Source organism: Myzus persicae, unplaced genomic scaffold, assembly GCF_001856785.1.
Source record: "Myzus persicae strain clone G006 unplaced genomic scaffold, MPER_G0061.0, whole genome shotgun sequence".
Taxonomy (NCBI): domain Eukaryota; kingdom Metazoa; phylum Arthropoda; class Insecta; order Hemiptera; family Aphididae; genus Myzus; species Myzus persicae.
The window spans coordinates 419,077-563,255 of NW_019104433.1; the positions used below are offsets into that span (position 1 = coordinate 419,077).

At 28.3% G+C, this 144,179-nt stretch overlaps 9 protein-coding genes across 25 annotated transcripts in view; 6 read left to right on the top strand and 3 right to left on the bottom strand.

The window, feature by feature from the left end:
- The window catches only part of LOC111042124, a 10,104-nt gene extending 9,307 nt beyond the window's left edge, over positions 1–797 (top strand). For all 7 annotated transcript variants that reach the window (XM_022326637.1, XM_022326631.1, XM_022326635.1 and 4 more), the window contains one exon: positions 659–797. In XM_022326637.1, coding sequence (XP_022182329.1) covers positions 659–718 — 60 coding nt within the window. In that variant the 3' untranslated portion in view covers positions 719–797. The remainder of the gene's footprint in view (positions 1–658) is intronic.
- An 8,519-nt stretch (positions 798–9,316) lies between these two features.
- Positions 9,317–65,344, top strand: LOC111042148. 2 transcript variants are annotated; one of them, XM_022326671.1, is made up of 4 exons: positions 9,317–9,726; positions 54,503–54,682; positions 59,920–60,072; positions 63,394–64,619. In XM_022326671.1, exons 2-4 carry the CDS (start codon positions 54,505–54,507, stop codon positions 64,617–64,619), a joined length of 1,557 nt encoding a protein of 518 aa, XP_022182363.1. In that variant the 5' UTR covers positions 9,317–9,726; positions 54,503–54,504. The 2 variants fall into 2 exon arrangements, with proteins under 2 accessions (XP_022182363.1, XP_022182364.1); XM_022326672.1 differs by lacking the exon at positions 9,317–9,726 and having other exon boundaries at positions 54,505–54,682; positions 63,394–65,344.
- On the bottom strand, positions 16,237–26,104 carry LOC111042149 (leucine-rich repeat serine/threonine-protein kinase 2-like). Of its 3 annotated transcripts, none has more exons than XM_022326675.1 (12): positions 25,479–26,104; positions 25,183–25,324; positions 24,962–25,022; positions 24,648–24,786; positions 24,207–24,296; positions 22,620–22,724; positions 21,860–22,010; positions 21,694–21,754; positions 21,384–21,522; positions 21,160–21,249; positions 20,902–21,048; positions 16,237–16,626 (listed from the first exon to the last, which is right to left on the bottom strand). In XM_022326675.1, the coding sequence occupies exons 1-12, from the start codon at positions 25,533–25,535 to the stop codon at positions 16,618–16,620; spliced, it is 1,191 nt and encodes a 396-aa protein (XP_022182367.1). In that variant the 5' UTR covers positions 25,536–26,104; the 3' UTR covers positions 16,237–16,617. The 3 variants fall into 3 exon arrangements, with proteins under 3 accessions (XP_022182367.1, XP_022182366.1, XP_022182365.1); XM_022326674.1 differs by lacking the exon at positions 16,237–16,626 and having other exon boundaries at positions 20,209–21,048; positions 25,479–25,751; positions 25,816–26,104; XM_022326673.1 differs by lacking the exon at positions 16,237–16,626 and having other exon boundaries at positions 20,209–21,048.
- LOC111042147 (putative ATP-dependent RNA helicase TDRD12) lies at positions 27,386–37,336 on the top strand. 2 transcript variants are annotated; one of them, XM_022326670.1, is made up of 2 exons: positions 27,386–27,466; positions 34,787–37,336. In XM_022326670.1, exon 2 carries the CDS (start codon positions 34,808–34,810, stop codon positions 37,148–37,150), a length of 2,343 nt encoding a protein of 780 aa, XP_022182362.1. In that variant the 5' UTR covers positions 27,386–27,466; positions 34,787–34,807; the 3' UTR covers positions 37,151–37,336. The 2 variants fall into 2 exon arrangements, with proteins under 2 accessions (XP_022182362.1, XP_022182360.1); XM_022326668.1 differs by lacking the exon at positions 27,386–27,466 and adding an exon at positions 28,463–28,780.
- Positions 65,345–74,660: 9,316 nt separating the features above from the next.
- LOC111042142 (ring-infected erythrocyte surface antigen-like) lies at positions 74,661–91,125 on the top strand. Its single transcript, XM_022326662.1, has 3 exons — positions 74,661–76,064; positions 87,772–87,913; positions 90,300–91,125. Exons 1-3 carry the CDS (start codon positions 75,884–75,886, stop codon positions 90,658–90,660), a joined length of 684 nt encoding a protein of 227 aa, XP_022182354.1. The 5' UTR covers positions 74,661–75,883; the 3' UTR covers positions 90,661–91,125.
- Positions 91,126–101,526: 10,401 nt separating this feature from the next.
- On the bottom strand, positions 101,527–105,156 carry LOC111042131 (acyl-protein thioesterase 1-like). The gene is made up of 6 exons (XM_022326650.1): positions 104,833–105,156; positions 104,329–104,360; positions 103,914–103,979; positions 103,546–103,843; positions 103,323–103,487; positions 101,527–101,790 (listed from the first exon to the last, which is right to left on the bottom strand). Exons 1-6 carry the CDS (start codon positions 105,031–105,033, stop codon positions 101,740–101,742), a joined length of 813 nt encoding a protein of 270 aa, XP_022182342.1. The 5' UTR covers positions 105,034–105,156; the 3' UTR covers positions 101,527–101,739.
- Positions 105,157–105,342: 186 nt separating this feature from the next.
- Positions 105,343–108,028, top strand: LOC111042132. Its single transcript, XM_022326652.1, has 3 exons — positions 105,343–105,404; positions 105,543–107,598; positions 107,665–108,028. The coding sequence occupies exons 2-3, from the start codon at positions 107,444–107,446 to the stop codon at positions 108,008–108,010; spliced, it is 501 nt and encodes a 166-aa protein (XP_022182344.1). The 5' UTR covers positions 105,343–105,404; positions 105,543–107,443; the 3' UTR covers positions 108,011–108,028.
- A 6,182-nt stretch (positions 108,029–114,210) lies between these two features.
- LOC111042127 (putative leucine-rich repeat-containing protein DDB_G0290503) lies at positions 114,211–124,246 on the bottom strand. Of its 6 annotated transcripts, none has more exons than XM_022326643.1 (17): positions 123,830–124,245; positions 123,503–123,724; positions 122,851–123,101; positions 122,218–122,420; positions 120,881–121,008; positions 120,635–120,711; positions 120,414–120,560; positions 120,078–120,336; positions 119,220–119,417; positions 118,958–119,113; positions 118,171–118,290; positions 118,088–118,108; positions 117,816–118,004; positions 117,331–117,456; positions 116,159–116,344; positions 115,975–116,093; positions 114,211–114,334 (listed from the first exon to the last, which is right to left on the bottom strand). In XM_022326643.1, the coding sequence occupies exons 2-16, from the start codon at positions 123,593–123,595 to the stop codon at positions 115,986–115,988; spliced, it is 2,262 nt and encodes a 753-aa protein (XP_022182335.1). In that variant the 5' UTR covers positions 123,596–123,724; positions 123,830–124,245; the 3' UTR covers positions 114,211–114,334; positions 115,975–115,985. The 6 variants fall into 6 exon arrangements, with proteins under 6 accessions (XP_022182335.1, XP_022182333.1, XP_022182334.1 ...); XM_022326641.1 differs by having other exon boundaries at positions 114,299–114,334; positions 115,979–116,093; XM_022326642.1 differs by having other exon boundaries at positions 114,299–114,334; positions 115,979–116,093; positions 123,503–123,749.
- A 5,804-nt stretch (positions 124,247–130,050) lies between these two features.
- On the top strand, positions 130,051–138,280 carry LOC111042128 (enolase). 2 transcript variants are annotated; one of them, XM_022326647.1, is made up of 10 exons: positions 130,059–130,172; positions 133,174–133,260; positions 133,661–133,769; positions 133,852–134,031; positions 135,278–135,432; positions 135,497–135,621; positions 136,102–136,339; positions 136,426–136,618; positions 137,449–137,682; positions 137,807–138,280. In XM_022326647.1, the coding sequence occupies exons 2-10, from the start codon at positions 133,193–133,195 to the stop codon at positions 137,936–137,938; spliced, it is 1,434 nt and encodes a 477-aa protein (XP_022182339.1). In that variant the 5' UTR covers positions 130,059–130,172; positions 133,174–133,192; the 3' UTR covers positions 137,939–138,280. The 2 variants fall into 2 exon arrangements, with proteins under 2 accessions (XP_022182340.1, XP_022182339.1); XM_022326648.1 differs by lacking the exon at positions 133,174–133,260 and having other exon boundaries at positions 130,051–130,172.
- Positions 138,281–144,179: the final 5,899 nt, after the last annotated feature.

A 144,179-nucleotide genomic window follows, 5' to 3' on the forward strand; every position in this document is an offset into this window, starting at 1 on the left:
TGTTTTATATGTCTATGGGGTAAAGTGGTATGGACAACTTATTGGCTCATAATTAATGTTAATATTAAATAACAGAACTAAAGATAACAGCAATCGTATATTATGCATATGGATGCGTCGCTTGTGCGGTGTGCTTTGGTGCTTCATGGGATACAGCATATTATTAACATGTGTAACTTCTACAATGTTCCGTCTATGAGTATAAGGTCTATGGGTTATTCTCATACTTTAGTATACTATAACCTCTAAACCTGAGAGGGGTACAGTCTATCACCAAGAATGGCAACTGGCATAATATTAGGGGAGTAAAAAGTTTTCCAAAATCTTAAAAAATTAAACATTTTAAGAATCAAATATGTATATAATAGTTAAAGAACTAATAGTTAAACATTAAACAGTACATCAGTAAAAAAAAAATATTTTGTTTTAATATTAATAAATATGAGATATCTTACCCTAATACAGTGCAAATGAATAGCAGTTTAAAAATCAAGAAATTCAAAAGTCTACAGTAATAAGATAAATTTAGTGTGTTAAATTAACTTGTAGAGCCTCTAAAATAGCAATAATTTAATTTTAAAATTAACAAAATCTATTATAAATTAATCAATGATGATATGATTTATATATGTTTAAAATGTAATTATTTATATTGCAGGGGGATCCCAGTTCAACCAAGAAACCAGTACAACAACATCCTGGAGGTTGTAGTTGTTAATCTGAGATACACAGAATAGTTTTAATAATTTTAAAATATCTTGTACAGTTATAAAAATATAAAATCTTTACAAATATGAGTTGATGCAGTGATTTGCTTTATACCTATCAAGTGCAGTGGCGCCAAACATGTACTTCAGATGGTTCAACTGAACTGCCTTGAAATTTGGACGGATGGGTTTGTTGTGGGTAATATAATTGGGTATACTTCCGAGTCATTCAGCTATAATTTTATTAAACACACAAATGTTATTAAATTATTTATAATATATAATAGCTTGAGCTTGTTTCACGGCCTTCTGAAGGGAGTGGAGAGGGGGGTTAATCAAACTATTTAAACTACCAGTTTTAATTTCATTCAAGTAAGGAACTGAACACTGTTCAATTATTTGAGGCCTGGTTTATAATTTACTCTAAAAAGTAGTCGTTATGAGTTAGTTTTAGTAATTTTTTTATTTATAAAAATATTCAAAAATTCATTCAAAAATTTCAATTTTGGTATTGATTTTATGTTTAATAAGGTACTTGGAATACTCTTTACCAAATTTCCTTATTACTATATAATTTTTTAGTCTTAAGCACTATAGCTTCATGGTTCTGTCCGACCTGTAATATCTAAAGTGTTGCATCTAAGAACTAAATTAACTGGTCCATTATATATCAACATATCACATACTTAAACGTGTTACCTACAACTGCACATTATTTTTAATATCAGTTTCATCTCATTGGCAGACAGGTGAGTTAACGAGAATGTAGAGTTTTTGAAAAAACTGGTGGATGGTCATGTTGATGCTTTCTCACTTCTTTCGTTAGTTTGTTTCAAAGTTCTTTCTCGTATTTCTAGATACCATGTTCTTGCTCACACTACCAAATATGGCATGAATAATCCTTTAGACCACATGATGTGGTTGGCCAACGAGAACAAAATGTATCAAAACTTATGAAATTATAATTAGGTGTTACTATATATTTATACGTAGGTACTATCTTATTATACTTGTATTATTACTGGAGTTATTATGTTATATAAACTTATTTGTGATATTCTTACCATCTAAAATTATAAAAAGGTGGCAAGTGGATACCACTCTGCTGCACAGACTCGCTGTAGGTGTCAAGTGGGTCATGTAGTAAGTGTGTTAATTTGAGTTCAATGATTTCATTTCTGTATTTCAACCAGGTATTATATATACCTATCATAATATGCTGACTAAGAACATGTAATAGTTTGTAAATAATATAAATGCATAAATATAAGAATATGTTTCAAAAAAGTGTACTAAAAACGATTCTGAGCGAAGGCGGTCGATCAGTCTATAATACTACTTAGTACTTAGTGATTAAGTATATTTGATAATATTATTGTGATTAAACTAATTTATTTTACTGATAAAAAAGCATTATAAGCATTAGTAATGCAGTAAATTAAATTCATTTTTGTCAAAAAAAATTACATTTGAAAAGTCATCGTGTGTATAAAATATAATAATATACTTTTCTAAGTTTCAAGTACCCACGAATAATATTTTTAATTTACGACAAAATAACATAAATCATTATTCTTATTACTTATTGTATTTTTTTTTTATCCAGATTGTAAATATTCTTAAAAAAAAAAAACATTATTCTTCGTTATTTAATATGTAATTTCGTCAAGATTTGAACATTAAAAAACTTAAATAAAAAACCATGATTATATATTTTTAGATTTTTTAATTACAGAAAAACCTACTTGCGTGAAACTATTTTTTAAATTTTCAATCCTTAGCTATAAAAATTTAAAATTTTAGAAATTTTAAACTTTAAAATTATTTGTAAATTTTGAATGATATGAATTTTGTCAAAATTTGAACTTTGAATGCTTAAAAAAAAATCGTGCTTATGTATTTTTTATATTTTTCAACTGCTATTGTGTCACAATATATCAAACATTTTGTAAAAAAAAAACAAAAAATTTAAATTTAAAATGTCCGCGAACAGCATAAAACGAGTCAAAATATTTCGAAAATTTTATCAAGTACCTACATGAATTAATTAAATAAGCATGTGGTGTTATTTCAAGTGTCTACAGTAATCTGTTTTTAAATTAAAACAAAATAAGAAAATCGCAACGTGAGAAATCAAGTTAATACCCATGTTGTAAAAATTTCACCTTCAAAAGCTCGTACAAATTTAAATTGACTTTCCTGTAGATTTTTTTTTTTGTTAGAGGTAGACAAACTTAAAAGAAATCTTATACTAAATTTTAAAATCTTATATGAAAAGAAAATGTTTATGAATTTCTAGGTAAAGTAAGTAGTAACTAACTATAGATTCACTTTCCTGCCAGAAAAGTTGGTATGGAAGAAAATCGAAGCTCTTTTACTGCCCCAAACAGTGATGACAGACACTAAAATAAAAAACACATCATTGAAAAAACAATTCATTCATCACTCCGCTCAGAATCTAAAAGTTAATCAGCCAAAGGTGAGTATAATACTCCCAATATTAAGTATTAATTAGTAAGTTCTCATTCATGTTATGATTACAATTATAAGTAAAGACCGGATTTAGCATATTATGCATATTCATATTTTTATAAGCTATTACATGAAGTAAATAGATTTTCATCAATCATAGTTAAACAAATAATGTTACAAATTTTTATTTTGCATATTTTTGCATATTTTGGGTACAAGTGCATATTTTCCATAAAAATGCATGTTTTTGCATATTACGTATATATTTAAATATTTTTATTTAATTTTATAACTGTATGTACCATTATTATACACAAATTTGTTCAAAACACAAAAATTGAAAATATTTTTAAAAATATAATAGGCAGATTGTATACTGATTTTCCCGTCGTATAGTTTTATCTTATCTAACATTATCAAGTTATCGACTATCGTTTATTTATACTACAGAACACAGACTGACAGACTAACGACTGTAGTTCGAAGTGTACATTCGGCAATAGTCAACGACGTCAACGTAGTTCTAAATAAACACATATTAATTTTATATAACATTGTTTGTGTTTTTAAATTACAATGCCAATAATGTCAGAATATAGAATAATGCCAATAATATCATGCCAAAATGGCCAGAGGGAGGTAATGACGAAAAAGTTTTGTTGATGTTATCCGATGCAGCCCCATATATGGTTAAGGCTGCCAAAAATTTAAAACCATTTTATTCCAATCTTATTCATGTGACTTGTGCTGCTCACGGGATTCATCGGATTGCAGAAAATATTATGGATATTTTTCATGAAATAAACGATTTAATTAACAACGGAAAAAAGATTTTTTTGAAAGCTCCTTATAGAATTCAATTATATCATGAAATGCTACCTAATAAACCATTACCGCCCCAACCTATAATAACACGATGGGGTGCTTGGTTAGAATCAGCAATATTTTATGCAGATAATTTCGAAAATTTTAAAAATGTTATACAAAGCCTACCAGAAGACGATGTAAAAAGCATTAAAAACTGTAAGCAAATTCTAACTAAATCAAATATAATTAACGATTTAACTTATATTAAAACAAATTTTTCGGTTATTGTTGAAAGTATTAAAAAGCTTGAGACTTCAGGTTTGCTACTCATAAATGCTTTAGAAATATTTGAACAAGTTACAAATGCTATCAATAATCTTTCAGAAAATGAAAATAGCGTATTAATTAAAAAAAAATGTTCCGACATTATTAAAAAAAACAAAGGCCTGCTAATTTTAAAAGAAATTTCTAAAATACACCAAGGTGAGAATGTTGACTTAAGTTCTTCTATCAAACACTTTTCCCCGGAAATGTTGTCAAGTTTTAAATATGCACCCATAACAAGTGTTGATGTGGAACGAAGTTTTTCTGCATACAAACATATTGTCACAAATCGCCGTCATAATTTAACTGAGATCAATATGGAACATATTATTGTTACTTATTGTTTTTCCAATAACAAATAAATTATATATTTTTTATCACAATCATAAATTCATAAAATATATTGTATATAATATTGTAGTTTATTATTTTTTTTTCATCATAAATGTTTTGATTTTATAAATTTTCCATAAATAAAAAGCTGTAATAGGTAATAAAAATTTATTTTGCATGTTTTGTGATATTTAAGTGCATATTTTCGTCATAAATGTTTTGATTTTATAATTTTACCATAAATAAAAAGCTGTAATAATCAAAAATTATTTTGCATGTTTTATGATTTTTAAGTGCATATTCAGAACTTTTTAAGTGCATATTTGCATGCATATTTTAACATTTTAAATGCATATAAATCCGGTCTTTAATTATAAGACGTCTAACTATTATTGGATATTTTACATTTTATTATACTGAACTAAAAAACTACACCAGTTTGCTGACAATAATTTAGCTCTAATTCATCAACCGCAAAAAAAAAGGTTGATGTTAATTGTAATTCTTATTTGGTAATGAATTATTTGTAATAATATTGTATAAAATAGTTTCAAATATCAATTCTATTTTAAAAAAAAAACATATATATAGAAAAAATGAAAAGGTAAAAAAATTGAGCATTCCATCTATACTAACACTAGTACCAGCTTACACTACAACGACTATCAGTGAACTGTAAGTACCATTGCAGCCTTGGTGCAATGGTTCGGTTTGGTGGAAAACGCTATTAGTTGAAAAAATATAAAGTAATTAATTAATTAAGGTTAAAATAATAATTACAATAATAATACTTATTTTGATGGTTGTATGTTAAAATTAAAATAATGAATTATGTTGGTCAATAATTTTGTAGGCATTTATCCCAAACATTTTTTAGGAGCTCCTCACTAGATGACTGATTTTAGTGTATTAAAATATAGTTGAAAGTAAAAAATATTTAGCTCTTTTAATTTAAATTTGTACCAATTATTTCAATTCAAAATATTAATGCATTTACTTAATTTTAGAGGACCATAGTAGTTAATAAACTAGAGAGCCAAAATTGATGATTTGACTATTGAAATTTTCAGAAAAAAAAGTTTTACCACTTACCAGAATCCATTAAAAAATACAATTGAAAATTACCATTTGAAAAAATAAAGTTGATTTTGCTGTTGGTACAACTGCATGCTCAAACATTTTGAAATTGTCATAAAAAAATTCTCGTTAAAAATAAAGAAACACGGCTTTTTTGTTTTTTTCTAAATCTCATATCATTGATCCATGATCGTTAAAAAAATCTTATGTGGCTATGTACAATGACGTAAGATACATCCGCTATATTTATAATTTATATTCTAGGCAGCGATTGATAACCTAACCTAACCTTGGAGGGAGAGGGTACCTCAGACCGTTGTCAGGGCCAACCAGGCAACAAGAAGCGAGGTTGTTTCCAGTCGTTACAATAGCCTGTATGATAAATATTTTTTGATTTACCACAAACTAACTAAAATTGTTTGGTAGATACCTATTTTCTTTTGGAATTATCAAATGTCGTGAAAAAATTTAATATTACTGGTTCTCAATAGTTACTTGATTGTCTTAATTTAATATTTATATAATACAGCGAAGCTTCCAATTAACAAACTTCTGTTTATCGTAATTTTCTGTTAAACGAATTATTGACCTTCATTGTTGTTAATCATGCGTAAATTCTATTTAACGAATTCCTCATAGTCTATATTACGAATTGGTATTGTTCCCCATGCGACTTCGTTATATATTACTTATATATGGAAGTTTCACTGTATTTAAAATACTAAAACAGGCTGCGCCATTTTTTGATGAAGAGCGGAATAGTGGAATTTCCATAATAATAATATATGAATGTTGAAATAATGAAATATAAATATTTAGGTAACTATAAATTTGAATTCAATAATGCCATATTTTAGTACAATAGTATATGCCGGATCTTACAGCGAGGCAGTCTTGCATTCGCTTGAAGAATTATTGTAAACGCCACTCATTGCCACAGTCGAAATCGTTTTGTTTCAGAAAAAGTCGTATTTAAATTAAAAAAATTGAAACTAATGCCATATTTCAAAATCTTTCAGCTTGTATGTTTTTAAGTTAATTCAAATGCCATAAAAAACATAAAACATTTATGTGTATAAAGTATAATAGATTCGTTTTAAACTTTCAATCGAATTTCATCAAAACTATATTTAGGTACCTATATTTTGAGATACATGTGGTCTCGTTCTAGACTTGCGAAATGTGTCTGTGTTATTTGTGTTTCATGTGTGTATGAAAGATTAGGTATATATTTTATACAAGTACACAACATATAAAATGTCAAAAGTCCATGTGTATATTTTATACACTTGAGACTTGAGTATATTTTGTATATATATTGTATGCCCGGCAGCTGCTATGCGTGTGTGGAAAATGCCTTGTTTTTGTTGAAGCGGTTAAGGCGGCTTAAGTAGAAATAATAAAATCAATAAAACGAGGCCTTCGGGATGCGAAGTAAAGGTCCGGGCGAAATATGTGTTTACCTCCTGTTCAGTATATATACGCGTAATTATACACAAGCGCACCCACACACCCACATACACCCACACATCTAAATTATATTTACAAGCGTATGTCTCGTAAACGCTGAGAACAAATTGCGCGTCGTTGACGTCTCGATGGGGCGTATATATGTACCTACTGCAACGCGTGCAATAGCGAGTAATAATACTTTCGAGTAGTCAGCCGCGGTACAGGCGGTACAGCCGCATATATTACCACGTTGTTACCGTGGTAGATGCATGTCTATACCGCATATACTATATGTATGGTATAATAATAAATAATAATACGAAAACGACGACAATGATGATGTGTACCGTTACCGCGGTCTCTTGCATACGCACGTTATATTAAATTGTACACATTTTGTTGTACATTATATACCTTTGTATTCATTTACTTGTGTCGTTCAGTCGTGGATATATATATACAGTATACTGCACTACGCTACTTCGCAGGTACCTACATTATTATATTATGTATTGATAAATGATAAACGATGTTTCTCCGCGAACAATAATAATAATATTCATGCCGGCAGTCGTCGAATTATATACATGTATAATCGAATAAGTAATCTACATGGTATGTAGGTATATTAGGCACCATTTTACGTGTATCCATATAGATATGACCTGCCTGACTGCCAATAGTGTGCCTATACGGCCATATATCTCTACAGAGGGTGATTGAGTGATTTCCGAGTGTGCTCGACCTCATTTTTTTTCAATAATGTAGTTATTCAAATCCTGATTTTTGGAATTTTTAAATACACCGATTGGGTATACCGTATTTTTGAATTCTTAAGATGTTTTGTACAACTATTAAAGGGTGTCCTATAGAGATACAAATTTCTGTTTTTCAAATGAGTAGAAAGGTAGGTACTCCCATTTTCCACTGTAAATTATTCAGTGGAAAATTTTTCTAAAAATGTATCAAAATTCAAACGAATAGTTTTTAAGTGTTTTGTGTACTAGCTAACTAGATCTATTATAATGGGTTTGGAACTTTGAGAGATATGGGGCTAAAGGTGATTTGAAAATCTTTGTATATCAATCAAAATTTAAAAGTGGTCCGAGTATAATAAATACTAGATCCAATTATATTACATCTAGTTTATATTTTTGTAAAACCATCTTAAGGACTATTAACCTTAGAATTTAGACCCTTGTATAAACATACTATGCCAAGTATAAACGTATATAAACCTCTGAGCAGAGTGTACACAATGCATAATGTATAGAGTGATTCACGGCTATTATTTTTTTCTTTAATAACGAAATTATACTGCAAAATCTGATTTTTGCAACTTTTAAAAAAAAGCCATATTTTACCTTTCTCCAATGGTACTACTCATTCGGCTCCCGTTTTTCAGTAGAATAATAAATGTACATTTTATTATATTTATGTAAGCTGTTTGCCGATTTATCATCGTATTACATAACTACATAAGTATAATATACCTACACACGATTCGATATAATATGTTATTTGATGTGCACTCGCCACTCGCACATACGCGAAACGCATTCTCACACTCGTGTGTAAAATATATGTATGCCGTTTATATTCAGTGGCGTATTTTCGGGGAATTGGTAATGGGACATTGCCCCTCTCCCTTCTTTAAGAATTTTGCTAGATGTTTTTTTTTACGTATTCGCGAGCGAATGTATATTATAAAGTAACAATAAATAAAGCAGCATTAGATAGAATAAAAAATGAATATTATACATTTATACTGTTTAAAAATAAAATTTAAAAAGTTGCAGGAGGGATGGGAGAGGGAGGAGCATTACATTTTTTTTAATCGTCCCTCCCCCCTCTCCCTTTTGGTCGAACTTCGGATAGGTTTTGCTATCGTCGTGCCGTAGTATATGTGTACACAACACCGTCGTCGTTGTTATTGTCCGCATATATACGTCACGGACGCGGCTGCAAAGCGCATGGACCACTCTATGTATAATAATATATATATATATATAATACGGTCGTGCCAGGCTGCTGCGTTCCCATGGCGACGGGACGATCGGCGGCGGCGGCGACGAGTACAACGACGACGGCGGCAGCGATGACGACGATGTGATCATTATATATTATTAGTCAACATGCCAACAGGCAAGTGACCGGACACTCGTATTCCCACCGCGATACAGACGAACCGCTCATATTATAATACGCTCGCTCGTATAACATATTAATATTATATTATTATTTTTATTATTATTATTATTACAGTATTCCTGCAGCAGTGTGTCATAAATCATCAAAATCGGTATTCGTTTCTGCCGTACTCGTTGTTTGGTTTCCGGAAAATTTTTTGAGAAATAATTTTGTAGTTATCTCTGTGTGTCCAGCGATTCGAAGACGGAACGCAGTCGCCCGTTCGATCTGCCACGACCGCGTCAGACGCTTCCAGTGTGCTATATCGTGTTGTGATATTGTTGTATTTAGGTCTCCGGTCTCTAAAACGATGTCCTCCTTGGCAGTATCCTCAGATTAGCAACCGGCCGTCCACAATTTACAGGTGAGTTTCTTTGTACGTTACTAATGCAATTAATAATACAGCTAAAAATATAACTTATACTTATACATAATAATATAGTTAATAGTTGTACTGTTATGGAAATAAGCTGCGAACAATTATACAACGTATAACATGTCTAATATCTCACATATTGGTATCGAAATTAAAATATTATGGTCTAGGTCTAGTGTTATTTCAACAGGTCATATAATCATATTTTACTATTTTAGTACATTGACATATTTTATTATGTAGGGGCACGCTCGACCAATAATTATTTTCAATTATTACATTATATAAGAATAGATTTATTTATAGATTCGTTTACACAATTAATCGATCGTTAGTTATTGTATCGCAGTGTATTAATATCATTTTCCGTGATTTTATTACGATAGCTGTTGATGATAAGCGAAAAAGAGTTTTCTAATATCTTATTTATTCTTCTCTGCAGTATTTTGAAGAACTGAAACTTTACTAAACTAACCCCTAGTCTCATACTAAATACAATTTAATAAATAATAAAATATAATGATAAGCCCGACAGATAATTATTATAGCTTCATTCAAGCTGTACGCGTGTAATATTTTCGAAAAGAGTAATAATTTATAGCCCGAAGGGTAAACATTTATTATGAGTCGTGACGCATTCAATTCATATATGTAGTGAAATTGCATACACAATGCGCCGTCTTAGGATTCCCCGTTAATGGTATTTATCAGATTTACATTTACAATACTTTTAATATATTTGATATTTCCATGCATATTGTATATATAATATAAATAATACCATTTAATAAATACATCTTTGTTACTTTTTATGCTAGTATATGTCAAGGGTATCATCAACAAAACAACATAAAACCATTATTACACTAAATAACAACAGTTCAATAATAATAATGAAACAAATTACAAATATGATTTATTCAAAAATACAACAATAAAACTACTTGATATTGCTCAGTTCATTTTAAATTAATACTCTTTCAAATATATACGGGAACATTATTATATTTTGTATTTCCTTAAAGTACTCAATGAAAATATTATCGGTATAATAATGTAAAGTATGTTCATATTTTTTAATCTTCAAAATATAGTTTTCATTTAAACACAGTTAATATTTATATACCTGCCTGTATCATCATATGATACATTTATTTTCATTCTTTAAAAAATCATGCTCATTGAACGTAAACCTATAATAGTATTATATACCTACTTATATAAAAATAAATTATATTTGTTATGAGTTTATGACTTATAAGTTATAATCAGTTGTGACCTATAAGTATAAAGATTAATACCACAAAACATTTATTATTTTTTGTATACAAATTATTTGGTGTTTGAACATTAAACAACCTGTTTAAATTAGCTTTAAATAAATTATCTGGGGATAGGTATATGAATATAATTTATATAATGCATTAAGATATGCGAGTACGTTTGTTGTTATTCTTTATTTAAATATCCATACTTTTGACATCCAGTGAAATAACTAATTTCATTCGTCAACATTCATATACAGATACACATAAGAGCATTTGATTTAATATAAATATGACCACGGTACTCTTTTTTTGAATTTGAATTTCAAGATTACATGACTAAAAACATTTTAACTAACTTAATTAAATTTCCTCAGAGTAGGTATATAATTCAAATTTAATTACGATTTTTCAAAGTTAATAATTAAACACCTGGCGTCCTGCGATATTACATTTCCTATAAATTACTAATATAGTTGTTTCAGAAAGTAAAAATTGATTAACTCAATGATTAATTTAAATACACAATGAAATTGGGAAGTAGGTATACATTATACCTGCTTATTTATAACTTGTTTAATCATATAACTAATGACCATATACAATAGAAAGTAGAAACCATCGTGATGATTATGGTATAAAGTATTATACATTGTCTAAAAAAGTAATATTGTACTTAAATTATTTATTTACCTTAAAAAATAACATTCTTATATTCTATAACAACAATAGTACACCTTAACACCTTTTAAAGGGATATGGCATAAATATTTTAATTCAAAATTTAAAAGCGAACATTTGTAAGTGATAAAAATGAGACGATGATGATCAGTGCCGTGGATAATATAATAACTTATTCATAATAACTTCGAATATTATTTGAGTTGTCATTAAAACCACTTTTAACATAATCACTTCGAAAATATACTCTAGTCCCAATGTTTCTGGTAGAGCGCACACGACTAGATAGCCCACCTTAATGTCATTTCGGTAGCATTATATACCGATAGACAATTATAATCTAAAATATAAAAGTGCATCAATTTCATAAGCGTCCTAAAAATTTCGTACTAACCGTGCTCTCCTACAAAACAGGCCGAATACCTTCATAATTTGTATTAATATATTATTACACTATATTTATTTTTAAAAATTTCATGAAACACGCTGTTAAGATTTAGGTTGTAAATAAACCGAGCTTCTATGCTTCAAAGCCATATGCTTATAATTCAATTTTGATACTGACAAATATAATTTATAAAAATTATAGATTTGAAATATTAGGATAGACATACATGCCTAATGACTACTATTAATCATTAATAAAATTTGATTATATATTTATATGTATACAAGAAAAAATTGGCATGTTAATATAAACGGTATAAACTTAAATGTCAAGTCAAGAATGGTTTTAAAAAAATGTATAAATATATCGCTTGCACTTGACATACTTAATATAATATATAGATTTTAATAAATAATATAAACTATGTGAGCATGGATGGCGTATCCTCTATCCTTTTTTTAAATTTTAGCACTGTTATAATATTATAATATTATAATACTCTGATGCCGAGTTGAATAAAAAATTAATTAGTTTAAAGGTAAACTAAAATTAAATGGACCAATTATGGTCCACTAAATCTTGTTTAAGATACCATATTAGCTCACTATTGATCATTTTAATGTTTAGTGATAGTTTGTGTAACCTGGCATAAATATTTTAGAATAAATGTTTAATTGTGTTTTGTTTAATTGTTTTCAATAGAATATCTTTTAATTAATATTTTTAAGTTAACTCTTAAGAATTCTACACGATTTGTAAACTAAAGATATATATGATACTACTATGTCAAATATATATATTTATTAATTGTTATTGTTTAATTTATTATAACAGGTAACTGGCGTAAAATGCAGGGATGGGGTGTATAACCCTGAAATTCTTGAATAAAACTACTTATATTATTATGCACATAGGTATAACATAAATAATAATAGAATTATATAAATATCTGACTATTTGATATTTTGAATTGTATACCTGATGTCTTCAGCCTTGTGTAGATGATATACATATATATATATATATATATATATATATCAATATATTTAATTTTTGGATTTATATTAATCGAAGTGGTTACAAAAAAAAAAGAATGAAAATATTGCTCACTTAATACTAAAAACCTTTAAGTTCAAAAATTAAGTTGGTACTATAATTTATTATTGAAATTAATTGATAAATAACAAGACAATCTTTTTATTGACATTTAAGTCGTGGTTGTATACATATTTTAAAGTTTATAATTTAGACCCGAATCTTGAATTATGTTTATTATATTTTATTATGTTTCATGGATAATCAAAGTGCAGAACTTATTGTAAATATCACATATTATATTACATCATCATATTTTAAAACTATCGAATAAGTAGTGGCCACTATAATCATTGTTCTAATTCAATTTCAACGGTGATCGTTTATTCGTTTCTGGGTACACTACGGAATACGGATGATGCCTGTTATAAAAACTAAATGTGCGTGCTGTGAAGCTTTACCCATAATGATTTCCTTCGCATACCATATACTTACATACCTATTATATAATATTTATATATTGTTTCAAACTGTATTGGATCCCTTTAACTTTCCTTTGCCCTTCGCCAAAAAACCATAAGTAATAATACCTCAAACACAGACCTATTTCCATTTTAAAAGATGCGATAATAACGAGCAATTAGTCAAATGTTTTGTAAACGACTGGTTCTCGGCCAACAACTTTGTGGCTATCATTACACCTACATTAAAACTGCCGGTTGCACGTTCTTGAAACAATTGTAATCGTATCAAAGTCTTCTTAGAGGAATATACACTTAGTGTTAATAAATGTGTATATGTATGTACTATTTCACTTCAATGATTTCGTTGACCTTCGCCTAACAAAAAGTTTCCGTCAAAAGCTGTTATAATATCATCATTCATCACCTCCGACGCTTTTATGCTGATATTTTGCGGTACTGTATGGCGGAAAACTTCAGCTTTCAACATAATTTTTTGTTTTTTATTTTAATTAATTTTAAATGGTTATATAATATATGGTTTATAATTTTTATTATGCTGAAATAACTGATATTACTTCTGTTTTTTTAGAAGCATTACCATATTCATATAATCATATAGTGTATAGTATATAGCATATAACATTAAAATTGATAAGACTATTTGATACAGCTTTTGAGATTATTTGAAATTTCATATAATATACTATAATAGGTAGTGTTATTCACTTGAGAATACGGCCGATGTCTGTATCGATCCAAAGTAATATACATATACATCAGATAAACAATGGTTTTCGACTAAACTATAAAGGTTTAATTTTGAGTTTCCTATTAATAGGATTTTCCTACTATCCTTAAGTGCTTAACAGCAGTTTGCTATTTATTTAATTAATCGAAGAAAGTTATTTATTTATGCATTGCAAGCCCTATTTCAGTAAAATGGTTAGTGTACAAGTAATTTATTTTGTTTATTATATATTTAATTAATAATATGTAATTCATACATGGGAATTCAAGAAACTTAATTTATATTTAACAAATTTTACATAAATATACTGATAAGAGAATGTAAATATATAATGTGATTCAAAATTTATTTTATTTTTTATTTTTTTATTTGATATTTACAATCTGTGTTTGACATCACAATAAGTAAATTAGATAATTTATGTACATGTTATATGTTAATATGAAGAGGGAGACCAACCAGTGATGAAACACAACGTGAATTTATTTTAGATTAACAAATCTCTGCAGTATTTTCTTTTGAGCCTATGGATGGGATTTATGCGTTGAGTAGATGAGATTTGTGATACTAACGGTTTAGTATGGGAAGGTAGTTTGGAGTAGAAGGATCTGTAATGTTTGGTGGCTAATTGGTCAACTGACTCGATTTTTAGATCAGAGTGTAGTGAAGAGTTGGAAGCAAACCAAGGAGCTTACGTTATCATACGGAGGGTAATGGACTGGAATGATTGTATCGTGCGAATTTGGGACGGCTTAGCACAGCCCCAAATTTGGATTGCATATGCCCATATTGGACGCAAGAGAGATTTATACATTATAAGTTTGGTGTGCACTGGTAGTTTTGACTTTAAAATCGGACGAAATAGGTGATGGCGGCTGTTGAGGGTTTTTCTTTTTTGTTTAAGGTGTGGGCCCCAGGTTAATCTTTTATTAATGGTAATTCCGAGATATTTGACATTTGGAGATGATGGAATTTGAGTACCTTGAAAGTGAACAGGTAGGGGTTATGTTCTTTTTAAAGTAAATGGTACATAAACAGATTTTTCTGGATTTATTTTTATTCACCACTTGGTTGCCCAGTTGTCGATAGAATCTAAGTGTGTTTGTAAACAATTGGATGCTTCGTCACGGTCATTATTAGCACAAAGTATTGCGGTGTCGTCTGCGTAAGTAGCCAAGGTGATGTTTGTTGTAGCTGGTAATTCAATATTAAAATTTAAAATATAATTGTATATAAGTTTAGGCAGGAAGGTTAAATTGAACTAATATGAGTGGCCCATTTGTACTCAGTAGTTAGTATAATATAAGTTGTATAATTTTTCATTTATGTTACACCAAATTGTTATTATGATATATGTCAGTACACTAATAGTATAATATAATATATTAATAATCACTACATAAAAAATAATATCATTATATCCGTAGAAGATTTGTATTTATTCAACAGAAATTAACTAAGTGTAATAAATTAATATATATCTCTGTACCTATAAATACCTATAGGCTTTTATTCCGTTTGATACTTGGTACTTGAATACTTACTACTTATGTAGTTATGTATCACTGAAGTATAATTGTATTATACACATAATACATATGGCACTTGAAACTAGTAATGTAAGATTTATTTAAGATTATTTACTTATGGTTAAATTAAATGTATATTTTATATATTTAATTTGAATCAATCAGTGATCAACCCCGCAGTGCCGTAACTGGATAAACATCTAGGGAGGCTCAAATTATTTATTCACCATAATCAAAAATCTTACTTACATAATCTTTTTTAAATACCTCATAGCGTACGACATATAGGCACATAATGCATTTAAGTTTATAAATAAATTAACTTACTACAGAACTTTATTAAAACAATTTTCAATTTTAATATTATGGGTAGATATTTTGATTTCTTTAAAAAGATTTTTATCGATTTGAGATTTCAATCGTGACCTAAATTTCTTTAAAAATGTAGACAAATTTAAAACTTAAACATATTTTTATTAATTTGTCACTTAATGTTTCAACCTGACCTCCTATATTTAGATCTTTAAAATTCGTAACACTATATAAACCGCATAAACTTTTCGTGGATCGTGGTCAAAACGGAAAACGCAGGATTTTCCCGGTGGTGAACCCAGAGTAGCAAAGCTGGATTATATAGGTTCGATGCCGGGTATGCTGTCCTGGAATAAATTTATTGCCAATCTAGGAGAAACGCTGCAATTTCGATAAAGCGTCTTAAGAATTGACATAATTTAAATCATCGTGGATACATTAATCTTTACCCGAATAATCACATTACCTATAAAAGAACAAAAATACATAATCAATTACAGTTTAAGGTATTTTCATTATTAAAAAAGCGAGTAAGTGGAAGTCACTCTGCTGTATATTAGGTGTGTAGAAGGTCGCTGTATTGGATGGTATTAAATTTGAATTCTATGATATCATATAATTGTATACCAAAAACGATTCCGAACGGAGACTGTAAATCAGTCTAGGATATTTTATATTGTTATTACTTCATACTACTGATAAGTTGAATTAATATTATTCCTAAATTATCAGTGATGCTGGAAAAATATTAAATATACTTATGTAAAATTGGGCTGTTTTGGAAGGTAAGGAGTCATGTGTTCGAATGCCGTATGTCCGAACTTCAAGTGTCCGAATCCGAAAGATTATCTGTTCGAAAGACTGTGTGTAAGAAAGGTCGTATGTTCGTAATAATTATCGATAAACTTTACTGATTTAAGTATTACAGGTATTCTCGATGTTTTTTTTTGTCTGTCGTCTATCAGTACGGCTTTATACATCATTACAAAAGTGTCGAACACAATTTCGTTTGAATGTTGTTTTTAAATAATATTTTATTCAATTTGTGTAAGTGATTTTTCTTTTTTAAATGGCAAGTTTAAAGACGTTTAAAAGTATACACGACAAGAAAATGTTACTTGTAAATAATTATGAATTCATGCTTGATAAGATACTACTGCGAATACGTGATAAAAATAATATATATTATTGGAAATGCACATAACGATGTGGACCAACATTTTGGACAATATTTGATCACGGTGAACATAAACAAGACGATTGTTTTATTATTAATGATCATTACCACGCACCAGATGCCGTTAAAATTCAACGCAAAATTTAAAAAAATGTGCTCAAGCTTCATAAGACTCATCAAATCAAATATATCTGGACGAAATTGCGAATTGCGATGTCATAATTTCATCTCAAGTAACTAAAAACGCACCTAAGCAAATCGTAAAAAGGCAGAGAAAGGGAAAGAACTAGAACCAATTTCACTAAATTTTATACCTCCTTCGGAACTTTAAAATACAATTTCAGGACAACCTTTCCTTTTGAAAAATGTAATCAAAGGAAATAATAAATTTATGATTTTCAAAACAGTTTAGGATTGTATATACTTGTGAGAATCATATTTTTGGCTTGCTGATGGAACATTCAAGGCTTGTCCTGGAATTTTTAAACAGATATTTACAATACGTGGGTCAATTTCACGAGGTATCAATAACATTTGTGTACCATTGCTATACCCTATACGGCTGATGACCAACCAAACTGAAGATGATTATAAAACAGTGCTAAATGTGTTTACTAATTTTGCGATTGAAAATAATATGAATTTCGAAAATAATAATGAACTTGAAATAATAACGGACTTTGAAAAAGCTTCAGTCGACGCGATCAATGTCGTCTTTTCATTTGTAACGCATTCTGATTGTTTTTTTCATTTTTGTCAAAATATCTGGCACCATATTCAAAAAGAGGGCTATCTACAAAGTACATGGAAGACCCAATTTAATTTGATTTATCGGCATTTGCCGGCTTTTTATTTTCCCCCAGTAAACAGAGTACGTATTAAAAAAAAAATACACAACACTTTTTTTTTAGGTAATCGAAGGTTGGGAAATTGTGAAATTATTATTTAGTGACAACTAAAGAGAACAATCACTTTTAGAATATTTTGGAAATACCTACATTAATGGTAAACCAGCTATGAGACTACGCGGACGTATTAAACCTCTTCAAGAGTTGATGAAAATCTGCCAAGAACAGCAAATATTACTGAATCATAGCACGGTCGACTTAATAGGTAGAAACACTGTATCAATAGCCATAACATAATTTGTTGCAAAGTGAACGTTATAACGGGGTTATAATATGTAAAAAATGTTTATAGATTAGTATCCAAACAACCAGGAGTTTACAAATTGATGAGAGAGTTCTAAAAAATTCAGAATGAAACTGAAAACTCTATAGATCGAATTGTTCAAGGCGGAACAAGTAAAAAAAAAAACATGCAAAGAAGAACGGGAACAACGAATTCAAAATTTAGTTCTAAGACTAAAAAATTCAGAAATAAATAATAAATAAATATATTTATTGAGTTTTTACGAGGACTATCATACAATTTAAGTTTTTAGTTTTTTTTTTTAATTTAACATTTACATTTATTAATGACTTATTTATTTTACGACTTTTTATATTTTTAAATTTAACTTTTTACACAGACCATCGAATCAACGAATAATAAATATTATGGTAAAATTCATGTTGTTTTCGTTTATCGATAATTTTGAACACACGACCTTTTCATACAAAACGTCTTTCGAACAAACAATCTTTCGTACACTTGAAGTTCAGACATACGGCATTCAAACACATGAAACACTACCGTTTTGGAACCGAATTACAACAAAATGATAAACGTTATTCGTTGTGTGAATATGTAATATTGTCCAAATTTGAACTTAAAATGTCTATAAAAAATAACTGTATTTAAATATTTTTTAGATTTTTTATTAGTTACGGAAAAAACTTCTTAAGTAGAACTATGTTTAAAATGTTCAATCTTAAGCTATAAAAGTCGAACATTATATGAATTTTTAACTACAAAATCATTTTCAATTTGATAAATATTGTCAACATTTCAACTTTAAATGCTTATAAAAAAAATCATGCCAATGTATTTTTAATGTTTTGCAATTGCTATTGTAACAATATATCAAGAGTTGTGTATTAAATTTTCAAATCTTAGATATAAAAATAAAAATTAGTATGAATTTCTAACTTAAAATAATTTACTTTTTTTTTTTTTTTATTAAATAAAAGTGTATTTACAATCTATACATACAGTGTATAATAAGTAAGTGTGGTGACTTAAAGAATATAACAATTCAAAGAGAAGGAAGGCTCCCAGCAGTGCCACCTGACAAGAAATAAAATAATTTACTTAAAGTAATTTTCTTGATTTTTACGAATTTTGTCAAAATTCTAAATTCAAACACTCATAAAAAATTATTGTGGATTTAAGCTCGACTTTTTATTTAATTTCCACTAGAAAGAACTTACGAGAAACCTTGTATTACATTTACAAGTTTTTTGACCGAGCGAAAATTTTTTTATCGACTTTAGTTTACAAAACCTAAATTATAATCGAAAATTTCATATGCCTATTATAGTTCAATACAAGTCAAAATATTTTGAAAATTGTATGGTGTAAAGAAAAAGCTAACAAAAATATTCAGTGAAAATGTCATGTATCTGGTCATTTTTTTAGAGTTACACTAAAAAGTAAAAACCAAAATTGATTTTTTTGAAAACTTGTTTTGCGTACAAATTCCCTTTTTTCTTAATTTTTTGTTTGTTTTTCCTGTTGCTTTTGAAAACTATTTGGAATTTTAAATTTTAAAATCTTTTAAGCACCAACTAGAGTCACTTTCCGACCAGAAAAGTTGCTGTTGAAGAAAATCGAAGTAATTTTACTGCAAAAACCCATGATGACAGACACAAAAAAAAAAATAATAAACAGATATAATTTGATATGACACACTATTACAATTTAATTTAAATGTACTAAAATATGATTATATAACCTGTTAAAATAACACTAAACCATAATATTTTATTTTCGATAACAATATGTGAGACATTAGACCGTTATACGTTGTATAAAGGTAGCTTATTTCCATAACAGTATAACTATTAACTATATTGTTTATAAGTGATATATTATATTATTATGTATTGATGGAGTATGAATTATGCGGGTACAAATAACAAAGATAAAGATACTTTAACAAAATAAATTTACATATCGTATTCGATTAAATAAATAATATATCAGTTATCTTGTTTAGTTTATAAAATAGCCGATATGTTTCTTCATCGCCATTTCCGCCTTAAGTATATAAACTAATAAGCTGTAGGCTAGGTATAGACGTAGTATTTAGTAATAGTACATACTTGATACTACATAGTAATTAGTAGGTACAATATTAAATAAACAATACTATACAATTCAATAGAATATTTTAAATAATAATAATTATTTTTTTTAATTTCTGTATAATGTATGATACTAAATTATCAACTGTTGATATATATCGATTAAAGGAATTGTATACAACATTAGTTTAGAACTGGATACAAATAGTTTGTAAAATATGGAAAATGAATTCTATATTTACATGATACATGTAATATGCATGGACAATAATATTTAATTTATAAAATACATTATGTACATGTATTTAGAATTTACCACTATTATCAAGTCTTCATCTGCTGTTTGTTGATCTCCAACCTCTAGTTCGTGTATTTTTGAAATCATTGTATACAATAATTTGTCTATATTCACATTGGTTTTGGAAGACGTTTCAAAAAATAGAGTTCCAAACAGTTCTGCTATCTAAAAACATTGAAAGTTGTCAAAATATATTAAAATAGTGGTGGAAATTATCTTCATTAATCGATGAATAAATTATTTGATGGATATTAGTGTTGTATTTAATATAATTACTTTCTGCCCTTCTTTGATTGAGATTGCTCTGTTTGATTTATCGTCACATTTATTACCAATTAAAATTTTTACTGCATTTAAATCGGAAAACTGAAAAAATATATCATTTATTTATTTATGTAAAATACTGATTTAAAATTTGTATTATCTCCACAATTAATGACAACAATGAATAACAAATTAAATCAAAGAACAATCAACTTAACTATTACACAATAACTTACATTTTCAATATCTTTTATCCAATCATCTAGTTTAAATGAAGAATTTAAATCTGTAATATCATATACAATAAATACACCCTGAGCTCCTCTATAGTATGAATGAGCTAAAGAGCGATACCTTTCTGTCCCAGCAGTGTCCCTAAAACAACGAGAAACACAATAGTACTGATTCATTTTTTAATTAAAATAACTCCACGAAAGAGCATTTATGACACTAAAATTTCAAGTTCTAAGCTAGCAGTATAATTTAAACAATATATAATCTAGGTGCCCAGTTATAGAATATAAATTCTAAATTGATAATACTTACCAAATATTTAGTTCGATGGTTTCGTTCTCAAATCTAACAAATATTTTATGGAAGTCGATACCTAAAGTGTATAAGTGTAATGCATAACATTATTCCTTATTGGTTAAATATCTAACAAATATTTATTATCAGACATATTATTTTAATTTTAATACTATACTCATACATATAGTGGTTTTTAAAGTATCTTTGTAAACATCTTTGACAAGACGATGAATTATACTACTTTTCCCAACATTTGAGTGACCAACAATTATCAGTTTATACTTCTTATATATTGTATTCTGATCAGGTTGCACTCTTATCAATTTGTAGTGCTTTAATAAAACATAAACATTTTATTTTACTTTAAGGTACTTAATCATGCATACACTTCAAAACAAGTTAAGAATTTTAGATTGCAGTTAATACCAGGATAACCAGAATTTCTGAAATTTATTAATGGTATTTCTTTGCATTGGTGAATATACTGGTGGAGGTTCTTGGGGGACATAATGCCATTAATTCAATTGCTTATACTTAGCACTAATATTACTAAGATAATATGACTTTAGAAATTATATATTATGTATTATAATATAAGGGTAATATAAAAAAATTAGGTAATTTGTGCCTATTTTTGTATTATTAGTGTGCTTCAACTGTATGTTAGGGACCGAGGTAATTCCATTTCCTTTGTAGGACTCCACAATGGTATCGTATTTGGTATGTGTATGAGTTTATGAAATTTATGTGTTCTACTAAGTTTAAAAATGTCTATTTATGATTGACCTGCATGGCATAAGCTAATAACCTGGACCCTGGTATACCATTTCTGTTACTTTATGAAATTGTACTCCAGAGTTTCAGCATTAATCAATGCACTAAAAAATATATTATACTACTGAACATATTTTTGTAACATAACATTAACTTTTAAAATTTACCTCTTTTTTAATACAGTCAGAAATCATTGTATACAGCAATTTGTCTATGTTTATATTGCTTTTAGAAGACACTTCAAAAAATGGAATTCCATACACTTCTGCTATCTATAAAGTCAAAACATTTATTATCATCAACAGTGTTGGGAGTTTATAGCTCTTAAAATCGCATAAATATGTGCCATAATATTACCTTAAATATCACAAAATATGAAGAAAAAAACGAAAGTTTAATAATTTATAATTTATAAATCACTTACAAATTATTGTTGATTTAAGTTTTGAAACATTTATAGTCACTCTGAGTACAGGTACGTAAACGAGACGATTGTCTAAAATTAATAGAGTATACAGCGATTCAACACTCGTTAAATCATCCCTTGGAAGTAGAGATGATAACTATTGTAAAATGGACAAAAAACCCCAACTAAGCCAATAAATAACAAAAGTTACATATTTGAACCAAATAATACAAAATATGAACGACTCATAGCTCGCGTAGTATCAGCGCTTCCACGTAGTTGGTATTTACTTAATTCATATACAGTGGACGCCGCTTATAATACTCACATTGGGACCAGCACAAAGTGAGTCTTATAACAGAATGAATCTTATAGGCGAAGTGGGAAAAAAAAATTAATTACATATTTATGAATTTTATTTTATTACATATTTTTCTTTAATTTTAATACTCTAATACATATTACATATGACATACTTATTATTGAATAAATTAAAAAAATTCTGATAAAAAAATTAAAAACATGTAAAAAATGATTATATGCATTAATAAAAAATTATAAAAAATGCATGTTTAATGTACCTATTTATTATTTATGAAAAAAAATTGTGATTTTGTTTTTTTTTTTGTTATAAACTAATATTCCGGAAATATATTGGAAAATGTGAAAGACGATATAATTTGTTGTACATACACACATAATAAAGCAAAAAACATTAATTTATTTCTAAATTTTGACCAAAAATGTTTATTTTTTACCATTTTTTTTTTTTTACAAAATTTGCGTCTTATAACCGAAATTTTTATAACGTATTTGGATACGTCCGGACCGTTTCAGACAATTTTAAGTCTAATAAGCGACTGAACCTTATATCCGTGGCGTCCACTGTATTTACTTTAACAATTCGATTGAAAATAATTTAATAACACATTTACTAAAATATGGTTTTATAAAAAAAATAGGTGTTGCTCAAATAATTTTAGGTCACCTACCCCTCATTATACTGTTATACCGACCTATAAAATGTCCTATTTTTCTTCTATCAATACACACCCACCCACAAATATTTAAGGTGTTGCCTGAGCAACACTTGGACCTTATGTTACACACCACAGCTATCATGAAACACATTTTAGCTTATTCGCTATAACTTATGGATCTTATAAGAAATATGCAAATGTTATAAAATCCCCCAACCCTGTTCATCAACAATAATTAGAGTGGAAAAATATTTTTTTAACCAAATTGAAGGATGAAATTGTCTTTTAACAACTAATGAATTAATTATTTGAAAATAGGTAGTTATTTATATGATAGATATTTAATGTGTAATATTCAATATAATTACTTCTTGTCCTTCTTTGATTGATATCTCTCTGTTTATTTTATCATCACATTTGTTACCAATCAAAATTTTCACAATATCTACATCAGAAAACTGAAAAAAAATAATTATGATTTTTATTTTATTCATATAAAGTACTGATTTAAATATGTGTACTATCTTGTCAATCACAGTAGGAGAGGTGAAAAATGAGCCTCGACCATCCTGCACTCTTTAGGTTGATTTTCTTGTTTTAATGGGTTCTAGTGGTCCTACGTTTGGAAGAAATGTTAACTGTTAGAGCTCATATTCAATACAATAAGTGGTAATTATAGCACTATTTTAAATAGAAAACAGCTGGAAAACAGCCACTTGATACTTGGCAGTCACAGCTCACTTTTTGCCTCTTACTATAATGACAAAAATTAATAATAAATTAAACTTCATTATTATACAATTACTGACTTTTTCAATATCTTTTATCCACCCATCTAGTTTATACAAAGACTTTAAATCTGTTATATCATAGACTATAAACACACCATGAGCTCCTCCATAATATGATTGAGCTAAAGAGCGATGCTTTTCTGTCCCACTCGTGTCCCTAAAACAATAAGAAACATGACAGTACTGGCTCAATTTTAAATTATAAACACGGTGAGAGTTTTAATACTGAATGTAAAAGTATTAAATTAACAGTGTACTTAATAGGTATATGATATATTATGCCTGGGTGCCATATTTTAGGATATATTATACACTAAATTAATAATCTTTACCAAATATTTAAGAGGATGGTTTCGTTTTCAAATCTGACAAATATTTCTTGAAAGTCCATACCTAAGTGTAATAACATATTACATTACATGTCTAACAGTAATAGTTATTAATTATTAGTTAAATACCTTAACCAATATTTAAATTATATGTTAGTAAACAATTTTTATATATCTTACATATACATATAGCTATAATACTATACTTGTATAGACAGGTATACCTGCGGTTGGTGCAGTATCTTGGTATACACTACTGCAGAAATGATTTATTATAGTACTTTTTCCAACATTTGAGTGACCCACTATGATCAGTTTAAACTTCTTATTGGTCGTTTCAGGTTGTACTCTTGTCAACTTGTAGTGCTTTTAATAAAACATAAGAATTTTATTTTACTTTAAGTTGATCATTTATTAATTTCAGAACAAATTTAGCTTGTAATTAATACATTTATATATTCATGCCAGCTGAACCTGAATTTATCATTATCATATGTGTAAATAATAAAAATATTGGTACCTCTCTGTCATTGCACTCTGACTGTATGTCTGGGGTATCAGGGAATTCCTTTTCCATTATAGCAGATGCACAGTTATTGTATTTGGTTTTACTTCAGAATCCAACTTGGGTTTAATTATGAAATGTATATGTTCTAACTAGATTGACAAAATTACATTTTTGATTGACTTGCATATAGCTGATAACTGGATATTGTCTTTCTATTCCTATTTTCTATAAATTACTGTACTTCACAGTTCACAGTTTTAGCATTAATTTAATTCATCAATGTGCCTATTTAAATATAAATTGATTAAATTAGGTCCTCAATACTAATATAAGGCATTAAGGCGTTTACTTATCTGTCTTATCTCTTTTTTAATGTCTATAATGAGTTGTAGGCTGGACGGTACTGGGTGTCATTGTGCAATTATTTTCATGCTTGAAATCATACTATCAATTATCATACAACAATATTGAAGTAGGTACCTATATTAATTATTAAGATATATTTAATCGCTGTTCCATGTATTATCTCTCCACAAATACTACAAGAAATACAGTTTTTTTTTAATACTATATTGTTCTATGGAATAATATACGTCACAATCACGCTCTGCTAACATACTAAAAATGTATAATAATATTTTATACTAAATAGTAAATTGTGATTTGTGACAATGTCACTCTATAGTCTATAATAATATATAGTCTATATAGCGGCGGCTCGTGAGGTTCATTGAAGGCGGGGCACAAATATTTCCCTCATTTTCTACTATCACAACTTTGAACTTACCACCAATTCCTGTTGATTTTTTAAATAAAATTGTATACAAAAACATTTTAATATACGTCTTGCTCAACAAATAATTATAAAAAGAAAATTATGGTTTAAAAAAAAATAATACATTTAATTATATTGTGCCCGCCGCCCAAATAATGACCACATGATATATTATGTACGTATTGTACGGAACTATTTGATAACATTTTTTTTCCGATAATATTTTTCAATAATATATCGACTTTATTATGATGGAATAACCACATCCGACAAAAACCAAGTGGTTGCCTATAACATAGAGCATTATAACATGACAAAATAAATTTATTTTGTCATGCATTATAGAAGCGACACTCTCGGTCGGCTAACGTTGATGAGTCTAGAAAATTGTACGGCCTTGAAATGATTCGTGACTTTTTGTTTTACCGCCAAGCTTACTACATTGTACATATTTTGTTTTTTTTTAAATGTTGTACTACAGTAGTCGCCGCTTATTGGACTCACGGTTTATTGACTCATTCGCCTATTAGACTCAAAACGGCTGGTCCCAGTTCGCACATATACACGTATACACAGCAAAATTCGACTCATACACCGGTTAATGGGGTCATTTGAAAATTAGATAAATAAAAAAAATATGTAAATACATACATTGAACAAATGTGTTATAAATAAGTCGGTACCGGTATTTTGCTTTTATAAGATAAGTTATACAAATAAATATAAATAAAATAGATAAAATAAATTACTTTTTCAAGATAAACCAAGCAGTCGTCAATGTCAATTAGTATGACAGGTAGTGAATGAATAGACGTCGTCGTGTTCAGTGTGTTGTCTGCGTTTAAAAAATACTATGTAAAAATTCTTATTTTTCGTGTTACAATGAACAAACGACGTGATTTGAGTGTGGAAGAAAAATTAGATGTCCTTAAAAAATATGACGAGCATCCGAAAATGAGCCAGCGAAAAGCAGCATGTAAGTTAAACGTGTCTCAAAGTTTACTAGATACGAGGCTGAAAAGTCAACAGGAAACCGAAAATGCATCATTAGAAAATGTGAATTCAAACCGTAAAAGAAAAAGGGTCGGTAAAGAAGAAGACGTTGAAGAAACTTTGAAACAATGGTTCACAAAAGTCAGAGAAAAAGATGGCCGAGTTATAGGACCACTGTTGCGCCCAAAAGCCGAAGATCTCGCGATCTCAATACATATTTTTAAGTAAATAGGTACGTTTTAAATTTTTTTGAGTCATTCGCCTTATTGACTCATTCGGTTAATCGACTCAAATTGTCGGGTTCCAAAGTGAGTCCAATAAGCGGGGACTACTGTATATGAAATATGATGATAAAAAATATGACGGATCACGGGTAGTTTATTTTTTAAGATATTTATTCAATAATATTGGAAGTAGTTTTTTTTTAGATATTAATTTATTAGTGTATGTATACTTCTTATCTAATAAAGGTATTAAACAATGAATTACCTACCTCCTATAAGACAAGCTTGTGTTAAAGCATAGAACATTAATGTTCGATGGTTGAAAGTAGAGAATTACAATTTACATAATTAGAAAATATACAGACTACTGACTAGATAATGAAATAGTATAACAGCAAATTTTAATATAATATAACTAGTTAATAACAGTACATTTTACATTAATTTGTTTACAGATCATGTTCTTATACAAAATGAATAACCTCATTATCAAATAACAAAATATATGCATAACAATATTTATAAATTACATACAATTTGCAATTTTCTATTTTTTGTGCTAGGTATTTGCAAGTTTTTCTTAATTTATTTATGGTTTTTTTTCCCTGAATATGGCTTTCTATAAATATGTTTATATATGCATGGTAGTATCATAAAATAATATAGGTTCCTAGTTATTTTAATATTATTATTATATAGTTATATATCATACATGGATATTTATTCTAAGGTAGTATATTGTGATATAATATTTAGTGACCTTTTTTTAAATATTGGCGGGTTGGTCTCGAGCATGGAGAATGAAGATTTCTTCATTGTCAGCCTGCTGGTCTCGAGCGGTCCGTTTCGACGATAAAAGCGTTCCTAACATCATGCCTTACCACAATTTAAGATTTATATATCCACTTTGCTTACAACATCAACCAGACCGCCGCGAAATAAAAAAAATGAAATTGGAGGGGCGAGTGTCGCTTCTATAATGTTCTATGTATATTTCTATGGAGAATTCTTATAATGCACGACGCACGTGCTATTATAATTTTGTAATATATATACATATTATGTATATTATATTAATCACAATGTTGTCAATTCTCAGATTATATTGTTCCGTGATATTGTATAATTCGGTATGAAAACGTATGATTTTAAATTAAAATATAAAATTCAAGTATTTTACATTTTAGATATTTCCTTCTTTTTGTAATAATTTTCGGTTAATCGTCAGTAAATACTATAGTTAGCAGTAGTACTCTTGTAATCTTGTCGCTTAGTTACTACTTTTTAAATTAAAATGATTTCTTTGTTGTGATTTGTGACATGTGAGTATAATTGTGAAAATACTAGGTACTGGCCATTATATTATATAGTATGCATTATTTGCGTTGAGTTTAAATTCAGGTTCATATAAAATTAATAAAAGTAAATAATATTTTATCATATAAATAATATAGGTATCAGGGTTGACGAAGCATAACGCTAATGTTTTTGGTTAAAATATTTGTGATTTCTTCAGCTTATTATTTAGCATAAGTGGTGTTTATTACTACCCAAGTTTGTAGTCATATTTATTTTGCCTTAGATTTTTTACTACTATGATAAGTTTAACACATAATTATGCGATATAGATGTGCCTGTAATGATTTCTATATATTTGACTGATGGTTATAAGTTTTAGTTATCATATCATATATTTTATTTACATACTTTTCTACATTCTACAGCTATTTCAATGAATCATTACAATTGCAGATTTAGATATTCTGTTGTCCTCGCCATTGTGGTATTTTTATAAAGCTTTCTAAGATCTGTGGGTACTTAAAAAATCTATTTTTTATAATTGTACCAGAAATATCCATCCCAACTAATGTTAGAAAAATATAATGACTGGTCTAAATTGATTAGTGAATTGTAACAACGTACATTTTACTGACGTTAGTTAGCACTCATTGCAGTCATTAAATACTATTTTTAATATGTTATACACTTATACAGGATAATATTAATTGTAATGTCATTTGTTATTATACAATTTTAATGAATATTTTTAAAAATAAAATCAACGGGTTCATAGCTTAGTCTAAACAGTTTTAAATAATAACATACGTAATGACCAAGAGTTTCAAGTCCCAACAAATAACATTTTTTACAATACTACTAAATAAATAAAAATTTTTTGGTTAAAATTACATTTTGTCAAAATTTGTACTTCACATACCTATCTCTTAATACAAAAATTGTGCATAATAGGTATACATCTTTTTTTAATCGTGACCTGAATGACCTATTGTATTAAATGTTCAAATTTTTTGCCCAAGCATGAACATTTTTATCAATACTTAAAAAAAATTTCAAATGTCTACAAAATACAAATAGCTTAAAATGTTTGAAAATATCATTGATTATTATAGTAGAAGTGGAGCGCTTCTTGGAATAACTTTTTGTGAATGACAACAAAATAACAAAAATCATTATTTTTGGATGTGAATATCCAATTCCTGTGTCGGTCGACCTACTGTGCACACATTTGCTCGTGCTGTTAATTATTTCAAATATGAGTAAATACTCATTTAAATTTAATGATTTTGAGTGATAGGTACTCCTATATATTCTAGAAGCTTAGCCTAAAACTTCTGTGAGTATTACTGCCTTCAGGACATTTTGCCTTCAACCGTTCTCAGAAAACAATGAAATGAATAAAAAAATTCAACAAAAACCAGTTACACGAACAATATTTTTAATGAACCAGTAATACACCACTCCTCTCCAATCAGAACTCGACGCACTTTAAACAAAAAGCAGTCAAAGTATTTTTATAGTACCGCTAATTAAAATTATAAATCAAAACACCATACCTACAGGCTACAACTACCTAATTAGGAAAGCCCTATTAATGTATAAAAAATATCTTCGATTTCAACTGGACCCAGGTCGTTTCGCTTGAATCACACATTTAACAACTAAATTTGGTCAGATTATCACTATTATCTTAACTTAATCACAGAATTATTACGATATAGTAGGTAATCAAAACCATTTCTTGTAGGCTGTAGCACTGTCTTGTAGTTGTCATTTGAATAGCATGTTGTATATTTGATAGGGCGTATCATTCACATGTTCCTGCGCGTACGGAAATGTATGTACTTGATTACGAATTTTACGGATTACACACACTAACATTCATTCAATTCTCACACAGTAACACAGCTCAAATATAATTGCTATATGAAATGCCTAAATCTTACTCCTTAAAACGCGTCAAGTTCCAGCCCTCTTAAATGCAAAATACTAAATTGCTAAGAGTTTTGCGAAAAAAAATTAATTAAATAGAACCAACTGATGAATAATTCACTTGCTAAAATCTTACCGGGCTACTGAAGCTCAACAGTACCTCACCAAATGTTTATAGAGCAGTTATTATCAAGTAAATTCTTAAAATAATCAAAAGTTGAATTTTTGCCAACCTAATAAAATAAAATAAACTGTATCGAATTGTTTTCAAAAAATTACATCCTCCATCACGCAACTCGACTGTGATATTGAAGAGGGACTAAAATAAAGAAGAAAAATATTTCTTAGCTAGAATTATTAATCATTATAAACGCCTGTTATAGAACATCCAAGACATCCCTATCTCTATTTTTTGTCGATTTGAAACCTGTACTACACAACAAAAATGTATTCGAACTTAAATATTTATGCCACACTGAAATTGAAATACAAGCACCGAAGTGTCCACGAATCAAAAAACAGACCTGTTTAATCTTTAAACTGCCAATACTGGCCAAATCAGAACATAATATTACACTGATTAACAACCACCAAAATGACTGCAACACCTGCGTTAAAAGTCGTGATTTCCCCCCGTCAAAGTGTGCATTATGCAATTAAAATCACCCCACCAGGTGCCATAAACGGTGGATTTAAATTTTCAAAAATCTACTCAGCAACTCCAAAAACAACAACCACTCGTTGCCCCTAACATTAAAAAAATTTTAAAATTTGAATATTTTAAATGGTTCAAAAACAGCTTAAATATTTTGAAATTATTTTGACATGTCTGGAAAATTAAAATATAAATATTTGTAGACAATTTTCGTCTATACGGTTATTAACTTAAAAAGGAAAAAAATTGATTTTTTCTAAACAAACATGTTCTGTCCTAATTTTCGTTTATTTTTTAATTAATGTTAATGTTATTGAAATGTAATACAAGATTTCTCATACGTCTGTTCTCAACCTTTATCAAAAAAAAGAAATGTCTACCAAAAAATCAAATTAAAATTTGAGCTTTTGAAGTTTAAATTTTTACAACATTGGATATTCACTTGATTTCTCATGGAGTGATTTTTTTATTTTGCTGTAATTCAAAAACGAATAACTGTAGATTCATGAGATTTTCACTGAATGTTTATATTAGCGTTTTCTATACATTTCTTTTAAATATTTCGACTCGTTTTAAGCTGTTTATGGACATTTTTATTTTTCAATTATTTTAATTTTATTTTTTTATAAATGTCGATAAAATGTTTTTTGTTGGGTCAAAAATCTTGAAATATAAACTTTTATAGTTAAGGATTGAAAATTTAAGACAAGGTTCCACGTAAGTAGGCAAGTATTTGAGGGTAAGAGGCGGGGGAAATCGCCCCCACCACCAAAGATCATATTATAGTTTATATTATAAGATTATAAATATCATTTAATCTACTATTTAAATAAATTTGTATGGTTTTAAGTTCAAAAATTGTACAGTACCGTTTATGCGTATTCCTTACACCTAGGGTAGAGGACTTGTAGCGTTCGCATATTTGTTTTACACAGTAATAAAAATAGCAGAGTAAGAAACAAATATGTCTTATGCTAAGACAAAGCTAGTTTTATAATTTTAATCTGCATATAAATGCTTATATTAAGGTTTTTTTGCTTTTAGGGCATATTTCTTTCATTTTACACTTGTTGATACATATTTTAATTAATGAGTTAAAAAGTTGGTATATAGTTTAGTCATGGTACAACCCAAAAATCTAAAAAAATATTTGAACACAGTTTTTTTGTATAGTTAATTTTTAATTTTTTTAATTTTAGAACTTTCAGCATACAACTATAATAGTTCGATAATTACAATATACAATATAGTTAGGAATAAAATGAGCATAATAAGGATACAATATGCATGAAACAGATAATTGACAATAGTAGTTTGTAGATAGTGATATAACATAATCCAATTAAAATTAAAATTACATAATAATGCCGAACCACAGAATAGATTAAATCAAATCTATTCTGTGGTTGAACAGTTAATATTAACATGTTAGATAAACATAAAAATAAAATATGCAATAGTTATTGGTAATTAAATATATAAAAGGTAGAAGAATATAATATGAAGAACCATGTCCATGTTTTTCGATTTAGCGGTATATTTAGTATTAGTTTAAGTTTAAATTTGAGCGAAATTACATATATTTAATAACCAAGAATGATGATTTAGGTTATATTGTTATAATTTAAAAATATTATTCGGGGATACTTGAACCTTCTAAAGCATATTATTATGTACAAACTTGATAACATGCAAATAATATAAATTAAACCTACTAGCTACCGTATTAATAATAATGATATAAATGTACTATAAAATATCCTAGCCTGAGTGCCGACAAACCGTCTCCGCTCAGAATCGTTTCTCGTATTCAATGATAATATATCATAGAATTAAATTTAACATCATCCATTACATTGCAGTGACCCACTTGTAACCTATGCTATACAGCAGAGCGTCACCCGCTTACCCACCATTTATGTTTTAATCCTTCCTAAAACGGGAGCACACGAGTGGCGTCCCGTAAAGAAGGTATACACGAATTGCGTCTCTAAAATCCATGACGCAATTAGTGTATTTTAATTATTGCTTCTTAAACAACTAACATTGAAATAAATAACAAATAAATAAATTACAATTATAAATATATCACAAGCCAATAAAAAATGTGTATCAAATGTAATAAAAATGTAAATAAACGTTGAATCACTTATATCTAATCAAAATCAATATAGTCCATAATATAATAAAATAAATAGTAATATTGATATCAATCCAAGGAAAACTCCCCTGAAAACGAAGTAAAAATTCTACTACCTCACGCATATGGTGGGACGCAACTAAGGTGCCCCGCCTAAAACTACCCTAAAACAATTTTTAATGCTGTGGCAATAATATGAAAATCTGAGAAAATGTATAATCTTAAAAGAAATGTAGGTAGGTACTTAATAACATGTAAGTGAAATTATGTAACCGTATCCGATATGCACATATTTTAAATTGGATAGATGACGTCACGCTTAAAACTCTACTTATATTTAAACATTGAAGTAATTATTGTCCGAAAACAATTTTCAGACCCCCATTTTTTATTTTTATTAATAGTTAATCTAATTTTGTTTTTAACACTCAAAAGTTAAAAGTTTTATGGAAACTTACAATTAGCTTATTTAGGTAGTTAAGTTTTTTTAAATACATAAATAGCCAATAATATAGTTTATATGGTTAAAACGTAAATGTTTATGCAATATATTCATCGCCAATAATAATTATATTATATTTAATTTTGGTAGGTATTTAACTATTTATAAATTAACATAACTTGGATTTGATCAAAAGTAATTCATTATATTTATTAAGTTTATATCATTAAAATTCAGTTAATTTAAGAAAATTAAATTTTAAAAAGTTAAGTCAAAAAGTTAAAATTAACTTAACTTTAACTTTTTAACTCGTGTATGTCTAGGCTTGGTTGTATGTGCATTTTATTCAAAGCTAATTTTTTTTTGTTTTACTTATCTTAGAGTTATATTTATTAATTATTGGTTTAGTTACAAGTAGGTATATATATAATGCTATTTCTTGAACTCAACTCTATGACCTTAGGTGTTCACACTTTTTGTGCAGGGTGTGCGGCTACACATCCGAAACTGCAGACAATATTACATACTTGATGTTTTTGATTCATTTAAAAATATTATTGTAATTTTTAACTGCTGGTAAAATGTGTGACACCTAAGTATAAAACATATATTTTTTGTCTATGTATTTTAAACTGGAAAAAACTTGACCTTTATTTAAATGATAAAGTTAATCAATTGTTTAATATCCTGCATCTGTATGACTGAGTATAGTAAGACGATGGAGATTCCCTAACTAAAATTATTCTAAAAAGCCCACAAAAAATCTGCAGATGGCTATGTTTCTAAATGTACCTATCTATATCATTTTAGTTTAATTGATAAAATATATTTGTAATTGTTTTAATATTTTTGTCTTTTAGGAACTGATATATACATCAAATATGTTTGATTTTATAAAAATACCATTCAGAGATAGTAAAGTATCAATTACACGTCCATTTCTTTGTGATAAAGTCAAACAATTTGGTATCTGTGAAGGATCATGTCCAGAACGTCATGATTTATGTAAAACACTTGATAAAGAATGTCTCAATATTCCCACAAAATGTTTGATTAGTGTGCGACTGACAAAAATCATCAGTGCTTCACATTTTTATGGCAGAATTCTTAAGTATAGTACTAAAAAGAATCCTACAAAAGATCAAGATTGGATTAGCGTTGATGACTTGTTTGAAAGAATAAAATATGAATTAAAAAACATCAACTCAACACCAAATACTATCATTTTATGTAAAACCTTTACCATTGGGGAAATGGTTATGGTCCAAACTGAACAAGGAGAATTTTATCGAGCAGTGATCTTGAATATATATTATGGTTGGCTTACAGTTAAAGTAAAAGTTATTTTAATTGACATGGGACATACAGAAGAAGTTAGTTCAAATAAAATATTTGTATTGCCAAGCCATTTAAAAGAACACAGGCCTGTAGCTGTTGAAATCATCATATCTTCCATGGAACCAGTGGTAGAGGCAGGTTCTGTACTCAGTTGGCCAGTTAATACAACAAATCTTGTACGTAGTTTATTAGAACCAAGTATTTTGACAGATTTAGAATTTATTTGCAAAGTTGAACTTATATTAGGAATAAATATATGGGTTGATTGGATCTTAGCAAAAAAATGTATTAAATGTTCTCACTTTGCATGTAAACTGTATAAAAGTCCTTTGATATTACCAAATGAATTAATTAAACGCAATTTTGCAAGACAGAATTCTTTGCTCATTGACAAATTAACAAACTTAGATAAAGATGCCCGTGTATGGAAAAAAAATGTATTTATTGAAAAACCTTTAATCATTAAAAAACCAAATATATCATTATTTTCATGTGATAAACCAAAAAATGAAATTGACGAAGTGATAAAAGTACAATGGGCTCACTTGTCTGAGCAAATAATCTCAAATGTAACTGTTTGTTATGTAGATGGTCCAAAATGTTTTTTTGTTATTAATATGGAATTTTATGGAAGAGTTATTGCTCTTCAAAGAGACATTGATGATGCCATCAGTAAAACAACTATTGAAAAATTAACTTACGCTACTGTAGGAAATGTATGTTTAGCCTTAGCACCTGAACAAAATAAATATAACCGTGTTATTATTCTACAAATCAATCATAAAAAAGCTAAAGTTCTTTTTGTAGATTATGGTGAATTTTACGAAGTTGAAATTGATAATTTATTGACTATACCTTCAAGCTTAATAACAAAGTTACCATTTCAAGTAATTGAGTGTAGTTTAAGTGGTTTTAATATTATTTTACAGACAGATATTGTAGATCAGTTCAATAATCGTTTGTTGGAACTTACAGATACTGCGATACACTTAAAAGTTCTTTCTTCTACCACAAATGCAAAGTTTACTGGAACCCATTATGAAGTTGTATTGTTTAAAAATGATGTAAATATAAATGTCTCTATGGCTGATGAATTTAGTATGTATGTTGATAATACTCAAATACAAATTATTTTAAGCTCAAATTATAAATACAAGGAACATGAAACTGAAAATACCATCATCGATGATGATGATGATGATGAACTCGATGAAGAAGAATTAAAATGTCAGATGGATTTATTGGAGAGTTTATTCAAATATTCAAATCAAACAAATGAAACTCAAACTGTGCCAAATTCAATAAATGAAAAAAAAAATGAGTCAGATTTAAAATCAGTAAATAAAGATAATGTAATTGCAAACATAGAACAGAAGAAATGTAAAAAGATTGAAAAAAAATATTGCCTGGATTGCAATGTGACTCCAGTGGTGCCTCAATGTTTTTGGCATCAAGATGATACATGGATTTATCTTAAATTGAATATTTTATCTGTAAACGATTATAATACCTCATATACAATGAATACTATAACAATAAATGTTGAAACAAATTCTGTATCCTATTCCTTTACAGCAGTTTTATTTGGGCTTATAATAGATAAACTATGTACTTGTCGTGTAGGTTTTGATGGAATTTTCATAAAAGCACAAAAACTAATCAAAGTTAAATACCATTGGCCTAGACTTTTAAAATGTACAAAAAAGCATAAATATATTATTTATGATACAGAATTTTGCATTGCTGAAGGTAAAAACTTGAATTTGTGGTGTAAAATTTTGAATAGTTACAAAATAAAGGCTCATGGTGAACAGTTAAGTGTAGAGTATCCTGATTCTGATTATGAAGATAGTGTTTATGATGAAAATGGCATTTTTGAAGATTGATTAAAAATAATGTTTGGTATCATAATTATTTTATATTTAAATGTTAAATTTATATCATTGTTTAATACAGAAAACATTGTTCTAAGCATCTTAACATTTACAAACTTTAAGTTTGTTACCTTTTTTTTTAATACACAATTTCAGTTTATTTATATGTAACAAAGTAATATGATAGTCACTATTGAAAATTATTACTTATAAATAAATAGTATTTATTATAGTTTATAATTAAATTTGAGTACAAATATGTTTTAAAAAATACTTTAAATTGAAAATTGTTTAGTTATAAATAAATGAAAATTTTTATAGTTTATAAATAAATGTGAATACAAATATGTTTTGAATTTTTATAATTGTGTGTATATTTTTAAATATTGTTAAAAAAGTGTGTGTGTTTTAATATACACCAAGTGTATTGACACCAATAGTAGGTACCTATATGATATTTTCTATAAAAATATTTAAACGACTCTAAATGCTACTTTAATATTAATAAAATAAAATATAAAAATTGTAAATCTCAATGTCTAAAATGTAAGTGTAAAGCGTTATACAATAGTTTGAATTGTTTTAAATATTGATAAAAAATGATTGTAAGTCAAGTTTTTTTCATACAAATACATACTTAATACTTAAATTAATCTTATATCTGTTAATTAATTAATACAAAATAATCAGTATTGTCCATTCTGCTCTAATTATTGCAGTTAATATATATTTTAATTCATAATTGTTGGATGTATTTACTTATTAAGATGACGTAGGTAATACAATATTATGTTACTGTTTGACTGTTAATTGTAATACATAACATGTTTCAGTAGTTATTATAAATGACCAGTGGTTATAAGCCATGTGTTGTCTAAAACAATAAAACAAAAGTTAAATTTAGGTATTGTTCTTTTATACTTACAATGTAGTTAACCATCATTACTAAATTACTAAAAAAGCAAACAAGTTTGATGTAACAGAATCACTTTGTATTAGCTATTATTACCTATTGAATATTAGATTTTAGTAAAACCGTAACTCGTAGGTTGGTTTTAAGAAAAAGTAAATTGTAAATCTGAGTATTTTCACACCATTCATTTCGTTGTTTATTGCGACTTTCAGTTGGATTGATATTTGATAAATAATTGCAAATTTTTAATAATATATATGTGTGTTCTTGTCACCAAGGCACCAAGTAGGTACTATATGGTATTTTCTATAAAAATACTTAAACCACTAAATTTTACTTTAATTTTCTTGAAATGAAACTAATAAATTAGGTTACACTGGTTAGTTTAAACTTAAATGTGCAATCAAAAATAAATAGTTAGGTTGTTAATTAGTTGTTATAGATTTTTTTTTTGAAAGATAAATATTTTTTAGTATGTGCCTTGGTTTTAATAAATATTTCAAAAATTTAAACTCTAAGCCACAGTTCTCAGATCTTAAAATTTGTATTATTGAGTTTGGTGCTAAAATGTTTTGTTGTAATTTTAAGTGTACCTATATAGTTTATTTTAATATTAGTATACAATAAATATAACATTTTGTCGAAATATGAAAACATATTATGCAGTTAGCATTATGTTTGCAAAAAAAAAAAAATTATCTGGTTAAAACTTTTACATTTGAAAAAATGATTGAAATTTCCAAAATATATATTTTTTTAATCGCCCTCTACTAATTTGTGATTACACATGCCACATAGATAATGTGAATAATAAATTTAAAAAAATGATAAAATTCGTAACTCTTAAAACATCATCGATAGTTCTTTATTTCAAAAATATAACTTTCATAATAAAATAATCGATGGTTATGAAAATAAATAACCTATTTAAGTGTAATATATTGGATGTATAGCATAGAACATAATAGAAGAAGCCCCAACTTACTATTAAAATACCATACTGTTCACAGAAAACGTATTTTAGTTAACCTCACAGATATGCAATATAATATCTAAACTAGATCGCTAACTACTATACATTGACAAGCAGGACGGGTGGTGTCACTTTTTTAACATTTAGGTTGTGGGCTATGCCTATGGTATTTTATCAAATCCGTCTAATGATGAATTAGGGTTGTCAGACGATAACACTTTACAGAGCTCACAAACAAAGCGACATTTTTTTGGCGTCGGCTGTTATCACTAGTTAGCAATCTAGTTTATTATCTATATCTGAGGGTTGACCTGGATCACGGGCATCGGGCATAGGACTGTTTTTTGTGACATTCATGATAGGTAATGATAATGATGATTGTAAAAATTAAACCACTTTACTTGAGTATGAATAAATTAATTTTAATTTATGCTAACTTGCTAATTACTACCTACTAAATAACGTATAGCTTATAATATTAAAAATGATTATAAGTAATATTTTATGATATGTTTATTGGAATGACATATTAAAAAAAAAAGATTCCAACTTCAAGCCGAGTCGCATGGTTCTATGCTATATAGGGGAGTCGGCCATTTAGCAATTGTATATATCTACGAGTGATTCATGCAACATATGAACTTGAAATACTTCGTATACTTAAACTCTTCGCGTACGTGGTGCATACAGATCGTATAAAATATTTATAAGACCATGATTAAACAATAATTTATAAAATATGTGTAATAGTCTAAGTTGACTTAAATTATTCAAAATATCGAATAAATTAATAAAATAATGAAAAGAATGTCGGAAAAAGATGTAAGACATCAAATATAAAAAATGTTTGCAAATTAAGCCTCAAAATTGAATTCATTAGTATTTAGTAGGTAGGTACTTATTAGGTACCTACCTAATTTAAACTAGGTGTTTAGGAAGCAATGATTTATAATTAACTAGAAAATAATGTATTTTCCTACAAATTCATTTCCTTAGTGATAAGTGTAGCCGCTGGAAAAGTTGTGATAAAGCGACGTATCATAATATTACTTATATTAATTTATAATTATATATAAATAGTCATTCACATATTGATTCATGATCACATATTATGATGACTCATGTTAAGAGGGAACTTCCATTTAAGATATAGGTGCTGGTGATTATGGAAGCTGTTACCCGAACCGTATACCTATAATGTATTTAAACTTAATTTTCACTAATTCATTATAATTAAACGAATATTTTTCAAATTAATTAAATATCAAATATATTACAAAAATCACAATTTCCATTTTTCGGTAGATTCATAAAAAAAATATTAACCTCGTGTAAATCAGCTATCGGGTATAGGTACATCAACTTTTTGGATTTGAGAATTGCATTTCTCCAAGACCATGTACACGGAGGTACCTATACATTGTTCTGTCTTCTGTGACATTTCAAAAACCATTATTTTATAGTTTATACGTCTCCAAGTTAATCGCTTTCGTTTTCGAATTTTCGATGTATAATTATTGATGGTACCTATATGAATATTTACTCCATAAAAGTGTATACCATTCTTTGTTAGATTTAATAACTTCCATATTTTTGCCAAAAAAAAATTTTTAATTTCGTATGGTAATGTATAACGCGGAGACTGAGATGTAACTGACACTTAACGTTCTACACAAAACATCAAAACATGAAGTAGTAAATAGTAGGTATGATAGGTAGTTAACATCGATAATTTTATCATCACAATCATCCAAATTCGTACGAAGTTCGTAATTTTTTTAAACTTTTATTGTATTCAATACTCCATTTGTAGGTAATACGTGTATGGTGTATACGAAATAACGCATATACCTAGTGTCTTAGTTGTTAAATCTCTGAATTGGTTGGTTATAATAATTTATGATTAAAACGAAAATGATTATTTAATTTAAAAAATCATATAATTGGTAGGTCGCTACCATAGATATATACATTGATTAAATATCAATGATATATATAAACAACTAGATAGCCAACTATCTCCAAGCACTGTACAGAATTTTGAAGTTTGTCCGCCATTTATCTAAACGGCAATGTTTACATTGTTATGTGATAAGTGATAACACGATATAGATAACTGACAAAACCCATTGTGGTGATTATTACTCTGAGGGTGACACGACCGGTATCACCACTCGCTATCACGAGTCAGCCCGGCCCGGCGGTCGTAGTTGTTTTTATATTCTCTTTGTATTTTTTTGTATATATGTTCCGTGATTTATTGTAAACTTCGCGAATTATTTTCCCCACCGACTTTTTCGACGGTCAAGCTACCCTCGAGCTTTAGTCCCGCGATTTTGTCCGTCACTCTTTTTTTCGACGCCCGACTCGTCAAAACCTTTTTTTGTCCCGTCTTGTTTAAAAGTTATACGTTTCATCTGCACGCCTACGATTATATCCGTGTTCCGCACCACGAACGTGCTCGAACCTCTTTTGAATTGTTTCTTTTTTTTAACGTTTTTTTTTGTTTCGTAAAATAATAAAATAAACTCGATACGGACCACGTATTCGCTTTACGCTGAATTTTACTGTGTTTTTTTAATTACTCTCCTCTGTTTTTCCTACGCACGAGTAGATTGTTGGTCGATTACCGGGTCGTAACACTTCGCGCCCCGACGTAATCACCACACCATCATAGACATTTTTTAAGTCTATAGTCTATGACAAAACCATTGGGGCTTACTGTTTTTTTTTTGTTATTAATTACTGTTATCACATTAAAATATAAACATTGCCGTTTAGGCATATGGCGATTTTGCCTCCAAAGATAAACCAAAGTCGGCTATCTATTTGTTTATATAATATGTCTATGGTCGCTACATATTATTATATTATTATAATTAGTTATTAGTTATTACCTACAATGTTACAGTGATGTAAATAGAAAATGTGGAAGAAAAAAATTGTATTATTTGTTTTTATTTACATTAATATTGTTGTAATCAAGTAGCAATACTGCGAATGCAAAACTACCTATCAAATAATAAATACTAACATTACTTCTATACTTATTACTTATTAGTTATGTTTACAAACAAAACATTTAAATTAATACATTTTTAGATATGGTATATTTTATTGTTATGAAATATACTTCAAAATTCAATAAATATTTCTAATTTTTACCAGGCTTAACTGCTTAAGTAAAAAGAGCTCTATTAAAAAATAAAATTTAATTTTTAAACTCTGAAATTTCCAGAAACCTTGAATATAAAAGTTCTAAAATTTGACATCACTATTTATTGAAAAAAGCTGTATAATTAATATTATTAATAAAAACTAAATACCTATAAGGCTATAACAAATAAATTTCATAATTAGGCTTTTTAATTTCGAGGTGCGCACAGTTTTAATTCCTGGCATTAACTAATTAATTGTTAATAATGTGTCGAATAATTAAGTTATTTGATAAATTATGATCCGTAAATTAGGACGAGATGACTTATCTTGACGTAAGTATGAAAAGAAGTGCGTAATGCGTATAAATTATATAACAATAGACAGTGGCGGATAGGCTTATATTTTTTTACCGGGATATAATTTGAATAAGAGCTCCCAAAAAATAAGAGCGAGAAACATAAAACTAGGGATATAATAAGTAATATAGGTACTCTTAGTACAGAATTGTTTATTTTTTATAGTTAATACATTAATAATTTTTTAAAGACTCACTGTTTAATACAACTTTATCAATTACACTATCTGTGCTAATAGAAGTTTTTCTACGCTCATGAGTATAAAACATTCTAAATGATCTTGAATAATTGAGTTTCTCAAGTAATTTTTAATATATTTTAATTTGGAAAAACTCCGTTCACAACCCACTTGTGTGACTGAAAATGATAAAAGTAGTTTATAACATAAATAAAGAATCGGATAAGCATTAGTGTATAATTTATAGTTAATTAAAACACCGAAACAACAAACGACACAACACTTTACAGGTTTGCTAGTTTTATCTGCTAGTCGAGTGCATGTTTCTTCTGAAAATTTAGTAATTAAATAATAAAAAAAAATTGGTTTATATTCTTCATGAACCCTTATTTTGTTGAAATAAATAAAATCGTATTCATAATTGTATAACGTAAAATAAGAAACAACATTTTACTGTGTAAACAAAATTTTTATTTTTCATTGAACAATATTCACAATAGTACCTATGTTTAAATAACATAGGTATAAAAATGCTTTTAACTCATTAAAATTGTTTAGTTAGTTGTATGCCGAAAAAATGCAACACAAAGCATAAATTTGCAAAAAAAATGAAACAGTAAGCAATATATAAATTAAACAAAAGAAGGGCATCAGATAAGACGAGGCGACGTGGGGGGTACGTGATGGCAAATGGGTGGTGCAAATGGTGTCTGGAAGTATGTGGCTACTGGTCACCAATACAGAGCTCTCACGACCGTCCTGCGGGGCGGACGAGAGCCGCGGGCGCGTTGGCTCGAGACGCGAAGACGACCATAGCAGCGGACGAATCCCGGCCACGACGGCCGCAAGATCGACGACGGTTGACGACGAGTGGCTAGTGCGCGATGTTGTGCGCGTGACGGTTCTGCAGGTGCTGAAGACATTGACTGTTGTGCCGCCGACAAACGGTGACCTAAGCTCGGAGCGAGCGTCGAAGACTATAATCTCGGTGCTTGCAGCGGAATCGGCGGCGATCGGAGGCTCTGCCGTGGAGTCGCGCACCGCCGAACCCTGGAACTTCTTGTTCCCTCGAGTCCGGCGCTGCTGACGTCCTTGTTCCTAGCTACCCTTTAATTATAGTCTTCTATCGCCGGACCACTGTGAGCTCTCCGGTCCCCGTCGCCGCCACTAGTCGTCTTCGTGCAGCACTGCAGTCGTCACTGGTACCGCGGGTTGGCGTCGTTGCCCGCGCCTGTACCGCTAGCCGCCGCCGTCGTGTCATCGTTGCTCGCGACCGAAGCAGCCGGACGTCCGCCGCGCCGCCAGAGGGTCTCGAGTGTCGGCGTCCTCAGCTCGCGACGTCCGCTATCCCGTCTCGCTCCGTCTGGTGGCCGGAGAACGTGTATTGGCGACATACTGCCCATCACCCTAAAAGTGCACTTTCACGTACCTTTACTCGACCCCACGTCGCCTCGCCTTGTCTGCTGCCCTCGGCAGCCGGGGATTTTGTTAGTTGTTATAGCACATAAGAATTTTTTGTGATAAAAAAGTAATCACGGTTTTTAGTAATATGAAAAGCAACTTCTTACTGATATTTTAATTAAAATATAAATTGACCAACATAAATTAAAAAAAATGTAGGTATTGTTAAATTAATACGTTGAATACGTCATACGCGTTACCTGTATAATAAGGTAACTGTAGCTCAATTTTACATAAGTATATTTAATATTTTTCCAGCATGACTGATAATTTAAGAATAATATTAATTCAACTTCTCGGCTACCGTACCTACTAAAACAGTGGGTTCCGCTTAATGTGATCACTTTGGTTCAGGTCATTTTGATTCTATTAGGTAACCGGTTGATTCTATAAAACATTTACAACATTTTTTTCATGATTCAATCTTTTTATACAATTACATATTTATTTATAATTACATATTTAATGTAACATACATAATAAATGACACAAGTACACGACGCACAAAGATAATTGAATGACATAATAACGTACAACGATATACTGTCATACTAATAAGTTTAAAAATAAAATGGGTTTTATAAATTAATCAGTTTGAAATACCATAATAACGTTAAGATTGTTCATAAAAGTGATTCAATTATCCGATACTTAGTGATTCTAATCAAAGGTCAATTTAACATTAGTAACATACAATTTGGTTTGGGATTTTCATTTTTGATTCTAATAAACGGTTGATTCTATAAACCAGTGATCACATTAAGCGGAACTCACTGTATTAAGTAATTACAATATATATAAAAATCGTACTCACATACCGTCTTGGCTCAGAATCGTTTTTTATATGCAATGATATATTGATATTATATCATTGAATTCAAATTTAATACCATCCATTACAGCGACCTTCTAGACACCTAGCTAATGTACAGCAGAGCGACACCCACTTACCCTTTTTTTATGTTTTTAAAATACAATTCATTATTACAATATGTTAGTAAAGATAAAATAAATACGAATTTCTTGGGTGAAAATTTGATTTCTTAACAGTAGAATTTGTGGTTATTTCTCCCCGCTTAACCATTTTACGGTTAACACTAAACTTGTTATAAAAAATATGAAATTATTTATGCTGCAGCCAACACAAGTATCCAAACAATCATCATAATGATAAGATACACCTTCTACCCTAATGATACACCGAAGACCAAAGTGAACAACTCATAATGTGTAATAGTAATAACAACGCAGTCGGCGGTCATCTTCATTCTAAACATTTATCGATATTATTATAAGATTACGATCAAATTTTACTGCTCGATTTGCTCGTGGCTTGCCATATAGTGTATACTATATAACAATATACAACTCACTCGAACGATGTAAACTTGAACACGTTCTTCTATCTAGTGTTGTTGTAGCGTCCTTTTAATTTATTATTTTTCATGTTTCGCACTTGGAATGAAAGTTAATACAACTTGTATAATGCACGGTTAAAAATATATCCTGTTTCGATTTACTTTAAAATAGGATTGAAGCAATGTGTAAATGTATTATGATAGTGTTGTTGTTGTCGAACATTTTCGTTGATCAATTGATCTGGGTGAACTGAAAAATAATGAAAGATAATAAGGAAGTGAGAAAAATAGTCTTTTAAATAAAATAAATGCGGGAATGCGGCTGGTGAGCGTTTTAACGTCCAGCTTAAACACTAATATGTCAATAGAAATAACAGTGCAATATAGTAATCGCCTTAATTTGAAGAACGGTTCGGCGTGTTGGATCGATCGGTGAACGAATGACGATACTGCGACGGTCGGTATCGGGTATTCGGCTGGTCGGCCCGACGTCAGCACAACTTATCGTTACACAGTCATCGACCATCGTTATCATTATTATCGGTAATAATAAATTAATAACCAATATAATATGTGTAGGTATTATACCTAAAATAGTAATATTATCACAGCAATAAACTTCAAAATAATATGTAACAGTAACCATTAACAACCAGTAGTATACTTAATAATGCTCCCACTTACCAATATAATTTATTCTAGTCGATTGATTGCGGGGGTATTAAATGCGAGGAACTCGGTGCGAAGGCACTCGAAATAATAATAATAATACATGCACGTATTTCGTAGGAATTGATTTTGAAATAAATCAATAAGAGACTGGGAATAGTTCGATACAGATAGCAGTATACCTACCCATACCTATATTCATTGCACGCATCACTTTGTTCCGATTCGATTACATTACGCATTGGGTTATATTTACAATTGATCTCGTCGTGATTGTATACATACATACCTATTACATATATGACGTATTACTATATATATATATATATATTAAATGCGATTTTTCATCCCTCTCCGTCTCCGCATATAGTCTGTTGTACTATACGCGAACGAATATTCGAGATGCGCGTGCAAAGTAATTGCATTTCTCCACTTTGTCCATTTTTTCAGATTTTTTTCATTTTGTCTGCTAGAACGAATTTTTAGAACGTTGAATTACATCTATTTCACATCGTACCTATGTCAAAAGTATTTTACGATAAATGATAGTAACCACTAACCATATAGGTAGTGCAGGTATTTCAAAACACTTGCTGAGAGATACATTTTTCATCCATCATTACAACTTTAGACTACACAAACACGTCATGAAAAAATGCACATTTCGCAACATCATATGATATTATAATGGAGCACTTAATCATATTATTTTTAATGTTGTAATTACTCTTATTGAATTTTTTTGACTGTTTAAATAAAGCAGTATATTGGTATAAATTATAATTACTCGTTTTATCGAACATTTTACTTAATGCAACCTTATAGAACAGGTACTGAAAAGTCTCAAGTCTTAATACTCCGGAGAATAAAATAAATCGCAAGAATAAGAAAGCAGGTAGGTAGGTACTAGTTAGTTAAATATAATATGAACTATTATAGTTAGGTACCTATACTGTAGAAAATATAAATAAATACATTTTCTTTTTGAATACGGGATCATAATATATTATCTAATTAATAACTCACAACCTATCATTGTAAAAATGTTTAATTAAAAACTACCAATTCAATATTTTAAGATCACTGAAAATACATTTTGATCTAATATTTATATTGTATGAAATATATTTTACAATAAATATTTATGATAAATGTACATTTATTATTTATGTTGGTATCCATACGTACTTGTATTTTTTTTTATGAACTTTTACTGACAATTGGTCTACACTAAGTGTTATGAATGTTACATTTTTAACGTGTATACACAATTTACTTATATGTTTTAATAATAAGGATATAATGATAATACTGATAATGATATTGGTCTAAAATAAAAAAATGATTGAATTATGTACAATATAAAGGTGAATTACTTAAACTAAATGTAGAAGCTATATTTTAGTGGAACGTTCAAGTTCGAGGATAAGTAAAGTAAGTATGTGTTTTAATTTATAGTAGGTAGTCTGGTTAAATTATAATGACGATTGTAAAAAATATTTTGTCTATGTTAATGCGGTCATACGAGGTGAAATGTGGGAATTTTAAAGTTCTCCTGGACTTCAACCACAACTTCACAGTCCACTTGGATCGTTGCTTTGTACAAAACTACAAACCATGGGGTATTTTAAATTATTCAAAAAACTTTGAATTGAACAATTTAAACCTATAAACCTATATTATGTACGACATACATATATGTCATTTTGTCCTTTTATAGTGTACCTAATATTATCAACTATCAGTAACTAACAATTACCCAATGCCAATTTTTTTATTTTAAAAAAGATTAAATGAATTCACTTGCGTTGCGCAATTAAAATTTGAGTAGGTTTGTATAAAAAATGTGTAGAATAATAAATGTATAGAGGTGTGTGGTATCTATACATATTACATAAATATTATCATAATATAATTAGCGCCATCTTAAATACCTATATTATAATTATATGTTTGCTTGCGATGGAAATGACAATACGTCTTGTTGATGAACGACTTCGCTCTTCTCTCGAATACCAGGGAAACTTGAATTTTAGAACACAAGGTAAAATTAATTATACTCCTGATCCCAGCAGCAATTTAATGTAGGGGTGAATGTATTAATTTCACGCTATTTTCTGGAACTAAAATCAGTACTAATGTACATTTTAAATCACTTTGAGCAGACTAGCTTATTCTGAGAGACTTATTTTCAATGAAGTTCGCTTAAATTATAAATATAATTATTAACTCAACTCATTAAAGCCGAACAATACAACAACTCTAGAGTAGGTATTAGTTTATTGAAGGTAGTTATTGTTTTGATTGAACACTACTTGAACTGACATATTAGCTATATTAAATGTACTGTATAAATGATGAAACAAAAATAATAGAATTTACATGTGTGTGCTATTTAACCAACCACCCAGCAAAACTTAAGTATTTATTTCGGTAAAAAATTTAATATTTCCTGAGTATTCATATTAATGTCAATGCGCCTACACTAGGTACGTACCTGTTTATCGAAATCCTACTTAAGACAGTTGGTTACTACTTTACTAGTAAGTTATTGAGGCATAGAAAGAAAGATATAGGTGAGTTTTACATTGGCAACAATTATTCTGTAGTGCGTAGAGTGACTTTTACCTCAACTGCTGTGGGGCACGTTAATACAATAATATCTACACCTATATAATATGATATGATAAAATTAATAATCCAGAAACATCAAATGGATAGCTATAACTTTTAAACTTAATCCATCCAACACTTTCTGATTGAAATTCTGTAATCATTAATTTTCTGCAGAGTATTATTATAAATTATTAACTAGTTACTTTTATGGAAAAAAAGGGGGATTCATAACAAAATATTTACTATAAAATATTTAAGTAATCGTACTACTTATTCAATTAGTAATACTTAAGTTTTAATTTTAGCTAGTCAAATATTTATTTTTATTTATTTTATAAAATATAAAATATATTATTATACTACATTATATAAATAATTGTATGTATTAAAATAGTAAAATGTAATCTAGTCCATACTATCATATTACATATATTTATTATTATATTCTTAATTACCGAGTATCAATTACTATTCTATAAATTATTACAGGTATAAGTCAGAGACCCGATAATGACATAATAGTCATAATACAATTTACAATTAGTATTAAATTTATTATAGTATTATTGATTTAGGTATTCTGGGACAAGTTTATTCGAGTACAACAATAAATATATGCAAAGTCATTTAGTCATAAATTATCAAAGCTTTCACGTATTAAATAATAACTATTTTAATAGGTTACACTTATTGGTTGTATAAATGAAATATTTCATGTTTTTTATTTAACTTAAATATTTAAAAAATGTAATTACTCACAAGAATACTTTACGTAAAATATGATTATTAGAATATACACAATACACTATATAGTCCTATACAGTCTACAATATATATTATACTACCTAGTACCCACTATGGTATATTGTATATGTAGTAAATACGTACTTACTTATTGTAACTCATTTTTTTATAGCACACAATATTATGTTAAATTATTTTAAGTTCTGTAATATATATCTACCTATATATGATGTTATATATTACATACTTGGATGGTTAAACTTTAACTATAGAATTTACATTTCATACTAAAAACGTGCATTTAAAAATTATTTCAACCCTTTTAAAATTAAATGTATTAAATATATAGTATTATAGTAGGTTAAGATTTAAGAAAATACCTTTAAAAATGTATACGGTAAGAAAAGTTAGTTTGAATAAAATAAGGTTTTTTTTCTATTTAACTATTGAATAGTATTGAATAGTATAATAGGGCGCCATTACAATACAGTTCAGGTTGTCTTATATGTTTAAACAATTGTGCGGATTTAATTTTGTTAATAGTATAATGACGAAATAAAAAATACTTTAAATAAATATTAGAACCATAATTAATCACGAGTTTTTAAAATATTAACAGTCATTAATTTTTTTTTTGTGTACCTACATATTTTAAGTAATTTTAAAAGAGAAATCGATAAAATAAAGTTATAAAATGTAATAAAAAAAAAAAAAAAATGACCTAACAAACCAGCAGAGTATAACAATTTTAATTTCAATAATTTAATCCATGATTTTAACTTCTTGGGTAATAATTTATTATTATGATTTTATTTATATTAATTATATATTAATTTATTATTATGGTTATAATTACCGTCGTATGCCTAATTAGTTATAAAAAACATTTAAATAATATATTGTATACGTTATTTAAATAAAATACTACAGCTTGACGTTTAAAAATGTAACAAAATTAATAAATAAGGAAGGTGTATTCAATGTTTATTTAATCACAAAGTTAAATAATGGATTGGATATAGAAATTAAGCTAGATAAAATGTATATATATACCATATACCATATACCCACCTAATCGAAGAAATACGAGAGGTGAACACGAATTAAGTTGGATAGTTGTACAAATGGGAGAAAATTTTCAAGAATAACCAGTGTGGACAGCCTGATTTTATTTTTTGTATTTTATGTGTTCTTACAGAGTGATTAGCCAAGCATGTTCGGGGTAACTTAAAATTAGGATCTATTAGGACCTAACCTAGAGTTAAATGATTATGAATTAGTATCTATCTATTGAAATTGTTAATTATTTCACTAAGTGGGAAAAAACAGTTTCTGTTTCATGAACTGGATAACTTTTCACAAAATGGACAATATCATTAAGTGGATCAAATATATATAACTGTATTCTCAAAAAAATTATTGGTTATATAAAAATTTAGTATTTTTAAGTTTTTCTTTTTTATCATAACTCAATATTGTTTCGGTTAGGTGAGGTAGGTATTTACATTTAAATGTCAGAGTGAAATATAAGAGGATAAAATAACTTTTTTATAACGAGTCTCATATTATCAAAGAACCATGTTTTTATGTAGATAATTGATTTCTTATTACTCAGAAAATTTCTGTATCAAAATATTCGAGCATATTGTTGAGTTCACAAAGGAAATATAAATAGGTATAATACTGTTTGATTTATGATTATACTTTAAATAGATTTTCATATTTTTCAAGACAATTGACTACAACAATTCATTATACCTATATAAAAATTAGTTGTAATTATTTACTATATAATAAAGTACATAATATTTTATATTACATTTTGTATAGTTTGTCAATGTTTAAAACTGCCTATTCAGGCATAAGCGAATATATAATAATAATAATTGTTTGTATATTGTAGAACAGCTTAGTACTTTGAGCAAAGGCATCTGTGCCATTAGGGAATAGGAAAAAAATTTGATACCCAATCGTATTCGATTTTTGAAAATTATTATTTGTACGTATTTATTTTTTTAATTACCTATTAGTCAATTATAATTTAAAACTATTACGAAAAACTAATTACATCACGTCAACGTACACACAATTCAATCTAAAACCACGAGTCAAATCATTTTTTTTTTAAATTTTTGGCATCACATGAATGGCGTGGAGATTTATTACAGTGAAAAAAAGTACCTAAAATAAAAAAATACAATATATAAATTAAATTGAAAGTGTGATCGCTGGGTGGCTTCTTTCTTCAAATTTAATAACTCACGTTCTATATTTTTCTTAATCCACATATACTTATTATGTGTATGATATCGATTGTGTATTTTATCCTAAAAATAAAAATGAAAAAACACAATTTTTAGCACAAAATATGGTTGTAAAATGATTTACTATTCTTATTCATTTCTTTATATTGAGATTTTTTAACTAATTTTAACATTTTTTAAGTGTACCTTTATTAGGTATATAAATATTTTTGCAAAACCATAATTTAATATCTTGTTGGTATAAAATATGTATATAATGTTTACAAATGTAATTTAAAATGTTTTTTTATAAATTAAAAAAGGTTTTCTTAAAGAATATCTATATATAAATTTATACATAATGTGGTAAAATTTGTTTGTATTATGTTGTGTGTTGGAGGAGGGGTAATATCTGTAGCCACCAAACCGACTCTAAAAATAATTTCATAAAATAAGATACACCATCCCTATACGTAATATGGTTCATAGTAAATCACGGAATATGACCTCTAAATTTCGGCTCGCACATGAATTTGGTATCGGTTAACGAAAATCTAATATTTTTTTGTGTGTATATAGTTTTGCCATTATTTATAGATTTAAAATATGATTATTATGATTTTATATTATTTTTTATCATGAAAATTTGATATAAATATAATAGTTGTGGGGTACGTATTTGGAAAAATCTAGATATTTTACGGTAAATTATATGCCACATGTTCTGTGGTAGGCACTCCAAAAAATGTGTTCGTACTATGTCTACGTATTGTTGTATTTTAATAATATGACAAAAAAACATCATTCACTGCAAAGATTTCGAAAGTTAACTAATATGCAATTATTTACTATTAACTTTCATGGGCTCATTACACTGTGTTTTTTAAATATAAGTACACGATTAAATGTAGTATTGCATGAAACAGGAAATAGGTACATTTCACATTTGGCTGTCTGTTTGTTCAGGAAAGGCTTCAGAACGGATGAACCGATTTTGATGGGATTTTCACAAGTATTGTATTATACAACGTGAAACGAAAAATGGTAGATAGATATATTTTTAATTTTAACTTTGGTGGTCTGTTTGTTTGAAGAATTTGGATTAAAAAAATACTCGACCGATCTTGATGAAAATGTCAGGTATTATAGAGATATCATAGAAAAGTTTATAGCATAGATCACTTGAACAGTTGAACCACGTTCAAAAATATATCAATCCGACAAGGGCGGATTGCCTGTCTCGGTCGAAATAGTTCATTAAGTGAATTACACCGACGCCGATTTACACGTGAAGTAGTACACTAAAAACAGAGATACGTCGATATACCTAAGCACTGTATTTGATATTTTTTCTCTCATGAAGTAAGGTTTTATAGATAGTATATACCTACTATTTTATATATTCTTTATCCGATTAAATAAACTAAGATTTTTCTAAAATAATATACAGTGTGTCTACCTGGCTACCTCCATATTTTTTTAAAATCTAAACTAACTTCATACATTTAGTTTAATACAAATAGTTTACTCTAAAATCATGCGCCACACTATATTTACATTAAATCTTTTGTTGAAAAAATATTGGACACTCGTCAACATGTTGAATTTTATTTTATTGCCTATTATAATAAGTTAGGCTGTATGTTAGATATTATGTATAGTTGAAATGAAATGAAATTTTCTAACATTTAGTTCACTGCCGAACAGGGTATAATGTATTATATAAATCAGGTAAAATGTTGGTTCATTTTTCAAGGAAAACCCTGGATTTTTATCCTATGGTATTTTTCATGGTTATATATATATATATAAGTATAATATATAATATATTTATGTATACAACTGCGTATAAATACATAAATCGTAAATGTTCATAGTCGGTTTGAGGTACCTTTAACCATTATAGGCTATAGATCTATAGCTATATTTGGGTTATCTGTTAATGCTTTATATATCGTAATAGTATATAATGACAGGTAACGTGTACTTATGTTATTCAAAGTTCTCAAGCATATACATAATATGCTAATATGTTATAATATACGGTAATGTTTTTTTTTCATGTCCTACATATATTTCAAAGAAATTATAAAACTTGAATTTTTCTCGGCCGTACCCGTGCATTGTTATTGTGTGGGATTCGCATATCATTTTTAATATAAAGAATTTAATATAACAATACATTATACTTTGTACCTAAATTTGTATCATCGATCGCCGTCCAGGGTTTTAATAAAAAAATAACTTTATGTATTAAGGAACTATTGATTGCCACTGAGCAGTTCAGAAAATTATTAAGGTTGATATTTAATATGAACAAATATTAATATCAAAGATCAAAAGTTTTTATTTTATGCCATAAATGGTAGTAACCAGAGAAAAAGTTTGAGAAAACGCGTATTGTACTGATATATTAAAACGCATTGGTTTATTTTAACCGTGTTTTGTATTATATTATTTTTCGATTTCATGGTAAGTAAATGAAATTCGTGAGAATCGTGTTATAATAAGTAGGTACTTAGTGATAGCGCAACGGACAACGAATATTATTTAGATTCAAGCGATAAATGTATGCATTTTGTGTATTATTATAACCGACTAAAATGCATAATATTTTCTATACAAATTAAATTTATTTCGTATTTAACATGAACATCTTATTTAATATAAATATTTTATTTGTTGTGTATACAGTGATGCGGCAATGTAGCTCTTCATATCGGATGTCTGGTTTAGATCGGCGAACAAACGTAGACGTTCAAATTTTAAGTGCTGCCAGTAAAGCGATTGCGGAAAAATGCTTTTGGAACGCATGCAAAGCGTTATCTTTTGGATTGTTTCTGATGGCTGTCGGAGCCATAATGGCCATTATTGGTACGTACATATTTTACCATTTTGCAACTCAAACGAAATACTTATTAAAAAATGAAATTTTTATCCACTTACTGTAAACAAAAAAAATGCGTATTAAAATAAGTAATATTGTGAATTATTGTATTGAAGTATTTTAAATACAATATAATAATATAATTTATAAAATAATCTTAAAAATAGTATATTTTAATTTAAAAAAATTTATTTTTATTTTATTTTATTAATAATACGGGCTGGTAGCTCAATTATTACATTATAAATTACAATAAGAACATTTGCATAATGTGTATTGTATAGTTTTAAATAAATAGTTTATAATAAATAAGAAAACGTACAAGATATATTTTATGGATATAGTTTATATTATGAGTAAAATTATATTGGCAATCTGCATCATTCTACGAGGCAGTATATCTTATGAATTGAAAGGGTTGTAGAACGGATAGTTACTGCTTGATGAAGAAGAAGGGATTTTGAAATTAAGGTAACTAAGGGGATTTGGAGAGTCTATTTTACCTATTTTTACCCGAGGCGAGTAACTTACTTAGAAAACCTAAATTTGCTTGGACTTGTCTATCAGCTAGTGAGAAAAATTTCAAATAAATAAGGACAATAGTATAATCATGCGACGGATGATCAATTTTTAATGTATACCTAGCAAAATACAAAAATATCTATACGGTGTACTTGTGAGCTAAAAGATAACTATGACTAATTGTATGTGGATCCCAGATACATACTCCAAAATACCTTCTGTCGTGACCATTTAAATTAAATATCCCTCATTAATTACCCTAAATATAACGTCAAGTAAGTAAGTGCCACTAATGGGCGGCTTCTTATCCAAGCAATCCCTGTTTTTTTTTTTAACACTTATCTTATACGCTTATTGTGCAAAATTATATAGATTGTGTATGTGCATTTGTCAAATAAAAAAAACTATTAATAGTTTAAATAAAATAAATATTTATACAAATATTAACATAATATTATAGACCAGCGGTTCCCAAACTTTTACGACCACGGCACCCTTAAAAAATTGTTTGTGTTTCGCGGAACCCTATAATGTCTAATCCAACTCAACTACAATTTTTGTAAATTAAAAAAGGAAAATCAATTCCTTAAACTCTCAAGTCCAAATAATATTTTAATGATACTGTTAATGACTTTTCATTATTAAACTCAGTTAAAAAAAAAATTTTCAATCAAACATTTTTTAAACAACAAACATTAAATAAACATAATTTTCTCAATAATCTCATACATCTAACGGAACCCTTGACATTGTTCCACGGAACCCTAAGGTTCCGCGGAACACACTTTGGGAAACGCTGTTATAGACGACCTACTTCAAATTTTCATTAATTATATTCATTTTAATACGCAAAAACGAAATAAATGCATAAGGCTTTATTCGGATGAATTAAAATATTGAATACAAATATAGAATGTGTATACAACAAGCAAGGGAAAATGTTTTTCTTAGACACTAATACCTATCACTTTCACTGAAATATCTGAGTAATAAAAATATCACCAGACTGCAGGGGTTGATCCGTATAATCCTCAGGTTAAATCTCTCCTCATTTTCCACCCTATTTATTATATCAAAGTATCAGTTTTTTTTTATTATTATATTTTGATGTCGGGAAAAATATTTTATATACCTGTTTGAAGATGTATAAATATAATATATGATTAATAGTTAATGCTTATAGTATGGGTAGCTATAAATTTCATTCGCGAATATAAGAATTAATCAGTAAAACATTTAATGTTCTGTTAAAGTTAAATTTATTAATGGCTGAAATCATATTTTATCGCAACAGTGACCTGCAGTTGGGTTTTATTTTTATTTATGTTTAATAATAGATTTTTAAAAATACTCTCAGGGTGCAATAAACAGTTTAAAGTACCATGGAAAAAATGTAATAAATATTCATAAAATATTTTCACTTTAGGCATGATGATTAATTATATTTTATATTTTTACCGATAATGATAAGTGTTATATTTTTTTGTGTATAATCAAATACGTCTAAAAAAAATTGACATAAGATATTATTATTTCTGTTATCACTCAAAGTAATTATATACATTTACTATCGACGTCCTATTTATAAGTTTAATATATAACAATAAATAATAATGTATCAAATAAATAAATTTTTTTTCTAATATTTAAGGAATATATACAATTTGTAATAACAGTTACCATAGCCTTAGATTAAAATATAGTTGTATAATAATGTACATATTCTTTAGGTATATGTATATCATACGTAATTAAAATGTTAAAAATACATATACGTATATAGATTTTAAGAGCTGTATCCCTAACTGTCAACAAACAATTATATAGTTTGACAATTAAACTAATATTTGTGAGGTTTAATCGTTCGGTACTTAATTATGATTTGTATATAAATAGGTTATTAATCAAAACTTGTTAAGCACCACTCCCCAGTACTAAAATCAATTGATGTCGTTTTTTAAAATGTATTTTTTGTTAGTTAATTCTACTCAGCAGTAAACTGTAATAAAAAAAATACACTTCATACTAAGTAGAGCGTACCTATCTATAGACCAAGTAACACATAGACAATCACAAGATATTAATAGTTAACTATATTAAACGAATGTTTAAATGAGACTCCCGATAGTTATTCTTTGAGCAACCATAACACAATAAATGTATAGTACTAATAATCTTAACCTGATAGTAAAAGTATATTTCCTAAAATTATTATTCATATTCATAGAATATATATATATATCAATAATACAATGTTATGTTGAAGTTAAGAGTATGTATTAACTTTGCAGTAATGTACTAATAAAAGTTTTTAAATTTTTAATAGAATTATAATTTAACTTTTAAATAGTACAACGCACAAAATGAAAATAGGTACTCTAGTAAAACAACATAATTATTGTGTAATGATACATGCAGAACATAGGTTAGGTACCAGTTACTTTCCCCACACTAAAATTTGTCGAACTTATAGCCCAATCGATTGACAGATTTGTAATTTTTATTTATAATATTGACATAAAAATTAACGTCGTAAAATGAACATACCTTTTATTCACACACTTATATAAACTGGGTTAAGTTTTGCAAGCTATATTGTGCAACTGATGAATTATTCGTACTGGTAACTATAAATTATGCCTTTATAGGATAAAAGCAAAAACTAAGTAGAAGCTTTGAAAGATTGTTTTTTAATTTTATAATAATTTATAAGTACATAAAAAAAAAACCAATATTCTTATCCAGTTTAATTTTCGTATGTAAATATAATAAAATAATTTAAAAACTCAACAATAACAATATTTGTATAGCATTTTTGGGTTGTCTATTATTTTTCGGTTTTTAAATTCAAGTCTTCAGTAATGAACGTTTGGAATGATAAATAAATAATTTTAAATCAATTTTAGCTTTCTAAAATATGCGTATTTGAATTTTGTATGGACTATGATCAAAGGTTAGATGTGTCGGTGAAATTACAATCTATATAAAAAGGTGGTTAGGTTCAAGTTTTTGAATGTGGTATGAATAAGACTTATTATTTTTTATACTTATACCATATAAATTTAATTAAACGTATTGTTTAAAAATTATACATTATTATAAATTTATTATATTTAACAAAAGTTGAATTTAATCCGATTATACGAGATGTTTCCTTCAGGCTAAATATAGTTGTAGAACTATAGAGAGTTACGTGAAACGAATAAACATTTTCATGCATAAACTTTAGTGATCCTAAACCCAACAGTACAAAACCAAATCAAGTAGGTAACTAAAATTTAAGACTTTCTCAATTAGCGAATACAATTTAAAGTTCAATTAAAAGAGAATAATATAATAAACCTTTATAAAAGTTACAAATCAAATGCTATACTTTAAAAGGATTCATACAATTTGAAAACTAGGACACTCCACCGAATGATTTATAAATTTCATTATTAAATAACTTTAATATGATTCTGAATGTAGGTAAACGTAGAAGCCCCATTTGTTTACTAAGCTACCTTTCTATTTATATTAAAATTATTAAAACGATTTTGGCCTTATTTCATACAATATTAAAAGTTCACTTATGAGTTATGATCCTTATAGACTATAGCACCCTAGTACCCTAGTACCCTACTATATATTATATAATAGTATTATAGCTATACAATTACATTTTGAGACGTTGAATACAATTCTTTGTTATATAAATTCTTAAAGTGTATACTATGGGTTGTTTCGGTTCTGCTTATACCTAAGCTACGAAAATAGTAGGTAGGTACCTACCTACATTATTAATACTACCATGATTTTGCAACCGTTATGTTATTTATGATTTATCATTTGTGTATAAAATATGCCGTATATTAGAACTGCGGCATATAAGTTGGTATTTTTATTACTTTTTTCTTCTTTTTGATATTTGGATTAATAAACTGTGTGTTTTGTTAGTAGTATACTTGTATCCAAGCCACGCTCATTCTAACACAAGTATAAATTATACAAAACAAAAATTTTTTTTTTCTCATTGTAAGGTATATCAATACATTATGAGTTTATTTGATTATATTTTTAAAAAACAAGTATGAGTTGACCGCCGTGAGATCTTTAAACGTTATGTAAAAACAAAATTTTGATGGTTACATTGTAGAATCTGATCCACCTTGAAAACCACGAAAAAGGAGACTCTATTACTGTATAACCCTATAATATAAGATCATAAGATCCCCAAAAAAGATATCAATGACAAGTTTTAAAATATTGTTGAGACCCCGAACGGAATATCAAAGCAGATTTAAATAAAAAACCCTGTGGCGATCAACCAAATTATGATAATAATCCCACGAACCTACTTATACAGTACCTATATAATAATTATAAGATATATGTATTATGTATTATATTTTTTTACACATCCAAAAAAACAAAACTATATTATCATAAGCTGAAAATACCAAATGAAAATTTTGCAAATTATCATTTATAATTTATTACCTGAAATATTATATTTTAAATCATTTTGCTATCAGTGTAAAAAGTTTCATAAAATGTAAAATGACCCATTTTTTAAATTTACATATACTTTAAAATATTATTCATGAAGTTTTGAACTAACAACTCTTTTAGCAAGTTGATTGGGATTTTTGTTTGGTATACATCAATTTTAAATGTATTTTATTGACACAGTTAACCAATCTTTGTGCACTTTTTCGTACAGGATATTACGCGGAACAGCTTTCATCAGATGACATTGTCACGAAAACCGACAGTGGTAATTCGAGTACATCCATACGTACGACAAAAACAACAAAAAAATCATCCCATATATATAAATTGTCATATGCCGGACCAATTGTGATGGGCGTTGGAGGTAAATATTGAGTTAATGTTATTTTGTATATAAACATATAGTACATTACAGAATATAATAAACTAATCAAGTAATCAATACCGACTAAAAATATTTAATTCATTTATCAATGAAATTCTTAAATGTACATATAATTACCATATCTTTGAAACTAAGTACGATGTAGAACCATAATTTTATACTCTCATAAAATTGTCAAAATATAAATTTAAGAACTAATCATGAACGGTCTAACTTAAACTATACTTTATGGGTTACTGTAGGTTGCCATATTTGCCCTATTTGTACAACTACCACACGTTTTACCGCTATAGAACAATATGTTTTTTCGCCCATTGAAATACTTTTACCGTTAAAAAAAAATGAAAACTTAAAAAAATATAATTAGGTACTTGATAATAAATGTAAAGAAAGTTTTAACGTTTTATCTTTTTGTTCTTTTTTTATCCCTAAAATCGTTGTGTATATTTAAATTCTGGCAATCTCAAAGTATCATCTGTATTCTATTAAACATTATATCTGAAACTTTTGTGGTATACTTTTTTACTACTCCCAAAATATATAAAACAGTAAAAACAAAATTATTCTTACTTTCTTTAAAATGTATATTAAAAAATTAAAATCTATTTAATAACTAAATGTATAAGCATAATAATATAAACGTTTAAAATGTGTAGGTATATAATAAAATTTCAGTCATATGACTGTTTGAATTTATATAATAATATTAATATGATCATCTTTTGGTTATTTTGTTTTACCTACCTTCTTTGGTTACAATATTAATAATAAAATTACGAACGATATCTATACAGGGTGTTTCACCAATCATGAACCCCTATTTTTGCTTAAATTATGATTTTATTCAAATTCTGATATTTGAAATTTTTGGATATACTTAAAGACAAAATGTTTAAATTGTTGAGATTTTTTGTGCTGCATAAGCTCCTTAAGTAATACAAAAATCTCAGGATACCTCGTTCTATGGGGCTGTGGCGATGAAAAATGTGGCTTTTTTTCTTATTTACTAAAAATTCTTATTATTTAGTATAATTTTTTGAAAAATAGGTACCAATTTAGACATATTAGTTAAAAATTCGGAAGAGCAGTTGTTAATAATTATTACAATTTTTGTACTAATGTAGTCCTTACGAATGGTTTTACATACATATAAACATTATAACATTATAATTTATAACTAGATGTAATATTGGATCTAGTATTCTAGTGTTAATTATACTTGACCAATATTACGAATTACTATAAATATTGATAGATTAAAATCATTAAGTCTCTAATAAAATTATATCTTTGTTTGTTAATGTTAAAACTTGAAATTATAATTTGGTTATTGGTGTGCATTACATTATGAAGGGGTGACATTTCCCAAAATCATTTATTAACATTTTTGTAAATAATATTGTTCGTTCAAATATATACCATGCTTGCTTCAGTAATTAACTAACAAAAAAAATTCTATTCTGATATTATTCATTTTTTTTTCTATTTATACATTTTTTGCCAAAAATGTATGCGCATTTTAGAATAAAATGAAAATAATAGCGGTTGCAAGGTGCCCGAGTTATGATTCTTGTTTTGAGCATAACTCAAACTAGAATGTTCTTGGAGTCGAGACCTTCATTGATAAATTTCTTGTATCAACTTTTTCAAATCACCATACTCCCAAATTTATTCATTCAAACTCATTAACATGGATCTAGTATAACTAGTACTTGCACAAAGTTCAATAATTCATAAACTAGTTCAAATTTTGATTTTAATGCATCATTTTCAGAAAAATTTCCACTAGATAATTTACAGTTGAAAAGTTTCCCAATTGAAAAATAGAAGTTTGTTTTTCCACAGGGTACTCTTTAAGAAACACAAAAAATCTCAAGAGCTTAAAAATATAACCTATAAGTAGGTACCTATATTTAAAAATTCAAAAAATCAGATTTTGAATAACTGTATTTTTAAATAAAAAAAGGGGGGTTAATATACTTAGTAAAACACCCTGTGTGTTTTTGTTTAAAAAAACCAACAAAAATATTTTAACGATTTGGTATTATTACTTAACAGTAACACTCTAGGTCTCTAGCATTACATAAGACTCAAGGGTCTTCAACACGTTGCCCGCCCTGTCATAATATGCGGCCCGCGATCACATTTGAAACGTAGCAAGTATATTTTTTAATTCGATAAAATTATAACGGCTAAGCCATCGCTATCGGAAATATGCGATATAAAATAAAATAATAATTTGTAATTTCCAATGTAAAATGCAATCATAAAAACTATAATAATGAAACTGAATTTTTGTATACAATACATGTTTTTACAATACGAACGCGGCCCGCAAGATTATTAAAAAAATAATACGTGGCCCGCTGCATGAAAAGGCTGAAGACCCCTGAGTCATAAGTGAATAGTTTGTAAATATATACGACGAATGCCTGTACAAACATTGAAAAAATCTCTAGGAAGGTACGTCCTATTTAAGGACGTAAATGGTAGAATTATTTCGTGGCCGGGGCCCCACCATTTTTTTTCTGGTCTCATCATTTTTTTTATTTGCTTGGCGTGTTTCTGCATGTCTATACAGGGAGTAGGGACCCCGCTTAAAGAATTTATCGATATATTAAGCCGTGCGTTATTTTTAGGTACAATTTTTCTTTACAGGACCTAGGAGCCGTCTCGAGGTCCATGGTAAAGAAAAATTGTTTCAATAATATGTCATGTAAATTTTTTTGGTAATTTCCTTCGTATTTCATTATGACGCTCCTTAAAAAAAACTGATCCACGAGCCTTATTGGTATGCCAGGCCGACACTGATAAAGTGTTAACCAAAATAATAGAGATCAAACCAAATCTATTAACGATAATTTTAAGCAATATTATAAAACCGGCCGGCTGCAAGTAGATTTCATCCGATAGCTGTTGGTAGAACGCATTTGCTGGTAGACAGCATACTATATGACAGCCCATAAAAAACCAAAGAAAATTGATTTCACCCTTAAATAAATGAGACCATACACTTGAACCATTTTCCAATGTTTTCTGGACTTTTTTTTAAACACCACACAAGTGGTCTGTGTACCGTTATAAACAGATTTGTGCTTGAGTTGTAATAAGACGCAAAATCTTAATATTATATGTTATTACCTATGTACTTCAGGCATTACATATATTGATATATTACTATGATTAAACACTTCAGGTCAGCTTACTGCGTATGATTAGAGATATCTAATTATCATTATGAAAAAAGGTTGATAACCATTAGTGTATTGATGAAGAAATCTTGTTTCTCGTTCGTTTCAGGGTTCATCGTTGTGGCGGCGTGCGTGATGACATTCGAGGCGCGCGATAGGGCTGCCAAATTTATGTCCAACCAATTAAAAATAATGGGCAGCGGCGTCGGCGGCGGCCAGGTGTCTGGTCATCGCGGCCATGGTCGGCAGACACCGTCCGCCGGTTACCTGTCCAGGGGCGACAGCGGCCGAAGCAGCTACCAAAACCCGTGCGACGGTGGACGGCACAAGATGAACAAGAGCCCGTCGGCGCCCAACTTGGCGGCGGCTGCGTTGGCGTCTGCGAACCGCGGACCCGGAGGCGCCACACAGTCGGGCGTCGGTAGGCTGCCCCTCAGGCACAAGCATGCGGTGCACGTTCTGTCGTCGGGCGGTGGTGGCGGCGGCCGAGCACTGCTCAGTCCACACACTTTGCGCCGACAGGCCATGTCGATGGACACGCAAGACTACAACCCGCTGTTCTCTCCACCCCGATCCCGGCACAGCAGTTCGGGCCTGTTGACCTACAGCAACAGCAACAACTTTGGAAATTTCAACTGCGGCAACGGCAACAAGCAAGGCGGCGACGGCAGCAGGGAGTCGGTCAACGACCCGATGAGGACGTCATCCAGGGGATCTCGAGGTTCGATGGTACTGGACCTACACGTGCCCAACGAGTGTCCGGTGACGATGCGGGTGCGGGACAGAAGCCGCAGGTCGGACACGGCCCGACGGCACGTTCTGCGCAGGCAAACACCTGTCGAGCTGGACGACACGATAATCGCGTATGCAGCGGCCTCGGCCATGGCGGCCGACCATCACCGGCAGCGGGCCAAGCGGTGCACGCGGTCGGCCACTTGTGACGTGCCACACGCGATCAAGTCGAAGCGCAGGCGACAGAACTCCAGTTGCTCGGACGTGGTGGCGGCCCGCCGTAGATCCGGTTCGCCGGTGTGCGCTGGCACTGGCGGTGTCGGGGGCCGCGGCGGTGGCGGCGGATGGCGTTCGTCGGCCAACGACGTCGTTGATGCCGCTGAGTGGGCCAGGACCGCAAACCGTGGCACTGGTAGCGGTTCGGCCGCGTCGTCGCCGCAACGGTTTGCCGATGACCGTTCGCCTGGGTCGACACCCGTACGACAACAGTCCCAGCCGACCACTGTCGCAACCGAAGGTAGCAAAATGTCGTTGTCCAGGACGTGTTCCGACATTATGTCCATCGATAAGTCGTTTGAAGAGTCCAATTACAGTAGTTCGTAGATTTATAGATGCTTCACTATGCGTATAAAACCGGATTCATAGCTAGATCGTGTGTCGTGTCGTGTCGATCAAATCGCATTGTGATTGGACGTTACTTTTTGGCGTCATGTAATTACCAAATTGTGACTGACCATATCAAGAATTGATTGAAGCTCAACTCATAAACCAACCATATTGGTTACCAGTTGTTACCATAGTTACCACGACCTCTCTCGATACGACACACGATGTAACGATGAATCCGGCTTAACCATAATCGATTCGTTAGTGATTCCGGTCAGGACCATGGTTATTTACTAGTACATAACCGTAGTCGAGACGGCAGCACACACGTATAATAATATTATTAAACAAACATACATAATACACTACATAAGACGTCAACTGCAAATACCTACTTAAGCAGCGAAATAATAATATATACTTTGTATACTGCATGGCATAATATTATGTAACTTAAATCGCAGGCTTACACGAATTTAGGTACCTAACTGACATCCGATATAAATTATTACCGTTGTAGTATTAATGTATTATATTATATTTTTTTACATCCTCAACATTATCGTTGCATCGTTCAAAACGATTATACATATGTTCAGTCACCAAACATCGATATATTTACCTACCGAATGATCCAATTCACGTAAGAAAATCATTATTTAAAAAACAATTAACCTTTTGAAAAATATTTTAAAAACTTAATTTCAAGTAACAAAAAAAAAAAATTTTTTTTGAATAAACTTTTATTTTGCTATTTTTTTATCATTGTCATTTTTTAAATTTTTAAATGATAATATTCATTTTTAATTCCTTATTTCAAAGCAGAATGTTTTTTTAAGTATTTCAATCTATAAAATTCAAATTTAATAGTTTATTAGTTGTAATTGCCGACTGCCAACTGGTATAAGTATTTAATGATTTGATAGACGGAGTGATGTGGGTTACCCCGAAAAATCTGGTTCACTTCTACGGTCCACTAACTTTAAATAGTTACCCACTTCGATTAAATTTTATTTTTATAGATCAAAATACTCCGAATTCTTGTTTTGAATAATGAAATTAAAAAAGTAATGTTATCATTGAAATAGTAAAAATTACAAAAATGATAACGGTAAAAAATAGTGAAATATTTCAATTTTTGTGTGGTTTTATAACGACTTAAAATTATTTAAAAGAAATGTTTTCTGAATTAAAAAGCGTGTCTTGCGTTGAATGAATTCCCCTAGAATTATATTTTACGGGCAAGGTACCTAATACTTCAATAGCTGACCAATAATTATATCTCATTCTTGACTGCGAGTTGAACTTTGGTAGGTGCTCGAGAATAATTTTATGAGTTTATGACAGTATAAATGTATAATATTCCAGTATTTTACAAGCGTAATGGACTTAGGAAAAATTAGCGTATATTAGTCGGTGCCTATAAAGTAATATAGTTGGACAAATCAATCTGGGAAGAGTATTAAAGTTGATAAGCTATGTATTACAAATTACAAAATTGATTGTTTTACTTTAAACTGCAAACATCATATTACTGCAGAATGTCAATCGTATTTAGGATCGTAGAACGCGTAATTATAATAATAATATTGTGCCAGTAATGATAGCGTACGCAGACAATATTGATTTTAACAATATTTGTCATGCATTAGCCCTACAGAGTAGTTCAAGATAAAAAAATGTCTAGGGGGGTGTTCATATTACTATATAGCTGTGGTTTATTAGTTTAGCAACAGCAGTAGTTTAGGTACATTGTATAGTGTAGCTTCATTAGAGTGAATTGCAGCGAAGACGGGTGTGTTGTTTTGTATAATAATATTAGGACTAAGTACAAATGTATTTTTAAAGATACCAATAATTTTTAAACTCTTTGAAACAAATTAAAATTTTAGTTTTATTTCAAATAATATAATATAAACACGTTGATAATAAATATGTTATTTGAACATCGATATGTAAATATCACTTATTAGAAATTCCATAAATATAATTTTATAGCATTTAGTTCAAAATCAATATATTATCTCTTGTTAAATTGTATTATTGTATTATTAATATTTAGATATTTATACGCACGTTTCCAGATATATTATTCTTGAACGTGATGTGAGTTTTAGACATAATAATGATCAAAATATCTTAGTGTACCAACCAACCTACTTGACATGTTCCAACTAATATCTACAGACTGGTATATTCTAGATAGAAACCTTCATAACATTTTGTAAGTGTTTGAATTGGGGATAACAAGATTTAATCTGAATTATCCTGAACTATATATCTCAATGCCATGGGAAATGTAAAGAAATTCTCACTCAATTGGTAGGTACTTAATTATTTTTAATAATAGCAATCATTGATGTACCTGCATGAAAAATATTAGGTAATAGAAAATTTTTTTTATGTAAGTATTGTTAATCCTTTACATTTTCAAAGATCGGAGATCGAAACTAAAATTTTCACTTCAATACAATACACTGAATTAATATTTTATTACTAAGTGTTCAACAAATAACTGCCACTTAAAATTTCTGATGTTTTTGGTTTTCTTAATTAATTTAAAATAGATACAATTGGACAAACTTATGCTGTAAGACATGTAATTGAAGCCTTAGTTTTAAATTTTAATAATTCACTACAGACATCTAATAATTATAAGACAATATGATATAACATAAAAGTATTTTTAGGGTTTTTAAAGGAAAAAGAAGATATTACAAAATTCAATTTACTATTAAATTGATACCACCGAATGGAAAAATTTTAATCAAACCTTGGTTCTGGTAACAAAATTAAAATTAAATAGATTCCTTGCAATACCATTCTGCAATGCCAGTTTTGGACCAGTTTATTTGAAATAGTTATATTGTACCTCAGAAATTTATCATCGAGCTGTTGAATTATTATGGTATAATTATGTTATTGATCACGTATAAGATTATGGTTATGCATAATGGATTGGAACTAACAGACTCAGCGATAGTGTTAATAAATACATTTTCTGGGCATCAATCAAATAGTAACGGTTAAATTGGTTACGTCATTAACCCGTGAGGCCGAGAAACGCCGATTTCATGCCACCCGCATAAGGGAACGTGATACTGTTTCAAACAACATTAATTTTGTTCAGATAATCAGGTTAGTGTCATTTCTATTCAAATATTGCTCCCAGAGAAAAAAAAATAGCACTCGAAATCTAATGTCTCGAGTATTTTGAAACATTCTGATAAACAGCATACGAGAAACTGTGTTGCCATTTTTAATGAATAAAATCATCTCGTTTCATTATAAATTATAATTATTATTGTGCATTTGTGCTTACATTTTCTACACAGACAAGATTATATTGTTATCTCTCAGTTTTTTTCAGATATGAATATAAGACATGAAGTAAGGCACTTATGTACGATAAACCTATTTCATTGAATTGAGACATCATCTAATTCTAATATAATATTAGGTACAAATTACTAATGCTTACGTATTATAAATTATAATGAGTCTTTTTACCTTTTGAAATGCGAAATATCAATAACGTGTGGTAAGTAAGTACTCCATACATTTTAATAAAATAAGTACATAGGTTGTTAAGGATTAATAGGAAAGTGTCACACCTTATTAATACATAAATAATAATATGATTAAATATTTATAAATCGTTCAAAAATATTATTCAGTTTACTTAAAGATATATTATTATCTCATACTAAGTTGTGATTTTCATAAAATGAAAAATAATATCTTTAAGTTATCACTTATCAATGTTATTAATTGAACTTTGAACTCTTTGATATAAATATTTAATATTTGAGTTTTAAAATTTAAACATAACATTAGATTATATAAAACAAAATTAGATACGTTATCTAGAAATATAAATGATTTTTTCGTCGAATTGATCCACATTATCTTCCAAAAATATTTAAATACCCCCTATTTAATATTTTAAAATAAATAATAAAATCCTTAATACAAATTGTGTTCGTTTAATGTTGTAATATAGATGTATAATTTCTTTTTACATAATTAGAATTAAAATGTTCACGTTTGATACATTTATATTATTGTAGTCAATAGCCGTACATATCATACCCATGGCTAAATAGTTATTTAGCCATGATCATACCTATCTTTATGATTTAATGAAATTGTAAAATGTTCATAAATATGTCGATCTATTGGAAATTATTAATCATAACCCTAAAATAACCGAATTAAAAAACGCGGTCTCATTTAAACATTAAATATAGTTAAAATGTTTTATCATTATTAATCATATCAACTATGGATATAATTTATACAATTTACAACATTTGCGAGATTATTATAATTTAATGACATTGTAAAATTATAATATTTAGCATAACCTACTAAGGCAATACGAATAGTTGGCCCTATGATATTTTCCGAAATTCGTTTTTTCACTGTAACAAAGGTTTTGTGTACATGATAATAAATTGGTATGTAACCTATTCTTACAAAGTACAAACAATGAAAATCAAATTTGATCGATAGCATATTTTAATGATGATGTCTTGTAATTATTAACACACAGAACGGATAATAAATTAAGAGGCATCAGCGACTCTACATTAATTATAATATTATTACCATTCAAAATCACACGAAAGTCCAATTAAACAGTTTTGAACTCAACTGTGAATTTATATACCTAGTCCCACAGTCCCATTTATCATTTAATGGTAATTAATAAATAACAAATCCTGCAGTGAAGTGTTTTTTTTTCTCATAATGCATTTACGCGTTATGCGAAGATAAAAGTCATTAAAGATATCTAAAACAAATTAATTTTTAACATTTAAGTTCAATAAATATAATGTTTTATTTTTCGTTTAACTTCTTCACTTTTGTTGGGTTTAATTACGTTATACATCTTAAAATAGTTACCTATCTTTAAGTTGCATCAAATAACAATTTAGAATTTCAATCGACTAACACAATATTAACTTCATTAATTTTTTGAATATTCATTCTATTAAAAATGTTTTTTTATGTAGCTATTATTTATTATTAATAGTCATAACAAACACTCATACCAATATAGTTGTTATTTTAAGTTTCTACTACTTAACTGTTTGTCTTCATATATTATGTCTTTTGATCTTTTGGGATTTACTCTTGTTAGATATTTAGAACAATATTTTTCAAACATAAGTACTTGATATTTATTTTACCTTTACTACAAACAACTTTATTTAAAATATCTGATAATAATTAATTAAGTGAATAGTTGAAATTATAAACTTATTAGTTATTACTTATAATATATTATGTACTATACTATATTAAAACTTATTAACACTGATATAAACATATAAAATAATATATCGTATTAAGAATTTGTAAAGTAAGTACTGAAGTAAGATTACTTAAGTATTAAACAAGAATATGTTGATTTAGATCAAAAGTAAAATGAAAAAATTAATGATATGCTTATATCATGTACAATAAATGTAAATGATATTTATTTTAATAGGTAGTACTCATTTTTAGCAAAAAAACGTGTGCAATTTAGATAGTTATAATCATGAATTAACTGTCAAAATTGTGTTTCATTATAGCATAAATAAGATATGAAAATTAGGACTGAAAATATTTCATATTTTAACACATGCATAATATGATACTATTATATTCGTAATACTCATAAGTAATAACTATACAATATTTGTTAGGAACTTGATGAAACATTTTACTATTTTCGTTTGATTTGTATTATTATATTACAATAAATGAACATAACTATAAAACAACTATTGAGTAATGAGGTATACCCCTTAATGTCTACACTATGACGTATTACATAATTAGATAAAATATTTAATAGATACCCTATAGGTATATATTCCAAATAGTAAAAACATAATTTTGGCGATACATAAAATAAATGAAAAATTGATAAACATTTCAAAAACCAAAGCTCAATAAGAAATCTAGTAATGATTATTAATAATTATTGTTATACTTAAATTAATATTAAGTTTCCATGATTCTGGAGTACATTTTGTCTATATCATAATATCATACTGAGCATGAATTTTTTTTTTTAATTTCACTTTTTTCAAAAATATTGTTTGTATTGGTTTTAATACGTAATAAAGACAATAAACATGTATCGACTATTTATATCAAATCCTAGTTATTCCCTTATAAAGTATATTATACCCATGGCTTAATTTAAAATTATAAGCTCCAATATTCGGTAAAATAATTAAGAGTTTTAAGTACCTACATATCAAGTATAATATGTATAAAAAAAATAATATATTGTTTTATATTTTTATTGTAATTTTTAGATACCTATAGGTACCTTCATTTTGCATAACATAAATATATGTAAACAACGAGTGTTCGTAGTTGTATGTTTAATATGTTATAAATATTATGTATACAATTTATTATATAGTAACAACATAAATGTTTTGAATGTATTGAACAAAAAAAGCTCCGATGTTAGCTGTAATTTATATATGAATGAAAAATATATATTATATTATAACATGTACTTGTATATTTTTTAATCAATTTTTTTTAAGTAAATTATATCAAGTCGTAATTTTATAATATATTGTACCATTATGTTCATGGTTTAAAATAAATGTTAATTCATATTATTGTAATAATTTTATTTCTATGTTTTATTGTTTTCAACATTTTAGGAATAACCCACTATACAGCTATACAAAACATCATACTTTATCGCAGTCGGAGGTATGCAATTAAAATTATCCACAACTTATTATTATATATGTACAAACAACATGAATTCATAAATACAGTTAATTTGCACAGGTCAAAAATTAACTTTAAAACTCTGTATTTTAATGCCATAGACTTTTTAGAATTTTTTTTTGATTGTGACCTGAGTTTATGGATACTTAACTCTCCGTCAAAAAAACAAAAACTGCGAAGTTCGCTCTTCAATAAAAAATTAAATTTTAGAAGAACATTATTGTATTCATTAACTAAAATGTGACCCAATCTCTGCCAATACAATTTAAATCTCTAGAGGCATTGATTGAAATATTTTCGAAAGCTCACTAGGGAGTGTTTTGTTTTGTTTATTTTACAGAATTACAAAGTTTTTAGTCTAAACAATAACGTATCTATCAAAACAATGATGTTTTCATACAAATATATCAAATTCAAATTTCTAGAACTCGAGTCTCAAGTTCATTAATCTTAACAGATTAGGCAATATCAAAATATTATGAAGTTGATAGATGAACTGTCATTGTATTTTATTTAAAACTTTTAGACACTTACAAGTGTTCAAGTGTTCCGAATCAATGGGATAAATAATCATTAAAAATATTCGTTTTTTTCAATTAAATTGTATAATTATATTTAAGTACAATAAGTACATGCTTAAGTGCTTAACTTAAGATACAATTTTGCAACAATAATTTCGGCAGTTTTAAATACTTACATACCTGCTTGTTAGTTATTTGTTTTTAACTTACTGCATAACCTAGGATTTATAAATAAATTTAATAAATATTATTAAACATAAATCGTCTACCAGTGTAATTAAAAGTTGTACATGGCACACGTGAAAAACAAAAATAAACAAATCCAAATTAGGCACAATATAGATATTAGGTGCATGAATGCCATTTAACTGTTATAGACTAGGTAGTAATGGTTACAAGTAAATCACAAAACAAACTATATTCAGCAGCCCAGCACATTTGGTGACTGTGAGAAAATTTAATTGAAAAAAACGATACTATTTTTCGTCTAGTAAGACTCAAATCAACACGTTTTATAAGTTAATCATGACGCGTAATGAAGCCGTATATTATAAAATATAGGTATAATATCTGACATCTGTACAACGTATGATGGATTGTAAGATTTGTAAATTGAACTGGCTCTGTAAATTAGTTTAGTGTTTACACGAAAAACAATGAAAAAATTACCTAATTATTTATAATTGGAGGATATATATTTTTTTTTAATTTAAAGATATTACAATGGTTAATGCAATGCTTTATTAAATTACATATTAATTCTTCATGAAAATCGTTTTCAAAATATAAATTAAAAGTAAAAACAAAATGTTTTCATAATTTAAGTTTATAATTTTTTTTCAAACTTCGTGCAGTCGTTCCGTAATCAAATAGACAAGAAAAACCATTATTTATAACCATTAAATAATATTTTTGTAAAATTTGGTTTTTTTCTTTTCGATAGGTACCTAGCTTATATTTTGGCACCCCTCAAAAGTGGCCGCTTGCAGCAGGAGCAGATGCTCCTTACACACCTTTAGAGGTTAGTGCAGCCCTGCGCTTGCGTCGTAAGCGTACGCACATTGGCGGAAAACCGAAAACCGTCTGGTCGACGCCACCGCCGCAGACGCGCTAGAAAGTAGAAAGCGTGTGCAAATTTCACACGACAACATTAATAATATTATTACACTCGAGCTTAAAAAAAAAAATGCGAGACCTTAGGGGTGGCGGCCGACCGCGAGCAGCGCAATCACCGTCACCTACTGCAATGTTTTGCACCTCACGTTGTCACGGCGGCACGCGCACACACCCACGGCTACACGAGTTCGATCGTCAAACCTCACCTATATATACAGGGTGATTTGTTTTTTTAACGCTCCCTCACCCGTTTCCGCGATTTCAGTTATCTGCTATAAAATTGCAAATTTTCCGTCTCCTGCAGCTCTGCGCATGGTAATATAGGTAGGTACCTGTATGAAATAACAGTTAAGTACATAATGTAGTTAAATTCGAAAAAATATATACAAATTCGATATTTCGATTTACTTAATTATATTAACGATTATCGGCCGTTTAGAGTATCTTTATTATACTATCACAAACTTGTTCAAAATAATTTATCCTCTTGCTGGTATGTGTATTTACAATATAGGTACCTACGTGTACCAATGATGGAACATACCATCGTCCAAATTTCCAAACCTTTGTTTAATGAATTAATAAGAAGAGGAACGTTATCGTTTAAACTTTAAAAACTTTAAAGGAAAGTTTTTGTTATCACATGTGACTAAGAACCAGTAGTTCTTGAGCAAACTTTTTTCAACTTACTTAAGCTTTTGAATTTAAAGTCGGCGAAAACTTTACTACTATATCATAATATAATATTCCCGTTTGACGTTAGTAATATTATATAGGTAACTATTATAATAACGATGTTCGATTTAATATTAGAAACATTTTTTTCATTTAAATATTTGGCATTATTTCCTCTAAAAACTCCCAAACATTTCAGTTCTCAATAAGTCATAAACTTTAATTATTCAAATGTCGAATACTGTGACAAACTTTGTTCGTTGGTACACCATTATGTAGATAGGTAGGTATGCATAAATTAATAGCAATTGTTCTTTTCTCGTGAATGGAAATCACAGATTAATTTTTCAAATAACTAATTAGTGCAAATGTACCGGTGTATCAGTATTTATTGGGGTTCGAAAAGAATATTAAGACGTTAGACGGTTTTCTTGCTTTATTTTAACCATTATAATTAACGTTTTCAAACCACACTAGGTAGCACGTATAGCTGCAGCTGCTTAAAAATGCAGTCCAAACATTTAATCGTATATATACTCGAGTTTAATAATTCAATTTTCCAAATTTACTGTGTAGGATTGTACCTATACCCACGAGTTATGAGATTATTAAATATATAAAATGTAAATTGGCAAAAAAAATGTTAAGTGAAAATAACAATAATACACAATAATTATTACAACAACGTGACAGTCAAAATGTATAATTTTAAAATAAAATAAAAAAGTTGACCGTAAAACTAGAACAAATCACACTGTACCAACAATTGCGAGTGTGAAATGATATGTAAGTATATAGTATATGTATATACGTATAAATTGTGTATTTTGTAATAACGATATATTAATATGTATTATATATATATTATGTATGTGTAGTATATATATATGGTATACCCTATACATATATATAGTATGTAGAGTATACACTATACGCAGTACACACACAATATATACAATATATATTATAATGACCACCAGCGCTCGTCGGCGGCAGAAGCATACTCGCTTTATTCTTTATTGTCCACGCCATTATATATATTACCTATATAGATACCGGCCGGCAATATATTATATACTCATACAGGGTGATTTGCCCAGCACACTCATCCCTATTTTTTTTTCTTTTAACCACGAATTGATTCAAATTACTATTTTGAGAATTTTAAAATATATCTCCCTACATAATTAAAGACCTTGATACATTAAAATTCTTTAGATTTTTTGAAAATGTTGATACCTGACCAATAGTTTTTGAATTTTAAAATGTTTATACTATAAAGATAATTAAAGTCTTTACAAATGGGTTTCCATATACAATATAAATTATATAATATTGGATCTAGTATTTATTATACTCTCACCTTTTTACTAATTATAAATGTTGATTGATTCATTATAATTACTAAGAGTGTAAAATCAGCAGAGCCCTTATTTTTTCCGAATCTATAATCGCGGACCTATATAGTCTTTAAAATATACAAAGTTATATAATTCATAAACTACTCATTCGAATTTTGATTTTGACCTTGTCAGAAAAAATATTCTCTAGTAATTTGCTGTAGAAAAGAAGAGAGTTCTCATTTGAAAAAAAAAACAAAAGTTTTTATCTCCACAAGACACGTCTCTCTTAAGAGGTATGAAAATCTAGAGGAATTAAAAATATCATGGGCTTAAGTATATATCTAAAAATGTCTAAACATCAGATTTTGAATGACTGCGCTCATTATTTTATAATTAAAAAAAAAAGGTGAGCATGCGATCGCCCTGTATAGTCACATATGTACTAAAACCCACTCATCACAATATTTTTATAAACAAACACACACACATGCGTAAGAATGTCTTCTGGTTCCTGGTTTTCATTCCGGTACAACGCAATAACAATACGCGACTCGTACATACATAGGTAAATAGCGAGGTACACACTTACACCTATAAACCTACTTATTGTACAAATATATTTGTATATATAGCCGGGTCTCTGGGGGTTACGACGGCAGACGACGTCCGGCAGCCGACCAGCGAGCACCGACTACTACACGACGGAGACGAAGAGGACAGCTCGCGGCACAGTTGTAGAAAATCGTACGACTTAATCGTACCCGGTGAATCGGACCGTCTGCTGTTGTTTCTATAAATCAAATCAAATCACATCATATTGTACAGCTACAAAGGTAGGACACGAGGCCGCGAAATGGGATGCGCCGGGAGCAATCCTTTGCCGGCTGGCGACTCGATGGTGGCGTCGGCTACGACCGACAGTCGCGCGATCGCTGCAGACGCGCCGCCGATGTCCGACACCGACAAAGCGTGTTCGATCGTCCAGAAGGTAGTCGGCGGCGTCAACATCGACGACGTAGTCAAGAAGATCCAAGGTATATACATATTATAATATGCGTATACGCACGTCATGCTCGTCTGTGCCGGCCTAACATTGCACCAAAGACACTGTCTCGTCCCTAAAAAAAAACACACACACAAGGCCTTGAAAAACTCATACAAATAATATGATCTATTCATATTATAATAGTTTAATATGTAATTATTATGAATAAATCGGTTTTAAAAACATTGTTTTACAAACAATATAAAAAAAAATAGGTAGTAGGTACTTAGGTAAGTATATTAAATTTACATATAGGATGATAGAAATGTTTTCCATGCAAACCATTGATTTTTTTTTTACAAAACTTTGTCATTTTTGCAGGAACACAAATAATGATGTGTTAATACCATTTATCTTTTCATCGATTTTGTTTTCGTAAAGCAGGTAGCAGCTATCATTATTCATGCTTGAAAATAATTTATTGTTTTAGTTTGTAAATAATCAGTTAAAAGCTATTTTGTAGTGACAGAATAAATATCAAGTAATTTAGTGTACATGTTACATAATTATTATGGTTTAGAATATTTAATTTTTACTTGTGCTAAAATAATAGGTACTTTGACGTTTCGATGCACATAACTAAAAATTATCTTTAAAATGCGAATATACCTATCTATAATTTATACCAGTGTGTATAGCATACAAATATCTATTATATTTTTATAGTTTAAAAATTAATTAACACGACTTTTATATGAATCTTGGAATATAGGTACGAGACACGAGGTCACGAGAACCTAAATACCCTAAAACTGACTGTTTGATGAATAAAAATAATAAATCCACTCCCACAAGTACTATTAAAATATATCTGTGTAACAAATAACGAAATATATTATACATTTGGCAATGCAGGAAATAAGCATTTGACCTCAACGTGTAGCCTTAAGGGATTAAAAACTTTTACTACAGCCGAATACCTAATAAGTAATAAGAGACTCGCGTGATATGTCGACACTAACACAAATCCAAAAAGGTGGACAAGTGAGCACTTGCTCTGCTGTACAGTAGGTGTCGAGTTGGTCACTGTAATGGAAGCCTTAAATTTTGATTCAATGATAATATATCATTGTACACAAAAAAAAGATTCTTAGCGAATATGGTCTGTTTACTCTGTTTTGACTATGCAAAGTACATTTTATGATGTGTTTTTTAATATTGTTTTATTAAATTAACTTATTTTACTATCAGTATTACGGAAAGTTGACTTAATTTTTATCAAAAACATTGCATTTATTATTTAATATTTTAACTATCATAAAAGTCTGTATTAATTGTTTTATTATGTTAATTGTTATTAACGTATAAATATAAAATAGGTAATAGCTTAAACTTAATCTAAATATTTTGAAAATGTCATAAAACCATATGTTGATTAGTGATTACATATAATTTTATAAGTCCCCACAAATAATGTTCTTAATTAAAACGGAATAACTACCATTATTATTCATCGTTTAAATATCTTATTTCATCAAAATTTAAAATGCCAAAAATATACTGTGTTTACATATTTTTTTAGACTTTCTGGAAACAATACGTATGAAATACTTGTCTACTTACCAGGAACATTGTTTTACATTTTTAATCCTTAGCTACACAAATTGAACAAAAATAATAATTCATATTTGTATGGTGTTATAGCGCCCTTACACTATTAACGGCCTTTGTTAATTATAGATCAATAATTTACTCGGTAGTTAATTTATATAATATTTTAGAGGTATTTTCTATTTTTTACATATTTTTCGGTTCAAATACCAACCGTCGCATCTCAAGTTCCAAAGCTTCGTAGGTAGGTAGGTAGGTTATAGTTTATAAATATATAATTAACTTACTAAGTCACAACACGCGTTAATCAATATATTATTATACATACCCAGCGGCTAGCTCTGAACTCTTATCGAAAATAATCGTCAATCAAACATTGAAACATTTGTGGGTAATAAACAAACACCATTTTGGATTCCTCCACAACAATACGTTTACAAGTGTTTATAGGTAGGTAAAGATATTCTTATAATAATTTATTATCGACTCAAACTTTTTTTTTTCTTTATTAGGTATATACAATCTGTTCCTTTAGGGACGATAAGAATATGTGATATTAGAACAAAAATATTTACATAAAAAACGTGATGGGAGGAGTCACCCAGTGGTTATACTACCCTAACTTGATTTTTTTTTTATAAGTTACTCGTTGAGCTCGACTCAAACTTAATTTTTTTCTTAATGCTGACAATTTTCAATGATTATCTAATGATTTCATTAATTTGCGAGTATACTAAAATATTCTTTCACCATTTATATAACCGTCCTTTCCTGTTCGCTTTAAATCTAAAAAATACAGATTTTAAAAAAGTTTTATTTTATTAATAAAGTATGCGCATTACACGTTATTCGGCATTAGGTAGGGGTAAGATAGAAGAAAAATATTGCACAAAATAACAGTCAAACTTTTAGCAACGCACACTTAAAAAGCAATTAATCCATTTCATTGATTATTGTTTCTATTTTCAAATACTATTTTTAAATTTATTTTTCACTGAGCACCCGTATACAAATTATAACTTATTAAATTAAAATATGATATTTTTTTAATATTATTTATAATAACAAAAGTGTTTTCTTACTCCTTAAAATGTATCTGAATACTGAATAGTAATGTAATATTATGCATAATGCATACTGCAAATTTTAAAGTGTTTATAAGTAGGTACGGTAAGTTAAATTAGTATAAACTACCTACCTATAAATTATTATGTTGACTTAGAGATAATCTCTTAAAATTAAAAAACTAGTTACGTTTTGTTATTATTAACATACAATATTATAATAAAAGTTTTGTGGGGTATGTATTTTATGACTTTGTTTTCACATGTATGAAATTTAAATTTAAACTTCATGAAACATTTGAATATAACTAATAGCTTAGAGCTCTTGCGGTATGTGCAATATACATTTATATGTTATATTTAGCTTATAATATGAGATGGTTAGGTTAGATTAGGTAGCTAGGTTTTATAACTGATAAATTAAAAGTTTCGGATATAGCTTATTTCCAATGTATAAATTAAATAAGTAAACGCTATATTAACGTAATAGTATGAAGACTACGCCTGTATAGTTAATAATTATTAATTTACCAGTAAGAATATCCATTACCTACCCTTATAAACTCTATACCTACCTATTATTTATGTTAGTAGCTAATTAGTACTTTAGTAAGGATTTGGAAATATTGTTTTTTTTTTTAATTAAGTATATAAATAATAAATAATATTAAGCTTTTATTTTAGATTCTGATTGATGGTATAGCATAAAAAATATTTATGTATATACATATATATGTATAGCTATACAACTACAATACTACATAGTACATATGTTATAGAAACATTAACTTGTCACCATTATGTTTATTATTTATTTTTATAAATCATTTTTAAAATATTTATACTCATTTTAAGTTATCTATACTATGGATCTACGAAGCTTTACTTGCAGTACTTTACTACTGTACGTCGGTATCAATTAAAAAATTAAAAGTAATATGAAATAATATTATGATAAATGAATAACTATTAACTATTTTATAGTTATAGTTTACATACATTTTTTGTAAAAATTAGTTTTGAATACCGTACTACTAATTCAAAAATAAATAACTTATAGTAATACACCTATTGAATATATTATAAAAATAACATATCCTTATAAACAGAGAATGACACATTGTTATTTTGTTACGCATTCGTGTTATATTAATTGTGTGGAAATCGAACGGTAGTCAACGGCCTTAGAACTAGTTATAAAATAACTACCTGTACAGGGATTTGAGTTAAATCAATATTACGTGCCTGCAGACATCGTCTGGCAAGTGGAAAGCTACGTGGATGTGCACTATTTTTTTATTGTGTACGTGTTTGATAAGTCACCTAAAATAACAACTAATATATCATATATAGTATTTGATATAGAGCCGTGTAATGACTAACTACTACTGGAACATTATGTAAACATACCGCTGCGTATAGCACTTAACCTACCTAATTAAAATCAGTGTATTATTGTTGTTAATATTATATATTACCTACAGAAAAGTAGAGAACCTATAAATACTGAGTATGAGTCTAGAGGAAGGACTTTCATAAACTAAAAAACTATCAAATATGCAATTAAAAACATCCACTTATGAATAAAAAATTCTCAAATAGGTATACTGTAAAAAAAAATAATAAAACACAATCCATGGTTGCTAAGTATTACTCGCACATGACCTGTAATAAAAATACCTGTATACTTACATAATAAAAAATTAGTAGATAAAGTTTGAGTACAGTTTATACTGAAATACCCAGGTATTGATCATAAAGATTTGGTAACGATCGACTTTAAACGACAACTCCAAAATTAAATAAAAAAAAAAAATTTGACTTGAGCTTAACAAAAATATTTACTAAAGTAGGTACTTACGTGATTTACAACGAGCTATCAACAATATATTATCCACTACATTAAATATTGATTTAAAAACGTAAAAATAACAAAATGATGCACTAAAAATATCGATTATTTCATCGGCAACGTTGTAAATATTGTATTATGCACTAATTTAGCATACAATAAGATCAACAAAAAAAAAAATATGCAAACGAATGAAAGTCCTTGCTCTGTCTCTTGTTCCTACTTCCTGCTACGCACAATATTTAAATCACAAAATTATAAAATACACACGAATTTCAACAATAATTGATTTTCAATAATAAATTGGACTATACCCATACACAATTTCAAGTACTGTGTTTTTTTAAATAATGCGTAGCTTATGCCTTGTGGCTTGTGGTATTGCATATTAATTTTATTTTTTATTAGTCATCCAATCATCCTCCCCCAAATATTCTGGACACACGCGTTGTGCTTAAAATGGTTTTATAAATCAAATTTTATATTTGTACCTATGTATTATTATTTATTCGTCGTTGTTTAATTTAATAATTATTTTTAAGCTTTTTTCATTAATCATGCAGATTTATGCGTTTCCATAACATTTCGTAAAACTAATTTAATATGTTTTACTCGAAAAAAATTAAACAAATATATCAAAAGCATTTTTGAACGAATAAATAATTAGTGGATGGACATAAAATTATTTAAATAAAGGATGATAAAACCTTTTTAGATATTTTTTAGATAGGTAGTTAAATTATATAATAGTGTAATATACCTATTATACTTATATCTAATATGAGATAATATTAATTAAATTAAAATAGGATTGATCAAAAATATTATAATACGTTTAAAATTGTAAATGCGAAGGCAATTAGTTTATTGTTAAAGTATTTTTAAAATTCACTTCGAAATTGTATTTTTTTCATACTTTTAAAATAAATATACCTACTTTAGATGTATATTTATGAATTTAACGACATGATTCATGATTATATTACTCAGAATTGCGGCCAATAACTATATTATATTGCATCCACCACCATGATAGTTATCAGAAAAAAATCGATACACTTAATGCTCTTTTGGTGTTCCTGGGCAACAAACACTAAACAACATGTCAGTAGTAAAAAAGTTTTCCGGTAGGTACCTACTCTACATGACTACATGTACCTACGGAAATCAATTGACATTTATACTCCTCATATATTTACACACACGCACTGGCTGCATTTCCTTTCACTTGATGAACTATTGACGATGAACGACCATTTTTTTTTTTTGACAAGTTTCGATTAAATAGGTCAATTTCTGATGAATCGGAAGTGTGAATGGTGACGGTGAGGGTTGTATATGAAGGATGGGCACTGCAAGTGTTCCCATTCTGCCAAGCAGCGCCTCGACAATAGGTTGCGTCCCGGAGAATGATTATGATAAATTGTATCTTTATACCTACTTAAAGAGAAAAATGAGAGTGAAAAAGAAAACAGTAAACAATAACAAAACGTTCTATATATTATAATGCGTATTCAATATGTGCGTGTATATAGGTACTGTTTTTATTGTGCCACCTTCTTGGAAGTGTCTTCAACGCAAGTAGAATTTTGACACATTTTTTCTCCACTCGTTATTATTATTCGTTAAAATATAAGGCATCATTTCGTACAGTTCTATCATCATTAAATAAAAAATTGTTTGTTATTTTTTATGTACTCAATACGTACCTACTTTTTAAAACAAGATAAAAGATAAAAAGATAAGCATTATTTATAAACGCGATGGCTATCTTAGTAAATAGTAATATAGACATATGAAGTAATTCACTTTCCTGCTCTCATTAAAATGTAATCCAAAATACATTGTTGCTTGCTTAGTTGCGTGTATAATGATAATAATACTACCGATTCTAATAATGAAAAGAGCGCTTCACAATCACAGTGTCGTGTCAATTAAAGTAATTAATATATTATTTTTAGAATCATCAATAATATCAATCTGTGAACAGTCTAACTAGAATGTAACTACAGGACCAACAATTTAATTTACTGAACTTTGTGGTAGTCATTGAGTCGTGTTGGTAGATACAATTACATTATTACAACCGCATTTTTCAAGCCAATCTGAAAAGTTATTTTACACGACCTAACACGACTTTATAGCAATATAAATGTATCATATATTTAGTAATGTAGGCTGTTGACGTAGACTGCCAGGCTCAGAATCGTTTTTCTTATTCGATGACAATATAATATCATTGAATTCAGGTTGAATACATCCATTACACAGTGACCTATACGACGTCACGATACATGAGATACAGTTGAGTGGTGCCCACTTTCCCACCTTTTTAATTATCAGTATTCTTGTACAAGACTAGGCTATTACCATTGTACATAGTAGGTAATTACATCTATAATACTAGCGCATTCGTAAAATACATAACTTTTCCCTATTTATGTATTGTTTTAAAGTGGGTTAATATATTGATTGTTGTGAGTAAAAATTTATTCGCACATCTCCAGGTCGTATATAGGTACGTTTACAGGGTTTATATTCATTTTTACTCATTTATATATATATCAAATATATTTCATATATCACAATAGGACGAATAAGTTGAGTTTGTTGTAACTATATTCTACCGTATTGAGTTTTCTAGTGAAAATCGTATAAATATTTAAATCGATATATTTGGCATAGTAATATATCATGAGGATGATATATTTTAAGCGTTGCAAGTTTCCTCACCACCTTAGCACACATTAATCATTGACAAGTATAGGTGCGGTGTAAAATGTTTGTGTCATATTTAATGTTGCATGAGGTATTGCATAATGGAGTGTTTTTTTATATTGTGGTGTCTCCAAGTGGCAATCCACTTTAGGCATAGTTCACAGCTAGAGAAAAATGGGCGAACCGATGGTCATTCTGTGTTGAACAAATAATAGGGGAAAAGATGTTGATAATTATCTTCTCCTATTTTTTAGGTTAAACTAAAAACGTTAATTTTATAGTGTTGATATCACTTATTAACTGACCGAATTCGCCCACCATGTCCCATGACAGTGTTGAATCCAAGACTTATACACTATGATAAGTTTAATTATTATCATCGGGAGCCCGAATAAACTAGATTCTCCGTTTCCGACACAAAAACAAAAAGAAAAATTTAAAACAAAATGAATTTATACCATAGAAAAACAGTATAATATACAAACATTTTCCGTCCATACATACATGGATATATTTCTGTCTATTACTGAGTTGAATACTGCGTATATGTATTTTGTTCATTTTCAAGTATTTTTTGAACTTTCATTGGAGTGTCTCACCATTTTTTTTAGCGTATTTATTACCTATTTATTTTACCGTATAATTTAGGAGTCCAACATTTTACAGATAACTTTTTGTACACAGAGTGAGCAACACATCCAACTAAATTAATTTGACCCGTGGTATAGTTTTGAGTATTTTCACAGTATTATCGCATCCAACAGCACAAACTCTATAGTTTATTTTCAATGTCCCAAAATTTAAAAATAGATTTAAATTATTGACAAGATGTATTTAAGTATGGGACTGAGGGACTTCCACTGTTTTTAAAACTCTTGTACGTTAACACTATTTTCCCAACTAATGACAAGTTATACCTAAATAACTATGTCTTAACAATGACGTCCAAAACCCGATAAATTGCATAAACATGAGTGAAATATTTTACATTTTCATTTTCATTTTATCAGCTGGTTTAATGGAGACAACATACTCAGGTACAGCCATTTTCATAAACTCAAGAACCTCCCACTCCCTGCTTCTACAATAGACACTCAAAGTTCTAAACGAGTCTTTTGTTGATTCCTTAGCACGTTTAGTTTTACTTAATAATTTTTGTGGAATTAAAGTGTTTGACGTACTTAGTTTTGGACTTGAACATTGTAAATAATTCAATTTAAAATTATAAAATATATTTATATTACAACCTACAGAATATTTGTATTTTTTACAAGACGCTTTTAATTGTATTTGACATATAGCTAATTCCTTTTTTTGCTAATTGTAAAACTAAAATATTGCCATGTATCGCTCCTAACACCAGCCAACGGCACTACATTTTATAGTTAATTTTATTACATTGGACTCCTTTATAATGCCTACACTGCAATATGAAAATAATATTTGTAAGACAATTTGTAGTTTAAAAGTATATTTGTAAAAATTAAAATGTTACTAATAATTTTAATAACAAATAACTTTCGTATGCAAATAAAAAAATGTAAATTGCGTTAATTTATGATTTTTGTATACTAATTTATTTTATTATAACAACTTCTGTTTACCATTTAGCAATAATATGCAAATGTACAAAATATATTTATATGATATTTTGTATGAAGCTAGTAAATTTAAACAACAAGTATTTTTTTTCGAATTCCCTACCATCTAATAGTTCGTAGTCACGGAATATATTACACGGAATAGTGTTACTTATTAGTTATTATCGTTCATTTCAGATTAGTTGTACCTTATATGGGTACCTAAGTACTTCGTGTTTCTTTATAAATATAAATGAAAAATATTCATGGTTTATTGAATAGTTTTTCCATTTTGCACTTTCCACTTATTATAATATTATATACGGTTAAAAAATATATACATTACACTTGGTCTTAATTGGTCTAGAACTTAATATCATATTTAGAATAATACATATTTATTTTCCCATGTATTAAATTTGTTAGACTTACTAATAAAATTGAATAGAACTTGTTAAAAATGCTATAACTTGCCTATAGTCGATCAACATGTTTTGATAATATTTCACGTCTATTGAAAATCTGTAAGTATGCATTTCGTGTAATTATTTATACCTACAAAATACAAGCCAGGCACATTTTTTGATTTGTAGATAGATCTACACTATAAATATGGTGCTTTCGTTACTCTTCACTTACGAACAAATATTATATTTAAGTTAAAATTGTTTAATAAAATTGGAAAAGAGCTGTAATATGTAATAAACTGTAAAAAAACAATTAATGGCTCCCAGAAGTTGTGTATGGAACAATGAATAATGAATAATAAAATACAATATGATAAATAACAATGAAAACAAACAAAAATAAAATACACAACATAGTATAAAATCAATACATTTCTAATGCTCCACTTATAATCATATATTATATGTTACATAATTTATATAGAGTTAAACTTCAATCGATTTTATAATTTAACAATGTTATCGATCGAATTAAATTAATGCGAGTATAATACAAAATCTGATAACATCCTAGTAAGTTATATAGTTTTTAACTTAACCAACGATAATAATTTAAAAAATGTAACTACTATACACTGATCCTGTGATAAGTTTAATTATAAAAAAATACTGATTAATACGTACCTACCAAAGCTATAATAATTTTAACAATTTAAATATGTATTAAGAAATTCACGAAATTTACTAAGAGGTTAGTTTTTAGAAAATTGAAATAAAGTAATTTACTAATTTTTATTGTAAAATATTTTATTTAAAATTAACTAGGTAGTTGGTTGTAGGTATATACTATACATATAATATATAATAGTGTATATCGTGTTTATGTAAAACTCACTTAATTTGACATAGTGTCATAGTATATACTATATACTATAAAAATTAAAAACAGTCATGATCTATCATTCCTCGTCACCTGAATTCAAATGTTTCGAAAATAATAATTACCATTTTAATTGCATACATAATGTGTATTGTATATGTTTATTTAAGAATATAATTATTGTTCAGTGTGATACAGGTAGGTACCTACCGGTTTTACTTACAAGTAATCAGCACCTGTTATAATTAACCCAGAAATAATTTAATACAAATGGTTAAAAGTTAAAACAACGATCTGAGCTGCAGGGAACCTGGTAGGAAATGTGAAATCATTGTCAGTAAATCATGAATTTAAACTGAACTTTATACTTTAGGATCACTGTAGTATTTTAGTATGAACCATCGACATTTTAGCGATCTTCGAAAATAGAATAGTTTAGCAGTATACATTAGTCTACTACCAAGGTATACTGGTATATTATGTTTTATGTAGACACCGAATTATAACTTTTAAGTAAATGCGATTTTGTAGAATTCCTAATTTAATAGTAATTTTAATGTTTCAAATTATTAAGATCAACGGAAGAATTTCAAAAACAACTATGAATATTTGACATGAACATTGTATAAATAAAAGCCATAACCGGGGTCTCACTTATTAGTTGTTAGAATAAAATATTTATATAATAAAGTTAATAAAGGTAAATTAATATCATAAAGGTACCTACTTTGAAATTAATACTTTTATTTTGCAATAATATTATGTATTTTTATGCGTTACAATTTGTATTACGTCAATTATATGTCAAATTCAACATAAAGTTATAGAACTTCAATTTAAAATAAACCTTTTAGATACAAAGAAAAGTTCTCATACCTCATAAAATATACAATAAGATATTCAGACATTTGCGGCACGTATTTGAAAATGAATAAAATATTAAATTATTAAAATGTTACTTTTTTCGTGAACTAATAAATTAATTTTTCATTATTAATCAATATATACCAACTTTTTACAAATAAATAGAAATAACATCAATTTTTAGTTTTTGTTTTAATGAAAATTATTTTTTAACGATAGTACTAACTCTGAACTCAAGTAAAATATCATAATTATTTGTTATTTCAAATAAGATAATAACAATAAAATATAATTTATGAGTTTGAAAAATGTTTTAAATTATAGTCAACAGATATCCAATTAAGTATAAATTATATATATGTCTATTTATATATGATAATTTAATTATAATAGTTTATAATATTGACTTTTAAATGGTTTATGATATTATATTTTAATGATATATGTATATATAAAATAAAATCTATACTTATATTCTATACTGTAAAACTTAAACACTCTGTAATGACGAATAGAGGAAGACATAGTGACTCTATGACAGTATTGAATTAAAGAAAAAATTATTATAAAAATAATTAATATTAATAAAACCTACGACATAATTAAAAAAAAAAAATCAAATTGTATAAATGTTCTAATTTTAGTTATAGTATCTATGACCTAAGTCTCATATTTAAAGACAATTTCGTTGTGCAGAACATCAGCTTTGGAAGTTCTGTTATGGTCTCATTATTGGTTAAAAAAAATTGTCTAGACGTTAACCATGGTTAATTATTCTAGATGTCGGCGGAAGCATGGAAAATTTGATGGACGAGACTCAAGAAAAATTCAGTTCGTTATTTGGAAAAGCAGAACAACAAGTCGAAGATGTAGAAAAATCAGTAGATGATAAAGTAAATGATTTTACTTCAACTATGCCAGAGTAAGTGGCAATTATTATTCCATGGATATTTGTATCGTTTGTTGAAATTATAAATGACGATTGAGTATTATGGCCTATACTTAAAGTATAAGAGACATAGGTACTCCATCACATGTCACTAATAAGCTATAGTGTAAATCGATTACCTCTCATGATCATCTTACAACATGTACAAGTTAATTTATTGTTATTTTAAGTACCTATATATAATATATATATATATAACTATTTACCCGTGTATTTTATTCATAAGCTGATTTAGAGTGTATATGTATATGTCAAGTACCAACGTAGGAATAAGGTATATTATATAGTGTATTCATAGTGTATACAGCGTGACTAAACCAACAAATATTAATAAACAACGTTAAAAAAATTTAAATCGTACATTTTGTATATCAATTATAAATATTAACTATTTAGACTACCTTAATTGATGTTCTATAGAATATAATATGCTCTGCCTTTTCATGGTTCAAAAGTATTTTACGCCGTGTTTTAACACAATTCATTGACATATTATAATGTAGAGTTCATACATTAAACAAGTTGTAAGTATCAAGTATGTGTAATATATGTATTTAAATATCTATTTTTCTTATTAATTTATTTAAAAAATGTATTACAGATCTCTTAATAATTTTAAATAGTAATGAATGTACATAATGTTCATTATGAACTGCTAAATAAATGATAATTTATCCTGCAGAAATCGTTGGAATATAATATTATATTAAGCATTTATACGTACGACGCGATGGGCCGAATCGTCGAGGAAATATAGTATTATAGTACAGTTTATATTATAAATACACCAAAAAAAAACGTCTCAAGCCTCCTAAAAATAAATTATTATATTCATAATTATTTTCGTGCATGGTGTTCAGAAATCATTAGACAAATTATAGATGTACAAGACGAGAGCATCCGCTTATAGAGGTGTTATCCCGACCGATAAAAAAAACCTATTAAGACTAAAATCGCAGAACTTAATAAACTTACACCCCCAAGACACCAGAGCGCGAGGGCACGCAATATCCGGCCAGCCAAGGGTATATGCAAAACATAGATATTTATAGAACACTCGTGACGTGGTATTAGGTATTCATGCCACATTACCATGTATATAACAATAAATTGTGAACACGGGTCACTGCAGACTTGCCTAACCATACGTTTTATGATGCAACATGATACGAATGTATTTTATAGCTGTAGCCTGTAGGTCTATATTATATAGTTATTACACTTTATTTTAACGATTACGAATATGTTTCTATTGACTAATAATTATTTTAATGATGTGACTACAAGTTCAAGTTCGTGATAGTCTACAACCAAAGGCACCCACTAGGGGCACCCCATAAAATGAAACGATAGTATTTTCTTTAAATTGTAAATAATAAACTGTTTTTACAGATGACATTATTCTACATGGCATATTAGTTATTACATAGGTACGTCGTCTATCCACGTTATAAACCTATTTTTTTTCTGCATTATTTAATAAAAGCAATTCTATTGGTTCTAAGTTTTTTTTTCCATGATATTGTCACACCCTCCCCCTCTAGGTTCTAATTGATGGGCCCCGTTGAATACAATTAACGTCCTGTGTTGGAAACATCATTTCATAACATCATATTTGATATTTATTATAAGTATGTTTTACAGCCACTTGATCGGGTGTATAAAAAACGCACAGGGGTGTTTGCACCATACATGACTCATTATCCCGTTGCGGGATAACGATGGATAATTTACACCTATTTAGACCAATAGTTTTCTAGAACAACAATAATGTATATGATAAACCAATTAATGAGTTTTTTTAAGTCATATCAAAGTGTCAAAGATATCGTTTTAATTTATTTTATAACAGGTTTTTTGCTTGGGTTCCTAAAATGTTTTTTAATTATTTATTTTAAAATAATTTTTAGAGTAACTAAATTATCTTTAAGAAAACCAAAAATAAATAATTAAAAAACATTTTGGGACCCAAGTAAACAGTCTGTTATAAAACAAATTAAAAGAGTGACTCTTTTATAATATTTCTAAACCATCGATGAAACTTAATCATACAATAAGACTTCAATTCTTACACAATAATATAATATGAAATTATCCTGAAACATTATTTTTATCGAATACAATTTCATTCAACAACTCAATTCTTTAAGGTTGCAAAAATCATTAAAAAATCATTTCTCTTGTCCTGCTCACGCGAGTGCCTTGACCTTTGGCTGTTATAGAGGTAGACACGCAAATCGTCAGTTAGTAACACCAAATTACGTGTACTTACAATCAAGATCAAGATTTATTTTTAATATTATTATTAACCTTTTAAATAGGTTATAATTTTATTTTGAATGTGTTTTTTATTTTTTAGAAAACCTAAAATACAAGAAGTTATTCTTCTTACAGTTGAAGAAACTAGAGTAATACCAATAGACTTAATCAAATCAGAAATTCTAACAAATGGAAATGATGCCGTGATTGAAGGGGTAAATAACAGTACAAAAGAAGAACAGACGGCAGAAAAATCAGAAGATTCACTGATCGACGCAAAAGAAAAACAAAACGAGGAAGAAGATAAAGTAGAAGAAGAAAAAGTTGAAGAAGAAAAAGTCGGAGAAGAAAATGTCGAAGAAGAAAAAGTTGAAGAAACAAAATCTGAGGAAGAAGTAAAAGAAGAAGAAGAAACAAATGCTGAAAAAGAAAAAGTTGAAGAAAATGAAGTAGAAGAGTAGAATCAAAGTTCGTAAATTTACTAAAGGACGGCTCAAAATTATATTAAATACATTTTATACAAAAAAAAAGCTATTCGAAAGATTTATGTACCTAGTGGGATTAATAATTTTATACATTATATTTTTTGATAATATTTTATAGAATTAAAATTGCATAGGTATGTATAATATAAATGATATCTACATAATATTATATCTTATGGCTATAGTTTAGCTAGGTATAGTCAAAGAAAAAAATATATGTAATTAAATAATTTTATAATTTTCAACAATGTATAGTTATTTTATTATATTGTGTACTATTTTAAGATATTTTTTATATTAAAGAAAAACAATTTTAAGTTTAAATTTATCTAAAAAATTGAACTTGTTGAGGAATTCAACAGTACACAAATAGACATTTGCGTCTGAAAAGGCACCGTTGACTTGGACTTCATAAATAGATTTTTATTATTTTTAAATCAATTATATTATAAGTATTTATTTCTGAGTGTCTTAAAGCTTATAGTAGGTATAATAAAATAAAGTAAAATGATTTGATAATTTTAGGAACAATCCTATGTTTACATTGACTGTGATATATAATCATAATTAACTATATAGTATTAACTACTATATATATTAAAAAGCTAAAACCATGAAAAGAATAATCAATTACTAATTGTTAAAGGACTGGTCAAAAATGTGCATCTTTTTAGTAAAACCTCAAATATCGACACTGTATTAAAACATATAAAATGACAAACTTTTAAATGACTGCATTTTTAATGTATTTTTAGAACATACCTATGTTTTGTTAGTTTTGAGCGCATCGGTGCACAAAACGTCCTAATTCCTAATCCTATCATACTTATATGTTATAAAGGATGTCGATTTAATCATACTTATATAAGCAGGTGTTACGTCACTATAAAAGCCTTGGATTATCGCCAAGCTGAACACCGTAAGGCCATAATAACTAATAAGTAGGTATAACTGGTATAAGGTTGAATTATCAAATAATAATTTAGCTACTACCTATGCATAGTCGAGCGATCATTTTTTCCAACACCTCCCGATTCCAAAACACAACTTTTCTAGGACAATCAATTTTTTAAGTGTACCAATTATAACATTATTGTAATAGGTATGATAGCTACATACCTCTCATTATCGTCATTCGTCAGTATTTTCGTAAATAAATTGGTACCAATATTGTTTTTCCTTGAACAATGACTTTTTGTTCGTTGTCTGGCTGTAAGTGTAACAATCGTTTACTTACATAAAATTTACTAAAAAAAAACTCTTCGTCTCTTCAAGTTAGTGTTTTTCAATTTATTAAATGGTATATTTCCAGATAACAAATAAACTTGTTTTACATAAATATGCATTGGATTCCGAGAACTTTAGATTTGTAACCAACTGTTGCGCATGCGATTTGTTTCATTGTCTTCTAAAGGTGCTGCACTTCTGACGTGTTTTTCAGTTTTTAGATGACGTACAACAATAAAACGTTTTCACATTACAAACCTATTATGCAAAAAAAAAAAAAAAATAACGTTGAAAATATAAATTCGCCAAACTCGACTGCAAAATTACTTAAATGGTAAGCTTTTATTTCACGTCATACTTTACGTTTCAAACGTTCATTATTAATTGCGGTGAAATAAACGTGTGTCATGTAAAACGCTTTAATTTTTATAAGCATTAATTATGATTAATCTATTACCCAAGTTATAACCATGTACAAATAAAAAAAAGTTAGCACATTAGCATAGCCAGTGGACTATTACAGTGTGAGAACACATAATATGTTCACCAATGATTCATAAACCGAATTGAATACAATGACTATATAATCATATTCTAATATTCTAATAATATAATAAGTACCTACTATACTAAAAGTACTTTACCTGTCCAAAGATGTAATTTCGTTTAGTGCACGCAGGAAAAACTAAAAATAGTCGGTTCTTTTTTGGATACAAGCTTTCAAATTATTAGTACCCCGAAAGTATCATCTATCATTTGAATTTTTCTTTCTTATAATACAACATGACCATTTTAAACTTATTCAATAAAATTTCAACAAATTAATATTGGTTTTCCATATGTGGTTTCCAGTATGGCAGTATATATATGTAAATTTAATATATGTCATATGTGTCATTATTATATTAAATTCAACTTCGTTCAAAAATATTTTTATTTTGAATTTAAAATAATATAACACATATACAATATGCCGGAGACCACATATGAAAAACCAATATTTATTAGTCGAAGTTCAAGTCCAATACGTATTTTCTTAGGAAGTACCTAACTATTAACTATATAATCAAACGTAGAAATAATTTTTTGTTGGTAACCTGTTGCCTTTTGGTGAAGTTTTATATTATAATCAAGGAAAAATTAAAAACTCAACATTTATTCTTATAAAATAATGGATTTGTTTGTATTAATATTGCTCAACCAAATAAGACAAAAATGGCACGAAAAAATGTACTAAAAGTCTAAACCCCGATTTTTAGAGAGAATCAAAAAACAATTTAAAAAAAAAACAAATTTCCTACGATCAATGGAACAAATTTGAAAATAACTGAAAATGAACACTACGTTAAGGCTGCATTATTTTGGGCGCATCGCGCATGTCAATTCTGGCCAAAAAATGTTTTTGCTTTAAACTCAAGGACGTCTACTGAATATAAATACATCATAATTCTAAACGAAACTCAGGTGATTCAAACAATTAATATTATTTCTATCTGACATTTCCAATTATTAGGTCCAAAATATTGTTGTCAAATGTGATAAGATATGACATGATTGACGATTGTCGTCTGATACGATTGTTTCGAGTTCGGAAATTTTGAACTTCCAAATACTATAAACACGCCTCGTCAGCCGTCGCGAACGAACAGTACTGTCGCGTCTTAGTCGTCTTACTACAGTCACTGAACTCTGTTTAAAAATATTTATATTTCCGGGCGGAATTTACAAACTTATTTTTGTACCTGTATATATTATTTTCAAGTGTATCTTTTTTTACTTGGATATTTTCCCGGGTGGAATTTACAATCTCCCATTATCTTAAGACTCTCTGAACTCGATCCAGAGTACCTAAGGTAAAGCCGTGGTTTAAAATTGTCTTATTTACATAAGAAATAGTATTTTAATAACAACATTAAACGGACATTTTATAGATTTTATAGTTATTATTATAACATCTATCTAGCTGACAAATTGTAAGACCTATGACCAACACAAACAATGTAATAGTAAGTCAGTTCATTGTGTACCTTACTTAGACTAATACACAACGACCGCTGGACTCCGTNTGTCTTATTTACATAAGAAATAGTATTTTAATAACAACATTAAACGGACATTTTATAGATTTTATAGTTATTATTATAACATCTATCTAGCTGACCCAATTACGTAATTTACCTGACAATTTCACGTTTCAAACAATTTTTCATATTAAATGAATTTGCAGATCGTTATGAAATGTCAAGATTGAATTCCTAATGCCGCTCTGCAGGCATACCGTATCTCTTCTCAGACGATATATTAAATCTGTGTTTTAATTCACTAACGTTTATATAGGTATTTTATGGTACTTACACTTGCACCTACCTTCCTATAAGAAACAATAGGTAAAACAGTTTTGAGTGTATTCGAGTGTAGCCAGTGTAGGTTAACTTAAAATATTATATGAAACAATAAATTAGAGACCTTCCAAGCACATATTGTATTACCCACATAATATTATTATGTTGAACATTCTTCGACGAGATAACATTTCTAAAACGCGTAATAGGTGTAAACTGAGTGATCTGTTTAACATAAGACACTTATTACCTATTTTAAAAAACAATAACATTTTATGAAATTACCTATTACTTTTACATAATTTAAGTCGTACCAAAACAAAATTTTGTTTTAACTCTTTTAAATGGCAGCAAATATTTTTAAGTTCGTCTTCTTTTTAGCAAAATATTATTTAGAGTATTCCGATCTATAAAAATCAAATTTTGGACAAGTATAGTTTGTTAGTATAAAGGATTAGTGAAAGTTTTAGAAGAATTTTGTTTTTAACAGCTTAAAATTATATATAAAAATATATTTGCAAAAACTTTTTAAGTGCCTTAAGTAAAATGGATCACTCAGTATAATATTATTTCTTGAGCTCCACGAAAAAGGAGCTCGTTAACAAAAAGTGTAAACTTAAACTTATAATCAGTAAACAGATTATTTAATTATTAGTTAATCATCTTATTACGTTCGTCGTTTGCTCGAGTGATTTTAAAGAGCTATTATTTTTGTATTAAATGTCCGACACAGTTTTCAATCAAACGCAGTATAAGATGAACAACGTATACAAAGACCTAATAATGTTTTGGCCTTGTGTCGGAACGCACTTTTGAATGATGTAAAAATGCAATTAATGTTTAATTTCTGATAATAATATTGGGTAGGTTCGACCCATTAAAGATTTTTTATTTTTATCGATACCTAGTATAATATTACGTCCAGAGTGGGCACGGTCAGTGGTATCATTTGAGGGTGGCAGGGTGGGAATTCCCCCCCCTTGCCATCTGCGGGCCGCTATCGGGCCGGTGTTGAGCTATGGCTAGCTTAGGGCTACAGATCGCAAGGCCACAGCAAACATGATTCATGTCATTACTAAATAACATTTAACCACCATTCGCCACTTGCTAATATGTAAATAATTATAGGGTATCTGAATATTATCATTTACTATAGTATATTTTTTATTTTTATTTATTTATTATTATTTCATTATAGTATTTATAATCAACGATATTATGTATTTGAGTATTTCTAATTTATGCATATTGGATAATAGAAAAATCATACTATCTACAACCCTGCAGGTCTATGGTGTGATGACTGATGAGTTATCAGGGTGAGTAGGTATTTAACAGATAACGGCCTTCCATGTTTAATGTTTATTGTTAATCGTCGTCTGGATTACCTATATGTTTGACGTTTCAATTACTTTCGATTGCACCTGCGCATTAGAAGAAGGCTATTTGTATTGAGATGTATTTGCCCCCCCCCCCCCCTCAAAAACTGAAATGGCGGGACTGGGCTCGGCACAGTGCATTCCGCGTAATGTTATGTTTATTAGCTAAAATATTATTATAGAATTTACATAATTCATTAATTAATAAATAACAATAGATAAAGACTGAATAAGATTGATGATGATTCCAAATAATTAAATCAAAATCAGTGAACCATATACTAAAATATAACAAACTATATAAAATATAAAAATGTTAAACGATTTGGATTTTAAGAGTCTGAGTATTGAAGACGTACGAAACTAAATAGACAGGATCCTTACAGCAATATACTTACATTTAAATATTTGATAATAAGTTGTCAATTCACTCTTATATTAAAAACAATAGAGTAAAATGTATTATTCTGAACATCAAATTTGGTATGTTCCTATCATTAGTAAGACCAAGTCAACACAATGTATCTAATATTATCTCTATATCAAGGTAATAAGTAATTAAATAATCATGTATATCAATGATGTATAGGTACATGAGACTCCGTATTTACATTCAAAACTATAATAAAAGGTGACAGGCATGTTAAACTTAAATATTATATTTTAGTTAGTTCAAACCTTTTCTCCGGGTATTCAACTTTATCTACTAATTTATTTAAATGGAACAACGGTTGTGTTAAATATAAATCTCTTGGGCGAGTTCGGAGATGGTAGGTTGATATCTTGGTCCCTGGAACACTTGAAAAAAGTCTGACACCATTATTGAACTTGTTTGGCATCAGTACGAATAAATAAACTTCCGCTTACGCTGTCGTTCGATTCAGATTTGGTATTTTTCATATAAAGTTATTACTATATAGTAATTTATTTTCACGGATCGGAATGAAATAATCGATTAATCGCAACTATACAACGGATATCCTAGGAAATATGTTGACTGTGAGATGTATAAAAAGGAGTTGAAGCGACGAATGAAAAAAAAACCATGAATTATACTTAAACATAATTTTTTTAATTTTATCAACTAGCTTTTAAAGATTTTGTACACAATCAATTTCACCAACGGGCTTTTAATAAAAACTTTATACAACTGAATAAATTTTTATTACGAACAAAAACATAGAGTACGGATTTGAAACAGTTTTTATACGCCATATTAACAAAAGTTCATACGCTAAAATACGTACGTGCCGTGAGCATATTGTGATAATGATTATAATGATTAATCATGCTAGAGCAAACAGTTTTCAAAACTACTACTTATCGCCTGCCGTTACTTAACAATAAATGTTTATTATTAACGCACGCCTAACTATTAAACTATATAATTATTGGTGAACTTCAACAACTTTGGTATTGTTGTCCAATGAAGTTGTAGGGTGTAAAAAATGTTTGCTTTGAACGAACAATAAAATCCAATTTTTATTTTTTATATCACCCTCTCGCAAAATGTAAGTTTAGCTTACTAATGTAAGCTGAACTACGCCCGACCGTCTATATCTACGCGCCAAAACTGCACTGACCTACAATTGAGTCCTAGGTCCCCCTTAAAATCCATGATTAGACAACAGAGTAATAGACACTCACCTAGGTATACATTTGGCAGTATGCGTGTATGACCATAACCAATGAGATATGACAACACGTATCGATTGTCGTGCTGGAATCATCCGGAAGTGCCGACGCAAAACCACGCCAGCTGCAAAAAATATATCCTACATTGACTCCTAATAGTCCTAAATCCTGATTCAAGTGACATCGCTAGGATGATTCCACCAACCACGATATCTTTTCTAATTTGGGCATCACGGGTGGAACAACGATCAGGGACGATCAAGTTGGAGTTTTCCGGGTGTGTCGCAAGAAAAAAGATCATATTTTTAAAGTAGCCCGAATTTGTCCCAGTAAATATTGAGTAGTCCGAGGTGCACCACGAAGCGGCAAACTAGCTTACATTCAAAAAATATTTTTATTATTTTCAGAGACGTGAATTTAGCATTAAAATATCAATAGAATTTTTCAAAAACCTTCGCTGACCATTTTCAAATAGACTTTTTAACTATCCTACAATTTTGCACTGCCAACTTCACACCTAGCCAGTTGCGTACACACGGGGGGGGGGGGGTCAACCCCCCCCCCCTAGTATTTTTTCCGTTTACGTAATTACTTAAAAATGTATAGTAAAAATGATGACAATTTAAAAAAAAAATTAATAGTACTAATAAAAATAAATACAAAATTAAATTAAGGGAATTTCAGTGTTACCGTCACAATCGAGTTTAGATTAAAAATGTACGGCGAGAAGACCGTCGTCACCGACGTTATTATTTAATAATAATAATTATTAGATATGGGATATTCCAAATTATACTCCATTATATTATAACATCATATTTTAAACAGAAAAATAATTATTTACACAGGACAGATTAAATGGATTGACCATGTTGTCGGTATACCGTGATATAAATTTAACTCCTGAAGAAGTCATTGATGAGTTGGGACAAAAACCCAGGAAAATAGACATTGTTTTAAAATGAAAATAAATATTAGTTAAACAACATATTATTTTGATTTATCAATGTATAATATATATATGTATATAATTTTTTATATGTAAGCCTCCCCCATTGAAAATAGCTGTGTACGCCACTGCACCTAGCATTACCTTTTTTTTCATTTTTGAATCGACGACGCCGCGGGAACTGCTTTCGCAATGCTTCCGCGACCACAGCATTACCTAACCTAACCAAATCTAACCCACCTAATAACCATTAGTCATTAGGTACTTAAACCATGAACTGTAAATAATTGTAAAAAAATGTAATACAATATTTAAATGTACTGTAACAATTATAAATATACCTAAATATGTTGTATAACACCTATGTATACAATATGAACTCTACTTTATGTACGATTAACCGCTGGCCTATTCGTAAATATTAACACACACAGATATAATTGTAAGACCTATGACCAACACAAACAATGTAATAGTAAGTCAGTTCATTGTGTACCTTACTTAGACTAATACACAACGACCGCTGGACTCCGTACGACACCATACAGTCACATAGCATAGATCGCAATTACTTAGTTGTGAGTATTATTATTTACAAGTTTTTTTTTCTCGTATCATACACGTGTGTGTTTGTGTAATATTATAAAACTTAATAATAACTGAAACTGAAACCTAGTTATTTACATACCTACATTTAAGATTCCGATATCAATATAGGGTCCTACGACTCTCCCTAGACATCGTATATTTAACTGGTCGTTCCCCGACCACGTTACAGTAGGTACCATCTACATAATATATTATAAATTATAATATAATCGTACTATTTTAAAGTACCAAATACTTGCAACGCAGACCAAAAACATGCAACCAGCATCAAGTATTTCTATTTTTCAAAAGGTAGTGCAGTGATTACAGCTCCGACTCCGAGTGCTGTGAAAAAGATAAGTCGAGTGAATCACTCTAGTACATGCATTTAATTTGAATTAAATGATACATATAAAAGCAATGTAAAAATGTAAATATATAGAATATACGACTCATATATTACCTACATTTACGCTCAACTTTTTTTTAATTACACAATTATTTACAACTTATGTCGAACATTGTATTACATTTTCAAGTTTTTGATCGAGCACCGAATAATTTATCGAAATTGTCACATAAATATTTGACACGGTTATCGAGTAACAAAAAAAAATTGATTTTGCTAAAAAAATCACATTTTTTCTGATAAATGCTTAAAAAAATTAATATCACAAATTAACAATGTGTAAAATAGTGTGAACTATTATCAAATTTAATAGCACACTATTAAGACAAGTGAACGAAAATTTGTAATGTACGTGTATAAGACGGAGGCAATAGATGCATGGGTAGCGTCTTAGTTTTTTCATTTTTCCCAATGCTTTTGAAAACTACTGGGATTTTTTTACATTTGACCCCACAAGTACCAACTAGACTCACATTTCTATCAGAAGAGATGGTGAAATAGAAAAGCAATATTTTTACTGCCCCAAAAGTTGATGAGACATAAAAACAACATACATCATTGTAAAACTAATACATTCGTTTGCCCGGCTCAACATTTTACAATGAACAAAAACATTTAATTCAATGTCTAAAAAATGAATTTTTGTCCACAAGCAAGATGGTTCTTCCACGGACTAAAATCGGGTGATCCATTTTATATCATATACACCAAACGACCAAACCCATTAAATTCAGCCACCATTTTCATATTTATATTAATTTTGCATTGCTTTTCAATAATAAGGAAAATAAGAGAATATTGACGTAAGAAATCAAAATCATCATTAACATCTTTAAACAATACAAATAAATAATAAAATAAATAGAATTATGCTACAATAAAGAAATTTGTAAAGAGTTTATTTAGATAATGCCTAACACTGTTTCTGTCCCAGTTAACTAAACTTAAATTATTGTAATGTTCATGATGGTAGTATATTTTATAACTGCTTTAAGAAGGGACTACTAAATTGATGAGAAGACCTTAGCAAATGAACATCTCTGAAGGTATACCATAATATGTGGACACATATACTGAACATATTATACAACTAAATCTTTCACTTCATTCAAAGTCTAAAATATATATTACAGTTATTAAAATTACTTGGATGAAACACATATTACTTAATATATTAACACAAAACAATTAACATACTATAATACAACTAAATCAATAGAGTATTGCTTAATTATTTATTATATACCTATAGTCCATTTATATCATGAGTATTTCTCAGCGGCAACTGATTTTTTCTGATCCGGTCACCTGACATTCCCACAAACACCACTATAATAATACAGATAGCTGTTGTGCGAGCGCAGTACTAATGCAGCTAGTTGTAATAAGTCTGCTGATGATTACAATTTAGTAATATCCAATAATATTACTAGATAAACGCATATTGCAACAGCAGTGGTGGTTTTGACATGTTTTTTTTTTACGAGGCAACTAAGGTTAGGTTATCAAACCTAAATACATTATTACTCTAATACAGAAACACAAGTATAACATGTTACAGTATTCTTTAAATGCATTCTTCCATGCATCAGTGACAACAGTACTCTGTTGTGCAAGTGTAGTTCCCGGTTAACTAGTAGCGCAGCTGTATACAATGTGCCAGGCAGCCAACGTTCAAAGGGGGTGGTGGATTGTGTATGCATCAGCTGGAGTATTGAGCATGAGCTCTTTACACTATCTTAAGTGTACATGCAAGCTTCTGGCACTAAACATTCCAACATTTAGTTTATCTACAGTATCTATGGTGTTTAATATATAATAAATATTTTAAAGTATACGAATAAAGTCAAAAATATTTTTTAATTTTTTAAATCACTTTTTGCCTCACTACCCAAAACCACCACTGCAGCACGGCTGTTAAAAAATGATCCGACTAAATAAAAAAAACTATAAGGTAGCATGATGTGGTGTGATAAATGGTAATTGATGTATCCAGTGCCTACTGCTACCACCATGAGCAAACTGCACGCTAAAAAGTACTAATGTAAAGTAGCTTTAATGTAAATTGACAAAAAAATTGTGTGTAATAAGTATAAATTATTTATTGTATATTTTATTTTTGTAAGTAATTGATAGTTATAAAATATCTTATTCAGTTAAGTTTGAAATATTTTATTGTTGAATTATGAATCCTGTGATTATTTAAGTAGAATATTTTATATACCAAAAACAAAAACATTAACACTTAATAAAAAAAATAAAAAATTGATAATATGAATTTATACTTATTTTACTTTATAACTAATAAGTACATTTTAAACCTGATGTATATTAACTATAAAGATGCCAATAAGAAGTAAAAACAATAATGTTATATACACTAAAAATAGCAATAAAAATAACAATTTGTCTTAAGAAATTCAATTAGATACACTACAAAAAAGTATATACCTAAATATACATTAAAACCATATTCTAGGTGTCAACAATATAAATTATTAAATTTATGTTAAAATGATAGGTGAATCACACTGGAGGGAGGACCGTTTCCAGGAATTTCTTAAGATCCCTTAATTCCTGTAAAATATAAACAATATAATTAATAATATGTTTATTTAAATAATTTATATTTTGTTTTTAAAGTTATTTTAGTTATCATAATATAAGTAACAAGACTAAAAAATAATGATAAAAAAAAGGATAGAATATTGTATTAAAATGCTTGTATCTTCCATTATACAAAAAAAAAATGCAATTTCTACTCAAAAATTGTTATTTGATAGTTGACCTAATAAAAAGGCTTATCTGTATATTATAAAATCAATGCTATTAATTGTGAATGACATAATGTATCAAGGAATACAAAAGGTAATTTTTTACCAATCCAGCGCCGTCGTAGCACAGGCTAAGTAAAAAAAAAAAAATGGCGGCACGGCAATAAATATTATCTTGAAACAGGGGTTGCCCATTTAAACATAGTAAACATTTTGGATTTTTTTTTAACCGAACCTAACTAATTATCTACTATATCAATTAATACATATAATTAATTATTGACTATTACTTTGTCACGCGCATTGTTGGTGTGTATCTAATGTGTTATTGAATTAACCTAAAATTAAATATAATACTATAATAGTACTATACTACTATTGTGTTTTTAATACTTTATTTTAATATAGGTACTTACTGAATAAGAAAAATAATCATAGTGATAAAATAAATCCCCCCGAAAAACTGTAAATATATAAATGTTAAGAAAATTGAATTAAAGTACACTTATTACAAAAAACAAGTTTAGTAAAAAAAATCAATTCTTTGACCTTTGTAGTAATAAAGACAGATGGTCTAGTGGTGGTTAAGACGTTTATATAAAAATCCTAGAGAGGGAAAAATAATATATAAAAATTATTGATGTGCAAAAAATAACCAAGTAAAAAATATATATAAAATCGGATACTAACTTTGTAACAACTGAAGATATAGACTTAATAAATAACCAAAAGGTTGCTGAAATATTGCAGATACAAATCAAAAAGTCCTAACAAAACTATACCCTGTTTCAAAAGAGAACATACCAGGCGGCCATGGGCAAAACTGGTTTTCTTATGTAAATCTGGTATATTCTCTTTTGAAACAGTTTATAGCAAATGTACCCACATGCCTTTAAAAAAAAAAAAAAAATATTTGATAAGAGCCTGATAATTCTTATGAAGTGGACATCCATATCATAAAAAGCATTCCATCAAGTGGACCCAACATAATTGTATACATAGTAACAAATAATAACATTATATGTTCTTATCAGATTAGGCATAAAGTCATCAAGTTTGATTTTCACTTGTGTAACTTCTTAATAAGTAGTATGTTAAATAACTGGGCTACAGTTGTAACACATCTGACTAAATATTCCTTAAAACGCTTGTTATTACAGAAATGACAATTTTAATAATTTTAGAAATTATGACATTTATCTCTATTAACATTTAAAAATATAAACAAAGGAGGGATAAATATAATTACATTAATATACCTACCTACATTTAAACAAATTCTAAGACAAAATTATTTTTATGCTGTTAACTTAAGTTTTAATAACAAATACATACCATATCAGATGAACTGTGCATTAAGCCTCGGTATGTTTTGAGTTCGGTATTTTTAGCAAAAGACTTAAGAATGGATGCTGTAAGTTGACCCCATTTTAGTGGTACAATTGGATCACAATCTCCGTGACACTGAATTATCGGCATATCTTTGTTACTTATAGCAGCCTAAAAACCAATCATAAATATATTTTATCAAAAATAGGAATTAATTAATGATTCTTACTGCTGGAAAACTTTTATGTAATGGTATCCAACATGATAGAGCCATAACTCCAGCTAATGGTTTGTTATACGTAAAAGCTGAGTACAAAGCAAGAGCTCCACCTTGTGAAAACCCACCAATGGCAATACGAGATGATGGCACATTGGAAGTTTCAATCTCACGATCGATAAGAGAATGCACTAATTTAGCAGCTTCTTTAATTCCACTTTCATCTTCTGGACCTGATTCATCTAAAGTAAACAAATCAAACCATGAAGGCATACGGAAACCTTGGTTCAGAGATACTGGCATCGGACTCCTGTTGATTTGTTTAAAAAAAAAATGTAGATACATCAAAACTACAAAAATGCATCAATTTTAAAACTTACGCAGATGGACATATAACTTTCACATAGGGTTGTCTTATTTGTGTCATTGCTTCAGCCCAGCCATTTCTAAAAAAAAAATTAAAAGCATACGTTAATACTTCAAGTCTTAAGAGTATTTTAAAAAAAACATAAGTAATAAACTAATTTGATATAAAATAAATACCTAGTTAACTAAACAGAATAAGAATTAAATATAGTATGGGTAAGTTCATCAAATCATAATATTATTAATTGTTATATTTAGAAATAGTAAGTAGTCAATTATGAAAATCTACAGAATTCAAATGATTAACTTTCTCAAGAGAATGTTAAAATTGAGTTTCATACTTAGTTTAGAGACAAAAAAAAAAAGTTATACCATTTTGGAATACAATTTTTTGCTACCTAAATTTAAACAATAAATAGCATACTGTACCCTGAATCTCCAAGACCATGAAGAAATATGACCTGCAAAACAAAAAATAGTTATTAAATTATGTTTCATGTTATCGGTATTTTTGAAATTAATATTGATAAAAATGTATAATCAATAACATATTAAATTAATATAAAACGACAAAAGGAATCGTCCAATATACCTAATAGTAGAATACTAAAATGTATAATAGTATAGTAGATACATTATGAGTTATTTTACTGATTCATTTCTAATTGGAAAATAAAGAATTGTAATCAATGTACTACCAATTATCAAATATAAAAAAAATATGTGTGTACAAAACAATTTTGTGATCGGGTAGAACGCATATTAGTTCGTAAGAAGTTACAACACCAGGATCAATTATACTTAGGTCAACAAAATCATATTATAGCTGTCTAGTACATTTTACACAAAATTTACACAGTTGACAATCTATTCAACTGCATTTGGTGAAAAGTAAAATATTGAAGAAACACATTAATCACATAATTTACTTACAGTGGCCGTCTGTTTAACGGAAGAAGATATTACCACGGGATTAATAGACATGTTTGCGGAGGACTTTGCGAAAGTATTAAAGTTAGAAGAATTAATTACGGAAAACAACGAAAAAATCAATCCAATTTGGGTTAATGCCAGTTTTTGAACTGCCGAACTTTTGTGGTTATGTAAATCCATAGAAATGTCGACGAATTTCATGGAACGCTAAATCAAACCGATACGAAATTTAAAACACAAATGTCAACACGCATTTGAATAAATTATAATAATAATAATCGAATAATAATAATAAAACGGATCCACTAACACTATGTCACTACTATACACGGTCGGTATTGACTGCTGGCATCAGTTATCCTGTTCGAATTAGCATTGATCACGGCTTATGCGAATATAATGCTCGGTGTTGTGACCCCGATGGGCAGTTAATAATAATACATATGATATTATATTATTAAATTTATTTAAATATAAGTAACCAGGTTTATAGGTAAGTAATAATAATTATGACATGACAGCCGGAGGGCAACACAGAGTAACACATGATTCCTGTTTAGCTCGTGACATAGGTAGGGTATCTATGAGACCGGTCTCTTGTATTGTGATCAACGCAATGCAAACCGCTACGGCGCATATACCTGCCTAATGTAGAATAAATTAATACAAATAATGGCTTTTGAATTAATTCAATGTTAATTCACGTATAGGAACTATGCTGATGAGTTTATTATCAAGGGCATTGCAGGCGGCGGTGACCTATTTACCAGGTGAGTTCAACTATTATATTTTTATTATTATTATTACTATATTATTATTATTAGATAATCAATCTTTTTACGTCTCTACAGACCGTACGGACTACGGAAGAGTGCATGGGGACCGTTTTATACATACTAATAAGTAATATATAAAGTACCTACCTATCTGTGTATTGTGTTGGCGCGTGTTAAAAACGATTAACTGACTATTAATTATTCATATAGGTATTATATAGGTATAACCTACACTTGTTAATACTATACAGCTGGGTAGTTGCTATGTATTGTGTATTAGTGCTACTATGCTACCTACCAATACTTACTATTTGTACTAAGCAGCTGCATCTTGCAAACCCAAGATGATAGAATAAAATGCTGTCCGTTATCCTTGTACGGTATATCGTGCAAAATGAAAATATGTTGGCTGTTCTATAAATAACATCCCCAATGATTATTTACCTGTCTACTAATAAAATTACAAAACGTATTGAATGAAGTATATTTTTATTGTTTCAACATATCTTGACTTTTTAGTTTTTTTTAGACATTTTTTACAATTAAATCATTTTTAACCTATTTGTTTCTATAAACATTGTTATCTGTTATACCACTGCAGAATAGATACTGTTAAAATATTTCGTTCGCACATTATTTTTTTATAAACGGTTTTTATTAATTTTAGGGCTAGTTATTTAAGTGTAGGGATATGTAGTAAAAAATTGTATAAATGTAAGTTATATTTAATTTATATCACAGGTTTCCAGCAATAATCGTCTGAATCCTTCCGAATTCTAATGAGCGAATGTTTGACGGTTTCGCATTCGCTTGGCCCTAGATTTGGATGCCGTGTAATCAAATGGGAGTTATATAACTTATAATACGTAATAGGCAGCTTCATATATGAGCATTAGGCAAACGTATAAACATAATTACCTAATGGCTATTACCTACCTATAATAGTATATAGCCATGTAGGTATACACCTTAATTGGTTTATAAAACAATTGGACATTATAATTTTGTAGAAGTTATATGCGAATTTCCTCACCACCTTAGCATAAAAACGTCAACATTGTAATATTGAATTCCGTTTAAATCCATGAGGTATTACACATGGCACGTCTTTTTTTATTGTGGTACCTATGACCTATCCCCGTTAAGGGTGACAGAGGCAGTGCGTTTTTTAGTTGAAAAAATATGTCTTACAGGAAAAACTCTCACGCCTTGTATAATAGTCTGATTTCTTTAAATTTTTTTATTTGCAAGAAAAACGTTTGCGAGAACATTTTGCAGGTTGAATCAAACCCTAATTTTTAAAATTATGACTAAAGAACCTAAAATATATGAATTTGAATAATGCACGATATTTGTTATTTTTCACACGAATTTTTTTAGCACCATTGTAAGTAAAATTAAAATTCAGTCTTCAATCTGACTTAATCCGACTACCTATTCTACAGCGCGTGGGAGTTGTTCTATTTATGTCATTTTCGTTGATAAAATACATCTTATCAACATCTTTTAAATAGGTATCGGCCAGTAAATTAGTGGATAAGTATTAAAATTCAGATTATAATTAAAATATAAAACATAATTTTTAAATTGTATAGAATTGTGGACAATTAGGAAACCCGACTCCGACTCCCTTAAGGCCTAATCTACACTTACAAATAAAGTATCGACTTTATCTAAACTTTGACCGCTCAAAGTAATTTATCTATTGTTAATGTTTAATGGTGGATAAGTTTTTGTTTTAGTGTACCTATATAAGATCGTTTACGAGATTTGACGAAAGACCAACACCGTGGTTAACAATAATTAGAGAAATAATAAAATTTATAAAATTCCGTATGGCACATTATACAATCGTTTTAATGGGAAACATGGTAAAAAACCTGGAGGACAGGCAATATTTAGTGATGACTGATGAGGATGAAAAAAATATGATAGCTGCTGTATCAAAATGTGGTGATTGGGGATTCCCTTTAACTTTAATGGATTTAAGGTAAATATACACAGTTTGCCTATATTACAATTAGTCTTAAAATTAATTAAAATTATCTTGTATTAGATTAATCGCAAAAACATCACTAGACAAAAGAGGAATAATAGTTCAGAAATTTAAGGATAACCTCCCTGGTGATGATTGGGCAAGGAGTTTGTTAAAAAGACACAATACACTGACTCGAAGAATCACTACAAACATTTCTAGATGTCGTGCCGAAGTCTCCCCTTCTACAATAAATTCATATTTTGATAATTTGTCTTCAGTACTAAAAGATATACCTGCTGATAATATTTTCAATTATGATGAGATCAACCTCCAGGATGACCCAGGAAAAAAAAATTTTTATTCAAGCGTGGTACAAAATATCCCGTACAAGTTCAAAACCACTCTAAAAGTGCCACCACAATAATGGTATGTGGGTCAGCAAGTGGTATTCTATTACCACCATATATCATTTATAAGTCTAAAAATTTGTGGGAGTCTTGGACTAATGAAGGACCCAAAGGATCTCTATGCTGTGAGAGTCCTTGCTGCTCAAAAGGAACCAGATATAATTGTACATCACATGGATGGATGGTATCACATTCAAAGAATGGTTTTTCACTTTATTTTTGCCTCACGCAAACCGTTTAAATGGGCGAAAAGTATTAATAGGAGACAACCTTGCATCTCATTTTAATCCTGAAGTAATACAACAGTGTGAGGATTCTGGTATTGATTTTGTATGTTTACCCAAAAATGCAACACATTTAACTCAACCACTAGATGTGTGTTTTTTCCGGCCTTTAAAACAAAGTTGGAGATTTTGTTTGAAAGAATGGAAAAATCGTAATACAAGTATGCAATCTATTCCTAAGTCATCTTTTCCAGCATTGGTAAGTAGTTGTCTTCAACGAATCAATGATGTTGGAAGCATATCGAACAATTTAAAATCTGCATTTCGTGCCACTGGAATTTTTCCATTAGATCGGAATGCTATCTAACAAAAATTACCAAAAGAAGATGACCCTAATATTAATGATATTGTTGTTAATTATTTAAAAGATAAACGATTTGAAAAAACAGATAAAACAGAAAAAGAAAAAAAATTAATATTGCTCCAGGGCAGAGTGTGACCTCTGCTATTTTAAATAATGCAGATAGTGATGATGATTCACCAAATGCAGTTATCCCATATATAGACACAGATTCTGAACATGAGCTAGAAAATGAAGATGAGGTTCCAGAATATCAAACACCAACCAAACAGACTCTAAACATTGGTAATTTTGTGTTAGTGAACGTCCAGTTAGGAAAACGAAAAAAGACAATTTATGTAAATGCAGCTGTTATCAAAAATATTGTGAATAATGTATATACACTCAATGGTCTTAAATCATTAGATGGCTTAAAAAAAATTTTCAAATTCAAGATGGTGATGTATTTGATGTTGATATTAAACATATAATTGCAATTTTAAAAACACCACAACTGACAAAAGAAGCTAATTATATTTTTTCACCGCCACTCTCTGATGTTAGAGAGGCATTGTAACTGAAAAGTATTATGACTGTACTGTTAAACTGTACGTTCAGTCTGTTACCTACCAATATATTATAAACTCAAGACTGCCTAGTAAGTTCCTAGCTAAGTCAATTTAAACATATTTAAATGGATGTACCTATTTATATTTTATTTTGTTTTGTTTTGTTTTTTAACTTAGAAATTATTATGTTTAAACTGTTATGGTACTTGTTAAAACTAATATTTATATATATTTAGTTTTGTTTTGTATTTTTATTTAAAAATTGTTATATTATCCTGTGTGTTAAGATAGTTTACAAAGTATTGTACCTAACCTCAAGAGTCCTAGTAACTAGTTAAGCCAATATAAATATATTTGAATGAATTTATTTATATTTTTATATTTTAATATTTTGTTTTATTTTGTTTTTAATTTTGAAACTATTATTATATTTTTACTGTTTCACAAGATTGAATTGGTCAACTTAATAAATTATTATCCACTTAAATGCTATTTTATGTATTTTTTTATTTATACAAATTAAATATTCATGTCAATTTCACCCCATATCACATTTTATGTTATAACTCAAAAACTATTTGACCAAATTAAAAATAGTTTGAGATTTTTAACTTTCATACCATTACCAATAGTTTAACAATAAAAAAAATAGGGGTATCAAAGTCACCCCGAATTCCGTTTGACTTTGATAGCAACTTTTAAAAAAATATTTAAAAAAAACTATTCATTAGAAAAAAAAAAAAAAAAATTTAGGAATGTTGGTAAAATAGTACTTGATACGACGAAATTATTTTGAGATCTGTAGCATGAGTATTAAAAAAACTATACGAAAAAGAACAAAAAAAATCAACAAACTTTATCAATGTCGCCCCAATTTACGGTATCTCATAACATATATATTAAATTATTTTATATTGCATATACAAATGAACAAAAAAAGTATATCAATTTTTTTTAATAATATTAAGTCCAAATTCCATGGCTTCTTGGCTAATTCATCAATGGCCTCTTGCTTTAAAATTATTAGTAGTCGATTTCCTTTTTTTATTTTTATCCATTTTGGTTTTTGGATTAGAAAAATATAAAATTCTAACAATAAATTACTATTTACTGTGAAGTGTGCATAGACAAAAGATTTAAGTGGTTAGTCGTTACAGAGTGTTAATGTGTACTGTGTAGTGTTTAGCGTGTAAACGCGTCGCGAAAACCAAGTAGATAGTAAGATAGGTACTGTGTGACAGCACGAGTTCGTAGTACCTATTCACTATTCGTTCATACCAATATTATTGTTAATCTTGAAGTTACATTTTTACTATTAGGTTATATTTTTGGAATTGTGGTTTTACCAATCATTGAAGTATTTAGTATTTACTATCTCATGTATCTGTATGTAGCATGTAGGTTAGGTATAGTTAGGTTCTATAATTACTATTTAATTGAGTAGAGAATTTGTAGCTCTAAAAAAATCACCAAATATGCACTTAAATATATAAAATATGCATTTTAAAATGATTATTTTTTTACAAAAAAGAATTTTTCTGTAGCCTGTAGGTACCAATTATTTTGATGAATAAATTTTATTTAAATTTTAAGTACAGTTTACAAGTTAGGTACCTACAATAAGTATTCAATTGTTTGGTTTCATTGTATGGGTTTTCAGATACTTCTTATAACTATACTCTAATAACCCGTCAATCAATCTAATAAGCAATTCTCGAGACGTGTTTTTAGGAAAAACTTGCGACTGGGAAAAGTCAACAATTATGTTAATATTATGATCAAAATTTAAAATAATTTTAAATTCAACGTTATTTTTAACGAAAAAAGTATTGATAAAATGATAAATTATTCTTTATTATAATAGAAGAAATATGCCTTAAAAACTAAAAAAAACTCAAATTATGCATTTATATGCAAAATAAAATGTCAAAACTACCTTTGTGAAAGTATGAAACATAGTTGTTTCGTACTCTACTATTTTTGTGACTATGCAAAAAAAATGCTAAAAGTCTTCTGCTTTACTAATTAAATACAATGTATGGAAGGACACCCCGTATTTATAAATCAATAAAATCAAAATCAAAATCAAATAACCATTTATTTTTAAACTATGCTTATTGCTTACCAAAACAAACTAATTATATACTAATACAAGATACAACTGACACAACTTGATTTCATTTTGTATTTTTGTAATAATTTATAAATTTGAATTAAAAATATTTGTAGGTAAAAGTCAATGTATAATTACAGCTTATAGGTGGATCTATCCCTCATACCCCCCCCCCCCCGTAATTACGCCACTGGTTCGTCATCATTTTAGGAACTTCACTTTTTCTTGTCAAAATATTGGTTTCTACTAAGTACTAACATGGATATGGATATTGGTAAAAAATGGAACAGTAATGTCAGTAATAATAAACCAACATTAAAAGAGCTTCAATAAATGTCTAAACCAATCAAGTAATTGTAAATCAATTGAATTGACACTTATTTGCACTTATAAGTTCTCTATAAGTAATACAGGTACGGCCGTACGGGTCACGGTTATCTACTCTGGTATCAAGAAAATAAAAATAAAGAAAACCCAGAATATCTAATTATATTATAGGAGTGCATTGTAAAACATCCAGATCATATTAAAAGATTCTAAAATAAATCAAACACCTACTTAAAAATTAAAATAAGTGCAGTTTGTTTGTTCTATCTATATTGTATAGCCTATTTCCTATATAAACAATAAATAGGTAGTTCCAAACTATAAAAATATAATTTTGTTTAGGTATGTACCAAATATTGAGTCTTACGCAAATTGAAATTTTATTTATTTCATAAGCTACAGTTGCGTTTTTAACTATAAAAGATAAAACAATACCATGCCTAACCTGCATTATATTATTATGCTGAGGTTTAATTAAAACATTATTAGCAATGTCATAAAACACTAAACACGCTGTGTAATTTGGTCAAATCATGTGATAGCGACCTTGAATCACAAAAAATTAGCTGTTATCCCAGGGGCGTTGTGTGACATATAAGATATTCATATTGAAACATAAAATTAATTACCTACCTACTTGTGAGTTGCGAGTAATAACCAATAACTAATAACAGTACCTAAACAAGATTAAATTACTGACAAAGCCTACTCGTCAATTATTGTATTGTAGGTAAATAAAAAATTTAAAATATACAGTTTCTTTTAAAATAGATAATCAAGTTCAAATTTGAATGAAATTAATTAGATATTTAAACAGAGGATAACAATATTAGTTATTTTAAAATTTTATTTTTGGATTGAAACTTTTAAAGAATAGATTATTATATTTTGTAGTCACTGCAAAAAATTTTTAAAGTACCATTTTCGACAAACATTTTTTTCAACCCACTAATTTATATTAAATAAATTACTTTAATATTAATCGTCATGAAATAAACCTACTTAGTAATATAGCTCACTGCATAGGCGGAGATCGGGGGGGAGGGCTTACGGGGGCTTAGTCCCCCCAAAATAAATGATTTGAAGTTAAGTACCCCCTAAGAATATTAAACAAACAATACCGTAATTTTGTACAGTTTGCAGAACTTTTTTCATTATTTTATATTCTTATATCCACAATTATATAAGTGTACCTAGTACATTACATACACACTATTTACCAATTTAATATTTACGGTAACATACCGAACAATTAAGTCACAATTTACAATAATATTATATTGTGTTTATATACTTAATATTGTACATATTTTGTACCAATTGCCAATTAGCCATCTATATTGAATAACATATTATACCATTCTATTTTAGATGGGAAAAATATTATTTCTTTTCCTAATTTTTGATAAATCTCGAGAAGCGATATATAGCTATTATAGGACTATCGCTATAGCTGCATTAAACCTATCGTAAAGTTTATAGCGATTGAATGAATCGTTAACCGTATTGACCATTTTATACTAAATTATATTTTACTTATTGTTTGATGTTCTTGAGAATACATTTCTTTTGAGATTATGATTTAGATTTTTAATAAATAATTTAGTTCAAATATGTTTGAAATATTTAGTCTGTTTGTCATCAAATATTTGAGCCCCCCTTAATATTTCACAAGATCTCCGCCTTATATTATATAAGCTGACATCGACGTCTTCTCGTGCCTATAAATATACCATACAAATAGCTCAAAAAGTATTTTGAAAATTGTATGGCTTATGGAAAATTTTAATATAAACATTCAGTAAAAATGTCAAGTATCTACGGTAATTCATGTTTTAATTGCAACACAAAAAGAAAGAAGTTAGTTTACAGGAAAATAATAAAATATCCAATGTAGTGAAAATTTGAAATTCAAACATCCATGTGAATTTAATTTAATTATCCGGTATAATTTTTTATTTTTGAAGGTAGAAAAACTGAAAATGAAATCTCGAATTACATTTTAAATGTTAGGTATGGGAATGGGAAGAAAAACTGCTATGAATTTGAAACTACAAAATAATTTGCCAATTTTCACGATTTTGACGAAATTTTCAAAATTCATACTTAAGAAGCAAAACTTTTTTTTTTAATTACACTAATTAAAACTTTTGAGGGACCTTGAATTACATTTTGAAGTTTTTTAATTACTTTACTAACTACACTAAATTGAATTTAAGGTATCAATAATATAATAAATATGAAACTTATATCAAAGTTGTTAGAAAATGTGTAGATGCATTTTTAATTAGGTAGGCAACCTATAATTTAAATAAGTTGTCACTTAGTAAATTGGGAAAAATCCGAAGTCCCCAAATGAGCCAGTAGGAAACCAACATAATCCTAAATATTTTTGTCGCAAGAAACTTGGAAGACCGTATATATATTTTTATAATTTTTTTTTTGAAATTTCCTAGTTTTAATAAAATAATTATTAGTAAAAGTATTGTCCAATAATCCAGTGCTCCACTGTAAATAGGTAATCTAACCCAAATGTTATAGTTACAATTTAACATTACTTTTATTTGTTATATTAACAAGTATTTATTCACAATATAATATTTGAACAGTAAATAATGTTTGATTAATTTATTTCTAAATATTTTTAAACTAAAAATAATTTCTTTCTTTGAATAAATGAATACATAAACTAATTTTTAAACAAAATAAATGACATCTCCCAGTTTTTTTTGTTGTTGACATTTTCCAATAAGACAATTTTCAACAGCCTAAAAAATTATGAACATAAAGAATAATAATAATATTATTTAAGCAACAAAAGTAACAATTGAATATAAAATAATAAAAATTATAATAACATAAGTAAAGCTCAATCCTTACAGAAGAAAATAGGGATTTTAAAAATAAACTATAACTGGGTTACGGGTAACCACAATATGTGAATCAAAATTTGAGTGAACCTAAGATTTAGCTAAAATAGTAAAAGGCATAAGGTAAAAATGTATAAATATTACAAAATATAATAATTATAACATATTTGGTATTAAATGTATTAAAATCAGTGAAAAATGATAGAATTCACAAATAATTATAATTATAATTTGATAATTAGAATATTGGTTAAAAATACAATAATGTGGGTATAATTATATAACAGGTTGTGAAAATAAGTAAAACACAGAAAGATAGTGTGGTAGGACTAAGGTCGTTTCGCAGGTGTAACATTCTGTGGAGAGGCTGGTTATGACTATACAAGATGAGATTGGTAAGAACAGAGAAAAGGGAATGGTGTCTGTGTCTTGTAGAATAGGAAGGAACACAAAATAGAACATAAGGTCAGCAGTCACAGTGTGAGACCAGAGTTGAAATACTGAGATTAGAGGTGTAATTATGAGGTGAGCGTTCAATTTTTAATAAAAAGGCAATAAGAGATAAGAAGCGATGAACTCGTTCAAGGCGCAGTTGATCACAGAAAAGGTATGGATATGACTGATCCATACTCGAGGATGGAACATACAAGGCTGAAGTAGCATATGCAAACAGGTTGCAGAGGTTAAGAGAGTTGTGTTGCGCTTTATGAATCTGAGGATCTTGAGATGTCTCCCAACAGTAACATTGATGTGGTGTTTAAAAGAGAGGGTGGGTGTTAGATAAAAGCCTAGGTCTGTTACAAGATCAACTCACAGGAGAGTAGAGGTGCCAAGATAATATGAATATAGTATGGGGCTACGTTTCCTACAGAAATTCATAGAGTGACATCTATCAAGGCTGAGAACTAAAAAGGTGTTAAGTCCAAATGAAGAAGGTATCCAGTTCAGCTTGTAAAAAGAGGCAGTCAGCAGGAGTCAATTTTACAAAAAAATGTTAATGCCTTCAGCAAAAGAGAAACACTTATTTATTAAATTAACAAAAATAATAAAATTAAGTGGGCTCATTCGATCTCCTTGAGGAACAATAGAGGAAACAACTGATAATTCTGAAACAGCTCAATTTAGGGTTTTAATTATAGGAAGAGACCCAGGAGATAAGCGAATGGCCGATACCGAGGGAGCCAAATGTGGCAACGAGAAGTCTATGATTTACTGAATTAAAAGTTTTTTTGAAGTCAGTAAAAATTGTGTCAATTTGACTGTTGGTCTAATATGTAGGCGGTGAAGGAAATATTGCTGGTGATGGTTGACTTACCAGGGCGGAAACCATGCTGGGAATCTATAATTATGTGGTTGAGATTTCTTTTGATACAGGAATAAACAATGGATTCAAAGAGTTTGGTCAGGTGAGGTAAAATAGAAAAAGGTCTGTAGTTGGAAACATCGGAGCTGTCACCAGCCTCGAAGATGAAAAAAAAAATAGAAATTACAAACAAAATGAATGTACACCATTTATATTAGATACACAAATTACTTACTTACTTTTTAATTATTTAATAGATTTAGGTTGAAGTTTAGGAGAAGGAACAGTAAAAACAACAGGTGAATTTGGTTTAGTCCAGTCATTTTTTTGTACATTTGTTGATTTAATTTTTTTCTGAAAATATACATAGTTAAATAATTAATATTTATTATTAATTTATTAAACAAATAAGTTTTTACTTGAGATAACTTAATATCAGTAGGTATTTTAAATTTTTTCTTTGCAGCAGGAATTGAATCTGCATTTAACATTGATTTAACTTGACTCTTATTACTTTCCATACTCACATTACTTCTTATTTGATGAGGACTTGCAGTAGAATAATCAACATTATCATTTACACTTTGATTGTATTCATTATTTTTCTATTGAACAAAAAACAAATATTTTATTTTTATAGATTATAGTAAAAAATTGTACAATTTTTGTATAAAAATGTGTGTACCTATCTAAAAATTATTATAATAGATGGCATAATACGCATTATTTTTAACTTTTGACATTTACAACAATTAATTTTTTTCAATTTTTTTTTCTTTACTACAATAAAACATTTTTATCTCATTGTCATAAGCCAAAAAAATTAAGTGATTATTCTCAAGCAAAAAAATAAACAGGAAGGTGCAATATGGTAGGTGTCAGGTGTACCATGTGTCATTGAGTTATAAAACATATTAATTATACATCACTTACATTGTTCTGCGACCTTTCTAAGCAAATATGAAAAACTAGAAGTCAGTCCATGTCAATAAGTGACTACACTTTTAAATTAATTTTTATATGGAAAAAACTGAATGATGTGAACTTAAAATTAAATGAACAACAAGAAACTAACTGTATTGAATCTTGAGGCTGTTGAAAGTAAACCATTTGTAAGTGGTCGGATTTAAGCAATATCCAATATATATCAAAAATAATGTGCGACTGTGTGTATAGTGACCAATTGTTAGAGTGCGTGAATTCCAAAAATGCTTGGTGTAATTAAAGACAAACTACGACTTAGATTCTTGAAAATCTGTAATATAGTCAAATGCCACAACACCTTCAGCTACTGTACAGTAGAACAGCTACTACCAACATTCCCTCCTTTTTTTGCTTTTCATAATTATTTTAATAAGTACTAAGCAATATCTAATTTGGACCTACCAAAGTACTAACTAGATTTAAATTACTACCAGAAACCTTCCTCGAAGTTGATGATCGGAGTTTTTTTTTCTATTAAGTAGTGTAGTCTACTAAGTGACTTTGTCTACTTTAGACACAATTTTTTTTTAACGCACATAATTGTCAATACATTAAATATTATTTAAATAATAAAAATAAATAAAATGTAATACTTAAATTGAATTACCTCTATTTTATTGGCATTTTTCTCTTCGTGTTTTAAATTAATACTTTTAAATGATGAGTTTAATGAATTCTCAATTTTTCTTGCATCATTTATTTGTTTTAAAATATTTGGTGAAATTGTTGTTGTCTACATAATATAGAATAATTACATATAATAGTTTATTTACAATTTTATCTTAAGACGAAGTGCAAAATGAATTTTTTATGATGGCCAATTTTATTATGTTAATTTATATTTTAATGAACTGGTAGTAATAATATCAAATTAAATTTTTTTTAGATATAATTAATATTGATTACAAATTTAAAATAGGTAATTAATAGGTCATCAAAAGACAGAAAAATCAAAATTGTTTAATATATTCATAAGGAACAAAAGTACATTATGATTTACAGTAAGAATTTACAGAAAAATATGTAGGTTCCAATTTACAACTAATATTTCTTATTTCTTACAAAGAAAAGATAAAGCATTTAAAAACTTACATGTGAGGCAGCAACATCAACAGATGTTAAGTGTTTCTTTACTTTAGAACTACCAATATGAATTAAAGGGGAACCATTTCTTTTTAAACTTGAAATGTTAGATTTTTGAAAAGGTTTGTTTGAAGTAGAATGTATACTAACATTCATGCTTGATACATTTTGATCATTAAATTCAACTATACTCAACTCCTATTTTTTTTAAATATGAGAAATTAAATAATTAAATATAAATATATTATTATACTGAAAAGCATAAAAAAGCATATACTCACATCATCATCATCACTTAATATCTAAAGAATCAAAATCAGGGATGAAAAAATTGATTTTATATAAAATGTTAATGATAACATACCTCAATAGTATCTACTGGTGGAAGTTGTTGAATTTTCTTCTTTGGTTCTGATCGAGAAACTTGATACTTAAGTCGCATAACTTCTACATATAGCTGTTTGGCTTTTGATTTATATTTCATCTAAAATTTAAATTGATACATGGTAAAATACAACTTATAATTTTATTATATATTATACATTTGTTTTAATATTAAAATGCATTATATAAAGCTTGATAAAAAATAAAAAATAAACTTTAACTTTCTCAAGTTTATGAATAATTAGATAATTATTTTTTATAAGTTAATAACAATTTCTTTAATATTGTAAAGTAAAAATAAAAAAAACATTTTAATTTCCTAATAAAAAAAATATATTGTGTCGGATTTCAATGTACAATAATTTAATTTTGAATGAATAAGTAACTAATTAATATTTATAAGTTTAGTTAAGTGGAGTAGCACAAGTGTACCCAGTAAAATGTTAGTTCACTAATCCACAAACCTAAACTTAAAATACTTACAATATTATAACTAATTAATTACTCTCTCAAAATTCAATTTCTATACATTGAAATATTCTTAAAATGTAATTTGCTTCGGAATAAAAAAAAATTTTTAATTTATGTTGTTATTCAAAAAAGTAAAAACAGAAAATTATAATGATAAAAATTATTATTTTTGAATGGTTCTAAATCATGGATGAAAGTTTATAAAAATATTAATAGTTTTCATGAAAGTCTAAGTTAAATAAAATTATCCTGTATCATAGGTTACCATAGATTATATTATTAATTAATATATTCACATAATTAGAAGTTAGTTTTTCAATCTGACCAAAATGTTCTTTGCTTTGATTTTCTAGTTCAATTTTTTCTTTTTCCAGTTCATTTTTTTCTGCAACTAGGTCTTTAGTAGAGTCTCTAAGTTTTTGATAAGCATTAACTAAATTTTTATTTAAATCCTGAAAGAAAAATATAAATTATGACATGTTATTTTATAAAGTACAAACTCATTTTTAAGTAGTTATAAACTATTATAAATAGTAATAAATTTCAATAGTTATTTACATCAATGTTTTTTTGTAATTCAGGTATCAACACATAATTAGCTTGTAGTTCCTCTCGTAAACCAGTTATTGTTTTATTAGACGTTTCAATTTCTTCCTTTAATTCAATTACTTCAGATTGATTTTTAATCTCTTTTTCTTTTTGTAATACTAATTTTTCAGTTTGTTCTTTTAATCTTTCATCTTGCATTTTCAATAACTAGAAAAAATGTATTACAACAAAACATCTTCCATGAAAATAAATTAAAATAAAACCTACAAAATATGGGTTTACACAAATACAGTTACAATTTCTTCATTATATATGAATAAAAAATTTTTAAATACTATTATATTATACTGTATTAATCAATTAAAAATATTATTTTTGTAATTAGATGAAACAGGGCCTAGGGCAGCTATTATTAGTATAGAAAATGTCTATTTTTCTGACTAACAGTATTGGTACTTTTGAAACAAATGTTCTTCAAGTGGTTGTTATTAAGTAGAATTTTCATTAAATAACCATTAATTGTATAGTTTAGTTTAAATTTGTATTTTAATCATTGGCGGTAAAATTATCATTTGTGTAATACAGTATTATACAACACTAAGATTTAAGCTTGGTGCTTAGTTGTTTTGTGAAGTCCAGAAACATTTTTAAAATTTTGCGGAATACATTAACTTTCATATATATTCACACATTACGAAAAGCCCCAAAATGCGGCTAACACTGATAATATATGTTTTAGACTGTGAGTTCTAAAAAATATGGGTACCCGATCATTTTTTTACAATCTGGCACCTAAATGTCCTTAGGCCAAACTACATTGACTAACAATATTTTAATTGTAACACTAAAATACTTTAAAATACTAACGTTGTCATAATTTTCACACATATCTTTAAATTTGCTTTCTGTCTCTTCTTGAATTCCATGTTGAGACGATTTAATACTGCTAATATCCTCCACCAAATTTGTATTAATTTGTTCAAGATATTCATTCTGTTCTTTTAACGTAAAATTATCCTTTTTTAATTTATCATTTAATTCCTCAATTATTTTTAGATTATCCAACAGTTCTGATTGCTCTTTAACTATATTTGATTGTATATTTAACTGTTTTTGGTTTTCATTTCTAATAAACATAAATTATACATTTTAGGTATACAAATTCTTATTAAGTATGTATAATAAATATTTTTTAATAACTACAGAGAATTCTTAAGTATATTAAGTTCATCTTCCAAAATTTGATTTTTAGTTCCTATTTCATCAAACTTTTCATTCATGGATTTATTTTGATTGATAAGTAGTAGATTTTGATTTTCTTTCTCTCTAAGTTCTGTTTCAAAGCGTTGACTAAAATAAAAATAACAATAATTTATCAAGAATGTAGGTATTAATTATTCACTGTTTGTATGATCATAATTTACTTAAGATACAACACAGTTTCTTTTTCTTCATTTAGTTTTATGTATGAATCATTCAGTTTTTCCAACAAAATATTATTCTAAAAAAAGTTATAATCATTGTATTTATTTTATTAAAATATATAAGTTAATACTAATTTTAGCTTTGCACCATAAAATAAAATAAGATTTATTTATTTTTCATAACATTTAGCAATTCTTACTATATATTAAAATATTGATTAAAATATGTTATAATAAATAACTTACTTCATTTTTTAAATATTCTATTTCATTTGTACATTCTTGTAGATTTGTTTTAAAAGCAGCTATATCAAGAGAATACTTATTTTGTAACATTTCCAAATCCTGTTTTGTTCTTATCTTTTCCATAGTCACTATAAAGGGAAATTATAATGAAGAGTTTTAAAAACATGTAGTTTAAAATATTAATAAGCATGAGGTTAGTTCTGTTATATTTGTCTAGAAAGGTTGTAGAACCAGAAACGGATTAGAGGGGGGGGGGTAATAGGGTAAATACCCCCTTCTCCCTTGAGCTTAATATATACAATTTTATTGCATTGTGATTTGTGAGAATTACCTATTATATTCGGCATTACATATTGTTATAATGATAATAAATAACGTACTCACTACCCAAAATAATTACGATAAACTGTCAATCGGGGCTTGGCATAATGATTTATTTCATAATAATTACTCGTTAAGACCACAGGTACACTAATAAATAATAATAAAAACTCTATCTATCTTTTTGTATGTAGGTACAGTATAATAGTTACGAGTTTGCCAAGAGTAAAAATAGAAAGTTAGACTTGATTCTTTAAATTTGAATTAAATATTTTATTGACATATTATATACTATTGTGTACAATGTATGTAACTTATTATATTTTAAATTTTAAATGTGTATTTTCATTATTTTGAATTTTTTTATTTTTGGTGCACCAGATCTATAAAATAAATGTTGTTTCTTTAAGTATATAAGTGTTATTATTAATACCAGTTTGTAAGAATAAATTCAAAATGGTGATATTAAAAAGTATGTTATTAAGTATGAATAATATCAGCTGGATACATTTTAATTATCCCCCTCCCTTGATAAATTTCTGGGTCCACCGTGGCATAGAACAATGCGAGATTTATTTATTTATTTTTTAATTTATTCTTCAAGAAGATAATGGGCCCCACTGAACATGTTCATGTTAATATGTATAAATATGTTTCATAACTCTAGGCAGTTATACTTAAAATTGTATTTCATAAATTTTTTTGTTATGTACTATAAGATTTTAAAATATTGAAAACTAATTTTTGTTTCATGATTCTTTAATGTAACTAGTTAATGTGATGGAAGAGTAATTTTCAATGATAAATTTAGAGCATTTTTTTCTCCAAAATATGTACGATATTGTAAAATTAAAAATTATATATTTTTTTATGGTACGTTCCTCATTTTCCCAAAAATCCTACGTTAAAATACAATTATCTAGTAATTTTTTTCCATAGATAGGCTGGGCTTTTTTCTTCATAAATTTGTGCGATTTTTAATTAGTTACATTTGTATCATATAACAACTACAGTACCTTGCTTTAATGATTCATCAAGCGTATCTGAAATACTCAAAATTTTTTCTTGAAATGTACTAGTAGTTTGATCCACTAATGTCATAACTTCCTTTTGTCTGGTTCTTGCATTATCTACTGTGTCACCAAGTCTGTTTAAACGCTCACAAATATTTGTGAAACTTGTATTAAGGCGGACACAGGTATCATTTACTGACTTTGTCCTGAAATAAAAATTGTGCATCTACTTATTATGTATACTTGTATACCTAAATTTTAAGTTTTTTGTTAAATTTTTTACTTGTTAAATACAAATTAACCTTGTGATATTGAATAGTTTAAGTATTTAATAAACTATTAAGTTACATATATATTATTATTGCTATTGAATTGGTAGGTATTGAAAAATGTAGAGAAACTATTCTAAAAAGATTTTATTATAATATTGATATTTTCTAATGCAATATAAAATATCATAATTTTGAATGTATGAAATTTAAATTTTATGACATTACAAGTTTGAATATTATAAACACAATTTATCAAAAAATGTGTATAGATATAAAATCAAGATGTTAAGTTTGCGTATGTTATGAGAAAATAATATTGACATGGTTCTAAAATGAAGAAAAAAATCTTGTAAAAAATCATTACTTTTCCATTATATTTTTGCACTGGTTATTTAGAACATAGTTGTTATTTTGAGAATTCATCATGTTTGTATGCAAGGATTTAATGGTGTAATCCCTTTCAACTAATGCTTTTTCATATTCGGACATTTTCAAAGCTAGCGTTACATTATTTTGATCAATCATCATGCGTTGTAAATCAAAGTATTTTCCAGGATCGCAAAGGTCTCCATTTAGCCCACTGTTTTCCAAGACTGATTCATTAATATTTGTGTTCTATAAAAATTTAAATTATAATTAATATCTATATTTGGAATTTGTTTAGCTTTGAACAAAATGTTATTATAGCTGAACAATTAATATGTATACATACTAATACAGTCTACAGAATAATAAATAATAACTTATTATAGCTATAATAAATAATGAGACATAATTTAAGGTTGTAAACGAAGATTAAAGTAATGAGGGGATTTTAGCTTTGATAGTGGAATAAAAGTAATACTAGAAACCTATTTTAGATTAAGGCCTTTACAAAAGATTAAGAACAGACTTTATTAAAATTATCTTGTACCTAGTTGATTTTGGTTTTTTGAGTAAAATTAATTCTAAATACATGGGTAATTATACAAAGTAGGTAAATATAACTATTTCAATACAGTTGCATAGGTACTTACATTTAAACTATGAAAAGTAGTGTTATTTGGCGAACAAGTAGTTTTATCATCACAAACATCCAGTAACCTATGATTTTGCTCGGGTTGATTCATTTTGTGACTTTCAGTTATAATATGGCAGTGGTCAATAAACTATATACTAAAGCCAGGTTTTTGGCGAAAACCCTTGATCAGTATTATTGGATATCAAAAAACTTCTATTCGAAGACCAACCAAACTCTTCTAAAATATATTTTAATAATAAAAACTACAGCAGAATAAAGAAAACGACACATGCCTAATACTACGTAAAAATATACGAGGCTCCGATGGGTAAAAATTACTTACTTGAGGACACCATGGCTCATGAGCTCATGGGCTCAAATACAAAATATACATTTTTTTTGTAATGTATCAAGTAAAAAAATAATACTTCAGTATTCGAGGACGACAACTCAACAGATAACGACTGACAGGTTGTAACTTCTTTAAAGCGTACGTACTATACTACTATGTAACTACTTATAAACTACTACCTGTCTACCTATAGTCAAAATCGAAAACGAAAAGAATTATTTTAAGACCAGTAGGCGTTTAACGTACAGAAAGACAAAGGTAAAGTATTAAAATGGCGGTTGCCGGTTGGTGAAAATACAGGAGTGCAACATGACAGGAATGAATCAGTAATATTTTAATTTTAAATCGGTAAATACACAGATGCTATAATGCTATATATAACATCTGTACTCTGTAGGTAAATAGAACATATTAATACTATTATACATCCTACATCCATACCATTGTACATAATACATAAGCAATTGAAGTATAGCAGTAAAGTAAATATCTAACATTCTTATGTATTTAGATTATGTTATTTTTTATTATATTTAGCACTAATCATAACTCCCTATCACCAACATAAGCTGCATAAGCTTACTAGAGGTAGGTTAATCAATTCTTATTCAACTTAATGTTGTTGCATAAAATATGTTTTGTTTTTGATTTCTTTAATAAAAAAAACTAAATAAATAATAGCATGAAAGTATGTTGACCTATGACCCTATAATATCCTAAATAAAAAATATACGACATGCCCACAGGAGATTGTAAATTCCACCAATTTATATTTATAGTACAGCTTTTATGGTTGAATTGGTTAACATGTAAATTCCACTGATACTTTTATTTTACCTGGAAAAAAATACAAATTCCACCTGTACGTATTTTTTCCCTGAAATACTTACTTTTTATTCAGTAAACATGTTAACAATATAGTTATACTACACATTAATACTGATAAATATGTAAACAAAATAGCTTACGTTTTAATAGTTAAATTTTTAAATTGTTGATGTTGCGTGCATAAAATATGCACTGGGTCTCTACTATCACTAACTAACATCCTTTTCGCATAAAGTTAGTCAACTATTTCGGGTAACAATAAGCAATCCAAATACAATTTTAATAAAATGTATAGATAGCTGATATACCATTTGTAAATTGTATGCACGTGGCACATGGCTTAAATATACAATAGGTTATTGCACATAGGCCTATATTGCTACAAAGCAAACTAAAATGAGCAAAATGGCAGCTTAACAGTTAACGCTATGTCCTACGCGAATCCCGGTGAATGCGAGAGAATTCTATTCCAACCATGCTGTTCGTCCCGCTATCTATATATTTGATTTCATTCCGCGTTGCGGCAATACACACATCGTGTATTCCTATAATAGGAATATTATCTCTAGACTCTAAGTACTACATATTTTTATTTATTCTATACTGTATTATACTTATATTATTATTATCTTATTTATATTTTTAGAATTGCTCTCCCTGCATACAAGCTTTGTTTACCGGAGGTTCTGTAATATTGTACACAATATACAGAACGTTTTGAAATAAAAAAGTTGTTGATGTAGCATGTAGCATTAAACTTACTATTATTATTATGAGAGTAGCAGTTGGTCTAATAGGTACTATGTTTTTTGACTAACCTGACAACCACAGCGAAAAATAACAGCAGTTAATTAAGAAGTAAACATTTTAATTTATATTATTATAATATTATACTTTAGTTTGTTTCATGTTTGAATGTTAAATATTAACCTTATACTTAAACTTAATTAAAAGTTAATTCTTAGTCAGACGACCGAAGATGCCGCGGTCGATAAAGAGATGCCACGGCCGACAATGAGATGCCGTGGCCGATAATTAGATTCCACTAAACACCACTAAAATTTTAATATTATGTACCTATATTATATAACTAATTTCAATAAAGATTTTTGTATCCAATAATTGATACTTGAAAACTTTTTGTGCACACTTTAATTTAGATACTTCATTTTTCATTAATGGTAAAAACAAAATATGCTTACTTTTTATAATTTAGTACTCTGAAGAGTCTGAACTAGTAATTTGGTACTTTTTATATAAATAATTTATTAAGATTTGTAAAATAAAACTTTAATATATTTCATATATATAAGAGGGTTTACCAGTAAATAGTAATACCACGAATTAAAAATATATACTACTTATATTTTAATTCTTCAATACTTAATACACAGTCAAAGATGACATATGACTAAGGTATTACCGATATATATATTTTTTAAATTCGGTGAATATTTTATAATTGAAAAACATAAAATCGATGGTATTTCCCCATAGTACATTTAATTTAATAAATAAATAAATAATAATAGTTAAAAAAACAAGAGATGCTAAACTTGAACTATTGGGGTATTGAAGACAGTTTTGCATTCTACTAGTTACGACCATAATGCGTACATAACTAAAAAAATATAAACCTTCTTGTTTAACGTATAAGAGCCAGCATATACAGATTTATAACCCTCTCTAAGAATGTAATGCACTAAAAAAATTACCAATAATTATAGACACAAGACACTATAATTCAAGTTTTTTAAGTGGATGAAATAAAAATATATTTATAGACTTATAGTACCTAAACATGATTAATATATAATACCTATAATGTTGTAACGGAGACAACCGTGCATCGGCCCATTGCCCACCACCCTGCTTTTAAAATCAGACAGGGGCCCATGTTCATCTCCCCCCCCCCCAATAACGTCACTGCTTTTCTAAGGTCTAAAACAAAATATAGGCGTAGATACAATTTCAATGAATACTTTTCATTTAATTTATATTTACATAACGTTTGTATAATAATTATACAGTGAAATAGTGACATATTTACGGGGAGCCCAGAGATTCTAGAGCCTTAGAACAGTTAGAACCCCCTCAAAAAAAAAATTACCATAAAGATATTGAAATTTTAATTTGATATTATATATAAATATATTATAATACAATGTAGATGATGTTTATACAAAGACGTTAAGTATAACAATAGTCAATAAATAAATAACAATTTTCTATTATCAATCAAATGTTAGAACTAAAAAAATTGTTGGACCCTCCCCCTAGAAAAAAGTTTAAGATACGCCACTGTACAGATACAATTAAGTATTAAGTTGTTAGCTAGGTAATTGTTAAATAAAAATACATATATTATAAACCTAGTGTAATACCTGTACGATAATTATTATAGTTTATACTTCATAGTTAGTACCTCCTAGTTCCCCTACTAACCTCTTAGGTTCTTTTTTGTTGAAGCTATGAATTTTCATTTAAACGATGTTCAAAATAGCATGAGTAATATATCTGGAGTCTGGACAAGATAGTAAGATACTAGTATATATATATTGATAAATGTACTAATTTTAACTGGATATTCAGTTTTTTTAAGAGAGTCGACATTTGCATTTCCTATAGTTACGAAGTAAGTGATTTCTACATTCCACTTTTTCTCCTTTCAATCTGTTCCATAATGTATAATAGACAATATGATTACTTCGTTTAATATATTAATTATTTTTGACACTGTTGTAATCGTCTCCAGAAAATCCATATAAAAATATTTTACGACTGGGTAGTGACCTTTTTTTTATTTATACCTTCTTTAAAGTCTACTCCCGATATTTTACTCAAGTCAATTTTTGAATCAATTTGGCTGTTTCTTGTTATTATAAAAATAACAATCCTAATACCTACCTACAACTATATAAGAATCATTAAATAATAAATTCATATTATATAAAACCTATAACTGAAAAAATAAGTACGTAATTTACTTAGTTTAAATTTTAATTGTTTATTTAATACTCTGTGTAGAATGGTTTAAGCTTAAAGCTACAATATCCAGCTCAACAGTTGAGCCCAGAGTGAAGTAAAAAGAGCAATCAACGACTTAATATTATAAGTACCCAATTCGAGCCTCTAGGTTATAAATGTAAATCAAGTCATGATGTACAAAAGATTTTGTGCCTTATATAATAGTGCAATGGTGCAGATATTTAGTCATTCGAGTAAACACTGATTAGTGATTACTGAACACGAGTTTTGGTTTCAAAGAATACTAGGTATAATAGGTTGTAAATTTGTGATCGAGCGCGACGCGTGTTAGTACATTCGAAGTAGGTAGGTACAATAGGCAAGATAAATACGTAAAGGTCAACTGTATTGACACGAAACCCGAAAAATTGACAGCCTGTATAAATGAAGAATAATAAATAGTAATCATTTATCCGATTATGTATTAAGACTTTTAAATTAAGAGGATATCAGCTCGAAAAAACTCGACAAATTATGTTTAGCAGAACCAACCTCGAGTTCCTACTTTTAAAATTAGACTGAATTCACATATTATTGAACCTTAAGTTAAGAACATTACCCGTGTCACTACTCTGGATTTTTAATTCTTATGAATTTTTTTAATTGTAATAATTTTAACACTCATAAGTAATAACTTATATCAACATTAAAATATAAAGTATCCAACGTTGCCGCAGAGGTAATATTCGTAACTTAAAGTTTGATGATAGGTTAATTCAGTCTAAAGCTATAATTAACAAAGGTAAACAGAGGTTTAGTTTCCGCTAAAAAAGACCAGTCCACGGACTGAATTAAAATATAGGACATAATTTGCCACCGGGAGTTATTAGTAGTTATTTAGCCATAAAGTTCTTATGTTATTTAAAAATTAAATTTGACTGATGTCAATTTAATGAAGACAGTGATTTAAATTTAATAATTATACTGACATTTTAAACGTTTGAAAAAGAATAGGTATAAGTAATTTTAATGTAAATAATTTAAATATGGTACTCACATTTTAAATTAAAAATAAATAGAGACTGAAACATCAAAACATAAATAATTATATGTAAATGATTTGTATAATGTATTGTATCCAAATGTATTATATATTTTTTTTTTATTGATCATAAAATTATGCATTTCTTCTTCGACGATTCAGGCCACTATAGAATTACAATAGATTATTATTTTTACAATAACTATTATTCAGTTTAAAAAATATATATCATTAATTCAGTCTTATCTTACATAAGGTTTAACATTATTGTTGATTTAAGAACTCTATTGTGTTGTTTTCGTTTTCAGTATTTGGACCTATAGACTTGTTTCAATACGGTGGCTTATGTTGAGTTTTTCTCTCTGTTTTTCATACTGTTTGATTTTTCGAAGATGTTATTTGATTGTGAGCATGGTGCTACATGCATGGCAAATTGGTGGGTCACCTTTCGCCATCAAATAGGTATGTGTTATACTTTTATATAATTTCATAATTCATTAAAGTTATTATTTAAAAATTAAATTTGACTGATGAAAGTTATATTGTAAGAATTAGGTACCTAGCCACCTAGGTATCTAATATATGTTATAATAATTAATATTTTAAAATTGTTATATTTTATTTATTTAAATTATACCGATTATTTAAGTTTTATCAAATAAATTTATATTTTAAATAAATAAAAAAAAAAATGTATCCATTTAAAATACTGGGGGACCAAATTTCCATTCTTAATAATTGACGGAGACACATTGTCCATTCAAACTATTCTGTTTTAGAGTTTTCTGTGACTCAAGTAACGACATAGCCACATAGGATTGGTTTTGCTGAACGTAAATTTTGTTTGTACCTACAATGTTTCGCGTGGGTCAGAGAAGGAAAATGAAGTTCCAAAATTATCTTACTTAATAACACAGATCATATTATATAATTAATATACGTACCTACATACATTTTATAAAATCTGTGGTAATAATGTGTTTTCGACTCTCCGGCAGTCTTGCATCGAGTCACGACCACTTGTCCTCCACCGCGACACTGGGCATCAAGGAGATAATAGGCGTGGCGATATGGCAAGCCACGCCATCTCTCTGGAGAGTTGGTTACGTTCTCGTTTCGATTTTTTGTCACACGACAGTGTGGCCCGCTGCTCTAAAAATCATCAAATTCCCTGGTAACAATGATAACGGAGGATGCTCTAACCGAACCGAAGACTTTATGGCGTTCACGAGTTTGACCTTCACGCTCCCAAAGGTCGACTCTGGCTTGCATACGTCATGGGGTGGCGGTGACGGTGTAGCAGCTGATGCTGTCTACCGGTCGCCGTATCACGAGTTCACGACGTCCTTTTCTCCTTTCCTAATTTCCCATTCCCATTTCCCGGTGACCGACGACCGTAGTTGCTACAATCCGCCGATCGATATCCGTCGACGTTCCTCATCCGCCAGCCCATTTCCGTCCGACGACACTCCATCGGCGCATCCCTGTTCATTGCATGTAAGTATCCGAGCAATTTCATATTTTTATTAAAGCTACCTATATATTTACAATATTGTTACTGTTTGATAAATATATGATCGTGACTATAAAAAAAATAAATTACATTACTTATCCATCCAAACTTTTTTTTTAAAGTTATACTGACATATTTTGTCATCAAGATTTGATGTTAAGTCATGAACAGATTTTTATATTTCTTGGAAATCGTTACAAATGTGTGTTATAATATTCATAGTAATTATATTTTTAAAACGCGTTCTCCCGGCTGTTTGGTCGTGATTTAGGCTGTGTCACTCCCCCACGACGCTCGTATCCGCGATCTGGAAAGATAATTTGTTGCAAACCGTGTTTGTTGATGAGGTCAATTCATAATGCCTTTGCGAGACACAGTCATGAGTCCGACAGGCCAATAATATGCCTGCCTACCTATTTTTACTATAACATTACTATAACTAGTCAAGCCAGAGTCTATGCCGTTGTTGAATCTACGAATAATTTACTTACATAGGCTATTTATGAATTTTTGTAAAGTACCTACAGAATTATATGTTTAAATACCTAAGATTCATTACCATCCCTATAAATCCTGTGTCATGGTCTCTAAATAATGGTTCCATTCTCACTACACTAAATTTGCACTTGGGACGATAGTTAGAATATCCCTTATTTTACAAACAACACTTTTTTTATATGTGTAGCTTTTAATCACAATAATAGTGATTACTGTGGTATGTCTTAATGTGTGTGTTTATTAGTGTTGATTAAATTAATTTGTCATTAAAATAATGATTTTGATTATGTTGAAGTGTCTATTGTTTGTAATGACAAGTACTTGTATGAGACTAAGATATATGTCTATTTCTATGACATACACTTATTTATAAGCAGCCTATATTATTACATTATGTTATGTATTGTATTAGAGCTTATGTTAGGAATGTATTGTTTCAAATATGAGTATATTATTATAATATAGTTCTATTTATTTTGTGTAGCTATTTTTGGTCCTATTTATAGTTTTATAGTATTTATAGTTTAAGTCCAGTATATTCATTATATTGTATTTATACATTATACTGAAACTGTAAAGCTTGCATTGTTACATTAATTATATTAAACTGGTCTAATTTTATATTTTTATTTGTTGATTTCATTAAGTGGTATATTTGCTGGTAGAAAAATAAGGTGATTCAAGGTTAATAGGCTTAACCTTGAATCATTTGTGGAGCTTATATTTTTGATCTTCATTTACAGCCAAATACTTTATATTTGTGTGAAGATTTTTTTAGTTTACATTTTTACATGGTGATTACTGATTACTAATTAGTAATAACAAAAAAACATGTAAATCAAACATACTTAAATGCAAAGAGAATTACTCTTTGCATACTTAAATACCTGAGTCGGCAATATAATTTTATATTGGTAATTCAGATAATACAATTTTTTAACTAAAGTTTGTATCTACATTTAAATTAAATATTTGAATATTTTTTTCTAATATTAAAATAGTCATTACTATGATACCTTTGAGGATAGTCTGACCAGACATTCCACATTAGGTGGGTTATCCTGGTTTTGAAATCTGCTTCTCATTTTAGTCCCGCATTTAAAATATTTAATATTTAAATTTTGATATAAATACATTTTTACTACATAATATAGGCCATGTTCTTAGTTATAAAATGTACACCATTAAGCCATAGTGACCTTAATTGTTATTTAATCACAAATTATTATAATTATACTATAACTATGTACTAAGTATAGTACTTATTCAAATATTATTTTACTATTTATAAATATTAATTTTACAAAGAAATAAAATTAATTGGTGTAGTATTTAAGTTGTAAGCTTGTTTATAGTTTTATTCAACAGATATTGGTAATTATTTAATACTTTTAGAAAGTGTCCCTTTATTTGACGAAATAATCATGGCCACATTATACGAGAGCCTGCAGTAATCTGCCATTTCTAAGATTATCAAATAATAATATTAAGTACACAAACTTATATTTAGATAAAATAAAATCACTGTAACTTTAGCCTCAACTATAATTTATAATTATTTTGTATGTTTGACTGTATATAAATCAATCAATTTACTTTCAATGTATATTCGTATGCTATAACCTAGGTTATAGGTATATAATAATACGTTGTCATTAACCAACCTAACTAGGTAAATTATAACATAAGCCAAATCTATTTATTCGTCAGAAAATTAATTATGCTTTTAGAAGCTTTATCAGAATATTAGATGCTTTATTTCAAGATAGGATGCGTACAACATAATATAATCATTACTCTCTTATTAATAGAACATTTTCTTGATCCATTAAAAAAAAAATTATTTAATTAGTTTTAATTTTATAGTTGTAAAATAATTTTGTAAGGTGTTAGTTGTAAACAATACTGAACAGTAATGTTCACGGGCAATGTTTATGAATATTTTTTATATTACATAACCTTATAATGCTACATTATTATTTACTTTTAATGACTAATAAATTATGATATTACCCAGTATACACTATACAGATAACACTTACAAATCAGTAGTACTAAAGTCGGATTATTAGATGTCTATATGAATACCAAATTATCAAATGTTAAGATTACAATAAAATCTATTTATTTGAACTTTTAGTCTTACAGGTTAATGTTACCTTTAGATTTATCTCCTACCTTATCTCCTGTAATCTCCCCAGAAAATACTTTGCTTTCTATAACCTAATAATAATTTTAGCATATTTTATTTAAATCAAAATAGAGCATTTAAAATGAGTTTTAAAAGCACATATTATCTAAATATTGAGTCCTAAATTATTCTGAAATTGCAATATATTTACAAAATTACATGTACCTATTACCTACAACTCTTGCGTATAAATTATTTCCTGTTCACCTAATTATATATAAGACTTAAATTGTATTTGTGTTTTTATCCGTTTAAAATATGAATGTATTTTGATAATTACATTATTTTGTCCTCAGAATTCAAAATTTATTTACGATGGTACCTTTTTGTAAATATCTATTGAACCTCAAACAGCATCCTGATTTAAAATTAATACTTTCTAGGTTTGTATGTTTCCTTTTCCTAAATGATAATCCTTTATTTATTTTCTTTTGTTATCTATTTAAATTTTTATATTTCATCTACCTAATAATTTTTAGTTTAATCTTTAGAGTTGCATTTTATCTTATTTAATAAAATATAAGTACCTATTTAAATTATTATTACTTTATGCCTTTATGAATTTAAAATTTAAATCCATTGAATTAATACTAAAATTATATTATTCACTTTTACAATATTTTTTATAATGATTAATGTTATATTTATATTTATATCAGTGTAGGGCAATTTGACCGTAACCTCATTCTGACATTGACATATAAATATATACTTGATTATCAGCCAAAACTATCTTACAATTGTTTATCTGTTATTGACCATTCATTTTATTGTTGTACTTAGACACTTGCACACTTCAAACATCAACCGTTGTTCTTGTAACGAAAATATGCCTATTACAAAGATACAAGCTCGTTCAATTTTCGACTCCAGAGGTAACCCCACTGTAGAAGTAAGTATTTTATTTTTAGTTTCATTACCAAATTTAATATATTTTATGATATATTTAACATTTAAAATTTATTTAATTTAAGGTTGACTTAACTATTGACAATGGACCAGTATTCCGTGCAGCAGTACCATCTGGTGCTAGTACTGGTATCTATGAAGCATTAGAACTTCGTGATAATGACAAGAGTAATTATCTTGGAAAAGGCGTAAATACTGCTGTTAACAACATAAACAACATCATTGCACCTGCTCTTATTAAAGCGGTAATTAAAAATTTAATTATTTAATTAATTTATTATAATGTCATTTTCATAATAGCTGAGTTAAAAGTTTTATTTTATCCTTTCTATTTAAGTATAATTTTATTTAAATACAGCTATATTAATTGAAAAAAAAAAATCAAGAAATAAAGTTTATCATGTGTAGATAAAATCAATACATACATAAAGTATATTTGATATATTTTTTTAATTGTAGATAAGTACTTTCTTATTTACATATTATCACAAATACTGCTTTTCGTCTATGTGATTTTATAATAATAATACATATTATCAATTGGATTTGGGACTTATTGCACTAAAAATCATTAAATTATGCATTTAAAATTACCAAAATATGCAGCTAAAATATAAAAATGTTGAAACGTCAAAAATAAATGAAATTGTATATTATAAATTATTTTATGAACCTCCTTGTATTAAATATTGAAACTCTCTATTACAAACAATAATATTATCACTTATAAGTCTAATAAAAACTAGAAAGAGGAACAGAGTGGCTGAGTGGATAACTCGTCGGTTGCAACACACCGTCGCCGGTTCGAACCTCGGTACGGCCGGCACTTCTCTCCGGGCAGTCACGGTGTCTAGAGAGAGGCCGCCATCCCCCACCCGGGCATGGCAGAAACCTACGGGTGCTTACTAGAAATTCTGCCAAACAAACACTTACGTGTTCCATAACCCTACAGTACCGCAACGTCAGCTAATGGCCTCAGTTGCCGAAGCTTAAAAAAATAAAAAATTAAAACTAAAAATTAAACTAAAATTAAAACTAAAAACTTTAAAATTTTAAATGCTTATAAATAGCTCAAAAGTATTTTTATCATGTAGAAAAAATGTTTTTTCATGAAAACTTAAAGTCAACAGATGTTTGTTTTTGATTTATAAAACTTGCTTCGTGTAAATATTCTCGGTTTTTTTATTTGTAATCTTGTCTTCCCTAATAATTACTTTTGAAATTTACTTATGACTATTAAGTAAAAACTAGCCAATTCACATTTTACTGACACAAACCTGTGAAGTTGGAATTGGATCATTTTTTCTCCTGTGAAAGACAAAAAACAAATCATTGTAAACCTAATACATTACTTTTAACGTTTACCATTAAGATTTATGGAATCATAACATATTTTATTTATATAACTATTGAGCTATATTAATTGTTATTCAAAGCTATATTAATAATGAAAAAAAAAATATATTTTATCATCAACTATGTTTATTACAGGGACTCATTGTCACTGAACAAAGAGCTATTGATGATATCATGTTAAAATTGGATGGAACTCCAAATAAAGCTAAGCTTGGTGCTAATGCTATTTTAGGAGTTTCGTTGGCTGTTGCTAAGGCTGGTGCTTTTAAGAAAGACATTCCTCTTTACAAGTGAATAAATAAATATTTGATTTTGTTAAAAATTAATCATAATTAATTAATTATTATGAACTAGGCACATCGCCGACTTAGCAGGAAACAAAGAAATTATTTTGCCCGTTCCAGCTTTCAATGTTATCAATGGTGGCTCTCATGCAGGAAATAAATTAGCTATGCAAGAATTCATGATTTTGCCTACTGGTAATGTATATAATACTAATATAAATACTGAGCATCACATAGCTTTTTTGTCAAACATTATATCAATTTTACATTCATATATTGGTTTTAATATTTTATTCCATTACTGAAATGGCCTGTTGTAATATGCATACTTGTGTGAACTATCTAATGAGTAATGTGGGTAATGGTAGGGAAGTTTAATACCAAAGTCTTCAAACATTAGTGAATATTTAATACTCAAAGAAATACAAAATCCCAAAAAAGTGATAATTAACATGATTTTAAAGTATGAATACAAAGTTATTTCATATTTTTATGAATAACTTGTTTAGAATTCACCATAAAATACTAATTACACTGAGCTCCATATTTTAAATGCAATGAATCATTTGTTTTAATTTTTCAATAATACTACTTGAGTTAAGCAAATGCAGTTAGAAAAATACTCAACTCTCAGTTTCTGTATTTAACTTTTTTTAAACAATTGTTTATAAATAGGTGCTAGTACTTTTACTGAGGCTATGAAAATTGGATCAGAAGTATACCATACCCTGAAAAATGTTATTAAGGCTAAATTTGGATTGGACGCTACAGCTGTTGGTGATGAAGGTGGTTTTGCTCCCAACATTCTTGAAAACAAAGAAGGTTTGCGTTTAATTGAAACTGCTATTGAAAAGGCTGGATACAAAGGAAAAGTTGAAATTGGAATGGATGTCGCTGCTTCTGAATTCTATGTGTAAGACATTTCACCTGATTTTTTTATGACATTATTAGTTATATGTATTTTATAACTCTAATAATTTAATAATATTATAATAATAGTGATGGAAAATACGATTTGGATTTCAAAAATAAGTCTGACACCAAAGACAAAAGCCAAATCATCTCAACTGAAGCTTTAACAGATTTGTACAAAGAATTCATTAAGGAGTTCCCAATGGTTTCAATTGAAGATCCATTTGATCAAGATCATTGGGAAGCATGGTCTACACTTACTGCATCAACTGACATCCAGGTATATTTAATATTCAATTAATTATTTGTACTTAAAAAAATAAGATCTCATTCTATGGATTGACGAAGAAGACATTTCACCGACAGTGTGTCACTCTTATGTAAGAACAAAACAGTAAAATTACATTCAGCTGTTTTTATTTTACTTTGTTAGTTTTAATATAAGAGTAAATTAACCTATTATCAATCTTATTGACAACATTTTTGTGATGTTTATTGTAGGTAATATTTTACAACTAATTTCAAAATACCCAAAAGACCCTTCCAACAACCCCCAGAAATTGTTGTTACTTAGAAACTATATAGTAGCCAATCGGTAAATTTACTGTAATATCAAATCTAATAAAGCTAAATAAGAACTGTTGATTATAAATTTAAAATAGTCAATGTTAAACACCTGTAAGACAGTCACGACACATCAAAAATGCTCATAACTCCCTCATAAATTTAATTATTGTAAAAAACACATTAAAACACAGACAATGTTTTTTAATCATTAAGTTTCATAATACGCCGATTCACTAATTTAGAAATCAACAAAGCTAAACATTACCTGAAAAGTGTACATTTGGTATGTTACACACTTGTAAGATGGAGGTAACAATTGTGTGTGTAGCGTTCTCTCTTAATTGTGTTATGCCAGTAATGATCAAGCAATAGAGTAACATGTTACCCTTGAGAACATGGAAAGGATCACAAGTGCAATTTTTATAGTTAATTACTTGCGTTACACGGTACCTTTTTTTCTTGTGGTGAAGTTTAAATGTTAAGGTTTTATAATGTTTTATTGTTTTACAATATGAAATATATTTTAATTTGTGGATATCATAGATTGTTGGTGATGATTTAACTGTAACCAATCCAACACGTATTGCTGAAGCAGTAGAAAAGAAAGCTTGCAACTGTTTGTTGCTTAAAGTCAATCAAATTGGAACTGTTACTGAATCCATTGATGCACATTTGTTAGCCAAGAAGAACGGTTGGGGTACCATGGTATCTCATCGTTCAGGCGAAACTGAAGATACATTCATTGCTGATTTAGTCGTTGGATTGAGTACTGGACAAGTAAGTTTTTAAATATTAATCACTAAAGGTATAAACATAATAATGTTAGAATGTGACTGTATGGTAACTTTCATATTTGTGCTACTCATAACTAAGTGAATAATAATAATAATAATAATTTTAGATTAAGACTGGAGCTCCTTGCCGTTCTGAACGTCTTGCCAAGTACAACCAAATACTTCGTATTGAAGAAGAACTGGGTAGCAATGCCAAGTACGCAGGAAAGAATTTCCGTAACCCACAAGCTGGCAATTAACTATTTCCTATAACAAATATCTAAGAAGCATCTTTAAAAAAAATCTGAGCAAGGAGGAATCACATACTAATAAATACCTCATTATTTATATTCAGTAAAAACAATAATAGCTATTAAGTTATTAATTCAAAATCGGTATATACTTTAGCATAGAAAAAATACGTACAAGAATAATAATTGTTAAACAACATCTTAAATTATATTATTCGATTGTTTATGTTTTTGTAGCAAATTATTGTGTATTAATGTATAGTTGTGTAAACGCTGTTTAAGCTGCAAACATTTTTGTAAAAGAATTTTTTTTTAAAAATTAAAATATAATATATTCTACTTGATCAGTCATACTTGTGTTTTAAATATTATCTGTGTGTAGTAACTAAATATTCTTTCTATTTGATTTGAAATCTTATAAAATATAGTTAATTTGCGAGTGTAAGCAATTTAACAACAATTGAATTTAATTTTGAATTTTTATATAATTTTAATTTCAAAATATCTTATTTTTATTTGGGCTCTTAACTAAGTTGATACAATTTTATGAAATTTTCAGTACCTATCAATCAATTTTTATAGGGAATTAATTAAAAAATATTTTTATTGTATTACAATCTCATAATAATCATGGAAAATTGACATGAATCCCCCACAATCACCACATCACATGGCATATTAAATGCTGTACAGTAGTTATGGAGTGAATGGTAATTATTTAACCTCTTCCTCTCAATAAGAAATAATTGACAACTCAAGTTCTAAAGATTACAAACATGGTTAATAACAGTGTTCAGTGACAATGTAAATATATAATACAATTCTTTTGAAAATACTGATCTAGAAATCTCCCTAGAGTTTTCAGAAAAATTAAAAATAATATGAATTATGGATACAGGTAGTATTTAGTATTATTTAAAAAAAGTATATATTTTATGAAAATATTAGTTCTGGTTTATTGTACTTGCCTCAGTAGTCAGTATTAAAGTAATAACAACATGGTTTAAACTAGAATTATATTATTTTAAAAATGTAAGGTTTTAATATTTTAGTTTCAAAATACCAACTTATTGATAATTCCTTATAAAATTGTTACTCGTGTCTTACAAGGAAGATTTTTCAATTGGGCGATGGGCATTGAAGGGAGGATTCTTAAACTATACATTTTTAAATCCGCACTATACTTGTGGATCGAAATTCTGGTAAAAATGGAAATATATAAATACTTGAAAGTTTGAAATGCTTAAAAGAATTCGAAGTCGTATAATTTTCAACCAATAATACGTTTTGTAGGAAATATAATTTAATTTTGTTCAAAAAAGTTTGTCCGAATAGAAACAATATCAGATATCAATGTAAGATCATAACATTTTGCTAATACAAAATAAAAAACGATATTAATACATTTAAATTTGATTTTTTTTTAATGTACAGATGAAAATTAAGCCCACCGGCACAGGAGACTTTGGCCATAAGCATAACAATATAATATTTAATTAATATATATTAATAAGTGTTTTGGTAATTATAACGTACAATAAATGGTATCTATGTGTACCGTGTACACCCGCCCACTAATGCGTTTATCGTTCTATCATAATATTACACAATAATAATCTGAAATCTGAATAATCGCATTGTTCTCGCACACGTAAATTTAATTAAATTCGCTGGTCCACTTGATTATACATAGATATGTCCTATGTGATATTTTATAATACAATTTTTACAGTGTACGCTCTCGCATATTTTTTTTTAAATGAATTAATTTAAATTCTGATTTTTAAATATAAGTAAGGATTACATTTTAAAATTCTGGAGATTTGTTGTAATACTTAGGTACATCTTACGGAGTGTGTTTTGTGGTGATAGAACTTCTATTTTTTAATGAGAACTCCATTTTTTTTACAGTTAATTAATTTGTGAGTATTATTTTTGAAAATTTTGATGTACCTAGTATATACCTTGTACAAAATTCAAACGAGTATCTATAGTTTCTCAGTAAGTCATTACAACGACTATACTATGGATAAAAATGTCCTTAAATATGGTTTTTTTTGTTACATAAAGGTTTTTAGTACATCATAATATAGGTACATAGCCACGTAGGTATAGGTATCCAAGGTAAATAAATAAATAATTTAAAAAAATATACAATGAAAAACTTAAAAACTAAATAATGTACATTTTTAATTTTGTTGCTAAATAGTTTTATATAAATTAGTATCTTTGATAATATTGAATGTGCTGTAAATGTTTAGAGGTACGTTGTTGAAGCATTCGGAAAGGCTATTTGAGATATTGTGTATCGATCTTTTTTCTTTAAATTGAGGACATTCTAATAATATATGTTTGACGGTGATTTCAGTTCCACAGGTGGTGCATGATTTAGGTTCTATCCTATCCATGAGGTGTTTGTGTGTACCTTGTACTTATGTCAGGTGTATCCAATCCTTAGTCGCGTTAATATTACATCTTTTTCTCTTGTCAGATTTAGTGGGTTGATTCATCTGTCCGTGGTATGTTTGATTTCCCTTAATTTGTTAAGGCCATAACTACTCGGTAATGATCATTTTGGCTTCTTTCTTGATGTTATCTTTGGACAAAAATTTGCATAGATTCGATAGTTTGGTGTTGGTCAATAGTTACTTGCTTAGCTTATGTGTCTGCGATTTCGTTCTTCTGGGTATCCAAGTTAGGGTGATATACTTAGAAGTTGGGAGTGGAGTTGAGTCGATTGATATCTAATTTCGATGGTATTCTTCAGGTTTTGGATAGGTATTTAATAATGTGCTAAGATAATCCATGAGAATGTTCAAGGGAAGGTTTGGCATTTCGTGAATTAATTACTTTTCTGATTGCTAAGGCCTTTGAAGTAAAGCTACTGTTTTGGGCTGGTAATCTAAATTTGAATATTGTACCAATTCAGGGACGTATTTACAATTTTTGCGCCCTGGGTCAACCATAATTTTACGGCCCTCTCCCAACCAAAAAAATAGATCCACTTTTTTGATTTTTCTTAACAAATTTTTAGTTATAATTCTTTATGATTAAGTCATGGTTGTCTATCTATAACCGTGGTTATATTAAAATAATAATAATAATATTCTATGCTAGGCGCTAGCACTTACCCGTTATCGTTGCAATGTTAAGTTCACAAAGGTCGAGTCATAGTACAAATTCTTTCCAAAAAAAAAATATTTATTGATACAATACTACACCGAGTTACCGCGGGGGGCACGGCCACCCCCTAAATAGATTAATATTTGGCCGCCCGGGGCAAATGTCCCCATTGCTCCCCCCTAAATACGACCCTGTGTACTATTGACGATTATCGTGAATGTAGAGTTGGTCGCAGTTTTGGAGGCGTCTGTAAATAATAACATAAAAAATGGTTTTACAATAATATAAAATATTAAAATATATGTAGTATCCGACGACCGACTGACCTATAGTAATTATTATATTTGGACCATTTTTATAAATTATAAATGTTGATTTACATACATTAATATTGATTCCAACAATTTTCAAATCACCATGGCCATAACCATCATAACCTATATCTCCCATAACCTATTATCATATTCATGGATATATTATCCTGATCCCTGAGTGCATAAAGCTTAATAGGTGGTAACAAGAACTATTTACTACTCGTTCGAATTTTGATTCGTATACATTATAATTTCCAGAAATATGATTCTCTAAATAATTTACGGTAGTAAAAAGGGTTCTCATTAAAAAAAAGTCGTTTTTGTATCCAAATGACACACTTTAATGAGTAAAAAAAAAATAATCTCAAGAATTATTTTAAAATACGGTCTCTCGGTAGGCATATATTTAAACTTCAAAAATAATATTCTGAATACATAATTGAATTATTGAAAAAAAGGGGGAGCATGCTTTGTGATTCACTCTGTATACATACCCGCCGGCCGTTAGTTTTTTCCAGACGAATATTTCCTTTTTTAGTCCGCATATTTGCGTCACTTCTCTCTCTCTCTTTCTCTCCTTAATCCTACCCCTTGCCCCCTACGGGCCCTACGTGCATAATGCATGCATACATATGGTGGTTTAATATACACACTGCACAATGCACATGTATTGTACAATATACGTATAACGTATATACATATACCTATGTACTCTTTATGAGTATAGATTATGTAGGCACGTGCAAAGGTTTAAATTTTTATCTCTCGTCACGTCCAGCAATATTATGCAGCATCAGCATCACTAGTATTATTGTCGCCGACGATTTTGTAAATAATCTTATTTTAATCCGACCCAACAGACGAGCTGCCGTAACGGCGATGATGATAATAATAATAATAATGATCTGCGGATTAAGGGCAATGATGGACAACATAAACTTTCGCCGTTTGTCTATCTGCACTCGCTTCTACATATACCTAGGTAGGTCGTCACCATAGACTAGGTATATAATTGTAAGTGGCACTGTGGAAATTAGTGTAATAGATTTGATTAAAAAATCAAGTCCGTTCGGGCGAGTGAAATTATTTTTCACCTGTGTGATCGTCGGGCCATATGGATTTTGATGCGCATGTGATATTTTTCTATTCACTTTTGATACCTATTATACATTACTGCTTATAATATATTATAATGGCAGTTTACCAATTGCGCTTAAAATGACCTTTTCATAAACAAATTGCGCTCAAAACATCTTCCAATACCTAAGGAAAACTTAAGAGTTAGTTATAAGTGTATAATTATATAATAAATAAATGCACTAAATGATTTTTTTGGGAGTATCAATGTACATAACAGGTGTATAATGTAATATAAATATATAATTTTTTCTTCGCATTCAACAAGTTTTGATCATCAATTATTCAAAATTAAGTTTCAATTAAAAATATAATGAAAATCAATGAATACAATTGATTTTTTTTTGGGCGTATCAATATAGATAATACATAATATAATATAAGAAAATAAATAGTTTTTTTACATTCATTTTTACAAAAATAATAACACACTGATTAAAAAAATTATTTTCTGGCAATTTCGCCATATTTGTATTTCTCAATAATAGAATTGGTTGTTAATTTTTTTTGTTAAATATGCTCTATTTGAAATATATTTATCTTGTTCTGTACTATTTATTGAAATATACTTTATAGTCGATTATTGCTTTTAAAAATATTTGGATGGGAAATGAATCAATGATATTTTATATGAAAATATATTACAACCATGAACTAAGTACTAACTATTATCTTAGTTCATGATTACAACCATCAGTCACTTTTACCAGTTAACAATTGATCAACAAATAAGTTTTTGATTTTCTCGTAGATTGTTTATGTTTATCTTGTTGGGATTAGGTTGAACAACAATATTTTTATATCCGAATGTAGCCGGTGAGAAAATTTGAGTACAAGCGCAATTGGTTTATTGACCCTAAAATAAAAAATTTTGTTTTGGGCGCAACTGGTCCATGCCCACTATGATATCACTATACAATATCCGTTTTAAGTTAGAGTTAATTATTAATTAGGTAGGTACCTATTAATTATGTGTAATGTGTATTGTATGTGATTTAATAAAATCTTTTTTTTTAAAATAAATCTATTTACCTTTAAACCTGTTTAGTCATACTTATTTGTTAAAACGGTATTTATCTATGGAACTTAGTTTGGTAGGTAGGTCGTATAGGTACGGATACCTATATATTACGTTTGAGATGTGTGGTGACTTAAGCGTAGTTTTAGCTTTTACAAGCTTGGAGTTTTGGAATTGATGGCTGCGACGCTTATAACTTGATAATATTATTAATATTTCACACCCAATTATTATGTGTGAGATGGATTGAGCATTGATGTATAAAAAAATTACTTATTTGTGGCCATTAGATTGCACATTTCAGTGGCGTATTTATGGTGAGGAAAACAGGGGTATTTTTCCCTCCAAGACGCTTTTTATAATTTTGCTCAATTCATATTCATTTTTGATTATAGTATATTATATTTTCAACAATATATTCGTTTAGATATTCAGCACAATTTAAGATATAACTTATATCAACTTATTAAAGTCATTAAGACATTCTCAATAACTATTTTAAAGTGAGGTATTTAATATTTTAGCCTCAAAAAAATAGTTCAAAGCTACGCCACTGGTACATTTGAATACCTATATGCATGTAACACAAACACAATATGTATTATCATATTAGCTATACGTAGGTCTATCGTATGCGTTTTCATGGTTTTACAGATAT

Excerpts from the sequence above, each read along its gene's own strand:
- LOC111042149 (XM_022326674.1), bottom strand. The coding sequence starts at position 25,535 with ATGGAAAAGGAATTCCCTGATACCCCAGACATACAGTCAGAGTGCAAT. Across the intron at positions 21,523-21,693 it reads ACCATCGAACTAAATATTTG|GGACACTGCTGGGACAGAAA; the intron begins GTAAGTATTATC and ends TCGTTGTTTTAG. Across the intron at positions 21,049-21,159 it reads CAATCAAAGAAGGGCAGAAA|ATAGCAGAACTGTTTGGAAC; the intron begins GTAATTATATTA and ends CAATGTTTTTAG.
- LOC111042147 (XM_022326670.1), top strand. The coding sequence starts at position 34,808 with ATGTTTGATTTTATAAAAATACCATTCAGAGATAGTAAAGTATCAATT.
- LOC111042148 (XM_022326671.1), top strand. The coding sequence starts at position 54,505 with ATGCGGCAATGTAGCTCTTCATATCGGATGTCTGGTTTAGATCGGCGA. Across the intron at positions 54,683-59,919 it reads AGCCATAATGGCCATTATTG|GATATTACGCGGAACAGCTT; the intron begins GTACGTACATAT and ends TTTTTCGTACAG. Across the intron at positions 60,073-63,393 it reads AATTGTGATGGGCGTTGGAG|GGTTCATCGTTGTGGCGGCG; the intron begins GTAAATATTGAG and ends CGTTCGTTTCAG.
- LOC111042142 (XM_022326662.1), top strand. The coding sequence starts at position 75,884 with ATGGGATGCGCCGGGAGCAATCCTTTGCCGGCTGGCGACTCGATGGTG. Across the intron at positions 76,065-87,771 it reads CGTAGTCAAGAAGATCCAAG|ATGTCGGCGGAAGCATGGAA; the intron begins GTATATACATAT and ends TAATTATTCTAG. Across the intron at positions 87,914-90,299 it reads TTTACTTCAACTATGCCAGA|AAAACCTAAAATACAAGAAG; the intron begins GTAAGTGGCAAT and ends TTTATTTTTTAG.
- LOC111042131 (XM_022326650.1), bottom strand. The coding sequence starts at position 105,033 with ATGAAATTCGTCGACATTTCTATGGATTTACATAACCACAAAAGTTCG. Across the intron at positions 104,361-104,832 it reads CCGTTAAACAGACGGCCACT|GTCATATTTCTTCATGGTCT; the intron begins GTAAGTAAATTA and ends TTTGTTTTGCAG. Across the intron at positions 103,980-104,328 it reads CATGGTCTTGGAGATTCAGG|AAATGGCTGGGCTGAAGCAA; the intron begins GTACAGTATGCT and ends TTTTTTTTTTAG.
- LOC111042132 (XM_022326652.1), top strand. The coding sequence starts at position 107,444 with ATGGCACATTATACAATCGTTTTAATGGGAAACATGGTAAAAAACCTG. Across the intron at positions 107,599-107,664 it reads TTAACTTTAATGGATTTAAG|ATTAATCGCAAAAACATCAC; the intron begins GTAAATATACAC and ends ATCTTGTATTAG.
- LOC111042127 (XM_022326643.1), bottom strand. The coding sequence starts at position 123,595 with ATGAATCAACCCGAGCAAAATCATAGGTTACTGGATGTTTGTGATGAT. Across the intron at positions 119,114-119,219 it reads AATTACAAAAAAACATTGAT|GATTTAAATAAAAATTTAGT; the intron begins GTAAATAACTAT and ends TTTTTCTTTCAG. Across the intron at positions 116,345-117,330 it reads AAAATGCCAATAAAATAGAG|AAAAATAATGAATACAATCA; the intron begins GTAATTCAATTT and ends TTTGTTCAATAG.
- LOC111042128 (XM_022326647.1), top strand. The coding sequence starts at position 133,193 with ATGGTACCTTTTTGTAAATATCTATTGAACCTCAAACAGCATCCTGAT. Across the intron at positions 135,622-136,101 it reads ATTCATGATTTTGCCTACTG|GTGCTAGTACTTTTACTGAG; the intron begins GTAATGTATATA and ends GTTTATAAATAG. Across the intron at positions 137,683-137,806 it reads TTGGATTGAGTACTGGACAA|ATTAAGACTGGAGCTCCTTG; the intron begins GTAAGTTTTTAA and ends TAATAATTTTAG.